At 48.1% G+C, this 119,455-nt stretch overlaps 3 protein-coding genes across 8 annotated transcripts; 1 reads left to right on the top strand and 2 right to left on the bottom strand.

Moving 5' to 3' along the window:
- Positions 1-24,763: 24,763 nt before the first annotated feature.
- LOC135899671 (malate dehydrogenase, cytoplasmic-like) lies at positions 24,764-71,532 on the bottom strand. The gene is made up of 8 exons (XM_065428989.1): positions 71,375-71,532; positions 66,306-66,407; positions 56,446-56,542; positions 47,867-48,042; positions 41,699-41,821; positions 35,787-35,966; positions 26,957-27,070; positions 24,764-25,099 (listed from the first exon to the last, which is right to left on the bottom strand). Exons 1-8 carry the CDS (start codon positions 71,423-71,425, stop codon positions 24,887-24,889), a joined length of 1,056 nt encoding a protein of 351 aa, XP_065285061.1. The 5' UTR covers positions 71,426-71,532; the 3' UTR covers positions 24,764-24,886.
- Positions 24,975-99,554, top strand: LOC135899672 (NPC intracellular cholesterol transporter 1-like). 6 transcript variants are annotated; one of them, XM_070522428.1, is made up of 5 exons: positions 24,982-25,109; positions 41,394-41,434; positions 56,429-56,514; positions 90,085-90,164; positions 98,476-99,554. In XM_070522428.1, exon 5 carries the CDS (start codon positions 98,621-98,623, stop codon positions 99,302-99,304), a length of 684 nt encoding a protein of 227 aa, XP_070378529.1. In that variant the 5' UTR covers positions 24,982-25,109; positions 41,394-41,434; positions 56,429-56,514; positions 90,085-90,164; positions 98,476-98,620; the 3' UTR covers positions 99,305-99,554. The 6 variants fall into 6 exon arrangements, with proteins under 6 accessions (XP_065285063.1, XP_065285064.1, XP_065285062.1 ...); XM_065428991.1 differs by lacking the exon at positions 41,394-41,434 and having other exon boundaries at positions 24,975-25,109; XM_065428992.1 differs by lacking the exons at positions 41,394-41,434; positions 90,085-90,164 and having other exon boundaries at positions 24,975-25,109.
- LOC135899630 (uncharacterized) lies at positions 78,163-80,954 on the bottom strand. The gene is made up of 2 exons (XM_065428933.1): positions 80,849-80,954; positions 78,163-78,470 (listed from the first exon to the last, which is right to left on the bottom strand). The coding sequence occupies exons 1-2, from the start codon at positions 80,952-80,954 to the stop codon at positions 78,163-78,165; spliced, it is 414 nt and encodes a 137-aa protein (XP_065285005.1).
- Positions 99,555-119,455: the final 19,901 nt, after the last annotated feature.

The raw sequence follows: 119,455 nt of genomic DNA, 5'->3' as shown, positions 1-119,455 counted from the left end.
TGCGCAAGTACCGGCGGCGACTGCATGCGTCGTTTGAGTTCTTCAAATGCGTCGGCCTGCGGCGTTTCCCACTTGAACTCAACATCACATTTAGTTAGACGTGTCAACGGCTCGGCGATGCGTGAAAAGTCCTTGACAAAGCGCCTGTAGTAGGCACACATGCCAAGGAATCTACGCACTGCCTTCTTGTCGGTGGGCTGCGGGAACTTTGCGATGGCAGCTGTTTTGTGCGGGTCGGGGCGTACTCCGGATTTACTGATGACGTGGCCTAGGAACAGAAGCTCGTCGTAAGCGAAGCGGCCTTTTTCTGGCTTCAGAGTGAGCCCTGATGACTTGATGGCCTCTAGTACTGTGGCAAGCCGCCTAAGGTGATCGTCGAAATTTCCGGCGAATACAACGACGTCATCCAAGTAAACGAGACAGGTCTGCCATTTCAATCCCGCTAAAACCGTGTCCATCACGCGCTGGAACGTTGCAGGCGCCGAGCACAGTCCAAATGGCATAACCTTGAACTCGTAGAGGCCGTCTGGAGTGATGAAGGCGGTCTTTTCGCGATCTCTTTCGTCGACTTCTATTTGCCAATAGCCAGACTTGAGGTCCATCGAGGAGAAGTACTTAGCGTTGCAAAGCCGATCCAATGCGTCGTCTATCCGTGGAAGGGGGTATACGTCCTTCTTCGTGATCTTGTTCAGACGACGATAATCGACGCAGAAACGTAGGGTTCCGTCCTTTTTCTTCACCAGGACAACAGGGGATGCCCACGGGCTTTTCGACGGCTGGATGATGTCGTCGCGCAGCATTTCGTCGACTTGCTCTCTTATAGCTTCGCGTTCTCGCGTCGAAACTCGGTAAGGGCTTTGGCGGAGTGGTCGAGCGTACTCCTCGGTGATTATGCGATGCTTGGCGACTGGTGTTTGTCGAATCCTCGATGTCGTCGAAAAGCAGTCTTTGTATCGTCGGAGCAGACTTCTGAGCTGCTGTTGCTTAATCACTGGGAGACTTGGATTAATGTCGTAGTCTGGTTCGGGAACCGTGGTCGTCGGGGTAGATGTGGCGGAATCCGAGAGGACAAACGCATTACTGGTTTCCACAATTTCCTCGATGTACGCGATCGTCGTGCCCTTGTTGATGTGCTTGAACTCCGGGCTGAAGTTTGTCAGCAACACTTCAGTTTTCCCTCCATGCAGTCGAGCGATCCCTCTTGCGACGCAAATTTCACGGTCTAGCAGGAGGCGTTGGTCGCCTTCGATGACGCCTTCTACGTCAGCGGGTATTTCGGTGCCGACCGAAATAACAATGCTGGAGCGGGGCGGGATGCTCACTTGGTCTTCGAGCACACTCAAGGCGGTGACTACGAGGGCTCTCCGGCGGTATCGCTTTAGCTCCCGACAGCGTTATTGACTTCGACTTCAGGTCGATGACTGCGCCGTGTTGGTTCAGGAAGTCCATACCGAGAATGACGTCTCGAGAACACTGTTGGAGGATAACGAAGGGGGCAGGGTAAGTCCGGTCATGAATGGTTATCCTTGCCGTGCAGATTCCAGTCGGCGTAATCAGATGTCCTCCAGCGGTGCGAATTTGAGGGCCTTCCCATGCAGTCTTAACCTTCTTCAACTGGGCGGCGATGTGTCCACTCATGACGGAGTAATCAGCACCGGTGTCCACTAAGGCGGTAACTGCGTGGCCGTCCAGAAGCACGTCGAGGTCGGTGGTTCTTTGTCTGGCGTTGCAGTTAGGTCTTGGCGTCGGATCACGGCTCCGTCGTGTTGAACTGAAACTGGAACGTCGCGTCGTCAAGTCGTCTTTCGTCGGTGTAGTCTTGGCTTGCTGACTTCGTCGGGACGGCGGCGTGTCGTCATTAGGTCGTCGAGATGGTTTCTTCATCGACTTCGTCGGCGGCGGAGGATCTTCGTCAGTTCGACGAACAGCAACCGCACCTCCATCCGTCGCTGCTTTTAGTTTTCCGGATATGGGCTCGCAGAGCGGCCCCGAGCTGGACCAGTGTACGGTCGGCGCTGCGGTGACAGGTAGCGGCCTGGTGACGGTGAACGGGATGGTCGTCGAGAGTTCCGCTGAGTGGCGGCTAGGTAATCGGCGATTTCACGTGGGCGCTCGCCAAGCTGTGGACGCGGCGCGTTGACGGCGAACCCTCTCAGTCCCAGGTCGCGGTATGGGCATCGGCGGTACACATGGCCGGCTTCTCCGCAGTGATAGCAGAGCGGGCGGTGGTCGGGGGCTTGCCAAATGTCCGTCTTCCTCGCGTAGGTGCGCTGGGCGACGTATTGGCGTGCTGGCTGCGTCGGCGGCGGCGGACGACGGAATTGCGGCGTTGCAGGACCTTGGCGCGGTCGCGCAGGGGGGCCTTGACGGCAGGCGACGGCGGCGGCGTAGGTCATTGCCTCCGGCTGCGGTGATTCTGGTTCCACCTCAGGAACTCCAAGGGATCGGTGCACCTCTTCTTTCACGATGTCGGCGATCGAGGCCACTTGAGGCTGCGACGAAGGCAAGACCTTGCGCAGTTCTTCGCGCACAATGGCCTTGATGGTCTCGCGCAGATCGTCTGTGGCCAGTGATTGAATTCCTGCGTAGTGGGTAGAGCTCGTGCGGTGGTTGAATTGCCGGTTCCGCATTTCGAGTGTCTTCTCAATGCTGGTTGCCTCGCGAAGGAACTCTTCTACGGTCTTCGGTGGGCTTCGTACCATTGCGCCGAAAAGTTCTTCCTTCACACCACGCATGAGAAGGCGGACTTTCTTCTCTTCGGGCATATCCGGGTCGGCGTGGCGGAAGAGACGTTTCATTTCTTCCGTGAAGATAGCAACGTTCTCGTTCGGTAGCTGCACTCGGGCGTCCAGCATGGCTTCGGCCCTTTCCTTGCGCACGACGCTCGTAAAGGTGCGCAGGAAGCCGCTACGGAAGAGGTCCCATGTCGTTAAGGTCGACTCCCGGTTCTCAAACGTTCTGGCGGCGTCTTCTAAGGCGAAGTAGACATGCCGCAGCTTGTCGTCGGAGTCCCAGTTGTTGAATGTTGCGATTCGCTCGTAGGTCTCCAGCCAGGATTCCGGGTCTTCAGTCGCTGCTCCATGGAAGGTCGGTGGTTCCCGGGGTTGTTGTAGGATAACGGGGGACGCTGGGGCAGCCATTGAGGTTGTCTTGACCACGATCTTCTTTGTCGCCTCAGGTAGAAGTCCGTGCTCTGGGGGCAGTCCTTGCAGTCTGCGGCTAGCACGCTGGTCTTGGGCGGTGTCGGTTTTGTCCTCGGGCTTCGGGCTTGGATCGCGGCTTTGCGGGGGCGTTCGGTACATGAACGCACTAGCACCTCCACCAGATGTCACGTGGTAGTGACGGTGAAGAAAGAACACAGTAGCAGTACTGTGAAAGACAAAACTAGCTTTTATTGGGCGAACCTGTGCCCACAAAACAGGATACACTTAAAGCACAACGATAGCGGCGAACACAGTCGGCGATCGTCGAAAATCTGATCAGCGGGTCAAGTGCGTCGGCTTTTATAGAGCAGTCGTCGAATGTTCCAGACTAATCGTTCGGACCCGTGTGCCTTCCACAAAGTTCTACACCATTCGCGTTACGCGATGAAATCAGATAACACAAGGTTCGGCGACAACAGACAGCCAGGTAGAAGCATCGATAACTTTCCAGAAACATAGGATACATTCAGGCGCGTCCCTCGCTGTGCGACTACAGTTGTTAAGCGGCGAAACGTGGTCGCCCGATAAAGATAAGTACACGTGTCAATATCTATAGCAGCTCCACAGCCACCGTAGTCCTCCATAAAGAAAGCAACAAAACCCCAATAAAGAAATTGGTGTCAGGCAGGGAGATACGATCTCTCCAATGCTATTCACAGCCTGTTCACAGGAGGTATTCAGAGACCTGGACTGAGAAGAATTGGGCATTAGAGTTAATGGAGAATACCTTAGTAACTTGCGATTTGCTGATGATATTGCCTTGCTTAGTAACTCAGGGGACCAACTGCAATGCATGCTCACTGACCTGGAGAGGCAAAGCCGAAGGGTGGGTCTGCAAATTAATCTGCAGAAAACTGAAGTAATGTTTAACAGTTTCGGAAGAGAGCAGCAGATTACGATAGGTAGCAAGGCACTGGAAGCGGTAAGGAAATACATCTACTTAGGACAGGTAGTGATTGCGGATCCGGATCATGAGACTGAAATAATCAGGAGAAAAGAATGGGCTGGGGTGCATTTGGCAGGCATTCTCAGATCATGAACAGCAGCTTGCGGTTATCCCTCAGGAGAAAAGTGTATAACATCTGTGTCTTACCAGTACTCACGTATGGGGCAGAAACCTGGAGGCTTACGAAAAGGGTTCTACTTAAATTGAGGACGACTGAACGAGCTATGGAAAGAAGAATGATGGGTGTAACGTTAAGGGATAAGAAAAGAGCAGATCGGGTGAGGGAACAAACGCAAGTTAATGACATCTTAGTTGAAATAAAAAAAAAATGGGTATGGGCAGGACATGTAATGAGGAGGGAAGATAACCGATGGTCATTAAGGGTTACGGACTGGATTCCAAGGGAAAGAAAGCGTAGCAGGGGGCGGAAGAAAGTTAGGTGGGCGGATAAGATTAAGAAGTTTGCAGGGACAACACGGCCACGATTAGTACATGACCGGGGTAGTTGGAGAAGTATGGGAGAGGCCTTTGCATTGCAGTGGGCGTAACCAGGCTGATGATGATGATAACACGTTACGGCGCCTCCTCGCAAGGTACGAATACCGCGCAGGCCTGTGGCTTTTTTTTCCCGTTCCATCGCAGTTTGCGCGGTCCTTCAAGGACCTTTCATCAGGTCTGGCCATTAGAGCTGACAAGCGCAGAGCATACATTGCGCGATAACGATCGTGTCTGCGAAGTATTACATCGCTACGCGCCGCGTAAAGATATGAAATTTCATACCGAACGCCGTTCTCCCTTCTCGCGGCCGCCGCGCTCCAAGCTGGAGGATGACGTACACAGGCTAGTGCGCCTACGTACATGTTTTTGTGTTGTGATGCCGCTCGTGGTGACGCATGACTTCGATAATTATTCGAGGCAACATCTGTTATTTGTGTAACATGTTGCTTGAATAGAACTAAAGCTTAGAGAAATAATAAAACACACAAACCGAATGTCTGCCATGTTTTTGTTTTACTTTGCACCGCAGCAAGGAATATGTACTTCCGTTTCGTGAGCTTGTTCTCACGTTGTGCAGTCGTGCTCGCAGACTCCGAAACTATGTCACTTTCTACCGTGTTCCAACGCGGGGTTATACTCTGTAATCCGCTTGTCTCTGCCTCAGTATTGTGTAGCACTGACTTTTAAAGCTAGACAGGTGTCCTCGTGCACAGCTCGCAAAATCGTGCGCTGCGCGCACGGAGGAAGGAAACTATGGAGAGGCCCTACCCCCTCCGCGCGCTAGGAGAAAAGTGTGGCCGAAATGACGTATAAGTTCTCAGTTTTTTGCTGCTTTTTTACTTTTTTTTTGCTGCATGGCCCCGCCTTTTGGGCCACAATGGCGGCGTTGTTCTGATTTTTTGAGCGCTCACACGTGTTGCTCTGGTAGGTTTCGTGCCGTGGCAAAGGCGCTGTGAGGGCGGGTTTGCGTTAGTCACCGTGTCTTGTTGCGCTGTGTTAACTGCACCGTGCTCCGCCGGATGTCGCGCGAGCGCGCGCGCTCCGCGCGCCAAACCACGCGCAGCGCGGCGCGGTTTCGCGAAAGATGTAAAGAAGAGAGGAGGGTGGCACAAAAGGCGGAGCATCGCCATGAGCAACGCCAACTTCCGGCTTCACTTTTGCTTCACAAAGAGCGACGTCAGGGCGTCTCCTTAGTTTCCTTCCACCGTGGCTGTGCTACAGTGTACTAGAATACTTTCCAGTGGCACGACCGCGCCTCTCCGCTGACGCGCGCGGTGGCACCTGCAGCGGCGGCGCTGCAATCGACCGCTCTTGAAAGCTCGTCCTGTTCCCCTCTGAAGCGTACGTGGCACACAAAAATAGAAAGCGTGTTTGGTTATGTACAGTCGCTGTTTTAACGCAATTCAGCTTGGGTTTTCAATTATTTTTGGGGTACTTTATGTGCGTAGAGGTGTTTGAGGTGGCCGTAAGATTTTGGGCGTGTCTTACTTGCAATTTCTTTTTTCACGCTTAGTCGTCAACTCGGACTAGATGGCACTACCGGAATAATTTGCGAGTACAAAATTTTGCGAAGCAATTGTCATTTGCGGGACCAAATATTCGCATGATGTTCGCGATCGCAAAAGACACCTTACAGTGTCTGCTAGGGTGCACATGCACAGATATCCGTCAAATTAAGGCTGATTTAATATTTACACGAGAAAGCACTTCATTTTTAAAGTACGTGCTGCACAAGACGAAATCTGACGCGCAGAAAAAAAGAAGGGAGAACGACTTCGAAACCGATTTCTCTGTCCCATACGATTTTATTCCAGGCGCTCTGTAATAGCGCAAGAATCATCCCGAGAGCTTTATGCACTTAACAAGCAGCTTAGAAATTGGGCTAAGTCAGTCTGCTTAGCTTCAGGTGCTGTGCTGCCTTTCTTTTTGACAGCATATGTGCTTTATTCAAGCCTTTGATAAAAAAATGGAGCCGTGTGGTGACATAAAAGCTGACTATGCGAGGAGTCAGGCTTTCTGCATGATCTCTGCATCCCACCTTCAAGGGAGCGGCGCAATGAATCATATGCAGGATGTCCATTACGCTTTCCCGATGAACTTTTTGTGCACTAAAGCAATTAGTGAAAATGTCTTCAAGCCTTGTTATAAAGCGGAACAGTTCCACCGAGGGGTAGAGTAAACCTCCTTCATCATTATGGCGCACAAATTCTGCAGCATGCAAGCGGCGCCCTTCTTCTGTTGGAAGTAAGAGGCTGTCATTACACGCACAGCATTTGGTGGGCAGCACACACTTTTTGGCCACGTATCCGGAAATGTAATATATAAGCCTTGAGTCGCTCCTCTGGACATTGTACTCGTGTTCCACTGCTTCACTGCCATGTGAACTTGAAGGTACTGCTTGTTTTTCTGTGCAAAGCTTCATCTGGTCAATCAGCTGTTGCTTTGAAGCGCCAGCCACCTGCTTACCCAGCACGAACGTCTTCGAGTTCATAGCACCGGCACTATTTGCAGTGAAGAACACGGCCTTTTCTACATTCACCTCACCTGAGAGCGAGTCGAGGGAACATGAAGTAAAACATACTCCGTCTGCGTCGTGAAGTTCATGTAGCGTCCAGCGCTTCCCAGGCACTTTTATTTTCATCACCGCAGCGACAGTCGCGGCCACACAGACTTCGTTGTCAACCGTCGCACCCGTAGGTTCGTCAACCTCTGTCGTCTCTGCAAGCTGCCCTCGTGCCTTTTTTCGTGGTGGGACTTCGTCATCGCCCTTCCTTTTTCTTTCGTTCCTCTTGGGAGTAGGCTGCTTGCTCAGGTAAGCTGGCAGATTTGGCAAAATTGTGGGGACTGCGTCCGGAGTAAGCGTAGGCGTACCGCGTGGGATGCGAACTTCCTCCCGATTTATACGGTGCACATAGTCCCGAACAATGAAGCGTTGCTCAAAATGCAGCTCACATACCGCGCAGTCTGTGGTTAGCGGCTTGTCGGCTCTATGTAGGTTTCTCTCCCACGTGCACCTCCGTTCCGGGTCTGCAGGCGCCTTGAATAACGATAGCTTCTTCGCACTGTTAGTTCGGGCGTATCCTGTGCTACACCCTGGGGCGTAGCAATGGTTGAGACGTTGCTTTGCACTCATTGATGCAAGTGGCCGCATTCACAAGAGAACGCTTGCGACGCACAACCGCACAGAGCAAAAAGCCACCACCAAAACACACCGCTGAAATGCAATGGTACTGCGTGCCCAGACCTGCCGCCTTCAAGAGTGGTCGACGGCAGCGCCACCGCTTCGGGTGCCACCGCGGGTGACACACGCCGCAAGGCGCAGCCCCCTCCGCTCGTTGCACTGAATAGCTTCTAGTTCACTGTAGCTGTGCGGAAGGAGACAATCACAACAGCTCGCGCGCTATGCCGTCAGCCGGAAGTGCGCAGCGGCGCAAAAAGCGAGCAGAAAAAAAATATGAAGGCGGGGCCCGTGGCGTATACGTCACGTGATCGTCGAGATCCCGTATGGGAGGACCACGGAGGAAGGAAACTAAGGAGAGGCCCTGACGTCACTCTTTGTGAAGCAAAAGTGAAGCCAGAAGTTGGCGTTGCTCAAGGCGATGCTCCGCCTTTTGTGCCACCCTCCTCTCTTGTTTACATATCTTTCGCGAAACCACGCCGCGCTGCGCGTGGTTCCGCGCACGGAGGGCGCGCGCGCTCGCGCAACATCCGGCAGAGCACGGTGCAGGTAACACAGCGCAACAAGACACGGTGACTAACGCAAACCCGCCCACACAGCACCTTTGCCACGGCACGAAACCTACCAGAGCAACACGTGTGAGCGCTCAAAAAATCAGAACAACGCCGCCATTGTGGCCCAAAAGGCGTGGCCATGCAACAAAAAATAAAAAAGCAACAAAAAAAATGAGAACCTATACGTCATTTCCGCCACACTTTTCTCCTAGCGCGCGGAGGGGGTAGGGCCTCTCCTTAGTTTCCTTCCTCCGTGGGGAGGACGCAGGGAAGGAATTTTGCTTGCGGAGGCTAGACAGGGCAAGTGGAGAAAATCCCTCGCTTGGCAGTGGAGCTTGCCTCCTGAAATGATGGGTTCGCGGTACTGAAATTTTTATATCTTGGCTATTATTGCGCCTATTTGAAATTTTTTTTGTGGCAAAACGCTCCCTAGATGACACGTAACAACTTCCAGCGTGTAAAGAAATTTGCTGTAGGGCCTGGTCAGGGGACCTTTAACTTATTCTCGAACCTCTGTGTTAACCTCCAAGTTTTTTCCCCATACGTTAGCATCGGTAGAATGCAATCGTTTTACACTTTTCTTTGCAAAGACAGTGGTAAGCTCTCAGTCAGGATTTGGTAATGCCTTCAGCATGCACTCCAACCCATTTTTATTCGTCTGTAAGTTTTCTCATGATCAGCGCCACTTGTGAGTAATCAACCTAGACAAAAAATACTCCTGCATAGATTGCAGGTCCTCGACATGTATGGTTCCCTCCAATGTACTCGGCATCCACTTCTACAGTTTTGAAACATACCATTTCATCTGCATTATTGTGGTAAGTACCAATCTGCTGCTGCTTGGATCTGCCAGCTGTGCTGAGTAATTATACGTCACATAGTTGTAACAGTCAAGTACTTCTCAAAAATCGGGTCCAAACCGTGCACATTAAATATAAGCTGAGATATTCAAAAGGACAAGTCAAGACAAGACCCCTTTATTCAGCTCTCGTTAATTCAATTTTTGTGTTATTTAGACCCCCATCGAAGGTCCCGGCCGGCGCCCATGGAGTTCTATGAGCCCAAGCTTACGTGTTTTTTTTTTTTGCTATGTCAACATTGGTTATCGCCAAATTGGTCAAACCTTATTTGTCACCTTCGCCGCAATACACATGTTTTATGCCGGAAGCATACCTAAACTGTTGCGGCGAAGCATATCAATAATGGAAAGGGGCCACTGTCAAGGGACGTTGTACACGTCTCTTAATTATACAGGCGCGCAAGCGCCATCTCCGGTCACAGTACGAGCACCTAGACGCCTAATAAGCATACTGGCAGCTATTCAGAGCCGTTTCTGACTCTGTGGCGATTTGAGACCTCGTTTCGCCCGCCATGCATGCGTGTCTCGTACGCATAGGAGACTGTTAACGGGGTCTAGTACGCGTTCCTTAATTATACGTGCTCGCACGCGCCGTGCACCGAAAATCGGAGAGAGAACCATCTGTTTTGGGAAACTTAGCGAAAAGGAAGGCGGTAAAATTAAGCTTAGAACGTCGAGGAGAACGTTTAAACACACAAAAAGAGCAAGGATATTTCTGTAACACTGAAGGCCTGACGATAAACCTATTAGGTCTCTAGGTGCTGGGTGCGTGCGCGTGTGCAAATTAAGGAACACGTCCCATGTCCCGTAACAGTGACCCCTTTTCCCCCCTCATATACTTCTCCGCATAACACGTCTATACTGTGGCAAAGATAACTTTAAAGACAAAAACTGCCAAGCATATATTAACGGCAAGTTTTGGTGTTTTACAGCGAACCTGCATACCTCAACCCCCTAATACATTTGTTGCGTCCGTGGGTTGAAATGTGGGCCGATCCCGGAGGCAGTGCAATACCGCGACGACCCTCAGCGGAGGCGAAGTAGCCTTCAAGCACTCCGCCCGTAATAATATCAAATAATAATAAATGAAATAAGCAAGATGCATTGTTTCAAGTCGATGGATATACTAGAATCGTTTGTGACCAGCACATGGACTCACGAGCGGACGAATTTCCATAAGCGCAAAGGACAAAATTTATGTACGGCATGTATTGGTACTGTATGTAAGTCTAGGTACATCCATACATCCTTGCATCCCAACACGACAATGCCACCGACTGCGTGAAATGTCTGTGCCGCACAAACGAAAAACGGAATTGTGATATCTACGGTGCATATATCTCCAGGCAGACCCAAGTGTGATATCCAGGAGCTCATGACCACGCACTTTGCATGTGTTAGCCGTGATGACACTACACCTGTGATCATCGTTGGAGACTTCAATGTGGACATTTCTAAACCAGACAAAAAATAGTTCTTAATTTGTGCTAGAAGAGTTTGTTTGAAGTGCCACACCAGTCCAAGTCACTCAACTACTGAAAAACGGCCGTGTATACATTTAACATAGGCCAAGATTCGGCCAAGTCTCAGGTTTTAGCCAACCAATAAACTTATATCACAGTAATCACAAAGCCACCATACCCAAATGTTGGAAATAAATATATGTGTCCTTGTCTAATCATGTGTGCTACAGCTTCGCTGGTCACCCGCCTTCACAGAGTGAAAAGGCTCCTTAATTTTTCTGCCTTTTCTTTTTTCGATTAGCCGGATAATTCGAACAGTTTTGTTGGTCCCGCCAAATCGAATTAAGGGAAGGCGACCGTATACGATTACTGTAATTTGCTAATGCAAAGAAAAACAAGCCAGTATCTGTTGCTTCGTATATACGCACTGAACAAAGAAAGTAAAGGAAAAGAAAATCATAAATAAACAAATTTTTGTGCGCTGACTGGCATAAAATAATTCTCAATGCAGGATTTCAATGAGGCACGCAGCTTTAATGAAATTAACATCCCTTAACTTATTTGTGTTGCTCAGCATCATTCTTGAAGTTTTCATCAGATTAATTTTTCGCTTGAATAAATTACACGATTCAGTCTCGTAATAGCTAGGTGATGCAAATGACTTCATTTCTTGGAGTTACATGTCAGAAAATCAGTGCAAGAAGAGAGTGCAGCGTTATGCATTGCATAACACGAAGGCACTTTCTAAAAACACAGCTGATTTATGATCATTCATACGTTAGCAGCTACCTTTCACTGAAGCAGGTTGAGAACATGTCTGGGCATTGCATTCAATACCTGCTCTAAAATGCGAAAATTGCTCCATGTAGGCATAATGAACCAAGTGAATAAGAAATATATGTTCTCGACCATCTTATTTCAAGTGAACATTGCAAAAGTTGTGATGAAATCACTGAAATGGAAGAGTTTAAAAGATGAATAAGCAGGAACTGCAGCAGGAACACAATGCCCCAATCGTCATGACTCCATCATTGTCATTCCATCGTCGGTCATGCCATGACTATCACGCCGTTATCATCATACTTGTCATGATGAGAATAACAGCGTTTATTGTCTAAATGTACAGACAGCCAACATGGCGGCATCTCTTGTGCCTCTGATGTCCGAGTGGCCGCTGCGTTCGGTGCGCCCCCTGGGAGTACATCTGGTCCACCAGTGGTGGCGCTAGCTTCCATCACAACACCCCTTCCGCTCCAAGTTCGAGCTACGGTGAATACCGTTGCAAGGGTTGGCGCACTCTGATCGACCGCCGAATCACCGGTGTCTGGGGAATAGTTGGGGCGCCAGAAGGACTGGTACTTGCTTGGTCACTTGGTTCTGCCGGCCAAGGTAGCAAACTTGTTTGCGCGTCATATCCCAGAGTGGCGGAACGCACTGGCGTCGTTGCTTCTTTGTCGTCCAATAATGGCTGCATGAGCGCTTGGGTCTGATGCTCGTCGCCGCTGCCTCTTCCAGGTATAGGCCTGTCGTCTGTGCCACCGATGCGGCGCCGCAGGTGGTCTGCATGTCGGTTCCACACTGTGTCATCTGCCAACTGCACTTCAGTTGATGAAGAACTGGTGGCTGCTCCGACGACTGCAGGCACCCACCTGGCGCCGGACCTGAAGTTCCTCGCCCAGACAGTGTCACCAACATGGGAAGCTGGTTCCCTCCTAGAAGCAAAATCACTGTGCACCTTCTGCTGCAATTGTCGGAATTGCACCTTGCTGCGCAAGTCTGGTTTCAGCAAATCTAACGCTGTCTTCAGGCGTCGACCCATCAATAGTTCAGCCGGGGAACGACCGGTGAGGGCATGGGGTGTGCTTCTGTATGCTAACAGAATTCTAGCAATTCGACATTCAAAATCCCCAGGCCGCGTCTTCTTGAGCTTGTCCTTTACAGTTTGTACGACCCTTTCAGCAGCCCCATTGGATGAGGGATGGTATGGTGGGATCAAAATACGACGCACCCCATTGCGAGCCAAGAACAACTTGTAGGTTGCACTTGTGAAGGCCGGTCCATTGTCGCTCACGACGACATCCGGTAATCTATGGCTAGCAAAGATGGTGCGGAGGCATGCAATGGTTGCCTCTGCCGACGGTGATGCCACTCTGACCACTTCCACCCATTTAGAGTATGCATCCACGAGTACTAAGAAGTACACACCTTGAAACGGCCCACCAAAATCAACATGTAGACGAGACCACGCTCGCTCTGGGAATGGCCATGGCGCCTGCTGCATTGCCCTGGGAGCTTTCCGATGTACCTGGCAGACCGTGCACCTGCCCACCTTCATAGCGATGTCCTCATCAATGCCTGGCCACCACACATGACTACGGGCCACCAACTTCATTTTTTCCACTCCAGGATGACTCTCATGCAAAAGGTCCAACACTGCCGCCCTTAGTGATACTGGAACAACCACTCGGCTCCCTTGTAGCACACAGCCCTCCATTACCGAAAATTCCTCCATTCGGTTTGCAAAAGGCCGCCACTCTTGCCCTGGTGGCAAGTGTTCTCCAGACCACAACGCCGCACGCAAGGGAGCTAACACTGGGTCCTGATCGGTTGCCGACTCCACCACAGCTGCTGAGAGGACACCTGGGTACACACCTTCCAACATGAACACATCCTGAATCCTGGAATCCTCCGGCGGTGCCCTAGCAAGCGGTAGCCTACTCAAAGCGTCTGCATTTCCCAAGCTTGCTCCTGGTCTGTAGCATAATCGGTAGTTGTAGCCGCTCAGTGTCAGAGCCCACCTCAGCACCCTTGGTGAACTCTGAAGGGGTATGCGGCTCTCATGGCCGAAAAGTCCCAGTAACGGTTTGTGGTCCGTGAAAATTTCAAATGACCTTCCCCACACAAACTGGTGAAACTTTAGCACACCGAACACCACTGCCAGCGCCTCCTTATCTAACTGACTGTAGTTCTTTTCAGCTGACGTTAGTCGTCTTGATGCGAACGCTACAGGCTTCTCCTCTCCGGTCTGCAGCCGATGTGCCAGCACAACTCCAATGCCATAAGGCGATGCATCACAACACAGTAATAGGGGTAACTTAGGGTCATAATAAACTAACACCTCTGCAGATGTCAGTAACTGCTTACTTTGAGCAAACGCTGCTTCCTGTTCGGCCCCCCAGTGCCATGACGTGCCTTTCTTGAGCAAGACGTGCAATGGGTGGAGCACCGCTGACAAGTTCGGCAGAAATCTTCGGTAAAAATTGAGGAGCCCGAGGTAACTCTGCAACTCCCGTGTGTCAGATGGGGCTGGTGCTCGTACAATGGCCTCAACCTTCTCAGGTGCTGGGTGCAGACCATGCTTGTCAATGACATATCCCAGGTACTCCACGCTTGTTGCCTCGAACACGCATTTCTGGAGCTTCAACCTTAACCCTGCGCCACTCAGTCGTCGCAGCACTTCCTCCAGATTGTTACGATGGTCCTCTTCGGAGACCCCAGACACAAGTATATCGTCGAAATACACGACAGTCTGGCGGCAACCGCGAAGCAGGCTCTCCATTTCGCGCTGGAAAATTGCAGGTGCCGATGCCACTCCGAATGGAAATCGGTTGTACTGAAATAGTCCCTGCTGTGTGTTGATAGTCATCAATTTCTTAGACTCCTCATCCAACTCCACTTGCTGGTATGCATCCCGAAGGTCCAACTTCGAGAACGTCACGCCTCCCGCAAGCTGTGCCCAGATTTCTTCGACCCGTGGTACTGGGTACGTCTCGATATCTGCTGCCCGGTTTACCGTGACTTTGAAGTCTCCGCACAATCTGATTTTCCCGTCCTTCTTCAGAACTGGAACCAACGGCGCTGCCCATTCCGCAGTGCGCACTGGCCTGATGATACCTTCTCGCTGCAACCGTTGTAGTTCCTGCGCCACCATGTCCTGCAGAGCAAATGGTACTGGTCTCGGCCTGAAAAAACGTGGTGTTGCGTCCTCTGGCACTCTTATCTTGGCCTTCACTCCGGCAAAGTTACCGAGGCCTTCTGAAAATACTTCAGGGAATCGGCTTACCAGGTCCTTCACGTCATTGACTGCGTGCACATTCAGCAGACTGTCGAGCGGCATACCAAAAGCTTTTGCCCAGTTCCTCCCCAGCAAGGCCCGCGAGCCGCCTTTGACGACGAACAACGGCAGTCGAGCGTGCTTTCCTCCGAATTTGGCAATCACTGTCGCCTTCCCCACGACCGCTGATTGATGTCCGAAGTAGCCTCTCAGCTTGAGGTCGGAATTTTCCAGCGCCATCCCCGGAAACAGTCTCGTGAACTCCGCCTCACCAATCACCGAGTAGACGGCCCCCGTATCAACTTCCATGCGTAGCGACTGACCTTCCACAAGTACCGTGGCGCAAATAGGGGGCACCTTTGGTTCCAGAACATTCACAACGTCAGACTGTGGAGCAGCGGCATTCGTCGAACCACCCTCTAGAGACCACAAATTGCCAACGTCTGTCTCTCCGGTTCCGTCGTCGGATGCTGCGTCTACCGGGTCCACGACCATCACCGCACGCCTAGGTTGAGATCTGGCCAGTCCGACTCCCTGCCGTCCATCTTTATGTTCCGTGCCTTGCAGACTTGTTCCCGGTTCTTGTCTACTTGTGCATTTCTTTGCTGCATGGCCCCTCTTCTGACAAGAAAAACACCGCAGATTCCTGAACCTGCACGACCGCTCGTGGTGCCGCTCGCCGCAGCGATAACAATCACCAACAACCTCGCCAGTCCTCGACACTCGGTTAATGGCCACCCCATCCGCCTGGCCGGTCATTATTTTGGCGCCAGAAACGGCGGCTTCCATGCTGGTAATGATCTTGACAGCGCGGTCCAGTGTTAGCTCAGACTATTCAAGCAGGCGCCGTCTCATTGCCTCGTCCCGAATACCATGCACGATTCGGTCCCTCAGGTTGTTTTCTAATTCCCCGCCGAACGCACAAGGGTCCGCCAACTTACGCAGCTCCGCAACGAAGTCCTTGACTGCTTCGCCATCCCTTTGTGTCCGGCAATGAAAATGATACCGCTGTACTATCGCCGACGGCTTCGGTGCGTAATGATTGGTCAGCAACTGCAGACTTTCCGTGAGCGGGACATCACTTGGTCGTCGAGGTGCCAGTAAAAGTCGCAGCAACGAGTACGTCGATCTTCCACACGAACTCAAAAACACCGCACGCTGCTTGTCAACCGCGATGCTGTTGGCGATGAAGTGCTGCTCCAGCACTTCCGCGTACTCCTCCCATTCGTGTCCTTCCCCTGTAAATGGCTCCAACTTTGCCATCGCGACTGGTCGCCTCTCACCGCCCGGCTCCAAACTTGATTAATCCTCGTCGCCAGTTGTCATGATGAGAATAACAGCGTTTATTGTCTAAATGTACAGACAGCCAACATGGCGGCATCTCTTGTGCCTCTGATGTCCGAGTGGCCGCTGCGTTCGGTGCGCCCCCTGGGAGTACATCTGGTCCACCAGTGGTGGCGCTAGCTTCCATCACAATAGTACTGTTGTCGGCATTAGACAAACCCATACACAGATCGGCATCCCCTGTAAGCTTCTGGAACAGGGGCCCTATAATGTCAAACAATTGCAATATGTTTTTACTCCCATCTCCTGACGTCAGATTTGCATAACCGCCGACGCAAGCATCGGGTGGTCACCCGCTCTCATAGTTTATAGGAAGTCACTTTTGTTTGCTTTAAAAATGAATAACATTGCCTACACGGTGCGGCTTGTCTTATCTAATTGGCTACCAAGAAGCGAGGAGCACGCTCAAGTGGAGAGGGATTCGATGGGGCAGAGCCAGTGCACTGAAAATCGATAACCGAATGAAGAAGGTAGTGCCGGCGTCTGCGGTTGGTCCGCTTTCCCTTAGACGGTGGTTGGTCGGAAATTGCGGCTGCACGCAACGGAAGGCTAAAGCTATGTTCACACTACGGTCGTAACGCGCGTAACAGCTCTTTCGGCGTATCGAACGTAACGGCTGTAAAAAACGTTACGGCAGTTAAGCCGGCACCTTTGTTCACATGTACTGCTGCGTAAATTACGGCTTTTACAACAGGCCAATCAAATTTGAAGCTGCAGAATCGACGTCACCAGCGGTCCAATATGACTCCTGTCAACATGCGAGCGCTGGCCGAGATCGAAGAAATTCACGCTCAAAACAAACTTATAGTCATGTATTCAATCGCCCAAAGACGACGAAGGCGACGCAGAAGGGTTTGGGTGCGGCAAGTATTTCTCGATAGGGCCGTGGACGGCGATTTTCAAAACCTTTTCACCAAGCTCCGAGTTGGTGACGCTGCGATGTTTCATAACTTCATGCGCATGTCGCCCCCGCAGTTCCGCTTCCTTGAAAACCTAGTGCGACCACTCATCGAAGATCGGAGCACGCACCTGCGGCCATCGATTTCCTCAGCGGATAAACCACATGAACTGAAAACAGTCTCGCAAGGCGCACTGCACAAACTTTCGCGAACACAGCCAACCTAATCGTGCGCACGGAATGGTGGAATGGCACTTCCCGCGCCCGGAGCTAGTACTCTCTACCGGGGCTCTATTCTGGACACGCATGGCGGCTGCACGGCCGCCATTATCCGCCATGTTTACTCTCTGATTGGCTGTCGAGAGGTCACGTGTTTTGAAATTTGTGCCGGGAAGCGGAAGTATTGCAAAATGCAATTTTGCGTTTTCATCAAGATGACGAAACGTGACGTGGAGCTGCAAATTTTATGGACTAATACATTTTTGTGGTCCTTGGCAGATATATTGTGATGTTAGCGCTTCAAAAAGAATGTGAGCGGTAGCGTGCAGAAGCCAGTGCAATGCATCTACAATTGCGCGAATATGTGGTGGCGATCCAAGATATGCGCCATGCCAGCTTGCTGATTGGCTGAAGGAATATCTCGTGAGGAGCGTCACAGGAAGGGCTGTTTCGTAATCGTCATTTTGACGATGCGTGACGTTGCACTGGGCCGCCATTGCTGAGATGTTCCGCCATAATTTTTGCTGCGACGAGCCACGCGAATTATGCTAATGAGCAGCCATATGCAATGGCAGCCGAGAGGAATGCGTATCGCCACATTTTCCCCATCGTTTGTCGCGACGAAAATCTTTTGTTCATAACGCGTGCTCATAGTATTTGCATCGCTCTCGGGTGGTGTTGGCATTTGTGTTTCGGGCCATCATTTATTTAAAGAACGCGTTTATACAAAATAATATTGGTTGAACATAGCAAACTTTCAGCAATGTTGTCCACTTTTCACTGCTGCATTTGTATTGCAATTGAGATTAATGCCTTTTCGCACAATCAGACGTTATGACAACGGCCTCTTTCTAATTTATAAAAAGAAATGTACACAAGGCGGCGCCTTGAAGTTTCCTCCCGCGGTGCGAGTAACCAGCGAAATGAACAAGAGATGGCAGCGCCGGCGCTTGCGTCGCGCTAGTGGTTATCTCTGGCGCCCGCAACGCTATCGGTGATATTCGGCCGTCTCTCAGCCAGCCGAGTCGGGCTAAGTCACTTGCGTTTCACGAAATAGCGATATCGTGGCCTAGAACGTGCGCGCATCACCACTGGTAGGTCGCGTATGTTGTCTCAAGCAAGAAAACAAGCGCGTTGGCGCCAACATGCGATGACTCATTGCATTTTCCGGGGACACGCATCCTAGCCATTGAAGCTAGGAAGCGAGGCTTGTACGCAGCAGACGACGGAAGCGCGAAGCGTTTTCGACGGAACAATCATACGCTTTGAGATAGCTGCTTTATTTTTACTGCGAAGGAAAACTGTTTTGCTTTACCGATAACGCTACATTCAGTGTCTTCATTTCAGTTTCTTAGGCGAAACGTCAAGTTGGCGTCACGTTACGTAAGCAAAACTGGGCCACCAGCGCCATTTTGTTTGCGTCGCGCCTACGTCACGCAACGAAGAAAATGGCGGAATGTCCAGAATAGCGCCCCCGGAGCTGTCTGCAGACGGGAGGACGGAAGTGTCGTCACCGGTTGTTGAAAACCGAAAGCTTATCGGTCATTGGCTGTGTCGCAACGGTGGTAATATCACAGTCGTAAATGTTGCCGACCCTTTAACACTCTCACCCACGATTTTCGCGTGAATTGCGCACTTTGGTACCTTTACGTTCGCAGTCTGAACTAGACGCATACGCTTGTTGCGCTTCCGTTTACGCATGTTACGAAAAATCGGCGCCTTACGAACGTAGTCTGAACATAGCATAAGAGTGCCGCTATAACGGATCCTCAGCTAAGAAGAGTTGGCAGAGCGAAGTCGTAAACTTGCCGAAGGTGCTCTAAAACGCTACACGGCCACGTAAAAGGTTTTATTGTGCGCAAGTAAATCCATGCTCTCCTGTAGGTGCGAGTAGCCAGTGCCTGAGCGATCGGCGGCAGTCATCTTTTATTCCCTTCGGAACGGGGCAGCCGGCGGCTGTTCAGAAAAAAATTCAGTTTTGTTCGGCATATTAATGCCTCTTTAACGCGTACACGTCGCTTTGACGCGGTAAGTTTTCGCGGTTTTGTGACGTCGCGTGACAGGCAGGTGAAGTGTGTGCAGTCCGAAAACTTTTGACCAATAGGCGAGGGCTAATGGCGAAAAGGCGTCGAATAAAAGAAAAAACTATTTCTCTTTTCTTCTGTCCAGTCATGCATACTCAGTGTGTACACGTAATGTCAGATGGGGAGCTATCGTGGTTTTATTGCTGTCGCGTGACAGACAGGCGAAGTGGGGGTGTTCCAAAAAAGTTTTCGACCAATAGCGGAGGGCTGATTGGAGAATTAGAATATAAGAGTTTGGAACAGCTTTACGTTGTAACTCCCCAGAATGCGTGTGGTGACTTGCCGGGGTAACATTGTAAGAGATACTCGGGCAGAGTAATTGCTGGCCTTGATCGCCAGTTAAGGCTTTTGTTGAAGACTACGTGAGTGATCGTCAAACAACTAAAACCCAGCGATCCCCTTTCACTTCAAATAGACTAATGCATCTTCAGAGTGTTATCACTAGCTAAAAACTTATCGGTAAAGGTACAATGAAGATATTTTCATATTATATCTATTATTTTTAGCACATTTACCTACGAAATTAAAACTCTTTTCTTTCTAAGTCCGTCGCTTTGCACACAGGTATTCACGTTACTAATAATCTCTCAAGGCAAATGCACATTAATGAAAAAAAACAGAACGTTTATTAAGTTTATTTAAAATATACAAGGTCGGATAAATGCATTCAAACAAGGGTCCCACAGTGAAAGACTGTAACGGGACACTTTGTTGTTTAGTAATGTAGTGAAAATTATGCATGCAGCAACGAAAATTATAAAATGTAATCTAATACAGAAATATACAGTTACAAGAGCGATCTAGACTATGTAACTCTATAACGCGTAATCAAACATTAAAAAGGAAAAAAGAGAGACACTGAAAAGAATTAGACAACTCATTGACAAATATATACAAAAGTGCGTGCAACTATTCGTAGGAATAAAAATATGCAAACATAAAAGAGTTTTAGAAGACAAATTCAAATAAATGAGGCCACACAATTTCTTAGGTGATAACATGAACAAACACAAGATTAACTTCAGTAGGCAATAAAAAAAACAACTATTTAGAAGAAATTATCTAAGCGCATTTTTTTGAATACATATATTGAGGGCACCATTTTCAATGTTATTGGCAATGTTATTCCAAACATGTCTCTTAAGAATTTACAGATGGCTATGCAGCTTTTGTTTATCTTAAAGAATATCACAGAAGGTTCCTTAATTGCTGTGCTTTTAAGTTCTTTTGTAGAGACGTACTTCGATCACCATGTCTGAATATGAGCAATTCGCTATAACACTAAAGGAACGCGCTTCAAAATTCGGCAGAACCCGTCCCACGATAAATGCCGACATCAATATGAGAGAGAGAGAGAGAAGGGAAGGAGGAAAGGCAGGGAGCTTAACCGGACTGAGTCCAGTTTGCTACCCTACACGTGGGGGGGGGAAATGTGGAGTGAAAGAGAGAGAGAAAACATGAGTCTATACCGCACTTGCACATGCACTAAGTTAGGTGCAGGATGTCTATAGTCGGGCACTCAAGTATGTTGCCTTCAGGTAGTGAAGAAGCGCTCGAACTGCTTTCTAGGCTAATGAATTGTGAGGCCAGGCTCCCAAGATCTTCGGTTCTGCAAACATCACTATGCATTATCGTTGTAGCGGTGTGGGTGACGCATCGTATTTCCGCCGCCGAAACGCGTCGTACGCATGAGGCGTGTCTGCATCCGGGACCCTTCTCTCGCGCATCCGCGTCTGGACACGTTGCATGGACACGTTGCATGGCGCGCATGGCGCGTGTCTGAGCGTACGTATATTCAGACAAGATTGCCTGAACGCAGCTTTCATTCCGCCCAGCGCCGGATAAATTTTAAAGCATTTCTTTGTGAACTCTCCCGCACAGTAGCAACCGTGGCTAGTGGGTGCACCAGGGTGTACCAGGGTGCTCCAGGGTGACGAATATCCCAGAGCTGAAAAAAAAGAAACGGATCGCGTGCCCGATGGTGGGATCGAGCATCGGTTCCCCAGCACACAGTCCGATGCTCTAATCACGACGGCACAGTTGCACGTATAATTCTACATTGCCAACAGCAACTAGCTTTCTGAGATGATGGCTGCAGTGTCACATTACGTAGCACGGTATACGAAGGTGCAGATTCGCACGTGGCATTTTCCTTTAGATCGTAGACGCGGGATTCAAATGGCCAAAGTTATAGCACTTGATTGGATCACTAATGTTCCGCTTCACATAGATTGCAAGGTGTGCGTTGGATCTGCATAATTGTTTTGTCACTGAAGTGCGACACACAGCCAGTGGCACACTGCGACAGTGGTGCAGTGTGCCACTGTGTGCCACATCTGCCGATGGCCTCGTCGGCAGATTTTGGCTGTCAAGCGACAGCAAAATTTTCCTCTAATGCTGCAATGACACGGCTACCCTTTCTCCACGCCGACGCGGCTGCTTTAGCGTTTGTTGTAGCTGATTTCTGTATCGGCTTCCCGCTTTCCTTCAGGTTTATACCCCTTGTCAAAAATACATTTCTTTGCCCGTTGATACACGCTATTACTAAAGTAAGTAAATGGTCATCGGGTGCGTAAATTGTAATGATTTAAGTTATGAACATCCCTGTCATGAATTTACTGATTACCCGTAAAAATGAAATCACCATATACTGACTTTTCCCTCGTCTCTTTCCCGCGCATCACGCAGGGTGCCTGAGTGACGTGAAACTTGTAGAGTTGGACTTAATTTGAAACCGCACTTTTTTTGCGTAAACAATATCTGGAAAATAAAAGACACGGCGCCAGTTCTTCCTGCGTGAGCATTTTATTCTCTCTTTATCTTCGCACGTCAGAGGGGTCACAAGCACAGGATTGAAAAAAGAATGATGTAAAATTTTGGCTATGCAGCTGCCGGCCGACATTCCAGTACATCTTGCCTTTTCATCTCGATATTTTGGCTGAAAAGAACGGATATCGTGGAACGTGTGCATGTTTTTCGGGTATCACAAAAGTACAGTTACAAATGACACTTTTATTGTCATTGTAAAGCTGTACTGATCTGCAGATTTCAGTGAATCCTAACGTGTGCGCTATGTAAAATATCTGGCTAGCTCTAGTATGAAATGGTTATAGTACGACTGTTCAGAAATGCATGCTCCCTGGAAAAAGGCAATAGAGCTTTTTCGTAGTTGAACAACAATAACCGACTCGTATTCACGCGGCTTCGTGGTCCACTTGCTGGTCAGCTGTCCTATATCGTGAGCAGCCCTGGCTAAGGATTGACGTAGCTGATTTAGGGAAAAGAGCTTCAATTTCTGTCATTATTTAACAGTGCAACGTATATGATAATTTTGCGCTCGCAGCACGAGTAACCTGATAACGCAGTAAACGCAAGAAATTAAGTGTTTTTTCGGCCATTACATTATTGCTCTTTGAGGGCGAGGTTGAGTAAGGGCGGGAGGAGAATCCCGCATGAAGGGTAAGGGAGAGGGGTAAACTTTACAAGGTGAGTACGAGGGTGAGGTGAGCACAAGGCTTACATGCTGAGGGTAAGGAAGCAAAAGAAAAAGAGGCAGGGCCTCTCGTGACTCTGGTGCCTTATGGCAGCAGGACGCGTTCTGCTGCTAAAAGCGTTTACTGCGTTATCAGCTTACTTGTTCTGTGAGCGCAAAGTGATCATATACGTTGCACAGTTAAATAATGAGCGAAATTGAAGTTTTTTTCCTTGAATCAGGTGCGTACAACTCTTAGCAGCGCGACCCTTTAAAGGTATACCTTTCTTTAAGATATATCTGCAGCCTTGGTTAAGGATTAGCGCTCCTGTTGCAGTCATACATTTCTCGCCGACTTCTTTTTTTCTTAAAGAACGCCAAGGTCGTAAAACATTTTCTGCTTGAAAACTAGGCATATCACTCCTCACATTCTTTAATTGGTGATGAAGGCTATCGTTGTCTTGGGCTTGCAGGGTAGCGCTGTGTTGCGTAAAACAGTTACCTATACTATAACATCACTGTCTACTTGAAATGAAAAAAAGAAGACGCAATTTCGCCTAAAGCATTGATTGCTATGGCAAATTATTAGAGAGCTACACACAGTAAGTTCGGCAGGGTTATTAGCCGTATGAACTGCTGCAAACATTCGCTTACTGACTAAATTAAGAAGCACGGTGTCACGCGCGCACGGGAAGGCACGAATACATCTCCCTCGATGACCGAGGACACTCGTTGTCGAAACGCTGGCGTAATGTGATGAAGAGCGGCAGCAGCGGCGAGCGAATTCGCCTTGGCGCTGCCTCTCCTTCCAACGCAAGCGTGATGCGCTAAAACACGGCGTGCGCGGAGACATCAGCTATCTCCGGTCGACCAGCCTTCGAAGCCACTGCAGATTACCTCCAAGATAAGACGCGCAGCCGCCCCATGCGCCGCGGCCGCCGGAGTAGAAGCGGAGACGTGCGCAACCTTGCCCCCTCTCCTCGTGCGCGCGAAAAGTGCGCGTGCATCCTCCGCGCCTTCCTTCTGTGCGCACGCGAGGAGACGCTGCCGCATCAAGCTACCATCGTTCTCGGCTCCCCCTTCGCGCGCTTTCCCTCGCACCTACAGCATAAGGCACGTGGCAGCGATCTTATCGCACTTGGACTCTATACAGAACCTCACGGCGACGCCAACGCCGACGGTGGGAATCCTCCTGGAGTGTTCATACAGTTGATACTGCAATAAAATGCAGTTAAAGAAGTCGCAGTTTCTCCCGAAAGGCGAAGCAGCGATAGCGATTAAAATTATTATACAGCAGTACGAAGGGACAACAGTGGTTTTATAGGCCCTATAAATTTGTAAACACTCGCTTACTAAGTAAATTAACAAGCATGGTGTCATGCGCCCGCTAGAAAACGTGAACACATCTCACTCGATGACCGCGGAAACTCGCTGTCGGAAATGCTAGCGTGAAGAAGCGCGCGCCAGCAGCAGCGAGCGACTTGACCTTCGTGCTGCCTCTCGCTTCAACGCGAACTAAGCGGCGAGAACACAGCGTGCACTAAGCTATAGGCACTCGGCGCAATCTGTGCCTCTCGCAGATCGCTTTCAAAATAGGGCACGTGCGGCCGCCATGACATACGCAGCCGCCGCCGGAGTAGAAGGCCCCGCCCCTGGTGCCTTGCGCGCGGTGGAACGCGGCGCGCGTGAGATAGAGTAATCATCCTCGGCACATTGTCGAACTCTATCACCCTCACCCACTGCATACGGCGCGGGGTCCCGATGTTATCGCACTTGCACGTTATGCGGGACATCACGGTGATGCCGATGGCGGAAATGCGCCTGGAGTGTCCTTATAATTGCTATCACAATAATAGAAAGTGTAAGGGCCCGTCAGCTTTACACACTAGAGTACATTTGTGCTCTGTAACTACAGTGCCTTTAGCAAACTTCTGCGGCGTGACTGTCGGTGCCACAGTGCGCGCCTTGACTCAGGAGTCCACGGACAGAGATAGATTAAACAAAAGCCTCTTATGCTTGATAGTAGATAAAGCGGCTGGTGGCGAGACCTGAGTGAAGAAGGAAACGCTGAACTTTCAGAGCGTGCTATGTACGTATGCATGGGTGCTCGGCCCTCAGTCCTTGCAGATAGCTAGAGCGTCGTTTCGTTCGTCGACGAGCTCCTTGCCCGAGGCTAGAATCCTTTTCTTGGCAAAGTCCGACAGCACGAGCCCGCCCACGATGTGCCAGCGACGGTGAGCATCGATCCTAACTGGGAAGCTGAAGACCACTCCGCGTGGCGCGCCGTACGAGCCGTCACTCATCACCGCCATGGACACCCACTCGCCCTGCAAAGACGTGAGTTGCCCACTCCTCCCGTTGCAGGATCAGCATTCTTTACAGAAATATGTGAAGCCAATAGACAATGATGCCAAGAATAGCTTATGGTAAATTAGCAGTGCTTTTATTGCAATGTTGGAACGATCAGGAAAAATGAAACTAAATTGGGTGAGAAAAACAACTTGGCGCTGTACGCGTGAGTCGTGTGTTCGGCTCACACCATGCATCAAGAAGTTTTTTCATTCGCTTTCATTTCCGTCTCCTTATCAATTCTAAGTTGCAGTTAAACACCGCATTTAAGTTGCCACATGCTTTTCTTGGGCTTCATTGTTCCTTGACTTAAAGTGATTATATCTAATTAAAAATCGAACCCCTCGTTTATTCTTCCATTCCCTTTCGTGCGTAGGCATCCTCGATTTGTTTACTTAGACTTAGGACAGCTGAATTTGGTGCGCTTGTTTTAGCAACACGGAACGGTGATAATAGGAACGAGACGTTCGTAGCAAGCGTGAAGAATCAAGCTGCGATATTTGTTGCGCATCATAGCGAAGATCTAATAAGCTTGGAGACAATCGCTACTTATTCATAAAGTCAAACTGCATTTTTCGTATTTTATGGGATACAAGGTATCAATAGTGGCACAGAATACTGACAGGCGGCATAGTAAAAGCGCATAGATTAATTTTGGTTTGCTTGCAGCCAATCCACGTAGACGAGCATTCACGCATTTCGCCTCCATCAAAATGCAGCCGTCGCGGCAGCAAATCGAATTGATGGCCACGTGCGCAACAGGAGAGAGCCATATCTATTGATTAACAGCTACAGGTGCATTTTACTCATGGACTAATAAAACTGCCGCAACCAGTGATCCAGAAAAAAGAGTAGCGATTACAGCTATGCGTCGTAATTACAGAGCGCAAATTACAAAATGTGTAAGGAGAAAAGCACATATTTAAGTTAAGTACGGCTTCAACTGGTCTTTGCTGAAGAACTGTATCAGAAAGCTTGAGCAGAAAAACACATTGACAAATGAAGGAAGGCGCGGCTCTATTGCATACTACCGACAGCGCTAACAAAGCAATTTATTGATATTACAGCACGAGGTTTGCGCCTGTTCATGTCCATGAGCTCCTTTATTTCATTCTTTGTTGTTGTTGTTGGGAGGCCAACAGAGGCGGGCTGATATTACTATCAGCCTGTTTCCGCATACGATAAGTGCCCAAACTATTAATTTCTGGACTCGTACTTTGAAGTTATTTTTTTGTTTACGAATTCTATTTATAGCCAGCCATTGCGCTGAGGCCATATTTTGGCGCCCAACGTGGGGCCTACTGGCTGACACTGTTTAAAGATTTGTATGAACTGTTTTTGCTTGGAGTGAGAGCAATAAAATCGGTTGTGTCATTTTTTTTCCGAGTTGCCGATTTTGGCAATCTTTCTCCAATCATCGGCAAAATAAAGAACACATTCCTTTAAACGTGACAAGTTTCACTAACTTGGTTTTGTAGTTTCCACAAGGAGTGTCTGATATACGTTTGAAGAAAGAAATTGAAGTTGCATGGTAGTTGAACTTTTGTCGCAAGAAACCCACACTCCGTGTCACATGCATTTGTACAGAGAAATTTATTGTAGTTAAATTGCAGCTGAATTTTTCTCACAAAAAATCCAAACTCAGCTGTCTTGGACTTGGATCTCAGTTGAATTTTCCTTTGAAGAAACCTGAACCGATTGACCAAATAAACGCCGTATTGAAGTCCGCTCACCCGATCATTCGGCAAAATGAAGTGCTAGAGCTTTAAAAGGCTGGAATGAGATTCCCAAGTTATTTCCCTTCGCGTTTGCTATTGACTACAGATAGCACTAACCTCAGGGGTTCCTTGCCACCAGTCGTGCAACTGATCCGCTGCTGCGCAGGCTGTAGTGATTCCACTGGACTGTTTGCGCGCAGCCAACACTGCAAAACCGCGTTTCTGCACGGCCTGCACGTGGTAGGCGACGAAAACGGCAACTCAATTGACATCAGTTTACACAATGATTAAAAGGCACCAAATACGCATGGGTTCAAATAGATGTGACCAACAGACGCGAAGTCGGTAGCTATATTCGTGACTGCAACTGAATGCTCGCCCCCTAGCGGCCGCACCGAGAACCAGCCGATCTAGGTTCAGCCGCAGGTTTTCGCATCACAGCCTGTGCTGCAACGTGGCCTCGTAGCTCTAAAATAATCGTGATGCCGTCGCGTACAAGCTCGAAAAAAAAATGGATGTGGAAAAAATTTTTCTGTAGCGGATCGTAGTGGAAAGACAGCAAATCATCATTCCATCGTTTCCGAAAAGTAGCAGACGATGAGCAATGGGGAGCGACATGGATAGCAAGCTTGCGCATTGGAAAAAAAAATTACTGACGTTATAGTGGTGTTTTCGAAGCACTTCCCTCGGGGTGACTTCTTTTCTGCCGGCCTGTAGACCGTTGGTTTCTATTTATATATTTTAAATACGTAGCTGGCCTTTCAATTCGAGGAGTGTACTTTGTTTAGGAAGGTGCCTAACTGAATTAGTGATGTACGCTTACGTCTCATTCGGTTTGGTTAGCTTAGCTTTCTGTCCAGCATTACTGTTACTAATGCCTTAAGTACCAGAAATATTCTCGCTAATGTACTTTTGTCCGTAGGCACTGGTAGCAAGAATCATAGCTCGGAAGGACTGAAGTTGATCATGACAAATGTTATGCCGCGAGGCGACATATCGCTTTGATAGCATGCTTTGAGTGGTGTAAGCAGAAGACGCTATTTTCCCATTCAGCGAGGTGAGTTATCAGTTTATTTGCTCGCAAGAAATTTATAAGCAACTGAAAACAGCGTTCTTTCCAGATTTGAAGCATTCGGCCTGGCCACAGCGACGCTAGTTTGCGATTTGACACTGTGCACACAGTCAAATTCCTTTACAAGTAGCTCGATTCGCTTCCAAATCATGCATTTACACAAAAAAAGTGACCTTGCTCCAAAGAAAACCCTTGTGAAATTTCGGAAACCTACTGGAAGAAACGCAGCTTGGTCCGATTGGTTGTCATTTACTTCGCACCTTTCACCACGTTTTGAGCACTCCTACGGAAGGCAGGTGTCTGTTGTGTTCCCAAGCCGGGAACCCACCTCGAGTACTGCGTACTGGCAGCATGAACAAGCGCCATTGATGAGACGCAGACTACCTTATCACACGGATCAGCTAACTACGAAGAGAAAGGCGCACCCCGACTCAGAAACGAACCCTCATTTGTTTTTATTCGAAGACACACTGACTAGGTAACTGAACAGTTCTTAGACTCGTTCTATCTGTGAACCATCTCCGTTTTTGCCTCCTGAAAGCACGACAGACGTTACTGCCTATATAGTGCGGGTTACTTTGAGATATTCTGCAACAGGAGTCACAGTGCGGAGTTGCCTATGAAGGTGGAGACAGTCCAGTATCGCATCTGTAGCAGTGAAGCAATTATGCGAACAAGTTCTCGCACGTTTCGGAGGCCAACTACGCAGAAGCATTCCCCATTTTTAAGCTCCGGCTCGCTTCAAAGGCTATTTATCAATAAAAAATTCTTGGCGCCAACCTCGGACACGCGCTAGTGCCACTGCTTGCGCGTTCGTCGTCGTGGTCTTCTTCCACAGCTGGCTCCGTTGTGCAAAAATTATCATCATCAGGAATGGCTCGAGCATCGTCGTCTTCCACAGCTGGCTCTGTTGTTGCTCAACATTCTAGCGTGGAGTTTCACTCCTCTTTGGTCGTCGTAATGGGGAGGCCGCGTTTGTGGGTTATGAACTATTGCTTAAAGGGGCACTAAAGGGAAATACTAAGTAGATATGGACTGTTTGAATACCTTTCCAGAAACCTCGCAACGCTCGTTTCGTGCCAAGAAAAGACTTAGTTTACGAGAAAATTGCATCCGAAGGGTCCGAATACCTTTTTAATAACTGAAATCTCCCGTAACCCAACGGAGGAGTGGTGACGTTGCATACGCCATCACCGCCCTTTGCTGCTTTCGGTGATTAAAACGGCGGCCGACAGACGGCGGCACCTAGCCAAGACAGACCAATGGATTCGTCGTTGCAGCTGCTTTTTGGTCAAGTGGCGTAGACCATTCGGGCATTCCGCGATATCACATGGAAATGAAATTCTCTGCTATACTTGCAGTTTGTGCGAGTTTCGCAAGCCAGCAAAACCACACTGTCAAACAAATTTACACCCTTTGGGGCTTATGTTGCCATACAAAGATAGTCGTCACCTGTCTTGATTGCGTTTCCCTTTTTGAAAACGCTGCGCTCGTTACTTTCCTGTCGAGAATGCTCTGTCATGCTAATAACGCGCATGCCGTTTGGGACTTGGAAATACCGGGCTCGCAACGTTAAAGAAAGGAAATGTGGACAAGACAGATGTCGAGTATTGTTGTATGGCAAGATAAGCCTCGAAGGGTGTACATATAAGAGTGCAGCGCGGCAGTATATGCTATAACGAAACTACTGAAATGCGGATTCGTGGGCGGCGCAGAGTCGAGCGAAAGTGAAACCTTTAGACCGCACGAGTCGTTGTCAAGGGTAATATCAATTAGTTCTTTTTTCTAAAAATGAAATAGAACTGGACAAGTAGCGTTTTATTTCGTCTTATACTACAAGAATAGCATGCTTTTTGCAACAAGTGATTGAGTATGAGTGGCAAAACTTAGCTGAGGAGCGCTTTCGTAATCGGGCAAGTAGTTGAATGTCCCGAGGGAGTCTCTAATCATGTCCTGAATTTACCTGAACTTCTCGATTATTAAGGCTCTATTCGCGATAACATTTGCCTTTAGTGTCCCTTTAAGGGGGTATGAGCCATTTATTGTCTTTCGTGACGGACAGAGAGAGAGAGAGAGAAAAAACATTTATTCGGACCATCGAGGTGGTTGCTCTTGAGGTCGAGTGGGTGGGGTCCTCATTCCAGGACTCCACAGGCCGTGGCTGTTCGACGTACTTGCTGGACGAGAGCTTCTTGTCCCGCCAGGGTATCGCCGGTCAGCTGTACCTCCCACCGCTCAAATGACGTGCTAGGCGTCTTTAAGTGTTGAGGTTTGCCCTCGCACCCCCACGAGATGTGAAAGAGTGTAGGGCGTGTGTCGCCGCACCAGGGGCAGATGCCGCGATATGTATGTGGGAACATTTTACTGTATCTGTGTAGGTTTGAAATGTGTTGGTCTGTATAAGTCGAAGAGCTACGGCATCTTCAGTGCTGAGCTTTTTGTGAGGCGGGGGATAAATCCTGCGGTTGAGTCGCTGGATCTCCAGTCGGTCGCAATAATTGGAAGGCAGGGGCATGAAGGTAAAGGGTGGGGATTGATGAGACAATTGGTCTTGCCCCGCTCGGTTGATTAGCGCTCGAGCTAGGGCGTTCGCCCTTTCGTTCCCCTCCAGACCCGCGTGACCCGGCGTCCACGTGATTTGATGGTATTCTTGCAGCCTCGGGCCTAGAATCTGAGCCGCCAGCAGCGGTGTTCGTCCGTTCGTAAAGTTACGGCAGGCCTGTTGCGAGTCGGTAACGACATGGACTTCCCTGCCTACCCTGTCTTCTTGCTTTATTACCAGCGCCGCGGCTATGGTCTCAGCCGCAGCTGGGGTCTCTGCCCTCACGGAGGCCGCGAGAGTCAAGGAGTTGTCTCTCCCGTTCACGGCGGCTACCGCGAAAAGGCCCCCCACAGGGTACGCCGCCACGTCCACGTACGTTACGTACGGGTCACCCTTGAATTGTCGGCGCTGTCTGTCGACGCGAGCCTTGCGTCGTCCTTTATGGAGTTCATGAATCATGTGCTTCGGTATCGGGTTCGCCTTGATGTTGCCTCTGACCTCAGGCGGGAGTGATCGTTGCCCATCGAGGGCATAGAGTTCCGTTGCCGTTCCGGTCCGGTGGAGGATGGCTCTACCCGCCGCCGTGTTCTGTAGTCTGGCCTTTTGCGAAGCCATAACCGCGTCCGACAGCTCAGCGAAGGTGTTGTGGATTCCGAGGGCCGCTAACTTCTCGTTTGAGGTGGTGACAGGGAGACCCAGGGCCGTGTTGTACGCGCCTCTGATGATGGATCCAAAAACCCAGAATCCTAGTCTTATTGCCTTCCGTTATCTTCTGGCCCTCAAGATAGAGGTCGATAGGGCCGGGGGACTTGTAGATTCATCCTCCGTGCACCCGGATCACTTCGGACTTTTCGGGCGCACAACGCATCCCGCTCGCTGCCGCAAATCTCTCCACGGCCGTCGCGGCCTCTTGAAGGGTCGCCTCTTTTTGCGCTTGGGAGCCCTTGGTGGCCCAGAGCGTGATGTCGTCTGCGTACAGGGCGTAACCTAGGTCGGGGATCTTCCGAAGCTCTTTGGTCAGCGCTAGCATCGCGACATTGAAGAGAATCGGGGAGATTATCGCCCCTTGCGGTGTTCCTTTGTTCGGCACGTCGATCGTATCCGATCGAGTCTTGCCTATTCCGATGGTTGCCGTCCGGCCCGTCAGGAACGATTTAACGTAATTAAAGATGCGCTCCCCGCAGCTGATGTCGTTCAGTCCCTTGAGAATGGCCTCGTGGGAGATGTTATCGAAGGCCCCTTTTAGGTCGAGTGCGAGCAGGAGGTGTTCTCCTCCCTTCGGGATGCCTTTGAGAACTTCTTCCCTTAGGATTAGGAACGCATCTTGAGCAGAAAGTCCCGGCCTGAAGCCAAGCATGGTGTGCGGGAAGAGGTCACCATCCTCTATGTAATGTTGGAGGCGGGTTTCGATGACCCTCTCGTACAGCTTGCCGAGGCACGAAGTCAGCGAGATGGGACGCAGGGCGTCGATCGCGGGCTTCTTGCCGGGTTTGGGAATGGTCACGATTTCCGCGTGTTTCCACTCGTTTGGTACGTGGCCCTTGCTGGACACATTTAATAACAGAGGGGGTAAGCGAATGTCTGTGCGTACCTATATCGCCACTATGACCACAAATTAGCACAATTATGTTCCTACCTTTGTTCAGTATTCTGGGTCACCTCTAAAAAAAATTTAAAAAAAACAAAGCAGTATCAGAAAAAAGACGAAACAAACAACGAAGCTAAGTGTTTGTGCCTTTTTCCAACCAATATAGCATAACCACCACGTAGAACTTAATATAGCTATTAAGCAATACCGCTTCGCTGGTCTTCCATCTTCCCATAGTGGAAAGGTTCTGAATTTTTTTTTCACAGGGGCCCTGTGAGTAAGGTTCAGTTACCCTATAGGAGGGTGTGCAATAGAGCATATGCGATATTCTGCAAGCGCGATATTCCACGCGTCACATTCGACCAACACAAGATGGCGCAAGTCGTCATAGAAGTGAAAATGAAGCACAAGTGCACGCGTTGCTGCTGTCGCTGTTTTTGCTACAGTCTCTTCCTTATTGAATCCTAGCTGCTTGCACACCTATCCTCGACTCCACAGTACTGTTAGCGGGACGTTGGCCATCTTACGTAGGGCAACCCAACAGTGTGGAAAAGCCTACTTCCAGTATTTCGCATACCCCCTTCCCATTGAAATCTCTTATTCAGCGAAAATGGAAGACCCGAAGAGCAACTTCAGCGTCCTTACATAGACACAAGCCAAACGCAAACAAGCAATCTGTGACTCCTAAATTCGGAGAAAACGGGGAAACAGCATAACTCAGCTTTTCTTACGGCCACATAATACGCAATGCCGTGCGGTACCGCTGGGCCGATTTGAATTAAACATAGCATACTCCAAAGGACGGACAAAAAACGCTTAAGTTTTCGTGAATGTTAGCCGCAGGCTGTTGATCTGCGCGTTCAAATAAATCATTCTATATCAAAGGCCCCTTAGCATTCTAGGGGAGGGGGGATGACTTCGGGTTAAGTTTCACGGCCGCAGCTAAATAGGATTGAAAATCACCGCCCAAGAACTCCGTCCAGATGGTTAACAAGCGAAGCTGAAATGTGTGGCCCCGGTGTTTATCACTGGTTTAATCTCGACGGTTCATTAAACGACGGCTTGGTAGGCTGTCAGCTCCTCGGTACACAGTTTCTGCTTACGCTTGGCTGCACAAGCCTGTTCTTGTGCCCGGGCTGCAGCATCGGCATGGCGTAGACGAGCTCTTTCCCTGGTTCTGCTCGCGGCGTTGCTGATCGAACGCTGCCTGGTCCTCAAGAGTACGTATGACGCATGCCCTACCCATTTCGGAGCCGGAGAGAAACTGCTGCACGCGCGCTCGGCGCATTCTGCGACGGAGAGCAACGATGTCACTACTGGCGCAGCCAATCGCGCGCCTCTCTTTCTTTTTTATTTCTCGCGCATGCACATGAGATTGCGCCGGATGAGTTTTCGGCGTACAAAGGACAAGCAAACAGACGGATGAATCGGCTAGCCAATACAGCTGCGCTGTAGAAGACTGATACGGTTTGCTGGTCAGGCCGGACGTTTGCAAGCACAGCGCAACGATTTCCGCAATTTTGTGGCTGAAATCTTTGAGACTGATGCAGAAAAGTAATCGGCAGCAAGGGCCCTTTCGGCTCTTACAAAGCACCTCGATTATACGCCACAAGCGACAAATTTGAACACAGCACAAGTGAAAGATCCGCCGTGATCCTGGATGCCATGGTGATCTTTATTTATTTAAACAGAGTTGCCAGCACAAGTAACGGATTCTGGATTTGCCAATAGGCTGAGAGGCGAAAAAGTTGATGCCACCCTTAGATGATAAATAATCTGCTGCCAAAGGACATCAAAGCGTATGGGCTCATGTGCTGGGGTCATGCACGGAGGGGCCACGAAGGCACTCTGACTTGCAATCGCGGCAAATATAAGTGTATGAACATGTTAGTACAGAGCCGAGTTCATAGCATTTGCATAAGCCTTACTATTGAGAAGTTTTTTATTAGGAATATAACTTAGAAACTCAAGAGAGCTAAAGGCGACTGACGTTTACCGATGCTAGTAGTCATAGCGACAAGGGTAAGTGTCGTAATTATCTTCATTATCGCCATAATTTACTTTAGTTTAAGGCCCCAGTACCCGCCTATATGTTGTATTTCCCTGAAAAATGCAAGGTACAAGTGAACTTGTTATAGCCTGAATGACGGCGCGAGGCAGTTGCAATCGTCCTGTGGTACACTCGGTACAAGGAATAGGGCCCACATTCACAAAAAGCTCTTACGCCAGAATTGCCCTCGTAGGAGAAAGCATCAGCCAATCCTGATGCCGGGCATACTATTATCGAAACTGGCAGGCCAGTGACAAAGAACACTTAGAAATGATGATATTTGTGAATTTGGCCCAGGATCTCAACGCTGCATATTCGAGGGCACTTCAGCATGTAACCATGGTTCACAGCAAATAACCTTTGTTCTTGGTAGTTTGCACTTAGCGTGATCGCTGTGTCAACAAATCGTAGAAAAGAAAACAGTACCCTGCCCGGACCGTCGCAGAGAGACCGTGTTTCGTGTAAGACATGCAAAAGGCACCATATAACAGAACAAGATTTTTTTTTCAGCAGGAATTGAAGAGATTTGATGCGGGCAACATAAGCTATAAATGACTACATGCTGCCTCGAAATCTAAAACCCTGTGAGACGACCTCCTTTGTTCCCTCGAACACACAGCAACGCTGTAGCTATTGCACACCCCTGCTGACCGTACTGTTGTCACTCATTTTTATTTTCACACATGGCTGTAGTCGACGTAGCAACAAAATGCTCTTCGCAGATGTGTCAGGGAATCAGTTGCATAGTTATCGCTGTCCGGATAGACTTAGAGCAATGAAGCATTGAAAGAAGTGGGCATCTATGAAAAAGAAAGAAAACCACCCTCAGAAGATGAAACGGTTATAACCCCTTCAGTCAGGGTATAGACGTTTGCGTTACGCGTCTTGGTTTTGCCATAACTTATGTCCGCTGGTGGCAAGGAATACGCCACACATGATAATAGGCTTAGGGGAAAACTTAACATGCCACTTATTTAAAGCGGCTACAGTTCGCTTCCGAGCGTAGCACGTCGCTCCAGACGACCATTTTGCTAAAGACACTAGCATATTTGACAAGACATTTGACGTGACGCATTCTGTCAGTAGTAGCTAAAGAGTAATATTTCATGCCTCTTAATGCTTGTAGCCAATGAATCAAGTGTGCATGCCCTCTGAGCTGGGGATTCAATTGTGGTAATGAGGAAATGAAGTGTGGCACATTATACCACAAAAAATGCATTTAATTGCGGTGCAATTATGACGACTCACTGGAAAGTGCACGAAGCATCGTCTATACAACATTCACCTGGCTCGAATCAAATAGCCCGCACCTTGGTCTAACAATATGTAAATTGCACACGTTCGAGAGTTTATTATAATTCGTGACACTAGCGAATAAAACCGCGGATCTTGGTGGCAATCGGAACGCTTCATAAAGTTAATGTCATGCAGTCGGTTGGAATTCGGTTTTCAACACTGCACTAGTTATTTTCAGCAATACTTTGTGCATATTTTTCTAGGTAATTTGCAAAGTTCTCGCTGGTAATTACTTCCTGGCGTAACTTGTTTCTTTTTTTTTTGAGGGGGGGGGGAGGTGGTAGGGGCCGGTCAAGCTGTTTCCTTACGTTTTCTCTGCCTCCTTCATACTATGTACACGCGGAAACTGAATAAACACTGTAACACGGAGTGATGGACGAAAAGGCGAAAATGACTCACGGCAATGAATTCTCCATGCAGGTAGGCTTCGTCTTTCAGAACATCGGTGATCTTCACGGCCTGGTGGTCTTGCATTATCAGTTTTGCGTAAGTGGCGTCCGGGAACAGAGTAGCCGAGTGATTGCCCCAGACGACCACGTTCCGCACGTCCGCAGGCGACACCTTCAGCTTCTGGGCAATCTGAAGTAGCGTTGAAACATGCTGAACGTTTAACAGCGCGAACAGATGCAGTTTTAAGAATTTTAAGAACGAGTAGGCTACTCTTTCGCACTTACTTTCGGCAAAGCGGAAATTCATCGTCTGTTTGTGTCGCCCGTTAGTTCTCGTCTTTCGTTTGTTTCCGCCGTTAAGTGTTCACCGTGATCCAGAGTAAACTGCATCCCACCAACGAGGCACAAAGAAGCGTCGGGAAACAATGTCCCAGAAGTTCAGGGGCTCAGGGGCTACACATGTCAAGAGAGCGGCCGCACCGCGACCCTCATAAGCAAACAAATAGTAGCCATAGCGCACAGAGAGATAGAGGATACCCAAATAGAGCACGTAATCACGGAGATAATTCCCAAAAAGAAAAGAAAAGCCAAGAGCACCTACATCGTAAATCTATATAGCCCACCCCGACAAACAAAGGGGAACTTTATTAGGCTCTTTGCGGAGGCGAAAAAGTTAGCGGGGCAGAATACTCTAATCATTGCGGGCGACTTTAACGCCAAGAGTCCGAGATGGGGCTATACTAACGAGGACAAAAAGGGGCGCGGCATCTGCACGGCGGCAGAGAACGTAGGGTGCGAGCTGCTAACCGACGAGAACCAACCGACCAGGCAAGGGAATAGCGTCAGTCCAGACACGAGCCCCGATCTAACCTTTATCAGGGGCGCCAAACAAGCGGAATGGGAAAACCTGCTCGAGAACCTTGGGAGCGACCATCACATAATAAGGATCAGCACGGTGGCGGGCAACGTCCGGAGGAAAATTGGCACGGCTCGGCTGACGGACTGGGACGCCTTTAGAGCGCACTGCAAGCAGATCGAAGGCAGCATCGTTTCGGCGGAAGAGTGGAGCCAACAACTCAGGCGAATCCAAGACCTATACACGAAGGAAGTAGACAGGACGGAACAGACGCCGGAGGTGGACAAGCGGCTCCTCAGGCTATGGGAGGCGAGACGCGGGCTCACCAAGAGGTGGAAGCGCCAGAAACTCAACAGAAAGCTAAAAAAGAAAATTGCGGACATCACCAAGAAAACGGAGGAGTACGCGACGCAGCTGGCCAGACAGGGGTGGCAGCAATTTAGCAATTCGCTAAACGGCACCCTCAGTACGGCCAGAACGTGGCAGATCCTCAAGGCCCTCATGGACCCGAGCAAAAACAAATCCGAAGGCAGCAAGTCGATACAGAGGCTAGTCCACCAGTACGAAGGCACAGACGAGCAACTCCTTGAGGAAGTCCGGGTCAAATGCTACGGCAAAGAGCAGGTCGAGAGCTACAAGGAAGAATACCGCGGCGAAGAAAACCCTACTACGGACCGACCCATCATGAGAGAAGAGGTCGTCGAGGCGATAAGATCGGCCACCAAGAACACGGCGGCGGGGGCGGACAAAATCCGGAACTCGCTAATCAGAAATGTCGGCGACGAGGCCATCGACCAACTGACGGCCTACCTCAACAAGCTCTGGCAAGAAGGAAGAGTTCCGGCGGAGTGGAAACACGCCGTCGTTGTAATGATTCAGAAGCCAGGGAAGAAACTCCAAATAGAAAATCTCAGGCCGATATCCCTAACGTCGTGCCTGGGCAAGCTGTACGAGAAAGTGATCACGAAGAGAATTCAGTCGCACTTGGAAAACGAGCGATGGTACCCGGACAGCATGTACGGTTTCAGAGCCAACCTCTCAACGCAAGACGTGCTGCTCCAACTCAAGGAGGAAGTGCTCGAGACGATGCCGAAAACGGGCGAAAACGTCGTCATGGCCCTCGACATAAAGGGGGCCTTCGACAACGTGAGCCACGCGGCCATCATGGAGGGCATCAACAACACCAACTGCGGGAAGAGAGTGCACGATTACGTCAGGGACTTCCTGAGCAACAGAACGGCGACGGTGGGGCTGGGCGAGCTGAGAAGCAACGTCTTCCCCACGCCGTGCAAGGGCACACCCCAAGGATCTGTCATATCGCCCGTCCTCTTCAACGTGGCAATGATTGGCCTGGCAAGAAAACTTAAGGAGATCCGAGGCATCCAGCACGCGATATACGCCGACGACGTCACAATCTGGGTCACCCAAGGATCCCTCGGAGAGAAGCAAGAAAAACTGCAGGAAGCGGCGACCTGCGTGGAAAACTACACCAGAGAAAGGGGACTGCGATGCTCCACGGAGAAGTCGGAGCTCCTCAGGGTCGCCAAGCACCCAACGCAAGCGACACTGGAGGTGACCCTCGAGGGACACAACATCCCGGAGAAGAACATGATTAGGATCCTGGGCATGTGGCTACAAGGCAGCCGGAAGTGCAGCCACACCATTAGCCTGCTGAGCAAGGCGGCGGAACAGGTGGGCCGCATGATCAATAGGGTGTCCCAAAAGAGATTCGGAATGAAAGAAGAAGACACTCTGAAGCTAGTCAACAGCCTAATTGTCAGCCGAGTCACGTACTCCCTGCCGTACCACGTGACGACCAAGGCAGAAAGAGAGCAAGCAGACACCATCCTCAGGAAGGCGTACAAGACGGCTCTGTGTCTACCGAGAAACACGTCGAACGAGAAGTTGCTCCAGCTGGGCATCAGCAACACCTTCAGCGAGCTCGCCGAGGCTCTGCTGGGTACGCAAACCGCGAGACTCAGAGGCAACCCTACGGGACGAGCGCTCCTGAGGAGGCTGGGTCGGGATACGAGCGGACTGGCAGACAGATACGCGGACGTACCGGACCACCTCAGAAAAACCATTAATGTGGGACCACTGCCAAAAAATATGGATCCCAACTTACACGAAAACAGGCGAAAAGCTAGGGCCGAATATGTTGAGAGAACGCTAGCCCGGCTAGACAATACAGTATACACGGACGCCGCCGTATATCCACACGGAAGAGAACGCGTAGCCGCGACGGTAGTGGTTAATAGGGAAGGAAACCCCATCACGTATGCCACAGCAAAGGTCGCTGGCACAGCGGAGGCCGAGGAGATTGCCATAGCACTGGCGGCAGCGGAAGGTTATAGAACAGGCCGATCTCTCAACATACTGACGGACTCAAAAGAGGTGTGCAGAAACTACACGAGAGGCAGAATCAGCAAAACTGCCCTCAGAATACTCAGCGGAGCCACCTCCGCCGAGAAGGAAAAGCCCCGACACAAACTAATCTGGATCCCGGGTCACGTAGGCATAGTGGGGAACGAAAGGGCAGACAGCCTAGCTCGAGGTGAAGCGTTCCGAGCTGGGTGGTCGAATGCCCCGGAGACCCACCAACAGGCTTGCGAGGGGGGATACGCAGAGACCCTGAACTTACATAGAGGAACTAGAATTAGATATCCGCCACCACACAAAGACCTCTCAAAGGAGGAAGCGACCAGCTGGCGCAGACTACAGACAAACTCCTTCCCCAACTTACACGTGCTCAATAAGATGTTTCCGACACAATACAGGGCCACCTGCCCTTGGTGCGGTGCCAAACCTACACTTTACCACATCACCTGGGAGTGCGAACGCAACAAAGCATTCCACAAACACGAACACCCGAGTGCGGAGCAATGGGAGAGTCGGCTCACCAGCAGCGAGCTCACGGCCCAAAGGGCCCTAGTGCAGCACGCGAGCGATGCAGCGCGACTCAGTGGAGCCCTGGAATAGGGGCCCACCCTTGCTGAAGAGAAGTCTCCAGTCGCCAGCGCCAAGAAGATGAAGACGACGGAGACCTCATAACCGCGAAACTCTCGAAAGACTCAAAAGTTTTCCCTCCCTCCCTCCCATAAGTGAGCGAGGAGTACAAGGGGATCTGAGCAAGGGCTCGATATTTTTAAAGCGAAGGTTTCTTTACGAACACCTCCAGGACTTTTCTGTCCGCGGCAGGTTTGTGCTCCTGCAGACTGGCCGAACAGTACACAATTGAAAAAAAAAAAACTAGGATAACATGCCGCACGGTCAGATCGAGCCTCGTGTCCGAGTGGAGCAGCCAGATGCTCTAGCTTTTAGGACATAATCGCAAGTAGTCTTGCTCTCGTACCAACGCAACAAACCCCAACCAGCTCTTTGAGGTGATCACCGCGTGGGTCACATCGCGTAGCACAGGTGCGCGAGAGCGCATGCGCGCGCACGTGACCAGACTTTGTGCCCACTTTTGTTTCGCTATTTCTCGTTATTTCCACTTCTAGTAATTTCAATAACCTTTCTGTGTGCTTTATATGGCATCACTTTCCGTTGCCTTCATACATTATCCCCCAAGTAGACTGCCCGATGCAGTCCACGATCGCGTATTTCTTTCACATTCTGGTAGGATTAGTTTTGACTGCGTGAGCGTGAGTCTCGGTTCTGTTCACGTTCTGAAGCTTCGGGGAAAGCCCGGCACCCGTGCCTTGCACGCTAACTCATTTTGTTGATGTCCTGCATCAGTCTTCTGGCGTAATGCTGCTGATACGTGAGTTGTATAAAGCATTCTCGAAAGTGAAGCCGGAAAGCGTGACCAGCGAAAAGATGGCGAGTAGTGATGGGTAAAAAAGTGCGCAGTATTGGAAAGTACTAAATGCAGCTATGAGCTACCACTGTTGGCATATCTTCAATGCATTAATCACTTTTGAAAACTACGGTTGGCACATTGACGTACTTTGACGTTCAGAAAAAGAAATAGTGTGGGCTACAGGAAGACATGATAGGAAGTAAAAATTACGCAGGTGCTGACAATCAAATTGTGCTTTATGCGTAAGAATTACATAAATACGTGAAAAGACGGTTCGCTTCCGAGTGTAGCACGTCGCTCCAGACGACCATTTTGCTAAAGACACTAGCATATTTGACAAGACATTTGACGTGACGCATTCTGTCAGTAGTAGCTAAAGAGTAATATTTCATGCCTCTTAATGCTTGTAGCCAATGAATGAAGTGTGCATGCCCTCTGAGCTGGGGATTCAATTGTGGTAATGAGGAAATGAAGTGTGGCACATTATACCACAAAAAATGCATTTAATTGCGGTGCAATTATGACGACTCACTGGAAAGTGCACGAAGCATCGTCTATACAACATTCACCTGGCTCGAATCAAATAGCCCGCACCTTGGTCTAACAATATGTAAATTGCACACGTTAATCATGAATAAAGGAGTTAACGTTTTAATCATGAATAAAGGAGAATGGCTTAAATATTAGCCAAGGAGAAGATTACGCATCTTGAACACTATCTTTCTTTTCGCGCATCTTGTCACACGCCATTTTCTTGTTTTTACCACTGTCCCTTTTACTTTTGTTGTTGTTTTCTTGTTGGTTGTTGCCCGTTTCTAAGAGTAATCTGTTATTCTTATTACTTTCTTTTATTTTGTTTATCAAGTTGTCCTTTGCTCCTATGACCGATGTGCTTTCTTTCACCACCGTTGGGGGTCAGTCGCTTCATCCTTCGTGTTCTTTTCCTTTGTGACACGCAGATGTGACGCCGGCTACCTTTATTACGTTCCTGCCTTTTCATGTACGTATATATGTATTTCTATGAAGAAACCACCAGTTGAGAGTCACCACCTGTTTTGTTCCATCTTCCTACGGACCTGACTATTGCGGTTTTGTTCTCCGGAAAGTTACTGAACCAAGTAGGCAAACTCCCCTCTTAACATTTTTGGATACCTAAGCGTGATAGTCCTCATCGTAAAAAAAAAAAGAATCCTTGATCCGCTACTGTAGCATCACAACATATGCATTATGTACTTGCAAAGGCGAAAAATTAGCCGGTGCTTACCTGCAATCTGGCTCTATTGTGGTCGATGCGTGTCAGAGCTGAGAAGTTCTCCTTCGGTATGGTCGGGGCGTACTTGGAGCAAATGAACGCGATTGTGTTCGCCGGGTTGGCGACAACCACCACCTGCGCAACGGGTGGAAACTCGCTTAACAATCAAGACTTACCACGGTCAAATGCGTGCAGTTACACATGTTAACAAGGAATAGCTACGTGCACCAACTGGAAACTACCTGAACGTTGCCACTATTCTTGAAAAAGGCCGTTACGTATACATTGTTACACGGCACTATCAAAGAAGAAATAAGGACAGTGCTGATCGAAGACCACGAAGGCAGACTGAAGCGTGGACTTCGCCCGCTATCTCAATTGTACATGCCACTCAAGAATTGTATATAACCAGCAAATACATTTACCTCCCTCCTCAGCCCGTAACATATTGGTGGAAGTGCAGGCTGTTCTGTGTGGAAGACGTTGTTACACAGCGGTCACTCTCTGGCTATCACTGCGATGGGCACTCAAGGCGAGAATGCTTCCGACATTTCAACTACCTCTCCTACCGCCATCTTGGCACAACCGCGTAATCAAGGTAACTTTTCCGGCACCGACTGCATTGATGTTGAATGCTGGCTTAATATACACGAGTTTTCGCAGCCACTCAGACCCGACTCGCGTAGCTAACGTGATCATCCACCTGAAGGGCACGGCATGGGTCTGTTCTCAGACAAGTGAGGAAGAACTCACTAGCTGGGCCGTCTGCAAACTAACGGCAAACTAAAGCTTCGCGAGTTATTTGGAAAGTCTGTTGTTCGGAAGTGTGCAGCGTGGGCTTCCGGACCTTGTACCACACGTTCAGACTTGCGACGAGTCCAGCCCCTGATGTATATACAGGACGTGGTGGCTCTTTGTCGCAGTGTTTATCAGAAACTGCCGGAAGCTAAGAGAACAACTCCGGCTATTTTTTTTACCGTGCCAGGATAATGACAATTTTGTGTTCCTGAAATCATGTCACGCATCTGATAGTACAGTTTCTCTGCAAATTCGAAAATAATTTTGTATAGGCAAAGAAGTGCCCGTACAAAAACCGAAACCTGGCCGAGCAGTCGAGCGAACCCTTTCGTGTTACGTGTAAACTTCATGTGACGAGTAAGCTTCGTGTAACGTGTAACCTTCGTGCAAACCGTGGCACGCCAACGCGCCAGGCGCGCAAGGCATGCCGGCCTCGCCAGCGCGGAGAACAAAAGCGGCGACGAGCAGGCGCTCAGCTGATTGGTGACCGCGCCGGACGACTGGGACAATTTCTTCGAGAGACAATGTCAGCGACGTCAGTTCTTCAGAGCTGTCAAAAAAACAGATCTGCGATTCCGACGAATTCGATAGCCATGAATCACCGTTCGAATTCCATGTTGCAGCGGCCTCCATGTTGTTGCAGCGCTTTCCATGCAGCGGTCTCCATGTTGCAGCGCAGCACATCGCGCTGAAACATGGAGACCAAGGGTAGCCCAAACCACAGATTTGATAAGTGCTGCTTGCTATTTTACATGTTTTACCTCTACTTTAGAAAGCGTTTCGCATACTCACTATAAGATTTTGTGGAGCTTTGCTTTCCAGGTTTGTATGTTGATTTATAGAACGCACTATTTTCGAGTAAGAACGCCTCTGACAATCCAAAGCACCAACCGGTGCATTTGTTGACATTAGCTTGGTACAGGCGGCGGCTTGTCCTCCGCTTGAAATATAATAGAAGCCGCACATCGGCGACGTCAAACGATGTCAGGAAGTAGGAAACATGCAGATTTTACGCATGTAAACGCCCTTGTATCACTTCGAATCGCATTGCCATGCCTGAAGGACCGGATACCTTCGAAAATAGTGAGTGGGTGACTGTAGTATACGCAATGTTATACTACCTGCTTATTACCGCGACAGCGTTAAGGAGCTCATGTTGCAGAAAAGCGGGTGTCGTCGGCGTCGGCGGCGTTGGCTGTGAGCGATAAATCCCAGCAGGCACTTCATGAATAAAAAACAACTTGCAAGATGGGCTGGGTGGGAATCGAACCAGGGTCTCCGGAGTGTGAGACGGAGGCGCTAGCACTCAGCTACGAGTTGCTCCGCGCTCACCACGTCCGATGCGGGGCGCGTAGTCGCTGCGCCGTAGCCCATTGTCGTACACCCCTTGGCGGGTCAATGGGAACGCTGTCACGTTCCACTCTTGAAGGCGAAGCTTAAACGTCCTCCAATTTTTTTTCTTCGTTCTCTTTTTCACAGTTCATGTGATACAAAAAGTAGACATGGATTGAGACTTCGCGCGCATGAGTCTTCCTTTAGAGAATGCGTACTTTTCTCGCGGAAACGTCGATGCTAGACTGACACTGTTGGCAGCTGAACGAGGCGGTTGCTCAAGCTCCAGTTTCGAAGGGGCCTCCGCTTGTTGGCCATTTGGGGTAAGAGAAAAGCAGTGCATTTCGAAAGCTAAATAACGAGTCAGCCTAAGAATGCGTGAAAATGCACCCACGTGCGCAGTCACATTTAATTTAGGGAAGTGCCACCGAGTGCGACTTGCAGCCGTTGAGAAGGGCAACGTACCCGTGTATAGTGCGCAGTGTCGCTGGTTCTCGCTTTTTGTGTGTTAATTGTACGAAATAAACAAATGTTTATTTCGAATACGTGTGATCAAAAGTGAACTATAAGAAAAAAGAGCTTTCTTTATCGTAATAGTTTAAGGTTCAGGTCAGTCACTCAGGCCCACCGTTATCAGACGCACCAACTCGAAGATTCTTCTACCCGTTACCTCGGCTGAACGCGGTCGACGTCGGCTCTATACGTGTGTGCGGCTCGCGGGGACAGAAATTCCTGCAGCCAACAACGCAAAATAAATTGCCATCTATCACCTGCCTGTCCACGCAACGAAACTTCTCGCGAGCAATTTCTCACGCGAAACACTCTCTATATTTGAAAAAATGACTGAAGTGTCCAGAGATACGCACCGAGCGAATTTCCTTGAGATTTGCTGACCAAGAAAAATCGCCAGAGTAGTCCTTTAAAGGTCGCCCACGTCCTCAACGGTATAATTGAGGACGCGTTCAATCTACTCGTGCTTGAATAATTATCAGCGGTACAGGACATAATTTCTTAATTCTGCCGCTTCAAAGAAGTGAGCACCAAACAAAATACTCCATATTACTTCTATGCTATCTTCTTCTTGGCCTACGCCTGGTAATTTTTACAACATATTGCCAAACAGTAATCATAACTGTGGAGAGTCATCGCATAGAACCCCACTTTTCCCGTCCTCTTAGTGCGGCGACATCTATACCTGCGTGGACCGCCGGTTTCCGTGCATGGCCACTACGTCTGACAATATCGTGTGCATAGTTCGACGGCAGAAAGTGGAATACACCTGTGTGCCATTCTACAGCTGGGAGAGGCATTGCCAATTGCCCGCCTGTGTCTTAAAACTTCTAAAGAAAAGCAGCGGTGCGTCAATGACGCCTTATCGTCGTTGCCGTTGTTGTCAGCCATTGTCGTTGACGCGAGAAGTGCGTTTTAACCATGAATAAGAGAGAACAATGAGTTGTGCAATATAACGTTGACGGAAATTGGAAAATTCCTGCAGCAACGTCGCATAAAACAGAATGCGCGGCAATTTGTTCGCGAGGAAGTTCTCATTCACATTCCAAGACAATGTATAAGAAAAGTCCTATGCCCAATGTCTTGAACGGTTCCGCGTAATAAACTGATGTATTATTGAGAATCAGTGTTGACCATTTCGCGATGTAAATGAAAAACATAACCACTGCCTTGGTTTTATAGATAATTTCTCACGGCCATGGCCACGAGAAACGGACCATACTGGAAATACATTCTAAGTGCATACGCCTTGTAAACTCATCGGCTACAATTCGTAAATTGCAGTAGGTGCCGTAAGGTAACAAACAAGTTAAGCGCATTTCGCTAATTACCTGAATATGCGTTTGATTTCCCATGCGAGTAATGTCTCACGCTTTGTATACTCCAGCTGAAGATCTGGAATTGTTAGCTGCAACAGCCGGTTTTTAAAAATTCCGTAACACTTAAAGATGACCACGCATATCAATGTCTGCCGTCGGCTCATGCGAATTGTGACATGGTTATACTATGGCACTATGCCACGATATATTGGAACTGGCTACCTAATAAAGAAAGTAAGTATTTTTTAAATTCTTCTTGCTTGCTGTCATGTCAGTGTACTTGTACAATTAGGTATTTATTTATTTTTTAATATGTATTTCTTTCGAGAAATGTGTTTTACTTGAGGGTCACACAGACTGCATCTGTAAGTATTCAATTTTATTATGGTTTCAAGCTTCAGACACTTTGTGCTTTGCAATACTTTTGAAGAAGTTTTTGATGTTCTCAAGCTGGAAATGGTTCTACAATAGTAAAAATTTTGGTGACAAATAAACACTTCATCTTGAAAAATTCGTTTTGTCTGCATCAGTTGTGCACTCTCGATTTCATGAATGACCATTGGCTTAGCTGTATTGCCAAATGAAAAACTGGCTTAACAGTTCTGCTAGCAGCTTTACAATATGGCTTATTCAGGCAATCTGGGAGCATGCTTTTGAGCTCAGGGTGATCTAGGCCTGCAATACAGAAGCACCTATGTTTAAATTTGCCCCTGTGCTTTCATGCAAATATATATCAACGCGACAGCAAAGGTATATGTGAAACAACATAGCGCAGCTATATTTTAAGAAAAATGCAGTATTAAACAAGCTCAATAAACATTGAGGGCATAATTCAGTGGTCTTTGAACATAACTGCAATGTTCATGCTCAATGCAGCTTCAACAATATTCCAATAGAATTTCAGTATCGACAGAATACATTTCAGCAATACTTCAACGGGCTTCCTATGTTGCCGTTCACATCTTCAAAAATGCTTCATTTGGGTTTCAATATTGACAGACAACACATTTCAACAATAGTTCAATAGGCTTTCAAAGTTGACGTTCATCACTTCTTCAACAATACTTCGATGGCATTTCAGTCTTATCATTCGACACAGTTTCAGCATTACACCAATGATGTTTCAATTGAAATGCTTCGATGGTGTTTCGACAAAATGTCACGGGTCACTTATCAACACTTAACAACTTACTCAAAGGTGTTTCATTAATACTACAATCTGATTTCAATGCAGCATTTTGACATTGATAAATTACAATTCAATAACCTACCAACAACATTTTTTTGTGAGGGCAGTGTTCAACCAAAGCTATAGATCTGTTGGCATGATTCACGACATCGACAGGAGAGTGATGAAGAAATATGGGAACTGGTATTAACGGCATATTTAAGCCAGATCTGACGGTGAATGCTGTGAGTGAAAAGCAGAAAGCCATTCTATACTGTGCTTTTGGTTTCGGAGTTTTTAGAGTGCACTGTTTTTGAGCCAGACGGGCGAGTTCGGTCGTCTTTCTTCCCCGGAAACCATATTGCACTGAGTTTATAATATTATAATGGTGGATGAAAGAGGAAAAACGGATAGGATGGAAGTTGGGTGAAAAATGAACAAATGATCCTCTCAACCTTCTAATATACTGCTATTACATTTGTGCATTGCCTTTCGCGAGGAAAAACACCTAATCAAAGACAGGTGTTAAATATCTGCAACAGGCACTGCGAAATTGTGTGAATTAGACATTTACCTGGTCGTATCCGGATGCTTGATGCGTCCACCGATTTACTGTTGTACAACATGGTGAAACAAGAAACCAGTTAACTCTCTGTTACCTTGCCTAGGATAATGGTGTTCACATTGTAAAATGTAAGTAACGCAGTGCATTAATTCAACACCACGGCGTTGCACACGAAACAGCATCTTTAAAGCACTGGATGCAGCAGACTGATAAACGATCGCACCATATCTATATAGTCTAGGCCTGAAGGACGGTGCGGGAAGAAAGTTGGCGAAAAATAGTCGTGTATCCTGCGTGAGCGAATGCTGTTTTGGTATACTGACCACCAATTTCCTCTTCGAGTTCGCCTATGGGCGAATGCCGTCGTTAAAGAAGTTCGTAATTTTTATTGCTCACGGTGCGATGCAAACTCATCTGACTCTTGGGAAACCGATGCTCTAAAGTTTAGATAATCTCAGCCACGAAATGGGCCCACGGCGGTCGCTCACCTTCACGGACTTCTTGGCGTATAGGTTGAGGCAGCGCCCGTGGCTCTGGTAGATCTTGGCGTTGGTAGCCAGCAGATCCTTGCGCGTCGCGCCTTGTTTCATGGGAGATGAGGCTAACAGGATGGCTGCGTCGATGCCCGTGAAGGCGATCTTTTCGTCGTCTGTGGCCACGATGTCTAGGTACGTTGAGGAAAAAAATGATGGTTCATCATCGTCGTGGTCATCATCATGTGTACCGGGATTGGTAAAGCAAAAAAAAGTTTTAAGCTTATTTTAACCCTCTAATGCCCGATGTATCATGTATGCTACGTTGAGTTTGATGTCTCGCACAAAATGCCGACTGAAACGCGGGAAACCCAATCAAAGCACGTAGTTGTGTTAGTCTCATGCTGGATTAAAGTATCAGCTGTGCACAGTTTAGGAAACCAATCAGTGATGATTTAATTTTATAGTTAAATATATATGAAAAAATATTTCTTTTTTACAGATAGGTCAACAAATGTCTTCTTATTTGCTTTACGTGCAGCTGGGTTTGGGCCTTACGGAGCTAAGTGAAAAAAATCATGAGTAGAAAGCAGAAATGCAAGCGATTATTGGCCATTGGGTTGTATGTACGTGCATTTGCTGGTTCTCTAGGTGTGGGCATGCCAATCCAGTTAGAATGGCACATTTGTGCTTTTTTGTCATGTTATATTAGCGCACAATTATTAGCAATTAGTACACACACATTATATATATATATATATATATATATATATATATATATATATAGTCATATAATGAGAAGCCAACAAACACTGACACGAAGTACAACATAGGGGAAATTGCATGTGCTTAATAAATGAAATAAAGTAATGATCAATTAATGGAAATTAAAGTGGATGAAAAAACAACTTGGGTCCAACAACAACTCGAGTCCCTCGGTTAACCCCCTTTCTTCTCGTTTATTTCTTAACGAGGGTCTCGAATCCGGCAACATTGATGCCTTCAGGTAGCATATGTGGGTTTATTGACCAGTTGCCTTCTCCCGAAAAGATCACGTTCTCGTGACGCCTGCGGCACAAAAGACGTTCCACGTCCGCCGCCAACGTCTGTGAGTGGGGGCGCTGGCTAACACTCCCAGGGTTCTACTAGTACACATAAATACCCAAGAAAGTGGATGGGGAAACGCCGCCGTGGTAGCTCAATTGGTAGAGCATCGCACGCGACATGCGAAGGTTGTGGGTTCGGTTCCCACCTGCGGCAAGTTGTTTTTTCATCCACTTTAATTTCCATTAATTTATCATTACTTTATTTCATTTATTAAGCACATGCAATTTCCCCTATGTTGTACTTCGTGTCAGTGTTTGTTGGCTTCTCATTATATGACTAATAATTATCGGGTCCCTCGGTTAACCCCCTTTCTTCTCGTTTATATATACATACACACATATATATATATATATATATATATATATATATATATATATATATATATATATCTGGCCACAGGTGAAATACGAACCCACGTCTTCTCATTATGCGTGGACCACTCTTACCGCAAGGCCATTTTCCAATCTACTTCCTGTGGCATTCATGTTTAACTACAAGAACTAACGTTGGGTGTGTTGTGCTTTTATGCACTTTCATTTCAATTTATTTTTCATTTCTTCAATTCTATTAAGAATTGCCCATAATTTACCGTATACTGTCCTTGGTGTCACTGTTTCTTATGATATGATTAAGAAATATCGGGCGCCTCGGTTTCCTTTCTTCTTGTTCAAATATGTATGCAGGGTGTTTCAGCTCATTTTAGCCAGAGTTTTTAACGAAAGAGAGATAAAGAGGAAGGGCAGGGAGGTCAGCCAGAGTTTAAAAATATACCAATGCCACATAGGTGGACAGAACAAATGTAATGTGGCTTTCCATCACTTGGAGATACTCAAACGATTTTTTTCATTCCGCATAATTAGATAGATAGTCTTAATTATTTAATCAACTTCTCAAATATTATAATTTCATGAAAGGTACCAGTGAGGAAATTGTAGAGCGACATGAAAAACTCCCAATACAGCTTTTATATATATATATAATATGTGAGCGTTATTTGTGCATATCGTCGTCGTCATTTGTACACACGACTCATCAAGGCCCACGTGACTGGCCGCTCGAGGCACTTCGCGTGTATTCGCGGGCTTCTTTCACGCTCGGAAACACGCTTTAATGCAGCAGGTATTGAGGAACAGAAAGCTGTATTGGGAGTTTTTCATGTCGCTCTATAATTTTCTCACTGGTACTTTTCATGAAATTATAATATTTGAGAAGTTGATTAAATAATTAAGACTATCTAATTATGCGGTATGAAAAAAATCGTTTGAGTATCTCCAAGTGATGGAAAGCCCCATTACATTTGTTCTGTCCTCCTATGTGGCTTTTATATATTTTTAAACTCTGGCTGACCTCCCTGCCCTTCCTCTTTATCTCTCTCTCCCTAAACTCTGGCTAAAATGAGCTGAAACACTCTGCATACATATTTGAACAAGAAGAAAGGAAACCGAGGCACGCGATATTTCTTAGTCATATCATAAGAAACAGTGACACCAAGGACAGCATACGGTAAATTATGTGCAATTCTTAATAGAATTGAAGAAATGAAAAATAAATTGAAATGAAAGTGCATAAAAATGCAACACACCCAACGTTAGTTCTTGTAGTTAAACATGAATGCCACAGAAAGTAGATTGGAAAATGGCCTTGCGGTAAGAGTGGTCCACGCATAATGAGAAGACGTGGGTTCGTATTTCACCTGTGGCCAGATATATATATATATATATAGATATATGCGTGTGTTTGTGTGTGTGTGTGAACGACACAAGAAGGGTAAGCGAAGGGCGTGATTCTTCTTAATCGTGAAATACGCATACACAAACACACAGACACACACACAAATATATATATATATATATATATATATATATATATATATATATATATATATATATGTGTGTGTGTCTGTGTGTGTGTGTGTGTGTGTGTGTGTGTGTGTGTGTGTGTGTGTGTGTGTGTGTGTGTGTGTGTGTGTGTGTGTGTGTGTGTGTGTGTGTGCAAACGACGCGGTGGTAGCTCATTTCGTAAGAGCATCGCAATGCGTTAAGCAAAGACGTGGCTTCCTATCCGATACGCGACCAGTTGCTTTTTCGTACACTTTCGTTTTCCTTCATTTGTCAGTTGTACATTCCAAGGACAACTCATTTACGCTATGCATTCCTTTGTGTATGTTTACTTCCTATGGTTGTGATTACCAAAATTCGGGCCCCGCGGTTCCGTTCTTTTTGGTGTATATATTGTAACGATGTTAATAAAACAACGATATTTATTAAGGGCGAACTTGTGCCAACAAGTTAAAGTCACTGCGCTCGTGAAGAAATCTGCGGCAGTCGCTTTCTCCAACTGGGCTCGAACCGTCTTCCTGGTTCTTCTCGCGTGACCCCTCGTGTGCGTGGCGCATGCGAGCCGGGTCCAACTGGCTGCCCGTGCCACGAAGATCGCTGCCTGTTGCTGAACAACACCACGGTACGGCGTGCACAGTGTCCAATACGAAGGGCGCGCAACTTGAATGTGACCACGTTGCCCGATGCGTGAGAGGAAGTAGGGGTTGCTGTGGGCTCTCACGTTTTTTTTTGTGTGTGTGTTCATGACCTTTCCTGGTAGGGTTTCATGCGGACAACATGCACAACTTCCGTAGGGTTGCGCCGTCTTGGGCTCCCGTGTCCAGCGGATTTCACTTCGTAAGTGAGGTCTCTTATACGACGAAGTATTTCGAAAGGGCCGAAGTATCGGCCCAGAAGTTTTTCAGACCACGCCGTCACACTGGGGTCCATAACCACACCTTGTCACCGGGCTGATAATGAGCTTCACTGCGGCGCTGGTTGTACCGGCTGGAGTCGGTGCGTTGTTGGCAGCGTATTCGGTACCTTGCCATCTGTCGTGCCTCCTCGGCTCTTTGCAAGAAATCATCGAGGTCAGATGAGTTATTGTTTTCTTCACCTAACGGCAACATAGCATCCAAAGTTGTGGTTACTTCTAGGCCGAATACAAGTTCAAAGGGAGCGACTCGTGTTGTTTCTTAAGCGGCCATATTAGATGCGAAAGTTATGTATGGCAAAATTTCGTCCCACAGCCTATGTTCAACGTCGACATACATCGAAAGCATGTCAGTCAGTCTTCTGTTGAGGCGTTCAGTTAAACCGTTTGTCTGAGGGTGGTACGCCGTAGTTCTGTGATCAGTATGTGTCATTTGCAACAAGCATTTCATTAGGTCCGTAGTAAAGGCTGTTCCACGATCGGTAATAACAACTGTGGGAGCGCCATGCCTGAGCATGATATTGTTGACAAAGAATTTTGCAACTTCGACGGCTGTTGCACTGTACAGGGAATCAGTTTCTGCGTAACGGGTCAGATAATTCGTGGCCACAACTATCCACTTTTTGCCTAAATATGATGTTGGGAAGAGTCCAAGGAGGTCCATACCGACTTGTTGGAATGGGGCTTTTGGCGGCTCTATTGGCTGGAGGAGGCCTCCCGGTTTTACGGATGGATTCTTGCGCCTCTGACACCCGCGACAAGTTTTGACGTAGTGCTGCACTGATGCTAATAACTTAGGCCAGTAGTATTTCAGACGAATCCTGGCGAATGTACGGCTCACGCCCACGTGTCCAGATGTCGGTTCATCGTGATACGCATGCAAAATTTCGTTTCGCATAGCTGTGGGTACGACAAGTAAAAACTTTGTCTTGCTGTTCTCAAAGTTTCTCTTGTAGAGGACTTTGCTCGCATACAGAACGAGGATAGTCCTCTAGAAAAAAATACGCGGGAGTTGAACGTCGAGTCCCGCCAGGCGCTGTATAAGTGGAAGCAATGCCGCGTGATTTCGTTGTTGTTGAGCGATTTCTGACGCGTCAACAATGCCAAGGAATGGGAAATCCTTTTCTTCTGACACAGTAGTCTCGACTGGGGCAGTCGGCATCGCTGTGCTTCCTCCTGGAACGGGATACGACAGTAATGCCATACTCTTGAAGCTTAAGGCTCCATTTTGCTAGTCGTCTGGATGGATCCTTGAGATTCGTCAGCCAGGAAAGCGAATGGTGATCACTGACTGCTCTGAATGGTCTACCATAGAGATGGGGCCGAAATTTACATATTGCCCAAATGACTGCAAGACACTCTTTCGCGGTTGCGGAGTAGTTTGCCTCTGCTTTCGAGAGCTTACGGCTGACATAAGATATTACTTTCTCCTGGCCGTTATTCCACTGCACTAGTATGGCACCGAGGCCGACGTTACTCGCATCGGTACGAATTTCAGTGTCGGCTGTCTCATCCAAATGGGCAAGGATTGGAGAAGGTTGCAGGCGTTTCCTTAACTCGTCAAAGGCGTCTTGTTGTTCGCTTTTCCACATGAAAGGTTGATCTTCTCTTGTTAGTATTGTAAGGGGCTCAACAATCTTTTCCACAAGTTTTCCACAAATCTTCTGTAGTATGCGCATAAACCCAAAAAACGTCCTACTGACTCTTTGTCTGTGGGTGTCGGGAACCTCACAACAGCTGCTGTCTTTTCGGGATCTGGCCGAACGCCTTCAGCACTGATGACGTGTCCGAGAAGCCGAAGTTCATCGAAGCCGAACTGACATTTTTCCGGCTTAATTGTCAAGTCTGCTGCGCGGATAGCTCCTAGTACTAGTCGCAGGCGCTCTAGATGTTGGTCAAATGTGGCGGAAAATACGACCACATCATCCAAATACACTAAGCACGACTGCCATTTCAATCCTGCGAGCACTTATGTCCATCATTCGCTGGAACGCTGCAGGCGCGGGACAGAGGCCGAATGGAAGCGCTTTAAATTCGTAGAGGCCATCAGGGGTTACGAATGCTGTCTTTTCACGGTCCCGCTCATCCACCTCGATTTGCCAAGATCCACTCTTCAGATCCAGGGAGGAGAAAAACTTTGCACATAGGAGCCGATCTAACGTATCGTCGATACGCGGAATGGGGTATACATCCCGCATAGTTACGCCGTTCAATTTACGGTAGTCGACGCAGAATCGAAGTGTGTTATCTTTTTCTTAACGAGCACTACGGGAGACGCCCGTGGACTGCTGGAAGGCTGAATAACGTCATCTGAAAGCATCTCCTCTCCTTGCTTCTTGATGATCTCCCTTTCTTTTGGTGAAACTCGACACGGGTGCTGGCATACCGGTCTTGTGGCGTCCTCTGTTATGAATCTATGCTTTGCGACAGACGTGCGCCGTACCTTCGAGGAAGTGGAGAAGCAGTCAGAAAAATCCTTTATCAGAGCATATATCTGTTTCTTTTGGGCTTCCGGGAGTCTCAAGTTGATGGTAATTGATCTGTCGACACTACAGGTTCCTGGTAGGGCAGTTGACGTTGTAGTTAGGCTGCATAATTCGTTCTTTACACAGAACTCGTGGAAATAGGCAATAGCTGTTCCTTGTGTGATGTGTTGGAATTCATTTCCGAAATTCGTAAGTGCGACATTTGCACGGCCATTGCTTAGGTGAACAAGACCTCGAGCTACGCAAATACCTTTGTTGAAAAGGAGCTCTGTTTCCATCCGCTATGCCTTCGCGGTCGTAAAATCTTTCATTCTCCACAAGAACCATTATACTGCAGCGTGACGGCACAGTTACGTCATCATCGACGACGCGCAGTGCAGCGAGACGTCGCTCCTCCGATTTTTCCACAGGTATAGCTTGTTTTGTCGAGAAAGACACACTGGACCTACGTAGGTTAATTATAGCGCCGTTAGGTTGTAGAAAATCCATTACCAATATAAGTTCCCGTGAACATTCTGGCAGTACAATAAAATCAGAAACGTAAGTGAAGCCTTTTATCGTAAGTCTTGTGGTGCATCGGCCAAGGGGCGTAATAAGATGACCACCTGCCGTGAATATCTGCGGACCAGTCCACTGCGTCACAACTTTTTTCAGGTGCTTCTGCGTCTTGAAGCTTACTGCCGAATAATCAGCGCCGGTGTCGACTAAGACATTCAGCTCGCATCCGTCTATTATCAACCGCACATCTGACGTAATCGTTTCGTTCCTGCACCTGTATACTGGAATTCTCTCGTCACCGCACTGGAACCGCGTTGGAGGATCCTCATAACTCTGGTTATCAGCGGCCTCACCTCCACAGGTCGCTTGTTTCAGCTTTCCTGGTGTGGGCTTGGTGAACGACGCCTAAGCAATCTTGGAGATGCGCGTGGGCTAGGCGATCGGTAGCGCATAGGCGACGGTTACCGTGGTTGATGTTGGCGAGGAGTAACGGGGCTTTGGCGCGTGGACAAATATTCTTCGATCTCCGCTGGCCGTTCACCGTTTCGAGGGCATGGTGCGCTTATGAAAACATCTTAATCCAGCTTGAAGGTACGGGCAAAACATATACAGGTGACTCGCTTCTCCGCCGTGAAAATACAGAGGCCTGCGCTCGTGGTCACGCCAGACGTCACTTTTTCGGGGCCTTTGTTCCACAAAACGAGGTGCACTACGTGCTGAAGGTGGATAGGCAGCCGGTGGTTCCAGCAGACGAGGTGCACTGCGTACTGTCGGCGGGTAGGGAACGGTCGTCGCAACTGCTCCACTACTGTGTACCACGGGTTGCCTGAGTACGTCGGCGTATATACGTTGGGATGCGCCGCATCGGCTGTGGCTCACGCTCTGGATTCCTTATGACCTGCCTCAGTTCGTCCCGGACAACGTCGATGATAGTGCAGTTGGAGCCTGAAGGGTCTGCTGCTTGTGAGATTGGCTTACGAACAGCTGTGCTGGTGCTACCTGGCTAGTCATTGTGGCGGCGTCCGTTGTCTGAGTTTCCCTTGGCATGAAGAGAAGAGGGCCGAATTCGGGCGAGTCACCTCGTAGACGTCGGCTGGTCCGCTGGTGTACAGGTGTCAGTTCCCCGGGATGGACTCACTGGTGGTCGGGGCTACGTTGACGTCCGTTCGTGGGGCTTCGACTCATACCCCGCACCTCCGCCAGAAATGTAACGATATTAATAAAACAACGATATTTATTAAGGGCGAACTTGTGCCCACAAGTAAAAGTCACTGCGGTCATGAAGAAATCCGCGGCAGTCGCGTTCTCAAACTGGGCTCGAACCGTCCTCCTCTTTCTTCTCGCGCGACACCTCGTGGGCGTGGCGCATGCGAGCCGGGTCGAACCGGCTACCTGTGCCACGAAGATCGCTACCTGTTGCTGAACAACACCACGGTACGGCGTGCACAGTGCCCAATACGAAGGGCGCGCAACTTGAATGTGACCAAGTTGTCGCGGCAATATGCATACATGTATATATATCGCCCTTCCTTCTAGTCCCTGTACGTTTTTTTTAGTAAATGTTATCATTAGTTTCTTCATCTTATTGATGGTACCTAAACCCCACTGCAAGATTTAGGCTTGCTTGGACTCACTGAATCTATTTTAAACCCTTCCCAGAAATTTGTATTTCTCGTCTGGAAAAACAATAATTATATGAATAGGAAGGGCAGCTTTGTATTATTTTTCGCTTCAGGAAAGGAGAAGGCTCACTCTGCAGCAAGGGGAACGCGCAGTCCTGAAGCTCCATGACAACGCCACCGAGGACTTCCATCACCTGCGGTATGTCTAGAAGGTGCAGGACCACAGGCTGCAAAATAAGAGTCCTTGAAATTATAATAGAACTAAGAATAGGTGAAGGATAAGAACAAAAGACAAACAACAAAGAACAGGGGACAGGGGGGCACTAAAGACTGTAGAAATAGTGTGAACAAGGGTATTGGTTTTGGTGCATAGGTATGACATCACGTAACCCCGGCAAGCACAAATCGGACTGTGTAAAGGAAATAACGAAAAAAAAAGATTCGTCAAGTACGCTTCACGAAATAGCAACTAGCCGAAACCGCCGCTCTTGTGAACTGTATTTCTGCAAAATACAAACAATACACAACCAACTCTCGTTTACCAAAGGGAGGCAAAACTAACGCTTAACAACCCAGCGTTCTTTTAGTGTGTATGTGTATGTGCGCGTGCGTGCGTGCGTGTGTGTGCGTGTGTGTGTGTGCTTGCATGTGTGTGTGTGTGTGTATTCCACCAATACACTCGTATGCTGAAAAAAAGTTCTTCAGAAGCTTTCATGTCTCTTCCTCTTCATGCGAAATCAGAAAAGCAGTTCAATACTGTATGGCTACCTTTTGCGGATACCTCAAGCTTTTCTTACCGAGGAGAAAACTGCAGGTCATAGATTAACACCTTGCGTGAACATAGTGCCATTATTACAGGTGAAGCTGTATATGGCTAGCCGATTCGTCCATCCTTCCGTCGCCTGTACGCCGAAAACTCCTCCAGCGTAACTCCATGTGCTTACGAAACAAAAAAAAAAGGAAAGAGAGGCGCCCGATTGGCTGCGTCAGTAGTGATGTCGTTTCCCTCCTTCACAGCCGAGCGCGCGCGCAGCAGATTCTCTCTGGCTCCGAAATGGGCATACTCCTTACTCCTTACATACTCCTAAGGAGCAAGGAGCGTCCGATAAGTAACGCCGCGAGCAGAACGGGGAAAGTGCTCGTCTACGCCGTGCCGATGCTGCAGCCCGGGTACAAGAACAGGCTCATGCAGCCGAGCGCCAGCCGCAACTGTGTACCGAGGATCCGGCAGCCTAACAAGTAGTCGTTTAATGAACCGTCTGGATTAACCCAGTGATAAACAGCGGTACCACACGTTTCAGCTTCGCTGGTTAGCCATCTGTACGGAGTGATTAAGCAGTTATTTGTAGAATATTTCCATTTTATCGCACGATACCGACCTCCCGTCCTCCCTAATTTTCGTTGTGAAGTACGTTTCTTCATGTATAATACGAGGGCATAATACTTTTCTTTGCTTAGCCTATAATATATAATGCTCTATCCAATATATAATGCAATATGATTGAGCAATCGGCGGATTACAACCAACGGATGCGTATAATTACATAGATACGAAAAGAGGTCTGACTTATTCAGTATAGTGTGTGAGATCGCACGCGCATCCCGATATCTCCGGAGCGGCCACGCGGTTATCACGCGGTAATCACGTGCTCGCTCGCAGAGAGTAGCGGGGAGAGGGCACCTTCGCCGCACCCGCTGCTCTTCGCGCATGGCAGCGACGCCTGGGCCCAAGGCACCCCGTTCCCTCCTTTCCCTTTCTTCGAACCGGGGAGACTCCCTCTCCGCCGCTCGGGGAGAAGCGCTATTCCCCCGATGCACTTTTGTCTTTCGGCTGAGGAGCTGGCGGCTGGCCGCATCTCAATTCAGCCGCTGAGATCGCCGCACGCCATCCCCCTGCTGCGCTCGGCCTTTGTGAGCGACTGACCGCCCCAAGGCCCGAGCGCGGATCCACTCTGGGATAGCTGAACTCTTATCAGCCTCTTCTGTGGCTGCAACATTGTGCGGTTTCTGTCACCTCAGACGAGCGGAACGCTCCGCCGCTGTGGTTTTGTTTTGTATTTCTGTTTGTGTTTGCTGTTGTTGTCGAGTTGGTACTTGTACTCTAAGGTGAATAAACACCTTAGGTCGAAACTCACCCTGTCCCCCTGGCCTGAACCCGCCGTGGTCGCAACTCATTGGGAACCGCGGGTTAGGGGTCACAGCTCTGACTGTTAGGGCTGCTGCGAAAGTGCTAGCGAGCGACTGCTGCTCCGTCGGCGCTGTGCGATCCAGATAAGGGTCAGGTGCGCACGCGCGAACTTGAGTAATACCCCTATAAGTGATACCAGCTGCCATATATGCATAGCGTAGTGAAAGAGTATAAGAATCATAAGTGAACACCTTAGCAAATATCTAGAAATATTCCTGAGCTACCTGAATTTTCATAAGAAAAGCGAAAATATACCGATCAAGAAAGGAGTCAGTCGGGCAAGCAGACACAATTATTCTTATGTTATTCACGGAATGCTTGCAAGGATTATTCATGTTGTTAGACTGGGTAGGATTGGGAAGGACGATTAGCCGGGAACATTTCAGCAACCTGCCTTTTGCAGATGACATTGTCCTGTTCAGCAATGACGAACATGACTTGCGGCGAATGATCGAGGATTTTAACCGGCAAAGTGCAATAGTAGGCCTGAATATTAATTTGCAGATAACTAAGAAACTGTTTAATAGCTTGGTGAGAGAGCATCATGCCACACCACATAACTTTATTTCTTTAAGACCCCTCTAGGGGTCAATACATGAGAAGTTGGTTTTAATATTCTCACTAGGTGTCTGCCAGTTGAAAAGTTTGCCAATTTTGTTCTTCAGGAAACTTGATGGTCAGGTGATGGAAACAATTTGGCGGGAAAGGCCGTTCTATTCCGATGCTGCGCGTGGGACACCGAACTAGGAGAATTGAACAGTATGAGCGCGTGGGCGTGGAACTTGAAGTTCATGACTGGTGCAATGAGATACGCGTGCCAAGGGTTAGATATAAGAAGGGATACCGAGAGAAAGGTCAAATAACTTGTGCGACAAAGACAGTGTGACCATTCGAAGGCGAATAGAAAGAAGCGATAAACCATAGTTTGCCTTTAATGATGACAAGCTCACGTGTTAATGACAAGGTGAATTAATGAATCGAGCTGTGCGTTACTGAGCTGCTTCTAGAGCGCTGGTGAGATCAGCTTGGTGTGGGCTTTGATTGAAGAATACATACTCAAGGTTTGGTCTAACTAGTGATTTACACACGAGACATTTTACATGTTCGGAGGCAAGGCAAGCGTTGCGTGCCAAGAAATATGGCGTTTCATGGGCATATGAGATAATGTTAGTGCTATGTGTACGCCAGGACACAACGTGCCACCTAAGATTCTGAATGAGTTAATGGCTTTTACAGAAAACTCTGAAAGTGATAACAAAAAAATTAAGTGCTTTAGAGTGGCGGGAGAAGGATAGAGATTTGCACTTAATAGCGTCGAATATCATTATAGCCCTTCATTTCCCCGTTTAGCGCGTGGTCAATGTCAGTCTGTAGCTCTTGTTGGTCAGAGACGCTAGTGCCGGGGCGATAGATGATGCAGTTGTTAGCAAACATGCGGATGTGGGAGGATACATGCAGAGGCACATCGTTAATAGTTATTAAGCGAAAGAATTAAACGGCCCATGAGGCAGAAAATGCGGCATTGGCGGCGTGACTACACGATGATACAAAAAAGCTATGAACCCATGACCTTTGGCGGGAGTCGGACACACGACCTTTGGTGTTAACTAAGAAGAAAATAATTGTAAGGCACATTTAATTAAAGTAGAGGTCATTAAGGCACTCGAACCCACGACCTCTGGTGGGAGTCCAATCCACGAACTTTCGTTGTGGCCTAATATACAAGTATCGTTGATGGTCGCAATGCTTTCCCATTCATGCACGTACGGATAAATAAGTGCCCCTTGATTTTTTCAAGAACAGGAGCCAGAGGGAGGATCCTTGCGGGACACCTGACATTACTGGGGGGGGGGGGATCAGAGTTGTGGTTGTTAATAAAAGCGATTTGGGAACGGTTAATCAGGCATTCTTTGAACCATGCAAGAATGTCAGGATGTATGTTCAAGTGACTAAGCTTTAGTACGTGGGGCTTCGGGCTAATGTGCCCAGACCCGGCTAGCTAAGGTCTAAGGAGACACGCAGCACGTCCCCACTCCTCAGCGCACACGAAGGGGCGCCGCGGCGGGTTCGCTGCTCACGGACAAGGCGTAGACACGACTCCAGCCGTGGCACCAACGAATGGGGGTTTATTCCCTGTTGTGTACAAAATGCGCGTACAGTACAGGAATACGGCACTGGGGTGGCAGTCGCAGACTACGGGTGAAAGCTCCCGGGAAGTCTGCTCCGCCACGCTGGCTCTTCCGAGCAGGTTCGCCGCACAGAAGGGGGTCGCCTTGCTCAGAGGGGCGCGGGACCAAGTGGGTCCGCGCCCCTCTGAGCATCGTCCGACAGCCAAGAGCACCGAAAGTCAATCTCTCCGGGCGAAAGCGCCCGCGCACCTCCGATGCTGAAGGAGAGAGAAGCCGAAGAGAGGGCGAGAGGGGCCCGCTGCTCAGGCACAGTTCTTACGCGCGGTGAGCCGCGCGCGCAAGCAGCAGGCTCCGCGTCGCGCCGGCGCCAGCGGCCGCGGGGAATGCACGCTATCCGGAATAAGGCTCGGAACTGCGTGTCCCCAGCGATCGCGCGGACGAATGGCCCAAGTCGCGCGTGAACAGGAGACCGGGGTCCAAAAGGGGTCCCCACAAGTATGACTCGTTGGCATAGAAGTTTACCGAATGCCTTCGCAAAATAACAAAGAAATATTGCGTTCGCCTGCATGTTACGATCGATATTAGCGTGCATCTCGTGAAGAAAGGTGTCCATTGCTTTCGCACGAGAACGCCTTGCAAAATCCATGCTATCGAGAACGAGAAATCGTGACTGGCAGTCAGCCCCTAAGATACGTGTAATAGTACGTTAATCTAGACCCGGGTGCAGCGGTGGCGTAGAGGTAGAACACCCGCCTCGCGTGCAAGAGGTCCGTGGTTCGAATCCCGGTGCCGGCAATTTTCCACCGGAATAAAAAAAAAATCCGCGTGTTGATAAAATTGCATAAACAGGCCTGGAGTGCGGCCTGATCCCGGTGACCAGAACCGGTAACGCACTCCCTCACCAGAGCAGGATTGGCCACCCTGGTGCAGTACTTGGCCACAACCTCCTATATGAACAACAAAATCAAACCCCGGCCCTCAGTCCCCAGCAGCTGCGAAGCAACTGACCAAGGCGGCGGTCAGACCTGCGACGCTGCAGAGGGTGCTAAGAATCACTGGCTCCGGACAGGCCGCCATTGGAATATGAACCTGGCAACGTTTAACGCTAGAACGTTATCTAGTGAAGCGAGTCTAGCAGTGCTATTGGAGGAATTAGAGGGCAGTAAATGGGATATAATAGGGCTTAGTGAAGTTAGGAGGCCGAAAGAAGCATATACAGTGCTAAAAAGCGGGCACGTCCTGTGCTACCGGGGCTTAGCAGAGAGAAGGGAACTAGGCGTCGGATTCCTGATTAACAAGAATATAGCTGGTAACATACAGGAATTCTATAGCATTAACGAGAGGGTGGCAGGTCTTGTTGTGAAACTTAATAAGAGGTACAAAATGAAGATTGTACAGGTCTACGCCCCTACATCCAGTCATGATGACCAGGAAGTCGAAAGCTTCTATGAAGACGTGGAATCGGCGATGGGTAGAGTGAAAACTAAATACACTATACTAATGGGTGACTTTAATGCCAAGGTAGGCAAAAAGCAGGCTGGAGACAACGCAGTGGGGGAATATGGCATAGGCACTAGGAATATCAGGGGGGAGTTATTAGTAGAGTTTGCGGAACAGAATAATATGAGGATAATGAATACCTTCTTCCGCAAGCGGGACAGCCGAAAGTGGACGTGGAGGGGCCCGAACGGCGAGACTAGAAATGAAATAGACTTCATACTCTGCGGTAACCCTGGCATCATACAAGATGTGGACGTGCTCGGCAAGGTGCGCTGCAGTGACCACAGGGTGGTAAGAACTCGAATTAGCCTAGACCTGAGAAGGGAACGGAAGAAACTGGTACATAAGAAGCCGATCAATGAGTTAGCGGTAAGAGGGAAAATAGAGGAATTCCAGATCAAGCTTCAGAACAGGTATTCGGCTTTAACTCAGGAAGAGGACCTTAGTGTTGAAGCAATGAACGAGAATCTTGTGGACATCATTAAGGAGTGTGCAATGGAAGTCGGTGGTAACTCCGTTAGGCAGGATACCAGTAAACTATCGCAGAAGACGAAATATCTCATCAAGAAACGCCAATGTATGAAAGCCTCTAACCCTACAGCTAGAATAGAACTGGCAGAACTTTCGAAGTTAATCAACAAGCGTAAGACAGCTGACATAAGGAAGTATAATATGGATAGAATTGAACATGCTCTCAGGAACGGAGGAAGCCTAAAAACAGTGAAGAAGAAACTAGGAATTGGCAAGAATCAGATGTATGCGTTAAGAGACAAAGCCGGCAATATCATTACTAATATGGATGAGATAGTACAAGTGGCTGAGGAGTTCTATAGAGATTTATACAGCACCAGTGCCACCCACGACAATAATGAAAGAGAAAATAGTCTAGAGGAATTCGAAATCCCACAGGTAACGCCGGAAGAAGTAAAGAAAGCCTTGGGAGATATGCAAAGGGGGAAGGCAGCTGGGGAGGATCAGGTAACAGCAGATTTACTGAAGGATGGTGGGCAGATTGTTCTAGAGAAACTGGCCACCCTGTATACACAATGCCTCATAACGCCGAGCGTGCCGGAATCTTGGAAAAACGCTAACATAATCCTAATCCATAAGAAAGGGGACGCCAAAGACTTGAAAAATTACAGACCTATCAGTTTACTGTCCGTTGCCTACAAACTATTTACTAAGGTAATCGCAAATATAATCAGGAACACCTTAGACTTCTGTCAAGCAAAGGACCAGGCAGGATTCCGTAAAGGCTACTCAACAATAGATCATATTCACACTATCAATCAGGTGATAGAGAAATGTGCGGAATATAACGAACCCTTATATATAGCTTTCATTGATTACGAGAAAGCATTTGATTCTGTCGAAACCTCAGCAGTCATGGAGGCATTACGGAATCAGGGTGTAGACGAGCCATATGTAAAAATACTGAAAAATATCTATAGCGGCTCCACAGCCACCGTAGTTCTCCATAAAGAAAGCAACAAAATCCCAATAAAGAAAGGCGTCAGGCAGGGAGATACGATCTGTCCAATGCTATTCACAGCGTGTTTACAGGAGGTATTCAGAGACCTGGATTGGGAAGAAATGGGGATAAAAGTTAATGGAGAATACCTTAGTAACTTGCGATTCGCTGATGATATTGCCTTGCTTAGTAACTCAGGGGACCAACTGCAATGCATGCTCACTGACCTGGAGAGGCAAAGCAGAAGAGTGGGTCTAAAAATTAATCTGCAGAAAACTAAAGTAATGTTTAACAGTCTCGGAAGAGAACAGCAGTTTACAATAGGCAGCGAGGCACTGGAAGTCGTAAGGGAATACATCTACTTAGGGCAGGTAGTGACTGCGGATCCGGATCATCAGACAGAAATAATCAGAAGAATAAGAATGGGCTGGGGTGCGTTTGGCAGGCATTCTCAGATCATGAACAGCAGGTTGCCATTATCCCTCAAAAGAAAAGTGTATAATAGCTGTGTCTTACCAGTACTCACCTACGGGGCAGAAACCTGGAGGCTTACGAAAAGGGTTCTACTCAAATTGAGCACGACGCAACGAGCTATGGAAAGAAGAATGATAGGTGTAACGTTAAGGGATAAGAAAAGAGCAGATTGGGTGAGGGAACAAACGCGAGTTAATGACATCTTAGTTGAAATCAAGAAAAAGAAATGGGCATGGGCAGGACATGTAATGAGGAGAGAAGATAACCGATGGTCATTAAGGGTTACGGACTGGATTCCAAGGGAAGGGAAGCGTTAGAAAGTTAGGTGGGCGGATGAGATTAAGAAATTTGCAGGGACGGCATGGCCACAATTAGTACATGACCGGGGTTGTTGGAGAAATATTGGAGAGGCCTTTGCCCTGCAGTGGGCGTAACCAGGCTGATGATGATGATGAAGCTAGACCCCTGAGTCATAGAAGACCCTCATCACGAGTGATAAATCTATAAATATGATTTGGGGCGCATACGGCAGGCAATATGAAGTCATGATTGCCAGCTTTCTGGCGTTCTTCAAAAAGAAGTATACAATTGTTGCATCCTACTGGTTTTAACATATGGGGAAGAAACTTGGAGGTTAACAAAGGAAGTACTGAAGAATTTAAGGAGCGTGCAACGATTGATGGAAAGAAGCATGTTAAGCGTCACGTGAAGAGGCAGGAAGACTGCCTAGATTAGAGTGCAAACGGCGGTATTCGATATTCTAGTTGACATTACGAGGAATGAAATGAAGTTGGGACAGATATATGTGCTGAGTATGGTAGATAACCAATGGTCTGTTAGATTGACAGAATGGGTGCCAAGGGATGGCAAGTGCAGTCGTGGATGGCAGAGATGGTGTGATGAAATGAGAAAATGTACAGGCATAAGATGCTGTCAGCTCGCACAAGACAGGGATGATTGGAGAGCGCTGGGAAAGGCCTTCGTCGTGCAGTGGCCGTGAATTTAGATAATAATAATAATACTTATTATTATAAATATTATAATTATTGTGGTATTACTGACTCTAACCACAAATGTGGATTGTTTCTCTGTTGTACTTTGAGCCTCAGCCACAGCCGAGCTAGAACGTGATGTTTCAGCCCGGCGGTGCCCCGGTGATGCTGCAAGCACCAGAGAAAACATTCTGCGGACTCACCATCTATTTTTGCAATGCACCTTGATTTCAAATGGAAAAATATTTAAGGAAAAACAAATCAGTAAGACCGGAATATCCCTGGACTTACAGTCGTTGTTAGTCCAGCGCCCTTACTGTCTAATTTCTTCCTTATACCGTAATAATTTATTTGTTAAGCAGGTTTAAGGCAAAAATCCGCAAAACAGGAAAGGCGCTGGGCCTCAGCCAATCTTAATGCGATTACCATTTATCGAAAGTTTCACGAAAAAACTTAAAGCACAAAACTGTGTCATTCGTGCCATAGCACTGCCCAGTCCCGCTCAAAAGACTCATTGCTTTGGCGGGCTGACGAAAGATTTGAATGGTATATTTTCTGTTCTACTAAAGAAGAACTATTCGGGATGTTTGTCTCTATACCTCTAACCGTCTTCCCACCAACTTTGATCACTGGGTAGTTCGTGGTGGAACAGGTGGAACATCGATCGGCTGTGCTCAAAAAACAGTTGGGCCAACTCTGGGTATCTGTCGCTCTTGAAAAAATAAAATAAAGCGTCTTTCACGCCAACTTGATTCACTAAATATGTGCTGCTCTTCATAGACAAAAATGTTTAGAATATATCTGGTGCTCAACGGAGTCGAATTTCAAAATGACATCACGTGATTTGATATTCAGACGCCTGCCATGCGCGGACTTCGCGGTGGCGACGCCTAATGGCGCAGCGTGCCCAGGGGGATGCAGGAGATAGGAGTCCGGCTGCATACCCACCGCATACATGACGCATTTCGGCGATGGAAATGCGGAGTGTGGCTAATTGCTTCAATACTCACCGCATTAACGCGGACATTTATCCAGAGATAGGTTCTGCCGGAAGTGTTATCTTTTTCAGCGAAAGCCCAGATTGTTACCGTTTGCTTCACTTCTTTCTCACGATGCTTGACTCGTGGTCAACCAACTGGCCCTCTTTTAAGCGTTATTATGGTAGGTCCTTCCCGAAGTTCTTTAGTGCTGAATAATGCTAGTCAATGCTGTCAGATGTAACGGAATCCAACTCGCCTGCTTCTCACCAAACACGTAGCCCTTGGCGATGAGGGGCGCCAGTGAGTAGGCGATCTGACCTGCAGCACCGGTGATGAGCACCCGGACAGGATCCTTGATCTGTGAGGAGAATCGATTGTACAAGGCAATTTCACGGCAGTGTGTATCAACGATTGTCATCTTTCAGGCGTCTTCACTTGACCCTTCATTTCAATTAGCTTTGACTGTCCTCGAAATTGGCATATCCAGAGCATTCAATAAAGACGTAAGGCTTCTTTAGGACGGCCGTATATTAGCCACGTGCATAGTCGCAAACGCCGCGTTTTGTGCGTCTTGTGCCGGAACCGTGGACACGACATTATGGACGGCAGTAGTGGCATGTCTGCAAAAGGCCATAGAATTAATTGCGTAATTGCATGATGTCGCATTTCTTAGCGCGCGCTTAGAATGCGGACTCTTCTCATCCGGAGTGCCTACAAAATTTCCAATTTGAATATTCTTCATGAAAATAATTTTGAAAGGGAATCAAAACTCATTTTTGTGTTACGCATTCGTTTAGTGCAATGGGAAGCTTACCGGTCCGAGTGTCCGATCACGTAGTGCTAACGTGGCGTACGCCGTGGAAAATTTTTTATAAGAATTTCTCGATCTGCAGTGACGATGTATTCGCTCACTGGAAGCATGCTGAAAACGCTGACAGGGGAGCGCGACAGCGAGTACACGCCGGCTTTGGTGGAGAGCAAATAGCAAGTGCGGGCGTAGCTGCGGGAAAATATTATGTTGTATATGAAACCGATGCTTCTGCTACTGACGCTTTCCGAAGTGTCGAATTATTTCGACAATAACAGCTACGTGCTTTCGTGGTTGCCTGTTAATAGAGGTTTGGTCATTAACCAGTCAAGGGTGTATTTTTAGCCATGCCATGTGAGGTTCTCGAAAGCGGAACGGCGCCTTCACACGTGGGGGAGCCACGCGACGCTTTTGACTTCCACAAGCATGTCGTCTCTCGAAGACATGAGCGAGTTCAAACTACGGATTCCAACTCGCACGTGTGCTCAGAATTTCGCACGCGTACAACAGCACTCATGGATACACGCCGCCATGCATTGAGGGACGCGAGTGCCGTTGGTATTTGGGGGCTTTTTTTATTTCTTTATGCGCACAGAAAAGAGCGCAAGCGACTAATAATATACGGAGTGTAATATTAAGCAATGAGTATGCGGTACCTTATAACAGCCGACTTACATAAGTAATCCCACACAGTGAATCCGAAGCTAGTACCAAGGCTTCGCGGCCACTTGGCACGACTTGTTGGTTTTTGAGACTTTCTTTGCCAATTTCGTGCCAGCCATGGAACATCAAGCCTCTGACGCACGCGCGATGCTCTTAGATATGTGTAAACAATTCTTGAAATTGATCGACACACAATTTGCCCTATCTTCTTCTACTTCCTTAGTTTAAAGCTCAGTCTTTGAAGCAAGCTATCTCTTTATCGCTCAGAGAGATAGAAGGAACACTGATCCATTTTCCTTCAGCTTGTTCGCAGATATGAAACGCGTCAAGTATTTCTGTTTCAGTTATCGCCCTGCTTCTGCCAAGTATCGTTACATTTTCAAAAAAAGAAATGGTGCACGGCCGCACTGACGACAGCGAAAAGCCAGGTGACCAGGTCCATGACACTTGGTCCACGCACAATGCTCGCGCGTCTGGTCATTGATGCATCGGCCGGTTTGGCCGATACAGACATTACCACGCGTCGACGGGATTTTGTAGATAAGTCGAGGCCTTAGCGTATTCGTTCACATTCTTGGTTTTGCGGGCCTCTTTCCTCGTTATCACATGTTCAATGCGCATGAACACTCCTGACAGCTTACACGGGCGGAAAACATTATTTCTACACCATGTCGCCCAGCAACTTTGTTCGTTTTGTGCCACACTTTATAAATACAAGGCATCACATGAACGTTATTCTTATCTTTGCTTTTGTCAAATTTTCGGTCTCCTTTGCTTTGTTAAAAATTAAATTATGGGGTTTTACATGCCAAAACCACTTTCTGATGATGAGGCACGCCGTAGTGGAGGACTCCGGAAATTTCGACCACCTGGGGTTCTTTAACGTGCGCCCAAATCTAAGTAAACGGGTGTTTTCGCCCCCATCGAAATGCGGCCGCCGTGGCCGGGATTCGATCCCGCGACCTTGTGCTCAGCAACCTAACACCATAGCCACTGAACAACCACGGCAGGTCTCTTTGATTTGTCTTTTGAGCTTTAGACACGGCTGAATGAGGTACACTGTCACTTCTATTAACGCGATGGCATTAATGACCCCGTGTCGCAAAAAATACGGTGTTAGCGTCCGACGCTGAACGTCATCTCAGCTAAAATGGCCGTGTATATTCTGTAGTGCGCTGAAGTTCTTCTATCACAAAATTTGTTCATACCATGTTTTACATTCTTCATAAAGTTATTCCTGAAAATTTTGAGAATGACAGCCCACATACAAATGTCAGGAAACAAAACACCGACAGCCCACGCCTTTTGTCTGAAATTTTAAATGTGCCAAAATATAACAACACCGGCCCGCGCTGGAAGCGGCGTTTCTACCAGAAAGCTCGTCATCGTGTACAGCGTTCGCCCCCAGCGTTTACAGGTAAACATTACGGTTACATAAGCGGCAGTTGCCGGGAAGCGTGAGAAACAGTCAGGGATCTTTGAATGCTATGGCGTTCCACTCTTAAAGACGAAGCTGAAGTCTCCTCCAGATTTGTTGGCCATGACCACTTCGATTTTAGACGCAGTCTTCGTCATGTCATGGCTCATGCGTCACGACATGACACGGCGTTATTTTTCTTGTGAACTACTATAGAAGTGGTAGCTGAGAGCGGCTCCTAACACGAAACTCTACAGCGGCGCCCTCAAACCGACTATGATGTGGTTGATTTCAATGAATGTTTGAACATATCAAGCCTTTTTTCAGAGATCATCACCATCACATGACCGTTTTCATTCTCACGACGGGTTCGTGATCACAGTGCAGAAAACTATGTATAACAAGTACTTCTTGTTTTGTGCACCACAGTGTTTTATTAATTCTTGTGAATTACGTTGTACATACTCAACCCTGTATCCCACTTATTATGTAATACCTCAAACAGGGGCTTCATGATGAAAAGCGCGTGTATTTTTTTATTACTGTAAAAATCTCTTGTCTTATCGGAAAGTAGAACGTGTACTCTAAGAAAGCTACAGAAATTCTGAGTCTACTCATGCGTAAGCATTGTTTGGTTCGGCTGTGACTTCGGTTTTGCTTAGTTTTGCTCACTTGCTTTTCCTACCTGATGCGCGTCTGCGCGTGGCCTTTCCTGTGGCAAAGAATTCTTAGGCTTTACCAGAGAATGGTCAGATTTTCTCGCTCCATCCGGCTTTTTCAATGCAATGGCACCAATAGCCGGAACGTCGGGCCCCAGCGCGTCTCGACGCAGCAGAGCAGTCACGATGCCATGTCCCCCTCGCTGTCGAGGTCGCAAGCCTGTGTTATGCGCACGTTCCTTGCCCACGCAAGCTCGCGCGCCTGCGTTCTGACTGCGGTAAGGTCCAGTGAAAATGGGCCAAGTGTCTCACCACACTCGCTTGCCCGCGAGGTGTTCATGAGTTCAAGGACGCCGAGCAGCATTCATTTGGACGTTGGGGCACCCGTAAATCTGAAGTTCGACCACACCCGACTTTCAAGTTGACCCACCCGCAAATTTAAGTAGGTCCAACCTGAAATTTCAAATTGGCTGAACCTCACATTGCAGTTGTGCCAACCCTTAAAGTTCATAGGCCAACCATGAAATTTAACTTGGCCCACCCCCAAATCTCAGTTGCTCCACCGCCCGCCCCCAAAGTTCAAGTTGACCCACCCTTAAATTTAAGCTCACATGCAAGTTTTAGGTTGGCGCAAGTCCAAATTTCAAGTTGGCATAGCCACCGATTTCACCTTGGCCCATCCCCAAATTGAAGTTGGCCCTCCCACAAATTTCAAGTTGGAACCCCCCGAAATTTAACTTGACCCAACCCCACGACTTCAAGTTGGCCTGCCTCCAAATTTAAGTTGACCTAGCCCGAACCTTCATGCTACCCCGCGTCCGAATTTCAGGTTGGTCAACCCCAAATTTAAGTTGGGCTACCCTCAAATTTCAAGTTGGCCCACCTCCAAATTTAAGCAGGCTTACCACCACATTTCACTTGGCCCGCCTCCAGGTTTGAACTTAGCCTGTCCCCAAATTTCAGCTGACCCATGTCCAAATTGGAATTTGACCCACCCCCAAAATTTGTTGGCCTACTCCCTAATTTATGTTGGCGCGCCTACAAATAACAAGTTGGCCCACTTGCAAATTTCAAGTTAGCCTATCCTCAAATTTCAAGTCGTCCCAAGCTCAAATTTCGAGTTGACCCACCCCCAAATTTTAAGTTAGCCCACCGAGCAATTTCAACTTGGCACACCTCCAAATTTAAGATGGCCTGCCCCTAGTATAAGCCTATCCATGCATGTTCTCAGGAGGCCTGTGTATCTCTAAGGGTATTCTCTTTTTTATTTTATATTTATTGCTTCAAATTTTTTCTTATCACTTAAAATCTACCTATAATATACATTTACACTATCATAACGATTAAATGTCTTAGCGTTGCAAATTATGCACTTTTGTGCATTAAGATGCGTTACATTTTTCGCGTGACATGGCTGAGAGCTCGTCAAAAAATGCTCACGCCTGAAATAGAGCACCTTATGTTCTATTCGAAAATGTTTTCTATCGCACATTTTTTCTTTGGTAATGGGTAAAGAGGCACAGAATCTGTCAGCACAGATCATTCGGCAGGACATATTCTAAAACTCGTAGTAAGCATGCTTTCCAGTCAATATTTTCACCCACGACCAACTCCGATTTTCACGTTACAATTCGCAATGTTTAAAAAGATCAACCGCCTTGTTGCCAGATTGTGTCGCTGTGACACGTTCGAAGTACGACGAAGTGGTTGAATAAAATGACCCGAACAAAACGCTGCGTCTGAGAAAACACTGTTGGCGTGTGCTGCGCAATGCTTACTGCATGAGGCGGCGTGAAACCGGTAGAACCAGGGAGATTTAAAGTGGACATGGCGCTGCGTGGACGGGGTCGGCGGTGACACTGGCGTAGCTTAGGGTGAAACCGGGACAAGGTTGACGGCGGAGCCGGGGAGCGCGGCCACCATTCAGGATGTCAATAATGACGACGATGATGAGCTTTAAACGGGGCAAGCACCAAAAAAGGGGGACGAGCCGAGAATTGCGTGGTTGTAGGAAGCACATAGCTATTAATAGAGCAATGAAACCAACAAATATAAAAAAGCACTTTAAGAAAGATCAAAGTGGGACCAAACGAATAGTGTGCATTTAGTTATACAGGTCTGGACATTTACATTTAAAAGTGATAGGCGGTGACAGGCCAAACTATTAGTTCATAATGATGATCAGCATGTTCCAGAAGGGAGGCACGTTCCCGCTACGGAAGATCATCAAATAAGGGGAAGGTTGGAATATTTGCATAAGGTACCCGTTGAACACACAGTTTCGAATTCTCCCTTTCCCTGGATGCCATGCGGAAAATCGCATAGCGATAGGAGACTTGAGCGGTACTACAAGCCCTGGAAGCTGTTTACTTACTACACGGCAATAGCATTCGCTGAAATGCTGCGGTGTAGTAAAAGGAACCGTGGCGATTTAGCGGTAAGAGAAATGCGTTAGCATTACGTTGCACCTCTTTAAGGTCACAGATCCATGCTTCAATACGCGCGCACCACATCGTAATATGTTGTTCTGGAACTCACTCCGCACACATCCTGTCTCATTGCGAAGCAAGGTGCAAGTGGTGGTGGTACGGAGCAGATCGCTGTCAGTTGCGCGCACCCACCCACCCTCTCACCCATACACACGTGTATATATATCTATATCTATCTATCTATATATATATATATATATATATATATATATATATATATATATATATATATATATATATATATATATATATATATATATATATATATATATATGAACGAGACGAAAGCAAACAGATGGGCCCGATGTTTATTAGCCATACCATAAGAAGCCAACAAACACTGACACCAAGAACAGCAAAGAGGAAATTACTTGCATTATTTAATTGAATTTAAGAAATCATAAGCTAATCGAAATGAGAATGAATGAAAAAAAAACACCTGCGCAGGTGGGGCACGAACCCACGTCTTCGCATTACTTATGCGATGCTCTTACCAATTGAGCTACCGCGGCGCCGCTTTGCCATTCAGTTGCTGGGGTATTTATGTTTGCTATGAAATTTAATGTTTAAAACATCAGGTGTTAAGGTATTCAATGAAAACAATTAACAGACAGTTACACACTACAAGAACTATCCCTGGGAGTGCTAGCCAGTGTCGCCACTCGCAAGTCTTTGCGACGGATGGGGAACATCCTTTCTGCCGCAGGCGTCACGTATATGCCAACCTTTTGGGTTTAGCAGCATGCGTTGTTGGGCAAGTTGGTTCATTGTATTTGGAAAGATCGGATGCGCTTTGTAGACGATCGCAAAGAAGAAGACGGGACAGGCGCAAACCGCTGATGCTCGGCATGATGAAGGGAGAACACAAAAGGAAGAGCCGGATGTAGAAGAAATGTAGTTTAGCAGCATGCGTTGTTGGGCAAGTTGGTTCATTGTATTTGGAAGGATTGGATGCGCTTTGTAGACGATCGCAAGGAAGAAGACGGGACAGGCGCAAACCGCTGATGCTTGGCGTGATGAAGGGAGAACACAAAAGGAAGAGCCGGATGTAGAAGAAATGTAGTTTAGCAGCATGCGTTGTTGGGCAAGTTGGTTCATTGTATTTGGAAGGATTGGATGCGCTTTGTAGACGATCACAAGGAAGAAGACGGAACAGGCGCAAACCGCTGATGCTTGGCATGATGAAGGGAGAACACAAAAGGAAGAGCCGGATGTAGAAGAAATATAGTTTAGCAGCATGCGTTGTTGGGCAAGTTGGTTCATTGTATTTGGAAGGATTGGATGCGCTTTGTAGACGATCACAAGGAAGACAACGGGACAGGCGCAAACCGCTGATGCTTGGCATAATGAAGGGAGAACACAAAAGGAAGAGCCGGATGTAGAAGAAATATAGTTTAGCAGCATGCGTTGTTGGGCAAGTTGGTTCATTGTATTTGGAAGGATTGGATGCGCTTTGTAGACGATAGCAAGGAAGAAGACGGAACAGGCGCAAACCGCTGATGCTTGGCATGATGAAGGGAGAACACAAAAGGAAGAGCCGGATGTAGAAGAAATGTAGTTTAGCAGCATGCGTTGTTGGGCAAGTTGGTTCATTGTATTTGGAAGGATTGGATGCGCTTTGTAGACGATTGCAAAGAAGAATACGGGACATGCGCAAACCGCTGATGCTTGGCATGATGAAGGGAGAACACAAAAGGAAGAGCCGGATGTAGAAGAAATGTAGTTTAGCAGCATGCGTTGTTGGGCAAGTTGGTTCATTGTATTTGGAAGGATTGGATGCGCTTTGTAGACGATCGCAAGGAAGAAGACGGAACAGGCGCAAACCGCTGATGCTTGGCATGATGAAGGGAGAACACAAAAGGAAGAGCCGGATGTAGAAGAAATGTAGTTTAGCAGCATGCGTTGTTGGGCAAGTTGGTTCATTGTATTTGGAAGGATTGGATGCAGTGGCGTAGCTAGGTCGTCTGGCACCCGGGGCCCATAGGTCTTCTGTCACCCCTTTCCCGGGGTGTAGCCGGCGGAAAGAGGGGTGTCTTCAGATGTATATTACACCCCCCCCCCACCCTCACTGGCCCCTTGCACCCGGGGCCCACGGCCCCCCGGACCCCCCTGTTGCTACGCCACTGTGGATGCGCTTTGTAGACGATCGCAAGGAAGAAGACGGAACAGGCGCAAACCGCTGATGCTTGGCATGATGAAGGGAGAACACAAAAGGAAGAGCCGGATGTAGAAGAAATGTAGTTTAGCAGCATGCGTTGTTGGGCAAGTTGGTTCATTGTATTTGGAAGGATTGGATGCGCTTTGTAGACGATCGCAAGGAAGAAGACGGGACAGGCGCAAACCGCTGATGCTTGGCGTGATGAAGGGAGAACACAAAAGGAAGAGCCGGATGTAGAAGAAATGTAGTTTAGCAGCATGCGTTGTTGGGCAAGTTGGTTCATTGTATTTGGAAGGATTGGATGCGCTTTGTAGACGATCACAAGGAAGAAGACGGAACAGGCGCAAACCGCTGTTGCTTGGCATGATGAAGGGAGAACACAAAAGGAAGAGCTGGATGTAGAAGAAATGTAGTTTAGCAGCATGCCTTGTTGGGCAAGTTGGTTCATTGTATTTGGAAGGATTGGATGCGCTTTGTAGACGATCACAAGGAAGACAACGGGACAGGCGCAAACCGCTGATGCTTGGCATAATGAAGGGAGAACACAAAAGGAAGAGCCGGATGTAGAAGAAATATAGTTTAGCAGCATGCGTTGTTGGGCAAGTTGGTTCATTGTATTTGGAAGGATTGGATGCGCTTTGTAGACGATCGCAAGGAAGAAGACGGGACAGGCGCAAACCGCTGATGCTTGGCGTGATGAAGGGAGAACACAAAAGGAAGAGCCAGATGTAGAAGAAATATAGTTTAGCAGCATGCGTTGTTGGGCAAGTTGGTTCATTGTATTTGGAAGGATTGTATGCGCTTTGTAGACGATCGCAAAGAAGAAGACGGGACAGGCGCAACTGCCCCGTCTCCTTCCTTGCGATTGTCTACAAAGCGCATGCAATCTTTCCAAACTTTTTGGGTGTAAGCAAGGGGTCAATAAAGCCACGTGTTTTGCCTGAAGGCATCAATGCTGCCGGATTTCAGACCCTCGCTATGCAATGAACAAGAAGAAAGGAAAAAGAGGGGCCCAAAGTTTATTACTCATATCATAAGAAGAGAACGAAGACAGCAAGGAAGCACGGGGGATGTTACTTGTAGTTAATAATTTAATTAAATAAACGATACAATATTCGAAATGAAAATGGGTGAAAAAAGAAAACTACTGGCCGTAGGGGGGGCCCAAACCCACGTCATCGCATCATGCGCGTGATGCTCTTACCAATTTAGATGTCGCGGCACCGTTTTCCCGTCCACTTTCTGGGGCATTTATGTTTATCTGCTAGGACTAACGCTCCGAGAGCACGAGTGAGGGCGACGCGGCGTCGTGGCGATGCCCTCTCCCTTCATGCAACACCTGGCGCGGCAGCAGTTGTTCCCTTTCGCCCGCTCTGCTCCGCCAAGGCACGCACGCACGTGACGTCGCGTCGCAGCCAATGAGAATTTAGGTGCTGCTTCGGTGCCCCATACGAAAGAAGCCGGCTTTTTCGCTCAATGGGCCATTTCAATTTTCGCATCGATAAGGAAAGAGAAGCAACACTGTTGTTCAAAGGAAACTGAAAAGCTGGTGGAACAGCGAGACACTGGACGTAATTGATGCGCGACAGAAAGCATCACGAGAGCAAAGAAAATGCAGTTACCACGGGATGAAGTAGACAGAAAAAAATGAATGATATAGAGGGTTGAAATCCATGATTGAAGTGCTTGTTCAAGCAAACATTGAAGGTGAAACTGAATGTTGGTTGTGAAAAATATGTGAGAAAAGGAAGGCCGCCCCTGGAATATTTAGGCACCGCATTAACTCGTTAGGCAGCAAGTCTGGAACAATACAACACATCCCAGACGAAGATGGAAACAAACTCGAAGGGGACGCGGCATTAAATGACGTTCGAAAAAGAACAGCCAATTCATTTCAAGGCAATGCGGAGGTAGTTATCCAGAAAGAAGAAGAGCGTGAACACGAACAAGGGGGAAAATGAGCTGGTGCTGAAAAATTTCAGCGGGCAGAAACTCGAAGTGAAAATTCATAAATGCGCAGCCACAGGATTAGGCGAAGTTCCCGTTAGGCTGATTAATGAACTAAGACAAAAAAGTAAGGAAGCTCTGTTAAAAGCAACAGAAAAATCGATGACATTTCAGAAACTTCCGATACATGCAGGCGCGTCTTGCGCTGAGCGATAACATTTGTTAGACGATGAAACGCGGTCACACGATAAACAAGTGCATGTGTCAATAGCCCCTTTTAAGAAACATCGTCGCGATGCTGCATAATAGGAGAGTGGAAAACAAAGGCACACTTGTTAAAGAAAAGGGAACCAAGCAACAAGGAAACAAAGTCCAAGGCAACCAAGCCGAAAGAAAGTGCAAAGTTGAGCTATGCAAATCCCAAAGTTTGTTAACGCTGGTAGAACGGCGTAAGTGATCAGAGCCGTTCACAGAGCAATCAGAGCAATAACAGAGCCGCCGCGTAAGCACCGGCTCTGTGATTGTGGAAGGCCGTATGACACGACCTCATAGTCAAGTGCGCCAATGCGTAGGCTAATCTTGTAGGGTCCGAAATAGCGTCGTAAAATCATCTCACTGAGTCCTCGTTGGCGTATCGGGGTCCAAACCGAAACACGGTCGCCAAGATCGTATTCCACCTATCGAGGTCGAATATTGTCATGTCGGCTGTCGGTCCACTGCTCGTTCTTTATGCGCAGGTGGGCGAGCTGTCGGGCTTGGCGTGCTGGAGATAGGCGGTGACGTCGAGATTTTCTTCATCGGTGACGTGTGGCAGCGTTATGTTGAGAGTCGTCGTAGGGTTCCTACCACTTGAACAGCGTGATTTGCGTTGATTCTTGTACCGCTGTGTTGTAAGCGAAGGTTACGTACGGCAGCACGACATCCCAGGTCTTGTGTTCAACGTCGACGTGCATTGCAGACATGTCGGCGAGGGTCTTGTTCAGTCACTCCGTAAGCCCATTCGACTGTGGGGGCTAGGCAGTTCTCCTGCAAGATGGTTTGGCTGAGCCCCGCAGTGAAGGCCGTTTCTCTGTCGGTGATGACGATTTTTGGTGTACCACATCGCTGCAGGATGTTCTCAATGAAAAATTTAGTGACTTCGGCCGTACTGCCTTTAGGCAGTGCTTTTGTTCGGTGTAGCGGGTACGGTAGTCGGTAGCCGTGACGATCCACTTGTTTCCATATGTTCACGCTGGAAAGGGCCCTAAAAAATCCATCCCGATCTGCTGAAACGGTTGGCAAGGAGGCTTGTTTGGCTGTAGTAATCGCGCCGGCCGTGTCGGTGGTGCTTTGCATCGCTGGCAGTCTCGACATGTCATGACGTAACGTGTAACATCGGCTGTCACGGGGACCCAATAGTACTTCTCTTGTATTCTCGCGAGCGCACGGCAAACCCGAGCTGCCCGGCTGCCTTATCGTGCAGGGCGTGCAGCACTCCTGACCGCAATGCTGCGCGCGCAAAAAGAAGGCACTTTGCGCGGGCTGGCGAAAAGTTCTTTTTCATTAGAACGTCGTTCCGTAAGAAAAACGAAAACAATCAGCGCCTAAATACTCTCGGGACAACGCCGGCCTTGCGTTGCAAGTACTCAGCAAAGCTGCTGAGCTCCAGCTCCGCTTGTTGCTGCTCGGCAAAATCGTCTGCACTTATCGTACCTAAAAAGTCGTCCTCGTCTTGGTCATTTTGGGGTGGCTGGCCTACGGGAGTGCGAGACACGCAGTCAGCATCACAGTGCTTCACAGTTCGCCAGCCAACACAATACGTGATAGTCGCTGACGACTTTGAACGGCCTGCCATATAGGTAAGGGCGGAATTTTGGTGTAGCCCAGATGATGGCGAGGCATTCCTTTACGGTCGCAGAAATATTGCCTTCCGCTTTTGACAGCGACTAGCAAGCGTAAGCTATCACCTATTCAATTCCATCTTTCATCTGGACTAGGACGGCAACGAGGCCTCGGCTACTGGCGTCAGTGTGGATTTCTGTATCAGCGTCGAAGTGCGCAAGTACCGGTGGCGACTGCATTCGTCGGCCTGCAGCGTTTCCCACTTGAACTCTACATCACATTTGGTTAGATGTGTAAGCGGCTCCTCGATGCGCGAAAAGTCCTTCACAAAGCGCCTATAGTAGGCACACATGCCAAGAAATCTACGCACTGCCTTCTTGTCGATGTGCTGCGGGAACTTTGCGATGGCAGCTGTCTTCTGCTGGTCGAGACGCACTCCAGATTTGCTGATGACGTGGCCTAGAAACAGAAGCTCATCGTAAGCAAAGCGGCACTTTTCCGGCTTCAGAGTAAGCCCTGGTGACTTGATGGCCTCTAGTACTGTCGCAAGCCGCCTAAGGTGATCGTCGAAATTTCCGGCGAAGACGAGGTCATCCAAGTAAACAAGACAGGTATGCCACTTTAAGCATGCTAACACCGTGTCCATGACGCGCTGGAACGTCGCAGGCACCAAGCACAGTCCTAACGGCATGACCTTGAGCTCTCAGAGGCCGTCTATGGTGATGAAGGCGGTCTTTTCGCGATCCCTCCCGTCGACTTCTGATTGCCTGTAGTCAATCTTCAGATCCATTGACGAGAAGTATTTAGCATTGCAGACCCACTCCAATCGGTCGTCTATCCGTTGGAGGGGGTATACGTCCTTCTTTGTGATCTTGTTCAGTCGACGATATTCCACGCAAAAACGCAGGGTGCCGTCCTTTTTCTTCACCAAGACTACAGGAAATGTCCATGGGCTTTTCGACGGCGGGATGATATCGCCGCGGATCATTTTGTCGACTTGTTGCCTTAGAGCTTCACTTTCTCGCGTCGAAACTCTTAAGGGCTCTGGCGCAGTGGTTGGGTCCACTCTTCAGTTATTAAGCGATGCTTTGCAACTGGTTTTCATCGACTCCTCGATGACGTGGATAAGCAGTCTTCCTATCGCCGGAGATTTCCGGAGCTGTTGCTACTTTCTCACTGGGAGACTTGTATTTATGTCAAAGTCCTGTTCGGAAACTACGGTCGTCGGGGTAGATGCGGCAGAATCCAACAGGACAAATGCATTGCTGCTTTCGACAATTTCATCGATGTATGCGATCGTCCTGCCCTTGTTGACGTGCTTGAACTCCTGGCTCAAGTTAATCAGTGTCACTTTCGCTTTTCTTCCATGCAGTCGAGTGATCCATCCTGCGACGCAAATTTCACGACCGCGCAGTAGACGTTGATCATCCTCGATGATGTGTTCTACGACTGCGGGTGTTTCAGTGGCGACAGGAATAACAATGCTGAAGTGAGGTTGGATGCTCACTTGATCTTTGAGCACATTCAAGGCGTGGTGACTACGAGAGCTCTCTGGCGGTATCGCTTGATCTTCCGACAGTGCTGTCCACTTCGACTTCAGGTCGATGACTGCGTCTTGTTGGTTCAGGAAGTTCATGCCGATAATGAGGTTTCGTGAATACTGTTGGAGGACAACGAAGGTGGCAGGGGAAGTCCAGGCATAAGCGGTAATTCTTGCCTTGCCTATTCCATTCGGCATTATTAGGTGTCCTCCAGCGGTCCGAATTTGAGGGCCTTCCCACCCAGTTTTCACTTTCTTCGACTGGGCGGCGATGGGTCCACTCATGACGGAGTACTCGTCTCCTGTGCCCCCTAAGGCGGTGATTGCGTAGTCGTCGAGAAACGCGTCGAGGTCGATGGTTCTTTGTCTTGCGTTGCAGTTAGGTCTTGGCGTCGGAACTCGGCTGCGTCGCGTTGACCTGAAGCGGGAACGTCGCGTCGTCAGGTCGTCTTTCGTCGGCTTATTCTTGACATTCAGGCTTCGTCGGAATGGCGTCGTCTCGTTGATATGTCGTCGAAATAGTCTTTTCAGCGTCTTCGTCGGCGGCGGAGGATCTTCATTACATCGACGAACAGCAACCGCACCTCCATAAGTTGCTCCTTTTAGTTTTCCCGATATGGGCTTGCAGACCGGCCCCGGGCTGAGCCAGTGTACGGTCGGCGTTGCGGGGAATGATAGCGGCCTGATGACTGTAAACGGGGTGGTCATCGAGGGCTCCACTGAGTGGCGGCGATGCAGTCGGCGATGTCATATGGGCGTCCACCTTGCTACGAGCGCGGTACATTGACGGCAAACCCTCGCAATCCCATCTCACGGTAAGAACATCGGCGCTAGATGTGGCTGGCTTCTCCGCAATGGTAACAAAGAGGACGGTTGTAAAGGAAGCGCCAAACGTCAATCTTCCTTGGGATGCTGCGCGGGGCGATGAATTGGCGAGCTGGCGGTGGCAGTGGTGGTGGACGACGTAACGATGGCGTTACTGGCCCCTGCCACGGGCGTGGAGGGGGTACGTGACGGTTGGCTACGGCGGCGTACGTCATCGCTTGCGGCTGAGGCTGTGGCGATTGAGGGACTACGAGTGGTTGTTGGAGCTCCTCACGTACGACCTCGGCAATCTAAGCCACTTGATGCTGTGATGAAGGGAAGAACTTCTTAAACTCCTTACGCACAACCACTCTGATCGCCTCACGCAGGTCGTCAGTGGCCAGTGATTGCACTCCGGCGTAGTTAAGTTTGTGCGGCGGTTGAATTGTCGGTTCCTTATTTTCATTGTTTTACTGAATGCTGGGTGTCTCACGGATAGACTCTTCCACCGTCTTTGGTGGGCTTCGACCCTGCATCAGTGGGCAGATTGTTTTCTCCTCGGATATTTCCGGGTTGGTCTGGCGGAATAGACCGCTCATTTCTTCCATAAAGATGGCAACATTCTCGTTAGGTAGTTGCACCGGGCTTCCTATAGAATTTCGGTCCTTTCCTTCCAGACGATGCTCGTGAAGGTCCTAAGGAAGTTACTGCGGAACCGGTCCCATGCTTTAAGAGTGGACTCACCGTTCTCGAAGCGTGTCTTCACGGCGTCTTCCAAAAATCACACGTGGGGCGGCTTATCCCCGGAGGTCCAGTTGTTGAATACCGAGATCCTTTTCGAAACTGTCGAGCCAGGTTTTCGGATCCTCCGACAAAGCTCCACGAAAGGTAGGTCGCTACCTCGGATGTCGAAGCACGATGGTGGACACTGGTGCTGCCCTTGCAGTCGTTCACTTAGTAATAATCTTCCTGGTCATCTCAGGCTAGGGTCCGTACTCCGGGGGCAGTCCTTGCAGCCTGCGGCTAGCTCGCTGTTCCTTTGCGACGTTTGTGTTGTATTCATGGTTCGGGCTTGGATCCCGGATTTGCGGGAGCATTCGGTACATGAACGCATTACATCTGTACCAGATGTCACGTAGTAGTGGCGGTGAAGAAAAAAGCAAAATTGTGAGTGACGAAACTAGCGTTTTATTGGGTGAACCTGTGCCCTCAAAAACAGGCTATACTCAAACAACAACGGTAGCGGCAAACACAGTCATGGATAGTTGGAAATCGGGTCAGCTGGTTAAGCACATCGGCTTTTATACATCAGTCATCAAAGGCTCCAGAGTAATCGCTGGTGCTCGCGTGTCTTCCCGAAAGTTGTACACCAATGGCGTCGCGCGTACATGCAATCAGACTACACAAGGTTCGGTGACAGCAGACAGCGGATGGAACCATCGATGAAATTCCAGAAACTCCCAATATGTACAGGTGCGTCCTGCGTTGAGTGATAACATATTATAGACGATGAAACGCGATCACCCGGTAAACAAGTGAACGTGTCAATATGGAGGCGAATAATTAAAGCTGCTGGCATGGGCAGCACATAATGGCACGTTGGGAGAAGTTCAGAATGGCTCAGAATCGTTTTGCTTCTTGATGATAATTTATTTTTTCTTACTCAGTGCAATAAAATATCGAGAGCAGAAAGGAGGCCGTTACCTGTGGCTTTTTATGCATTGTCGAGGCCTATTACAACGTGAACCGCAACATATTGATAAATATTCTGTAAGGGGAAGGCTTAGGCAATGACTGCATACTGCATTTGAGGGAGATTTACCTTGATATACTGTCTGTGTTAATTGAGAAAGGTTGAGGAGCGAGAAGAAAGTTGATATTGCCCAAAGACTAAGACAAGGATGCCCCTTGTCGCTGCTGTTTATGAAGCACATGGTAAGGATTGAAAGTACACTAGAATAAATCAATGTCGGGTTAATTTTCACATAGCAATAGGGCGGCACGATAATATAGCAGCAATTCTAGGTTTGTTTTATGCAGACGACATTGTGTTGCTTGCTAACAGGCAAAATGATATTCAATGTTTCGCTAATACCTGCCGACAGGAACGTGTGAATTTAGGGTTGAAATTTAGCGTTAAAAAATCAGGCCTTATGGTATTCAATGAACACTGTGAACAGACAATATCCATACAGGACCTAGAAATGCCTCGGGTAAAAGAATACAAATGCCTTGGTGTATGGATTAACCAAGGTGATAGATATATGGAAACACGGGAAAAAAATAATATTAAAAATGGAAGAGACATGAGGTCATATTAAAGTACATAGCACAATAGGGATACAATAGGTACGAAGTGCTCCGGGGTGTGTGGAAAAGTATATAATGGTTCCAGGGCTTAGATTTTCAAATGCGGTTGTTTGCTTAAAGCTAGAGGTACAATCAGGACTCGGTGGTAAACAGAAGTCAATGGGACGCCTCGCATTGGGCGCTCACGGGAAGACTGCAAATAAAGCTATGCAGGGCGATATGGACTGGACAAGTTTTGAAGTGAGGGAAGCTCAATGTAAAACTTTTTTCGCGGAAAGACTGAGGAAAATGGATGTAGATGGGTTGCGACAGTGTTCGAGTATTTGTACAGAAAAAGCATGGACTCACAATGGAGAAAAAGAACTAGGAAGCTTACCACCAAGTATACGACCGGCATAGTAAGCACTTTGGCAACAAAGAACATTAAACACAGTCAGAGAAGCTGAGACAAGACAGAGAGAGAAATGTTTACGGAAAGGCAGAGAGGTCGGCCTGAGCTACCTGGCTTCTAGCCTCTAGCCTGCTACTCTACACTGTGGAAAAGGGACGAGGAGGAAAAGGACTGATGAACGATGATGATGTGATAAACGAGGCGCATATACACAAGTTCACAACATTGTGGTATCTCTAGAGCCATGCGCCTAGCCCAGTGTCTTGTAAAAAGACAATAGGGCACTTATAATAAAGACTGCACTTATTGGATAACGCCAAAGACGAAAAAAACTCGCCTGACAGCGGCCTCTTATCGAACTTTGCAATGGATGAGACCAGTTGTCGTTCTTGCTCGTACGCCGGAGAAACGCAAAATGTGTGATCAAGTGTATGTTGCACCTGACAGTATTCATAATTCAGGCTAGCATTACTGCAACCTATGAGATGTCTATAACGCTTGGTAAATGCGGCACCAAGGCGAATCCGGTGCACCATGCTTGTTTGGCTTCTTTTGAGCTTGTGCTGGTGTGGCACGGCCGCAAGTACACGCAAGGCTTCAAAAAGCTGCGACGTCAACATCGACGTACTTAAAGGAACAAGGCCTCAAGATCTCTCCAGAAAAATGCGCATTAGTCGCGTTTAGCCGAAAGCGAATGAGATCATACGATGTATCTATCGACGGTCAAAGCATACCTTATGTCAGGACGCACCGATTCTTAGGCGTAATCATTGATCGTGACCTCTGCCGGTGTCCTCATGTGGCCGACCTAAAGAAGCGCCTGACGGATGTTTCTAATGTGTTCAAGTTTCTTGGAGGAAAAGCCTGGGGTATGTCAGCACATGCAATGATGCAACTATACAGGACGCTCTTTCTTCGGTATTTGCGATACAGCTTGCCTGTGCTGACCAACACCTGCACAAGTAATATCCGTACACTCGAAAGCGTCCAGACCCAGACACTTAAAATGTGTCTTGGATTGCCGCGGTGCTCCTCAACAGCTGAAACAATTGCGATTGCACACTATCTCCCAGCCAAGACCCATATAGTCATGGAAGCGCTCAGAGCACACTAAGACACCTTGCTCGGGCCCCTGCCCATCCTCTGGCCTCACTGCCAGCGGATAGGCCACGTGCCACCTTTCGTGAAACAGTGATGCCCTATCGTGCATACCTTCATTCAGGTTATACAGTTCCAGTTTGAGTTCCGTTTCCCCCATGGTGCTTGTCTCAAGCAAAAGCTCGACTCACGATACCAGGAATACGAACAAAATCCCAACTCTCATCTCCAGCACTCAAGCAGCTTTCACTGCTCTTGCTGTACGAGACATACAACGAGCATCATCGTCTATATACTGACGGTTCAACTATGGTGAATGGTCTGCAGGATCGGTGATCTTTCTTGCAAAACCTTCCTCCAAAAAGATTCGACTACGTCACCAGACTACATCGACTGCCGCGGAGCTCGCTGCTATTCGTAGTTCACTTCGTGTAATTTCTGATGAACTACAAAATAAATGGAGCGTGTTCAGTGGATCCAAGGCTGCTCTTCATTGCTTAGTTTCTGCCTTACGCCGCGGACCCCACGAAGAACTAGTTCTAGAAGTCAGACTGCTGCTTCACCACCTCGTCGAGCAAGGACACGACATCACGTTGCAGTGGACTCCAAGCCACTGTGGCATAATGGGCAATGAATATGCCGACGCAGCAGCATGATCTGCACATAAGGAGAGCTTGCAAGGCTCCATTCCATTCTCAAGAACAGACGCTGTAATGGAAATTCGTGTGCTTGCAAATGAAGCCATCAGAACTTTATGGAGCACACCAAGCTTGAAGCACACACGTCTACACTGACTGGACCCATACCTTCGACTTTGACCCCCATCTGGACTCTGTCGACTCGAGACAGCAATACTTTGCTGACTGTGGCTTGGTGTCGCTTACACAAGATCTTTCGCCTTCTGAATCGGTATGGACGAGAGTGCGGCCTACAGTCACTGCGGCGGCGAGGAGACCATAGAATATGTACTTTGCCCCTGTCCTCGATACAGCGCGCACCGGCTCTCACTAGCGACCGCGTTGGCACGCCTTGACGACAGGCCACTTTCGGAACAGTCATCTTGGAATGCCGACATGAACTGTCGTGGCACCGAAAGTCGGTCAAGGCTTTGCTGACCTTTTTACGTGACAGTGGCCTATTAGAAAGACTACAATGATCCCATTCCGTCGCCTTTTTTGCATGCTCATCTTTCCGCCTTTACACCCCCTTTACAGGGTAGCAAACGGGGGGTTTTAACTCCGGTTAACCTCCCTGCCTTTCTGTCATTTTCATCTCTCTCTCTCTCTCTCTCTCTTTGAGCTTGTGAGGCATACAGAATTTCATTTCTAGGTCCCATCTAGGCACTCGCTTGTGTCGTCAACCTGGTTTTCTTTAATTTTTATTTACAGAATACTGCAGGCCCGAAAGCAGGAGGGGCAAGAATATACATGAAAATATAAGCAAGCAACGCGTACAAATCATAGCATATAACACGATCCCGTACCTAGCAACAAAGAGTAGTAATTGTAATAGCAGAAAAATGAAAAGAAAAAGGCACGAACCGTACAAATATTAGCAAATAGCAACGCCAAGTGCAGGGCACTGAAGCGTAGCAACACAATCATAGAGCTTTTTACGCACTTGAAACACAACCAAATTGCCAAAAGCATGTCACACTTTTTGTTATTAATTTATGTGCTTGTGTGACCGCAGCTGCCAAGGGTGGTGAGGCCCAGTCAGGCACGTTCAGTGCCTTTTGTCGCGTGCCCCAAGGCATTTCTGTAAAGAATGTCTTGAATAAATGAATAAAAAAAGAAAGAAAGATAAACGTACCAAAAAAAAGAAAAAAAATCATTTTACGAGGCCGTTACTGCAGCCAACGAGACAGGATAACCGAGCACAAGAAAACAGATAAATGTAGATACGAATTCGCCGTACAAAAATGCCAGTGATGTTAAAGACCTATATGTTCTAAAAAATTAGGGTTAGATAGCCGTGAAAAAGGTTGGTTGTTCCAATGTGTTATGGTGCGTGGAAAGAAAGAATATTTGAAATGGCTAGTTCGGGTGTTATAAGTTGTTAAAGAGTCAGCATGACGATGCCGTGTTCGACGTGCTGTTAGTGGTTTTAAATAAGGATCTGGGTTTATAGACAAGAGATTATTCTTGAGCGAAAACAGAAATTTTTATTCTTTGTATTTTTTCTTCGTAACTGTAGAGTCTGAATGTTATGCTGCATCATTAGACTAGAGGGAAAGTCACTTGTACGATATTTAGAATAAATGAACCTGACAGCTTTACGCTGTATCATTTCAAGAGCATCGATGTTAGTTTTTGTATAGGGATTCCAGACAATGCTGGCGTATTCGAGTTCAGGTCGAATTAGATATGTATAAGCCGTTAACCTAGTTCTAGGAGGTGCATGTTTTAGCTTATGTCTGAGAAATTTGGCAGTCTATGCTGGAAATACCGACGCTTAGCATGCCCTAACTTTTTGGTTTAAGTTATTCTGGATTTCTTGGATTGCGTAGTTCAGTTTCCTGAACGAAGAATTACATATGTTAGAGAGATGAGTACTCCAGCTAAGGTTGTTGGCTATTGTGATTCCAAAGTTTTGTACTCGCTGACTAACGCAAGCATTTCGGAACCTAGCTATTAGACAAACGACGGTCCTCTTATTTTCTTTATGGTTATTGACATGTATACTGTTTTATTGGTATTTAATTCCATGCTCCATTGACGACACCACGAAAGAATGTTTTGGAGATTAGAGTTTAGTACTAAGTGATCTTCCCGGCAGTTAATTTTACTATAGAGTACACAATCGCGTGCAAATAATCTAATTTGAACTGAGGATTTAATTTCATTTGTAATGTCATTAATGTATATCAGGAAGAGTAATGGGCCCAGTACGCTGCCATGGGGCATTCCAGATGATACTGGAAGTTCGTCGGATGAGTGATCATTAACTGAAACAAATTGTATGCCATTAGACAGATAAGCAGCCACCCAATTCACTAAGCAGGTTAGAATATTAATTGATTCTAGTTTATTAACAAGGTTGCTATGTGATACGAGATCGAACGCCTGTCTAATATCTAAAAATGTTACATGAATTTGACTGGTCGTGTCAAGAACACTAGCAAAATTGTGAATAACTGTTGTTAATTGTGTTACAGTAGAAAAACCCTTGCGAAAACCATGTTGGCAAGAAGAAAGTATGTTGTTATGCGCTACAAACTTAGTAATTTCCTTAGGTATGATGTGTTCTAGTAGTTTGCAACATGATGAAGTTAGTGATATAGGACGATAGCTTGTTACCAGTGTGTCACCTTTCTTCAGTAAAGGTAAAACACGTGCCAAGAGCCAATCTCTAGGCAGGGTAGCTGAAGACGAGGACACTTGAAATATAATGACTATAAAAGGTGCTAATGCTTCGGCATACCTCCTCAAAAAAACGTTGGGTATGTCACCTGGACCTGAGGAGGATTTAGTTTTAAGATTGAGTAGCATTGAAACAACACCTGGTAATGACACAATATCAGGTGGAGGAGGAGGAGGAAAAACTTTAATCTGGTCCTGTACAAGGTGTTGCCACCTGCCTGGATAGTTCCATGTTGGGACCGGGAGGTCAAGCCTCCTAGCCCTATCACGGGCGTACTGGACAGCCAGGACTTGAGGGATATGATCAGGAGATCTGATCATTCCTAAAAACCGATTCCGGGAAATGCCAGGGCCGAGCGACCCACACTCCCAGAGCAGATGTTCAAGCGTGCATATCTCCTGTTTGCATGCTTTGCATATAATATTCATGTCTGCAATGTTATACCATTTCTTTATTTGTGCAGGTGAATAATAAGACTCTGTCTGTAATTGTCTAAGTGTAACTGCTTGTGCTCTGTTTAGCCTATAGTGAGGGGGTGGAAACTCCCTCCTTCCCATGTAGTAATGTTTTGTAATTTCATTGTATGTAATGAGCGTATCTCTATGTAAGTTCTCCAATCCAGCAGAATCAAAACCATATGTAAAAGCGGCCCGGTCTGTAAGGTCGCGGGCGACGCGGTTGGCCGATTCATTTGGATTGACGGGAATGCCATCAAGTGAACAAAGGTGCGCCGGGAACCAATAAATGTAACGTGTAACATTTGTTTGCCTTTTGTTAATTATTCTCGCAGCCTGCGGGGCAATCTTTCCCCTATTGAAAGCTCTAATAGCCGTTTTCGAGTCGCTATATATTTCGATGAATCTATCGTCTGTTAGTGCCAATGCAATGGCAACTTGTTCAGCGTCTTCAGGTTTGTTAGTGTAGACCGTGGCGCAGTTTGTGCAGAGTTGCATGGCGTGCAGTTATGAAGTGTAGTGGTGTCAGAGTTAGGAAAAACACTGGGGAAGTATTCATTAAAATATTGCGCAATTATGTGCTTTTAATTGATGATAATCCCCTCATGTACAATATGGCGAATTGCCTTGTTATTTTTTCTTAGAAAGGCCCAAAATTTTTTTGGTGCGAAGCAAGTAAAGTTTGGGAGTCTATGCTGGAAATACCGACGCTTAGCATGCCCTAACTTTTTGGTTTAAGTTATTCTGGATTTCTTGGATTGCGTCACGTGAACCACATCGCCATCTTAAGCGCTTAAACCTTCTTTTAAGGTGAAAGATTCCTCTTGTAATCCAGGGAGTAACTTTATATGCTCGCTTAGCTCTGCTCGGAATAAAATTGTTGAGGCAGTGATTAACATTTTTTTAATGTGTCCCAAAGTACAGTAATATCATGCCCTCGGAATTCGCCAAAGCATATTTCAAGGTAATCTAGAATTCTTTCATCATTGGCAGGAGAGAAGTCTTTAATAGTAACTGTCTTCTTTTTTCTTACTTGACACGAGTTCAACGAGCATGTGAAATACACGAGTTCATGGTCTGAAATGCCAGGTTGAACGGAGACAGAAAAATGTTCAATGGATCGACTTACAAAAACAAGATCAAGGACCGTTGCCTACGTGCCGTGAACGCGTGTCAGTTGTTTGACAACCTGTTGCAAGTTATGACGAAGCATAATATTGCGTAGGTAGTTCACGTGTAAGGTAGACTCGGTGAAGGAAGATATACATTCTCCCAATCAATGTGCGGGAGATTAAAATCGCCTATAAGCAGCCCATTATCACATGTAAACGATGCAATATGTTCACAAAGATCACCAAAGGATTGCGCAGGTGAGTCAGGGGCTCGATAAACGGCAAACAATAAAAATGTTTTACCACAGCAAGAAAGTTTCAATGTAACAGCTTCTAGGTTACTGGCTTGACGTAAAGGAACAGCAGTTATATTTTTGTTTACCAGAGCTGCTACCCCGCCACCTTTGTATGACCTATCACGACGATAGGCCTGATAAGATGGGGGAATAAGAACTGTGTCATCAATAGCGTCATGCAGCCACGTTTCGGTTCACACAACTACATGCTGATTGTAACTCAAGATAACCGATTCAAGTTTCTCAGTTTTGTGAACAATGCTGCAAGCATTAATGTTTAGAACTCGTAATTCTTTGACTGCAACCGTAGTGTGTCAGTCATTCTTTGGGGTACCTTGATTACCACGAATTTGTGTTCTCGAGTTTTTTGTTCATCCTAAACGAAGAACTTATTATTCACTCGCACTTTGTCATTAATTAAGCTGACTTTCTTTCCCGGCCTGATCCTTCTCAGCTTTTGCGCTGTTCCATAGAAGTCTTCGCTTACTCAGAGTACTTCGCGAATAATCATTCTGGATCAATATTATGGTGCCTCCTAATTTGTAAGCGCTTTTCAACACAAGCTGCTTTTCATTAAAATTCTGGAAATGAATTATGACCGGTCTTTGTTTGCCCACCCTTCCAAGGCGATGAATTCTACCAACGGATATACATTGAATGTCAAGCTTTGCAGCAAAAATTTTGTCAAGAACTTTATCTTTTAGGACCGATTCTGTCTCATCCAGACCTTCAGGAATACCGAAGACCACCATGTTTGAGCGCCGACTCCTATCTTCTACGTCAGGTAATTTTGCTTCCAAAGATCTTTATTGTTCGTTCAAGGTCGTCGACACGCGAAACTTCTTTTTCCAACTCAGCAAACCGGGTTCAAAGATCAGCCACGAGTTTTTCCATGCTAGTCTGTTGTGTCCTAAGTGCTGTTACATCCGTTACCAGTCTATTTTGAGCTGTCAATAGTTCCTTGACCATGGATTCAACGGAAGAGTTACTGTCACCGGAGGGGCCAGTATTTAACTCAATACCTCCGCACACTATGAGCAAGCACACACAACACACATTTTTGCCTTTAGAGATGCACTGTTGGGGGCCCGGCGAGACCACAAGACCACGATAATCTCTCTTAATTGTGCTATGGTAATCACTAACCTGCATGAAGCAGAATAATGGCTTATAAAACCACATGCTTGTTGATGGTTTGCCGTGACCACTTAAATTACGCACCTGGGGTCGATGCTCTTTAAGGCAGCGCGCCGATGTCACGTGACGACCAGGTGACTCCTCTGATAGAGTACCTTGAGACAGTGAAGGGGGGTCGTCATGAAGGCTGTGATGCAGCACCAGGGGCACCGGCGAAGCAGTTATGATCCGGGGGTACACTTGACAGCTCGACAGATACGGCTTGTGCAGTCCTGCGCTGGCTATATGTAGTTGCAGAACTGATGCGGCCAGATTAATATTGTACACCTGCATAAAGCAGAAGAATGGCTTATAAATCCACATGCTTGTTGATGGTCCGCCGTGCCCGCTAGGTGTAGTGCTCCAACGTAGAGTTGTGTATTAAGCAACGAAGTAGGGTGTTTGTGTCTGTTCGTGAAATCGCAATTCATAGTTCAGAAGCATGAAATGAATTTTCGCTTCAGCGTCTGCTTTTTCAATCCCTATCAAGTGATAGTGTGCAGGTATCCACTGAAAGGTGATACTCTGCCCATTTCTGTTTACATTGTCGACATGATCTGTAATTTCCAGGGCTACTGAATAATACAGCCCCCGTCTGAGGACACTCAATGGTACGAAGAGCTGGCTCAGAGTCGCACAATATCGTCCATGCGCGAGGAGGCTCCTCGGAGAGAAATCGAAGTGCCTCCCGGATAGCAACAACTTCGGCGGCAGTTGACGTTGACCAATGGTCTAGTTGAAGCGACCGAGTGATGATCATACGTGAGATGACGAAGGATGCAGTGTAGGCCTTAGGTGGGACAAATCCACCGCTATAGAAATGCACAGTATATCCGTACTCTGCAATACTATCAAATAGGGTAAGTTTTTGAGGCCAATCAATGAAACGGATGACTTTTGTGTAATTCCATGGATCTGCAGCGTAACGGAAGGTTTAGGCAGGACCCACGAACGTATTCGCGGAATCCAAGCGGGAGAAAATCTTGATGGTAGAATATTCTTATGGCGCGATATAGTAATTGAAAGGCTGCAAGCTGGGTGGGTACGTGGCAGGTAGCGATGACAAAGGATGGTGTCTGTGTAGGGTCCACACACGAAGGCACAATCGAACAATAGTGGAAGCTCGTGCTTGTCCTTTACTTACTCTGCGAGCCTCTTCCAAGGCGGAGGCGATCTCCTGGGTGGCGGAAATGAAAAAGAAACCTGCTATGGCTAACTGCCTCAGAGTTTTAAGTGAAATCAGAAAAGTAACGTTTTATGGCAGCTCAAAGTGAAGTTCGTTAGTTTTTGAAGCCAGATCAATATATCTTGGAATGCGTAGTTACAAAGCGGGGTACGAAAATGAAGAAGAAGCATCTGCTTGCTGCAGTAAAGCTAGGGAAACAATGGAACATGTTACCCTACTGTCGGTTCAGGCTCTGCGAGAGTCCTTGAAGCCCTTGCGTTCAGGGATAGCAGGGGTAAGAACATGTCGGCAATAGAGATTAGTAAAAGGCGATCGGAAGTTTGGTGTCAAAAGACTAGAAAGACCAAAAACAACGGAGGTGTGCAAAACAAGTTGACAAGAATGGTTGTGAAAGTTTGATGCTGAGAATTTTTTGTCCGATTTTGTTAATATAGTTAAGACATTTGGCAAAATAAGAAAAAGAGCCTGCTGGCCAATCCCCTCACCCAGTTTTAAAAGGGACACTAACTGAATCCATCCATCCATCCATTCATTCATGTGTTGTTGCTTCCTAAAGATTTGAGGTGTATTTTAGTTTCGGCATCGTGCATCAGAGCTTAGATTGGGATAAGGTGTACTATGTTAACACGTGTTTATCATAATAAAGATCAGTTGGAAGTCAGCACTTCTCTTCGTTGTTGCTTTCTCACTTTTGTTCGCAGCTGCGCTGTGAATATCAAAGATTTCCTACTATCCCGGCCTCACGCCTTGCTACAGTTTATTTGAGACGAGCGAATACCAAAATAGAAGATCGGAATGGCTTCCACTACTCTCTAGTAATTAGGGATGCTTCCTGTCGACACCGACTGCTCAAACAGAGCGCCCAACGTTCCGATCCCAGTCACCATAATCTGGGAAGGCTAGGAGAGAAAATTGCCCTTTTTTGTCTAATGTTTCTTGCAGGAATCGCGACATATAACGCGATTACCGGCATGGAGACAAACAAAGACAAGCACAACCCTTGCGGACCACAGCGCCGGAAACTCTTGTTACATGACTTGCCAATTTGGCACCGCAGAAGAAACTTGGTTCTATATCTGTGCAAATGTCTATGCGTCGCGTCAAGCTGAGGTTAGAACTCTGGGCGGTATCTTTGGAGCGTGCTGCCTAAGCCATACCTTTAGCCTTGAGTGGCACAAAAGTGGTCTTCAAATATTTTGTCACCGAACTTCACACCACTGTGATAGTGAATTAAGAAGTTCGAAGAACTCTACGCTGTCTCGAATGTCTCGATTTGTTTGGAGTTCGTGAGGAATATTTTTGACACGTTGTCAGAAACTGTACACATAGTTTTTCCTTTATTGTTTCTGGTTTTTTCATCAATCCAGTGCAAGAAATAATAACATGCCACTCCAGTGACACAATTCGAACCAGAAAGCGCCATAGACTACTCCGAACCTAGAAAGCACAATCATGTCTTAAGCTACTATTGCGAATAATTGCCTCCCAGCAGTGGAAATCTGAGAACTTTCCGGCTTAAATGTCACAGTTTCTTATCGAGCGTTATCAGTATACCTCCCTTAAACTACGCCTAAACACATGTTTATATAAGGCATACGCAGAAAAATAAATGCAAAGAGTTTCTGCTTCCTATAGACTGCTGGATTGTAGACGATTGGTTGCGACACTGCCTTTGAGAGGAGACCAATTGTACAACAGCTGTGTCCACCGCGAGCTGCGCATTCGGTGTCATGACAATGAGCAAGCGATTTTATAACACTGTCGAAAATACAGCTGTTTACAACTGGGAACGTTGAATGTACCACGCACCAGCTGCGTACTTGCCACAGGAAGACAAATTGAACATGGGCTAAGAAATACAACAAAGTCGCCGCGAAGACAAAGTGGAGTTCAGCTCGCTGTGACTAAGCGGAACTTTTCAATAGGGTTTTTTAAAATAAACCGCAATAATATTATCGCGTGGGCAGCAAATTCACGGTGTAATTCCAGTTTGCTTGCCCTGCAAGCTCTGTCAACCATGGCTTGTACACTTCAGGTGAGTGGAGCCGATTCTGCTGAATGTAAAGGCGAGCACTGCGTATAACGAGGACAAAGGAAGTGCCACACATGCATCCTCGACAGCGTAAGCAGGTGAAAACATGCGATCAAGGTTCCGGCAGATTGGGAGGAAGGCCTATAAGATTAAACTGTCTGAACGGCAAACAATTGCTCTCTTTATGACAGCTATTTGAGCTTCCATACGGGGCTGCACTCCGCACACTGCTCTCAGAGATGTTTATTTTTTTTTAAAGCAAAGCGCAAGCATCCTTACGTAGTATCTAAATGCTATGCGGAATTTTCGCAATGCTTCAAATTTAGGCGTTCTCGCACGTTGTGCGCTCAGCAGTTAACGGATGCTCCAGCACGCAAAAGCTGGAGCACCAAAGAAGCTAGTAAACACAGCCTAATATGCTGCTGAAATCATTTGTTACTGCACTGATTCATTCTACATGGTTTGCCTTAGAGTTAGGAAGGATGTCTGGCCAAGAAATGCTACGTTGTTGCGCCAAAAATGTGCACGCTAGTTGTTATTTTATGCCAGGGTGGCCCTAGCTAAGCACCCAGCGAGAGAAGTGGTTCTTGTGGGAAAGAGAGGAAAGGCTGGCACTATCTTCTGCAGCCCATGCGGGAGCATGGCTCGGCGCCAGCAGGGTGGGGTTGATGGGAGTAAAGGAGAGAGAGGGTAGGAGGGAGAAAGGTAGAGGCTCATCAGCGAGATCACTATAGTTCGCAGTCCATGGGCTATTGACCTTAAAAATGCAATTTGCGAGGTTAAACTTATAAATACATTTTTAAACAAGAAGGTTTGACGTACGCTTGCTCTGGCCTGCTACTCTCCACTTGCAGAAGTGGATGGTTAAGAAAGGTGCCATTGACAGGTAAAGAGTGCCGTTGACGGGAGGAGAAGGGAGGGGGCGAGCGCAGGCGTTTTGGTGTCGGTGACCTCGAGCGGGGATCTACCTGGCTGGGTCGTCCATTTCTTCTTTTCGTCATGTCGCCAAGGCCATGGATATACATTGAGGGTAGGTTATCCTTCACGCCGTTCATGCTACCCTTCGTATTGTGAATGCGCCATGACTTCAGTAGTAGTCGGCGACGGCGCTGCGTGTACGGTTTAATGTTCTGACGTCGTTTTCGTGTTGTCTGATTATTTCTTTTATATTCAGCCGTATACGCAGCGCCGTCGAAGAACATTCTGAAGACGCCGACCACAAAATCGCCTTCCAAGAAACGTAAATCCTTCAAACAGAGACGAACTCGCGAAGAAGACTACTACTGGAGTCATGGCACATTCACAATACGGAGGGTAACATAAACGGCGTGAAGGACAACCTACCCTCAATGTATATACATGGCCTTGGCGACATGACGAAAAGAACAAAAGGACGCCCAGCCAGGTAGAACCACGCTCGAGGTCACCAACGCCAAAACGTCTGCCCTCGCCTTTGCACCCCCACCCCCCCTTCTCCTGCCGTCAAAGGCACTCTCGCGGGTCAAGCTTCTCCAGCACCGGTCATCGCGGCCGACCAGCACCGCTTCCACCATCTCACCCTATCGCTTCACCCCCCTTCTCGTCAGAGAAGTGTCTCTCCACCTTCCGTACTCTACCCTCCTTTTTACGAAAGACCCTTTAAGAGCTGCCCGCCGCCACCCCCGAAGAATACCCCGAGTAGGCTCCGAAACGTCGGGCTAATAAAATTCACTTATTTGGTTAGAGTCAGTCTGAAAGTCCTAGAATTTCAGTTGCCTGTAATTTAACTGCGCACTTTATGGCGTTGCGCACGTAGAACCCCTTCAGCCATAATTTCCCTCTAATTATGACTGAATTTGACCTCGTTTGCTTTACCGTTATGTAATTATATCACTCTGGTGAACTTGCGTGTGTAATTTGCTGCAAAGACCATATTTAACCCCAAGACTGAACTTAGAGAGATTCACCATATGCTTCCCTGTATTTCCATGAAATACAAACAAGGTGATTCCTTCAGTTCACCGAGGATACCACGGGCGCATCGTATAAAGCATAAAAATAGGGGAAAAACGAGGCCTGGACATTAATTTGCAAATATAATATTTAAGCCAGAAAATTGAGCGTTTTGCCAAACTTGAGCAATGACGTACACTCCCAGTGACTTAAATTTCTCGCGGTACACTTGGAAGCGTAAGATAACCGCCGTAAAATGCTTTCGTGGACTTGCCAAAGGGTTTTTTAACTTTTTTTTGAAAGGCTCTAATTAAACGAAGCACATTTCATTGTGCAAGCATACGGGCAGTTATGTTTTCACAATGCCCATAATATTAGTGTCTGTAGATGTAGGAAAGACAGAAATTCGGTACCACTCGTAAAACACGCGTATATTCGTGTGACATCCTTCCATACGCAATTTACTGCAAATGCCCTAATTCGCCCAGAATATTTATACTTTGCCTACAAATCACCCATGTCGTACACCTTGTTTTTTTTTTCTAAATATATGCAGGTGTCTTGCTTAGTTCACAGATGATGTCGAGGAAAACTACCACGTCCCTTTTGAAATGCACAGCAATAGGCAGTAAACGAACCGTCCGCGATATCTTGCAAATCTTATAATTAAGGCGGAAACGTTGAGGTTTCAGCATGTAGGCTACATAACATACTTTTCCTGATAACCAAATGTGAACTTCAAGTTTATAAGAGGTATTTCGGCTTTGTGGTAATCATAACTAGTAACGACAATGTCAGGCTGTCGAGCACTTGCTGAAGGTTCTCTTCTTTTTCAGACAGGCTGTAATTTATGCAGAAGCATTTACTATGGCATGCACCTCTATACTGATTTTCCCTCGAAGTTTACAAAAGTGACCTGTGTGGTAGCCGTAGTTTTCTGATGGCAGTGGTCTAACTTTTGTATCGTTCGTAAAATACAGTTGTAGTCAGCTTTAGCGCCTAATTATGGGATTTACCGCATAAATCACGCTTTATGTACACATATTCAACATCGCATACACAAGTCCTACAACTTCATTTTCAACAAATGTAAGGAGTTTACATTCTTGAGATTCCCGTTGACACCGTGAAAAACTGCTCCGAATCTGGAAAAACGCATGAAAATAGGCAGAAAACAAGTATTCGGTAATTATTTTCAACAATCATAATTAAGCTATAAATGCTAAACGCCATGGAGACTCCATTGCGTTATTACGACAAAGATAGCCATGGCGTGTGCTTATAATATTTAAGGATGTATTGAGGACACTGCTGTATAAGTTAACCCTCTTAAAGGAGCTAGGCTCTATGCATCTTTTATTTCGCTTATACATTATCAATAGTGATAGTTTTGCCCAATTATTCCTAGAAGCCTGTTTTGTGTTGTTTTTCTCAATGGCTAACTTTACAATCACTCTATGTATCATTCACCAGAACGCGCAAACGGCGAACACATTTCGCAAATACGCAGCGATAGCCGTGAATTTACGCAAAACCATGCAGACGTGTTCACGAGCGCATCACTTTGTCCCTAAGAATGTGCATAGATTAACTGTAAATATGGCTATGTGAGCTTTACCCTCTCATGTGGCCCTCTCCTGCTTCTTATTGTTAAGTGTCGCGAAGTGCATGCAATCAGCGTCGTTATCTTTCTCAAGGAAGTAATTTTGTTTATGTCGTATCCATATCTTGGTGTTGGGGACGTATAGACCTTAAAAATTAGAACATATTTATTTGCTCAGTGAACATTGTGGAAAATGATTATGTATGAGTTGCCGCTTTGTATATGCAACGACCGTTTTAGCAGAGCCTGTCATTCGTGGAAAGAACATGACGATACGAAATATATCTCGTTAGATACTCTGTAGGAGAACTGCATGCCGTTTAGGACTATACTTCGTTATTTAATAATCGTCATCGGTTTTATGTGCCCCATTTTTTTTTTCGCTTAACGGTCGGTGCGTGTTTCTTTCTGTCGTGACGCCAACACTGAATGCATGAGGTCTGAATATTTATTCTTGCCGCAAACCTTTACAAAGCGGAATTCATTACCACGATTTTCACTGCAATTAGGTACCACTGTATAATTTGTTACTGTTTTATAATGAAATTCATTTTTGTACAAACTCTCCTGCTTGGGCTCACTGGCTGCAGCATCGTATAAAGAAATTAATTCTAATAAAACAATAAAATGAAGAAATTTTTGATACTGAGGAACCAGTGTACAGCGTCAAAAAATGGAAATGCATGCGAGACGGATTACAAGTTCTATTCAGGGAGAAAATTACACCCTAATGAACTTTTTAAGGGCATCGTGGTGGGCCTAAACTCTAATTTTGATAATTACGTCCTTAATAAGGGTGCTCCAATATACCAAACCTACCTGTTTGAGGTTTTTAAATGTCTGCGTTAGCGAGACCTAACAGACATACATTCTGCAAAAAAGAGGTGAGGCGTGCAGACATAATGAATAAGGCATAATGAATCCTTACCAACTAGCTCAGCTTTCTATCGTTCTAAAAGGCATATATGTATGTCACTTTTAAAAAGTGTTTTTTTCTCCGAGAACATTGCTACTGCTGCATACCTAAAATGCGTGTCAGACCTTTGTTCAGCGCAATAAAATAGACACAATTTTAGATACCAACCATCACTAGAGGATTAGGTGATGGAATGCGGCGCGCATCTGTGTAATCACCTTCTGACATCGCGCATGTGTGCTATGTGCAGGTCACGTTACACTGGGACATCTAATCATCTACTGGTCAAGTGCGCCCATCGAAAGAAAGTTCGAGGAGTGTCAGCCGTACAAGAAGAGTACGTGGAGGGCTTGATTGGTCCGTACTTGAGGACTCCGTGACCAGCACGCATCGCAATGTCGAGCCGTTGGCTTTTCATCGCCGGCGTAAGCGCCACGCTGATTTCGTCAGCCTTGGCTCACTGCGTCCTCTACGGCCACTGCGGCAAGGACAAGTACACCGCGAGGCGTCTGCCATGCGCCGTGGAGCGCGATCCAGTCAACATCGAAAGCACACTTCTCCAGAAGGCATGTCCCGCGCTGCTCGACTCTGCGGGCGAGCCGGTGCCTGCCTGCTGCGACGCTAACCAGTCGGGAACCTTCAAATCTCAGTTCGGCAAACTCGTCAAACTCGGCCTTGGCAGGGACAGCAAGTGCTTCCGCAACTTGCAGAACCTCGTCTGCCAGGCGTTCTGCTCGCCGAAGCAGTCCGATTTCGTCACCGTCTTCGGCAACAGCGCCAAGGGGAAACGCGAGCCTACGGCCACAGAAATTGTCTACGCCGTGGAAAGAAATTTCGCCGAGGTAGTGTACGCTTCCTGCAAGGACGTCCGTACCCGAATTTTCGGCATCAAACTGCTGTACTACATGTGCGGAAAGTACGGCTCCAGCAAATGCTCACCTCAGCGCTTCCTCGACTTTCTGGGCGCCAGACCTTCAGAGGGAGGCCACTCGCCGCTCAAGATCCGCTACGTAATCACGGAGGCTCCTCTTAAGGTCAACGGCAAGACGCTGGAGCCCTTCAGAGCAGACGTCTTCTGAACGGGCCGGCGGAAGCTGGTGTTCGCTGCAGGTGACTGCACCGACTCTCATTTATGAAATAAATTGCGAAACTCGAAAGAGTCGCACCTGCTCCTAGTTAATTTTCAAATGCGACTCATTTGTTTGTCTAGTCTGTGCCAAGGTGGAACGTTAGGCCGTTCCACCTTGGCTCAGAATAGCTTAACGATAAGGCACTCCCGTCGGCCCATACGGCCGACTTTGACCCTCAACAGGTCTGGCGGATTCAGTGAAACGCACCCACCTCTGAGATGGCTGCCACGCGTCGCCAAGTCTCAGAGGCAACGACTTATTTTCATTTTCCTTTCCTTCTCTGTTTTTTTTTTGTAGTCAATAAAGACCTGCCGTGGTTTCTCATTGGCTATGGTGTTCGGATGCTGAGCACGAGGTCGCGGGATCGAATCCCTGCATTTCGATAGGGGTGAAATGCGAAATTAGATTTAGGTGAACGTTAAAGAACCTCAGGTGGTAAAAACATCTGGAGTCCTCCACTACGGCGGGCCTCACAATCAGAAAGTGGTTTTGGCACGTAAAACCCAACAATTTAATTTTTTTAGTCAGTAACGTTGCATGCATCGAGTGATCTTATGCAGGCGCTTGCCCCGCTGTTTATACGTTGCGACGATGAGCGCACAAACCTGTTGTGTCACTTTATGTTAGCTTTATTAAAATTCATATTCGTTGCATTTCAAGCTTTAACTTAGGAAAATACTCATGCCAACTGTTAGTAAGAAGCAGAACTTTAGCGTTTCTGATAATGTAATTCTAAACTTTCACACCGAAAGCAATATTGTAAATGCGATGTTCCTTCAATATCAATCAGCTTGCTGGACAGCCAAGAACACGAAAACAGCAGATAAAAATTTATTGCAACAAAATTATGAGAAAAGTGGCAGATAGATGAAAACTGAAAACAAAAATTCGAAATACATGTAATGACGAATAATCGGAATTGGATGGTGTGATGACAGTGAATTTTACACAAGCATTACAACACACATTAGACGTGTTTCAAGTATCAAGATAATGAAAAAGAACTAGACAAGCAAGGCATTAGTTAATTTACTGTAAATGGAATTGTTTCAGGATCAATAAATACGCTGTTTTCTGCACATTACGAAGCGGGGTGAATTAAACTAGCAAAATTATGTCCATGCCTGCGTGCTAAAATAAAATGGCTTCACGAACAATTGGGCATGCACCAACATCAACGTCTTTAATGTGTAATACAATGAGTCACTCATTAATAGCTGCAACTCATTGGCAACTCAGCTAATGAAGCACTTTGACTGTGCTGGAGGTCTTCACGGGTTGTCTTCGAAGCCTTGCAATCGTCTTTCATTCAGGTATTCAAGGTATTCATTATTCTTATATTATTCTGTTCCGCGAACTCTACTAGTAACTCTCCCCTGATATTCCCAGTGCCTATGCCATATTCCCCCACTGCCTTGTCTCCAGCCTGCTTCTTGCCTACCTTGGCATTAAAGTCGCCCATTAGTATAGTGTATTTAGTTTTCACTCTACTCATCGCCGATTTCACGTCTTCATAGAAGCTTTCGACTTCCTGGTCATCATGACTTGATGTAGGAGCGTACACCTGTAAAATCTTCATTTTGTACCTCTACGTTGTACTACGTCGTACTACGTTACTACGTTGTACTACGTTGTACTACGTTACTGATGTATAGAACTTTAATTCGCCCAATCCTAGATTATGCTTCTCCTGTCTGGAACCCTCATAAGCAGTGCGACATTAACACCATTGAGTGCATACAACGAAAATATATTAGGTTCATATATCGTCGCTATGATCACTATTTTTCACTCTCTAGTGCCTTATCTCCTTTGAACCATCCATACGCCGTCACATTGAGTCATTGAAGCTGGTGCATGGTATCGTCAATCGTGTCTTGCATCCCATATATATTCATTCAGACATTCCTCGGTGAAGTAGGAGTCACCATAGCCTTAATATTAAGCCTTACTTTGCTCGAACTAATAAATTTAAATACAGTTTTTCCCACGTACTATGGAATTCTGGAACTTAATTCCCGGAACAATTAGGTCACTGCCACTAAACGTTTTCATGTTAAAAGTTACCTACGCCTGATTTTATGTATTTTCTTGTTGTTACAGTGTATTGACTCATTCTCATTTTGTACTGACTCTCAGTGTTGCTGGTATTTTGAGTTTCATTTGTGTCATCTGCCTTATTTCTTGTGAATATTTATTATGTTATTGTTTACTTGTTTTATTAGGGCTTCTTTTTGACTAACCCACTCCTCCAATAGCCCCATAAAGGGGCTGCAGTATGTATAAATAAAAATAATAAAAATAAATATTCAAGGGCAAGTTTCCAAGCATCAGAAGAGCTGAAGACGATTGCAATGCTTTGAATACAGCAGGTGAAGACCCCCAACACAGTCAAAGTGCTTAATTGACTAAGATGCCAATATCTTGCAGCTGTTTAATGAAGAACGCACGGGCTTGCACATTCGAGATGAGGAGGTTGGTGCATGCCCTAGAATTATTTTTGTAGCCATTTTATTTTGGCATGCTACCAGTCCCATGACTTTGCTACCTTAATTCACCCTCCTTCGCAGAAGTACAAGAAAAGGTGTCGTATTTTTTTCCTTTTAAAACAATCCCATTTTGAGCAAATAAATTGCTGGCGTGTCTGTGTAGATTTTTTTTGTCCTCCGGATAGTTGCAAAACGTCTTACATATCTTTTGCTTGTGGGAAGTTATTGCCATCACGCCATTAATTTCCGACTATTCTGCATCACTTGGATGTTGCAGTTTCTTCCTGTTTTCATGTCTGCCACTTTTCTCACAATCTTGTTGCAATAAATTGTTGCCTGCTATTTTCGTGTCCTTGGCTGTGCGGCAAGTTGGTTTATATTGAAAGAACATGGCACATTCATTTACGATACTCCTTTTGGTGTGAGTTACTAGAAATAAAATATTCTACTTCTTCAATGGTTGACATGATTGTTGTGCTAAGTTGCAGCTTGAAGCTGCAAGTATGAATTTAAATAAAACTAACCCAAAGTGAAGCACATTTGCGCGCTCGTCGTCGCAACATATTGGCACGCGCTAGTTACGCTAGATGTCGAGGAAGAAGAAGTGTGCGTGGTAGATGCTGCGAAAACGAACTGTAAACGGCCGTTCGCTTAGAACTGACTGACTGGCTTTTCCTCTCGTGACAAACTGGTGGAGGTGCGGGGTACGCATCCATCGTATGCCTACGGGTCCTCAACCAGAAGCTACCGACGCCAGTACCTCGGGGACGGCAGAAATCTATCGAAGCAGCCGTCGCCTCCAAGGTCTTCCACCGCAATACAGCCCCCTAGCAAGCTCCGTGAGGAAGATGTCTACAACTACCGCAAGCCAAACCGAGGGGATCCCAAATGGTGCCGTACCATGCATTCTCAACGCGCCTTGCACGCCTAACCCGTTTTATGGCGACGCCTTTGAGGACGTTGAAGACTGGTTGGACCATTTCAACCGGGTCGCCGCCTTTAACGACTGGGACGATCGCCGTATTGAAGAACGTCTACTTTTCCCTTTTAGACGCGGCGAGAGTATGGTACGAGAACCACGAAGCCTCATTTACCAGCTGGCAGGAGTTTTACCGACTGCTTTGCGAAGCCTTCTGCACTCCCGAAAGGAAAGAAAGAGCCGAACAGGCACTGTCTTCGAGGTTCCAAATGCCAAACGAAACCGTCGCCATGTTCGTCGAAGACATGACGCGATTGTTCCGTCGGGCCGATCCACTAATGCCAGAAGACAAGAAGGTGCGTCTGTTAATGCGAGGCGTAAAAGAACAGCTTTTCGCGGGCCTCGTGCGCAATCCTCCTACAACAGTCTCTCAGTTCGTTCGTGAGGCAACAGTCATGGAACGTATGCTTCGGCAGCGGCTCTCGCAGTATGAACGCCAGACCACCATGACTGCTGCATGCTCTCTCGTACCTGCAAATGATGACAGGGAGTCCCTTACCGAGCTAATACGACAAATCGTTCGAGAATAACTGCAGAAGTCCTATGCATCAGCTCCAGCACCTCCCAGTGCCGCGGTTCTTACGGATGTCATTCGGGAAGAAATCGGCAAAGTGGTTCATCCCTCGCCACCGACACGACCCGAACCTCCCACGTTCTCGTACGCGGATGCTCTTCGGGCTTCCGCGCCGTCGAAGGGCCGTTTTTCGCAGCCGCCTGCTGGGATTTCTCGACGCTCCCCAAGTCCGATCCACCGCACGAATCCGCAAGCACCTTTCCATCCTGGTCCGCGCAAATCTACAGTATGGCGCGCCCCCGACAACAGTCCGTTGTGCTATCACTGCGGGGAGGCTGGTCACATGTATCGCGACTGCCAGTACCGACGGATTGGTCTGCGGGGATACCATCCGGACGCCCGTTGCCCGCGCTATGGCGAACGCCCACACGGTATCGAGCAATACTTAGAAAGTAACCGGCTTCCTCCTGCCCAACAGCGCAGACAGTCACGGTCGCCTTCACCTCGTCGGTACGCGTCACCAAACCGTGCTCGACCCGCCTTTGATTCCGCTGGAGTCAACGGTGGAAGCCCGCGCCGGGGAAACTGAAAACGGCGACCTCCGGGGGTGAGGCCGCTGTCATGCGAACCGTCGAATATCCTCCGCCGACGCCATCCCCTCGCGACGTACCGCTGACGCCTTCATTCGAAACTGCAAAAAGAACTTCTGCTGCTATTACTGCTTCAGTCGACGGTTATCCGGTAACTGCACTTGTCGATACGGGAGCTGACTACTCGGTTATGAGTGCCTCACTGGCCACTCGGCTGCGCAAAGTGCCGACAGCGTGGGACGGCCCACATCTGATTACGGCCGGAGGACACCTCGTGTCACCCATTGGACGATGCACCGCCAGACTTGCAATTTCTACTTCGACTTTCGTAGCGTCTTTCCTTGTGCTGCCCAAGTGTTCTCGGCTAGTTATACTGGGCATGGATTTTCTCCAGGAGTATGGGGCGATCATTAACCTTCGTGACTTGTTCGTGACTTTTTCTAACTACGTTTCTTCGGATTCGAGTGTGGAGGATGAACATCACCGCGCGGCTTTACGCGTGGTCGATGACTGCGTGACGTTACCGCCTCGAAGTAGCATCTTCGTCCTCGTTGAATGCCCCCAAGAACAACAAGGAATAGGCATTGCCGAAGGTAACCTCTCCATATTGCTGGATCGCGAAGTCGGCGTCGCACGAGGTCTCGTAGAGCTCCAACATAGGCAAACCACGATTCTAGTTACCAACTTCAGTGGCGAATACAAGCACTTTGCGAGGCATACCACCATGGCCTACTTTGAAACGGTGGCCGATTCCAACGCCTGTGCTTCGGTAACGACAATCTCGATTCCGGAACCCAGCGATGTGGACTTGACCAGTCACATCGACGTCAACCCACAGCTAGACCAAAATGAGAAGCAGAGGCTCCTCACTCTGCTATCGTCATTTAGCGACTGTTTCGCCACCACGTCGAAGGTCAAACAGACTCCTTTAATCAAACACAGAATCATCACTGAACCGACCGTCCAACCTGTTCGCCAACACGCTTATCGCGTGTCGCAAAGAGAACAGGATGCTATTCGTCATCAAGTTAAACAAATGCTCGACGATGATGCCATTCGACCATCGACAAGTCCTTGGTCTTCACCTGTTGTATTAGTTAAAAAGAAAGACGGTTCACTACGATTCTGTGTCGACTACCGCAAACTGAACAAGGTCACGAAAAAAGACGTTTACCCACTTCCTCGAATTGACGACTCCTCTGATCACCTGCGACATGCCCGTTACTTTTCTTCAATAGATCTGCGTAGTGGGTACTGGCAAATTGAAGTTGACGAACGGGACCAGGAAAAAACGGCGTTTATAACACCCGACGGTCTCTATCAATTTAAGGTCCTCCCTTTTGGATTGTGTTCCGCTCCGGCCACATTTCAACGCATGATGGACACTGTTTTATCTGACCTCAAGTGGCACTCGTGTTTAGTCTACTTAGACGATGTAGTTGTTTTTTCCACCACCTTTGAACAACACATCCAGCGGCTTGAGGCGGTTCTTCAAGCTATCCGCACCGCCGGCCTCTCCCTGAAGCCCGAAAAATGTCACTTTGGCTACGAGGAGCTCAAATTTCTAGGTCACATTGTCAGCAGCAGCGGTGTGCGCCCTGACCCTGACAAAGCCATGGCAGTCACTCTGTTCCCGATACCGAAGACAAAACACGATGTCCGCCGATTTTTAGGGCTTTGCGCATATTACCGCCGTTTTGTACCCAATTTTTGTGAAATTGCCGAACCTTTGCAACGACTCATCAAGAACGACGTCACATTTGTTTGGGGCCCGGCACAATCCGACGCCTTCCACGACCTTCAGCAACGTCTACAGACACCACCGATCCTTGGTCACTTTGACACCGAGGCTGACACAGAAGTGCATACTGATGCTAGTAACGTTGGTCTCGGAGCGACACTCGTACAGTTTCAAGCTGGTGTTGAGCGCGTTATTGCGTATGCCAGCCGAACCTTGTCTGCTGCTGAAAAAAACTACTCAGCAACTGAAAAAGAATGTCTGGCAGTCATATGGGCTATCCAGAAGTTCCGCCCATACCTGTACGGACGCCCCTTCCGTGTCGTCAGCGACCACCACTCTCTCTGCTGGCTGGCGAATCTCAAAGATCCTTCAGGCCGTCTCGCAAGATGGAGCCTTCGGTTGCAGGAATTTGATGTGACCATCGTCTATAAGTCTGGCCAGAAACACACTGACACCGACTGTCTCTCCCGCGCCCCCGTCGAACCCGCACCACTAGAAACTGACGACGATTCGGGTTTTCTTTGTACTCTTCCATCTTTAAACCTTGCTCAACAGCAACGCCAAGATTCCAAGTTCCAGCCCTTGATTGAATACCTTGAAGGAAGCCGCCCACAACCCCCACGGCAGTTCGCGCGTCACTTGTCCTCTTTCTGCCTACGTGGCGACATCCTATACAAGCGGAACTTTCACCCTACGGCAACCGCTTTCCTACTCGTTGTTCCCGCTACTCTCCGCGACGACGTTATACGTGCATGCCACGACGAACCAACGTCCGGGCATCTTGGTTTCACGCGTACTCTCGCGAGGATCAAGCAGAAGTACTATTGGCGAAAACTCACAAAAACCGTGAAGCAGTACGTCAGAAGTGGTCGAGATTGCCAGCGTCGCAAAGTTCCACCATTGAAACCAGCCGGTCTGCTTCAGCCTGTCCGACCTCCTTGCTCACCTTTAGAACAAGTCGGGATGGATTTACTCGGCCCATTTCCCAAGTCTTCGGCTGATAACCGCTGGATCGTCGTTACCTCACCGATTACCTCACTCGATACTGCGAAACACAAGCCGTTCAGCGAGCTACTGCTTCAGATGTTGCTAACTTCATCAAAAATATCGTCCTTCGACATGGTGTTCCCGCTGTCGTCATCACAGACCGTGGTACGGCCTTCACTGCCCAGTTGGTCCGAGATATCCTGCAGCTGAGCGGGACAACGCACCGTACGGCAACTGCGTATCACCAGCAGACTAACGGTTTAACTGAGCGTCTCAACAAAACGATTGCGGATATGCTTTCCATGTATGTCGCCACGGACCATAAAAATTGGGACGAACGGCTCCCGTATGTGACATTCGCGTACAACACTGCCCTACAAGAAACCACCGGGTTTCCTCCTTTTCGTCTGGTCTACGGACGCGACGTCACCACTATGCTCGACGTGATGCTCCTACCAACTTCGTCGGAACCTACCGCACCAGATACAGACGCCTTTGTTCAGCGTGCTGAAGCAGCGCGGCACCTTGCGCGGCAACGAATTCTATCCCGACAATGTCAAGATGCTCGTCGATACAACATATGCCATCGAGACGTCACATACAACCCGGGAGATCTTGTATGGGTTTGGACCCCTATACGTCAAAGAGGCCGGTCAGAAAAATTATTGCGCCGATAGTTTGGACCCTACATAGTTTTGCGTCGTCTAAGTCCGGTCAACTACGAAGTTATTCCAGCCGACAGTTCGCACCACTCCCGTAGACCACGTTCCTCTGACATTGTTCACGTTACCAGGATGAAGCCCTACCATTCGCGCTGACTCTCATCCACAAACTTTGTGATGCAGCCCCTGTCGTATCGTCCGTTGTCTTTCTCATTCCTTTTATTTTTTCCTTGTGGCATTTAACATCTCCCCAATTTTATTTATTATTTATTCATTTTTTTGGAGGGAGGGGTAATGGCACGCGCTAGTTACGCTAGATGTCGAGGAAGAAGAAGTGTGCGTGGTAGCTGCTGCGAAAACGAACTGTAAACGGCCGTTCGCTTAGAACTGACTGACTGGCTTTTCCTCTCGTGACAATATAAACAGTGGCAGAAGCGCTTGCCTGAAATCCCTCGATTTATGCAACGTTATGGGTCAATAAAAAAAATAATAATAGAAACGAAACTGAAATCCTGGCCTCTGAGATTCGGCGCCGTGTGGTGACCATCTTGGAGGCTGGTGGGTTTCGCCGATTCCGCTAGGTGTGCTGAGAGCCAGAGTCGGCTAGGGTTACTGTATATGCTACCAAAGGTACCTTTGGTAGCATATACAGTAACTCTAGAGTCGGCTGCAGGCGCCTGCGGGAGAGTCCACTCTTTATGTTTACTATATTATTCTATGGCTAGCCATGGCGGCAGCCACCTCATCGGAAAGCACGTAAGGCCACCTGCCGGAATGGGCGAACCTCGAGCTCAGATGGGAAACGCCTCGAGTGCAGGTTTGCCAGATTGGGCTATTAATAGCTAAACTGGACGACTTTTTATGGGGGTTGACGTTGAAAATTCTGAGTTGTCTACATGGCTATGTTTGGGCTATTTTTGTCTTAAGGATTCCGGAGTTCCGATGCCCACGTCAGCACTGACAAAACTCGGGAACGCCGGTTTATGAAAACCTAAAGCCCATTGCTCCTACAAAGATATGTACACAATCTCGAAGGCTGTGTCTTTAGGCAATGTCGGCTCCTGGAGGATCGCTCTGAGTCATGGCTGCCATGTTTATACGTCATTCCAGCGCTAGGCTCGTTTCTTCTTATTTTCGGTTCGGCGCCATCTGACGCCGGTCCACGCTTGATTGAGTAAGATAAGCAGCGGGGCTGACAGCTGTCGAGTACAGGTTCGGCCCATGGCTGCTGCATAACTAACTTACACAACAGCTCAAGTCTACGTAGGCATGTGCCGGCACGTCATTTTCACCTGTGGTCCTTCAATGTATATCGAGCGTTTCTCAAAGCCTATTGCTTGGTTTTCCCGCAAATCACTGCGTTAGGCATTTGCCCAGTAACTTTACGAAACAATCCGCAAGTCGCTTTAAAATAAACTAGAAACGTCGCGTTTCTAGTTTATTTTAAAGCGACTTGCGGACTCTGCGGTTCGAGTATTTATGTATAGTGTGTGCATCGCCCTTGCGTAAAGCGTGGGAACGGCGGCCGCCAGGGCACTCCGGAAGCAGCCAGCGACGTCTAGAGGTAGCTACTGGGCTCGAAATAAGAGGTATCTGGGCACGCAGCGGCCGACGCATCTAATCTCGGGCCCAGCCACTACCGTTCGACGTCGCTGGCTGGCTGCGGAGCGCCGCGGCGGGCACCGTTCCCGCGCTCTACGCAAGGGTGACGCGCAGTGTACACGCTCAGCGAAGCGCAGTAGTCTCCACTGTCGAAACCAAAACGAAATGTTCTGCTCCAGTATCACCGAGCATCGCCAAGTTGAGGCCTAGCATCATGAGTGCAAAAAGCAATGCTGCAAATGTATTGTTGCCCCTGCTGTCTCAGCTTGCTTCGTCCCTCATTGCGCTGCCTCTTTCGAACGCAGCGGTCGAAAGCGTGTTGTTCAGCCAGGTTTCGTTGACAAAGAGTGATCTGAGAAATGGCATGTCGAATGAGACACTGCATTAAGTTTGGTCTGGCAGGGAGCGGGGGACTACTGCAAGGATTTTCAGCCAGATGAACAATTTCTGTCGCGTTTCAACTCTGCAGTTCTATGTGGTTTAAGTGGCAGCAGGAGTTAACTCAAATGGGGATATATTTCTATATTTAATTCATTTGCGTAAATCCCCAGTGTGAAAATCAACTGGGACTCTATGCAATGTCTTTTTTGTTCTTTCTTTTAGTCAAGCAGCTTTGTATTACGTACCTGAAAGTTGCGATTGTTTCATGATACTTCTTTACCGTTGCATATTATTACTATGATAAGCTCTGTAAATATACGGAAAGGATGTTCGTCCGCAGTGAAGATGGAAAGGCAAACTCACCAAAGGTCGGTGAAAGACTGCCTCGCCAGCGTCGGAATGACAACTCGTCGATTTTCGTACCGTACTCCTGCGGCAATTTTTGCGTAGAGTAATGCGATTATGGCTTACTTTTTAAATGCCCGTATTTTATGACCATTGTAATTCCTCTTTGTTCATCTTACTATTCATTACATTGCACTTTGCTCACTCGTGTTTTCGAGCTGTCATGAAATAAAAAAAAACTGCGTACCGCGGGAAAATACAGGAGCTTGTGTACTTCACTAAAACTGTTATACCCCAACCACTGGCACGCGTCGGAAAGCTTCGGCGCGCGCCGGCAAGCGAACGCGTCGCCTCGCTTCGCCTGGAGGGAAAGGGCGCGCAAACACTGGACACAAGCTCTGACGCGCGCCGGCGCTCGCTCCTCAGCTGCGGCGCACTGTGCCTTCATCATTTTGCTTAGAACGGCCTAAGACAACGTGCTGTCAACTGAGCTAGAAACTGTGACTTTGTGGTCTGTATGCGCTTTGCTCTGACGTGCGTCAGCAGTGCGCACTACCGGTGCTTCGTAGCAACGCGAGTTCACAAAGCTCGCGCCTATCTACTCCGGCGAGCTCACTGGAGGTGCAAAGGGAGATGGTATACCAGCAAGGCTGCAATTCCGGCTTCAGAAACGTAACGTGAGGGCTTCTCATAGTTTGTTTCTTTCCACTATGACGCACAAGGCCCCGGAGAGAGGGAGGGGCGGCGACAGAGGGCGTTGGCTTGCCGAGCCTAGTCGAATCACGTGACGCTACCTCCTAGTCCTGGAGGAAGGAAAACGTAGGAGAGGCTCCGGGTAGCCCGCATCAGTTGAAGAGTGTGTGGCGGGATTCATGTGGTGTTTTTCGCAAAGGCGCACTGGGACTGGTGTGCCAAACATCAACGTTGACATAGCAACCGCGCTCCTGAGTCTCTCCCTGCTTCCCTCGGTCTCTGAAAAGCGAGACAAATTCTTTCGGTCCGTGTCTTTCTCGCAGCACATTCTGTTCACGAGACAAGCTGGGTTTGAATTGTGGTGTGCAAGCTTCAAAGTTGTCAGCGAACATTGTTTAACTGCGTGAGCAAACGAACCACAAAGACAGCGAGGGACAAGGAAGGGCGCAGACCTTTGCTAAGGCATCTCGGAGGTAACAGCGCCACCAACGTTCCGTCGTCTGAGCTTCTAGCCGTTTGGCGTCACGCATGTTGATGGCAGCCAGCCATGCAGGATAATTCGCAAAGAAGAGAAGTCGTAGCAAGTCTTCCAACCTCCGCGTCTGCTCCTTCAGCTCGTCGCGTATATTTCGACATACTTGCTCAGACGACGGAACGTTGGTGGCGCTGTTACCTCCGAGATGCCTTAGCAAAGGTCTGCGCCCGTCCTTGTCCCTCGCTGTCTTTGTGGTTCATTTGCTCGCGCAGTTAAACAATGTTCGCTAATACCTACCAACTCGCCCAACAACAAGTTCTACTAAACTATGTATCTTCTACAGCGGGCTATGGTTTTTGTGTTCCCACTCCTGTAAACCGTGTTCCGGAGATCATCGCCAACATCGTCACTGCGAAGTGCCGCGCGCGCTTGTATGCCTTCTACATAAGGAAGAATGTGGTTCCTGAAGAAGTACTCCGATTGTATGGGCATGTTAAACCTTCGTTGAAACATGGAAAACAAGTATGTCGAAATATACGCGACGAGCTGAAGGAGCAGACGCGGAGGTTGGAAGACTTGCTACGACTTCTCTTCTTTGCGAATTATCCTGCATGGCTGGCTGCCATCAAGATGCGTGACGCCAAACGGCTAGAAGCTCAGACGACGGAACGTTGGTGGCGCTGTTACCTCCGAGATGCCTTAGCAAAGGTCTGCGCCCGTCCTTGTCCCTCGCTGTCTTTGTGGTTCGTTTGCTCGCGCAGTTAAACAATGTTCGCTAATACCTACCAACTCGCCCAACAACAAGTTCTACTAAACTATGTATCTTCAAAGTTGTGTTTAGAGTCTGTGAGTGGGATGTCAGCCCGCCACATAGAAAATGATGATGATGATGGTGATGATGATGATGATGATTTGGTTCAGCTGAACTGCGCGCATGGCTGCCGCCCGCACCTACGTCGACGATGCGCCGTCGTGGAGGATACCACTTGTGCTCAGGGTACTGATGTGATCAGGCACAACAGCACACTGGCTACACTGTCCTATATTTCAAATGGTTCTCCAAGCTAGGCGTTTGCAAATTTGTAGCTCTGCACCAAGAACTGATATTGCAGTTCAATGAACTGCACCCATTACAGCATCCAGAGCGCACAAATTTTATACATCAATTGATATGTTGTGTTAATTTATTATGTTGCTTACAAGGATTTTGCACAACCCCTACTCACATATTAGACGTCTGTTGGAGAGCCATGCATAATAGATAAGTTTTGACCGCCTTAGATGTACTATTAAATGCAGTACTATTGCAACCCGAGCAGGTATAACGCTGGGTAAAAACAAAGAATAAATCCTTCATGTTATTTTCTTACCGTATGCCGCATTAGCACTCTTCTTTGCAGAAAATGCCACACCAACTAGCCTACCGATTCGCTATTCTGAAGAGTGGTTCGTTCGGCATTTCATTTAGGAATCTGCCTGCATAAGAAATGTCCTGGAGCACACCAACAGAGAAGAATGCAAGACGCGTTCAGTGCGCTGCACAATTCGCTTTCGATGACGCCTCCGGTCTGTCAGAATTAACGCAATGATATTGCAAACACTTGCAAAAACAGAAAAAAAAACATTCGGAGGCCGCAAGCGCATCCTGGACACAGAACAACCTGCCCGCTCTGTTCAAGGTACGCAAGATCATGCATAGCTTGAACCTTGAGCGAGTACTTAGCTCCTTTCCCAGTGAAAACATTGACGTCGTACGGATATCCAGTGGACATCTTCTGTCAGGTCATGGATGTCCTAGGGATGTGTCGAATAAATCCTGCGTACGTCCCTTACACGATCGTTCGGCCACACTTTTGGTCCTCAGCGGACGTCCCTTGCATCTCCGCGAAGGACATCATGGCGACACGGTGCGTACAATTTGGGGACATGAGCCAGGGTTTTTTGCACAGTGTTTGATATATTGCTACGGCACAATATGTGCGATCACGAAAGGCCAGCAGTGTGAAGACGACGACGACGATTAGATGCTAGCGCGGGCTGTTGCCTCTTGGCCTAGCGCCGCGTATTTTCCTTGTAAATATATTTGTACATAGCTTTTCGTCTGCGTCATCCTACGTAACATATCTGGTGGAGGTGGACGTTCCCTGTACCTCGTCACGGAGCTTCGCAGTGGCCGGTACGTCGAGCCTTCCTTCATGGCTCCCGGCGACGACAACCCGACTCCGCCGGCTCCGACACCTGCTGCCCCTTCGACGACCTACATCACTCCCCGCTACCCGTGATCCTGGCGTATTCTCGGGCCACGATGGGGAAGACGTCGATGACTGGATCAGCCTCTATGAACACGTCAGCCGCAATAACCGGTGGGACCCTACTATTATGCTCGCCAACGTAGTCTTTTACCTCGGTGGCACACCTCGAGTTTGGTATCGCACGCACGAAGATGAGCTCACCAGTTGGGATTCACTTAAGACACAGCTTCGAGACTTGTTCGGCAACCCCTACGGTCAAAAACTTGCCGCGCAGAAGGCGCTTTCCGGCCGTGTGCAGACGTCAACAGAGCCCTATGTCACGTACATTCAGGACGTCTTGGCTCTGTGCCGCAAAGTTGACACCCACATGACTGAGTCAGACAAGGTTTCCCACATCCTCAAAGGCATTGCCGATGACGCCTTCAACTTGCTCGTTTGCAACAACGTAGCCACGGTGGATGCTGTTATAAAAGAGTGCCGCCGCCTGGAACTCGCCAAAAGCCGACGTATTGACCCGCAGTTTGCCCGTCTGCCCAACACCCCAGCGACATCTTCCTGTGCCGACGCTCCTCGTCCCAACAACACTGCCGATGTTACCAGGATCGTCCGGCGTGAGATCGAGGCCGCCTATCCGGCTGCCTTCGACTCCAGTCCCACCAACACATCTGCAGTCACGGTCTCACTGATCCAGGCAGTTGTCCGCCAGGAGTTTGAAAACATGGGTATTCACACCATCTGCTCGGCCCATCGCCCTGCTACCCGCCCGACCCATCGCCCTGATACCCGCCCGGCTTCTTCGATTTCGCCACGTCCCGCATCTTCTTACCCACCACGTTTCCGCAACCCATCTGAGTGGCGCACTGCTGACGACAAGCCTATTTGTTTCCACTGCCATCGAATCGGGCACATTTCTCGGCACTGTCGTAGTCGCTGGAGTTCCCCGATCCGGTCTACTTATACTGCCTACTCTCACCCCTCAGGTGGCCCTTCTCGTCCCTATGCCGCACGCTCCGATAATGCCGCCACTGATTCTCCTGCATCGAACCGCCCCTATTCTCGTTCGCCTTCGCCCCAACGACGACAATCTCGCTCTCCCCAGCCCCGTCGCTCCTATTCGCCGACTCCCTTCGGGCGCCGCTCCCAGCCGGAAAACTAGACGATGCAGCGCCTCGAGGTGACGCTGCATTGCTCCCTACGCCGCCAAATCCTCTACTGACTTTGCCCACTCATCTGAACCTTCTTGACGTGCACGTCGACGGTGTTTCCGTGTCTGCTCTCATAGACACTGGGGCGCATTTGTCCGTAATGAGCGCTGACCTTCGTAACCGGCTCAAGAAAATTATCACGCCCGCCACGACGCCTGTTGTCCGTGTCGCCGATGGCGGAACAGCCCCCGTAATTGGTATGTGTACCGCCCGCGTCTCCTTCGCCGATCGCTCAACAATCGTGCTATTCACAGTCATCGCCCACTGTCCCCACGACATCATCCTCGGCTTAGACTTCCTCTCCGCACATTCTCCTCTCATCGATTGTTCCGCCAGTACTCTCCTCCTTGACCTAGCTGCCTGTTCTGGATCCTACTGAACCACACCCCAGTCGCCTCAGTTCCGCCGACTTCGTTCGCTTGCCACCTTCGGCACTGACCTACGTTGACCTAGTGTCATCTCCACCAGTCCCCGACGGTCACTACATCGCGGCTCCTATGCAAGACGTCCTCCTTACACACGAGATCACAGTACCCCATACCAGTACCCCAGTGGTCAACTTTGGCTTGACGACACAAGTGCTGCCACGTGGGATGTCTTTGGCCCAGCTTTGTTCGTTCGAGGATCACTCAGTAGCATTCATTGCAGTAGACGACACTTCATCCGATACTTCTCTACCATCGCAGTCGACAAATTGTTCCATCGCTGACTTACGGAAAATGATTGCGCCCGACTTGCCCTCCGAGCACGCTCGTGAACTCTACCGCTTTCTGTTTTCCTACCACGATATTTTTGACTTTAACGATCGTCCTTTAGCCCAAACTACAGCTGTCAAACATCGCATTAATACCGGCGATGCCCCTCCTATTCATCGCCGCCCGTATCGAGTGTCACCAGCTGAGCGTCAAGTTATTCACGCAGAAGTTCGCAAAATGCTTGCCAAGAACATTATTGAACCGTCATGTAGTCCTTGGGCGTCACCGGTTGTGCTGGTGAAAAAGAAGGATGGCTCATGGCGCTTTTGCGTGGATTATCGGCACCTTAACAGGGTTACCAGAAAGGACGTGTACCCCCTACCTCGGATTGATGACGCCCTTGACTGCCTCTACGGTGCTCGCTATTTCTCCTCTATTGACCTTCGCTCCGGCTATTGGCAGATTGCCGTGGACGATCTCGACCGCGAGAAGACTGCCTTTGTGACACCCGACGGTCTTTATCAATTCAAGGTGATGCCGTTCGGCCTATGTAACGCTCCTGCCACTTTTGAACGCATGATGGACTCCCTTCTTCACGGTTTCAAATGGTCCACGTGCTTGTGCTACTTGGACGACGTTATCGTATTCTCCCCAACGTTCGCTACGCACCTCGAGCGCCTCTCAGCAGTCCTGGACGTTTTTCGGCGAGCCGGTCTGCAACTCAACGCATCGAAGTGCCAATTCGGCCGTCGCCAGATTACCGTCCTTGGACATCTCGTTGACGCGAACGGAGTGCAACCGGACCCAGGCAAGATCCATGCTGTTACGCACTTCCCTGTTCCGACGTGTGTCAAGGATGTGCGCAGCTTCATCGGCCTTTGTTCGTACTTCCGCCGTTTCGTGAGGAATTTCGCCGCCATAGCACGACCACTAACCGACCTTTTGAAAAAAGACTCTCCTTTCCAGTGGGGCGATAACGAGGCCTCTGCATTCTCTGATCTAATCGACATTCTCACAACGCCTCCCGTTGTGGCCCATTTCGACCCTTCTGCGCCTACCGAAGTCCGTACTGATGCCAGCGGTCACGGAATTGGAGCAGTACTAGCACAACGCCAGCGTGGCCACGACCGTGTTATCGCTTACGCCAGCAGGCTCCTCTCACCCGCGGAGCGCAACTATTCCATCACTGAGCGTGAGTGTCTGGCCCTAGTTTGGGCGGTTGCGAAATTCCGCCCATACTTATATGGCCGATCCTTTTCCGTTGTCACAGACCATCACGCGCTTTGTTGGTTATGCTCATTGAAAGACCCTTCAGGAAGACTTGGTCGCTGGGCCTTACGCCTCCAAGAATATTCGTTCTCTGTCACCTACAAATCTGGCCGACTACACAAGGACGCTGACTGCCTGTCTCGCTACCCGGTAGACGAGCCTGACGACGCCGACAGTAGTACCGCCGACGGCATTTTCTCTGTGTCTGCCTTCGCTAACATCGCCGATGAGCAGTACCGAGACCTATCGCTGCGAGTACTCATCGAGCGTCTGCGCTCTACACCTACCGACGCATCCGTTCGCCGATATGTCCTCCAGGGCGGCATTCTGTACCGAAGGAGCTTTCTCCCTGATGGCCCTGATCTTCTTCTTGTCGTGCCAAAACATCTACGACAGGCTGTGCTCTTTGAGATGCATGACGCACCCACTGCAGGACATCTTGGGGTAACCCGCACGTACGACCGCGTCCGCCGCCGCTTCTATTGGCCTGGTCTCGCTCGCTCCGTTCGACGCTATGTTGCTGCCTGTGATCCCTGCCAGCGCCGGAAGACACCTCAAGTGCTACCTGCCGGTCATCTCCAGCCGATCACCGTCCCTGTGGAACCGTTCTTTCGTGTTGGATTAGACCTGCTCGGTCCCTTTCCCACCTCATCCTCTGGGAACAAATGGGTAGCCGTCGCGACTGATTACGCCACCCGATACGCTATCACTCGGGCTCTCCCTACCAGCTGCGCCACTGACGTCGCGGACTTTCTCTTGCGTGACATTATCTTGCTTCATGGCGCCCCGCGACAGCTGCTTACTGACCGTGGTCGAAACTTCCTCTCGAAAGTTATCGCTGACATTGTGCGTTCCTGCTCCATTCAACACAAACTGACTACTTCATACCATCCTCAAACCAATGGCCTGACAGAGCGGTTAAACCGTACTCTTACCGATATGCTGGCCAAGTACGTTTGCAAGGACCACCACGACTGGGACATTGCCCTTCCTTACGTAACATTTGCGTACAATTCTTCCCGGCACGACACCGCCGGATTTTCTCCCTTTTATCTCTTGTACGGTCGCGAACCTACCTTGCCCCTAGACACGGCACTTCCTCCTGCTGCGGTCTCAACAAGCGAGTATGCGCGCGACGCCATCGCCCTCGCCGACCATGCACGCCAGCTTGCCCGTGCTCGACTTACGGCCTCACAGACCACTCAGCAGTGTCAGTACAACGCCCGCCATCGTGACGTACAGTTTTCACCTGGTGCGCTCGTGCTCCTGTGGTCGCCCTCTCGTCACGTCGGACTTTCAGAGAAACTTCTTTCGCGATACACAGGGCCCTACCGCGTGCTGCGCCAGGTGACGCCTGTGACTTACGAAATTGCTCCTGTGGGCTCAACCTCGTCCTCTCCTGTGGCATCTAGTGATGTCGTACACGTCAGTAGGCTCAAGGCCTACTACACTGCTTCCGAGTCCGATCTTCAGTCGCTCCGGGACGGCGCTTTTGCAGCCGGGGGTAGTGCTACGGCACAATATGTGCGATCACGAAAGGCCAGCAGTATGAAGACGACGACGACGATTAGATGCTAGCGCGGGCTGTTGCCTCTTGGCCTAGCGCAGCGTATTTTCCTTGTAAATATATTTGTACATAGCTTTTCGTCTGCGTCATCCTACGTAACAATATTATCCACAGCATTCGCTACGTGGCAGACGGAACGGGCCGAGAACCAACGCTTCGAGAGCAGAGAGAACGTTTGCGCACGTCACGCGTGCACGCTGGAGAACGGAAGTGCAGCACATCTCAAATTCTACTCGGCTTTCCGCCGCGCGCGAGTGGCTGATTGAACTAATCAAAATTTTGAAAGTTAATTGCGTCAGAAAATTTGCTAAATATGACGTCAACACGAGCTGCCGGCATGATAGCCTAGGATCGCAATTCGAGCGTACGACTTAAGAAAAATATTTCTGTTTGCCGGAAAGTAAAAGGCTAGGCCTCTACAAGAATAAATGTTCATGTGGATGCCGATAAAGAGACCTGTGTGATAACCTTGGGACGCCCTTTTTGTGTCAGAAATTGTTCACAGACGCTGGGACAAGATGCGGATATTCTGCGGACAAAGTGTTTTCCCAAGGCTGCTAAAGGGTATTTGCACTTTTGGTATGAGTAAATGTTTGCCGAATGATAGACAGCCACCCTACGTAACACCTCAGTGGCAGCCTAAGACAATGACTCTCATAATTTCTCATGCACTCTCACACACAAACACATTTCTATCGCAGCGTAAAACATGACTCTTATTTGGATGTTCCAATCCTCAAGAGCACAGCATAGCCGACTGCGCGTGTATACGTAACCTCTTGCGCTGAAAAAATTAATACAGCAAGCCTGCTCTACAATCGCTACAACGTTTTTATTTCATACCGCTGTCGATAACTTAATGGAAACTTTGCGATTAATAGCTGCTGTCTTGCGCGTTTACAGAGGGTCAAGGCTCGAACTGTCAAGACTGGCCACGTAGTAGTGGTGGTTAGCTAGTGGGCAAGGCAAGCCACAAAGATTTAGAATGCATTGTATAGATCGCAAGGCCATGCTGGCTCACAGATAGAGCAGAGCGATGAGTTGATAAAAAAAAATTACCGACGATTACGTTACTTCCTAATGCGAAATTTGAGCGCAGCAAAATAGCCACCGCACAGGGCGAACGGCAGCGGCAATTTCGGCTCGGGCGGTGCACATATACAGATCCGCCGCCACCGATCTGGCTCTCTGATTGCCACCGCACAGGGGTTGCATTGGAGGAGGAGCGAAGAAAGGAATTAAGTTAGAGCCGGCGCTTTGACAACCGGAGACTCGCAGGAAGAGGGGGGAGGGGGGCGGCGTGTACACCCAGCGGCAAACGATGCGGGCAGAAGCGCGCGCAGCAAGCGGACAACACGATAAAGGGAGGAGGGAAGAGATAGCAGCGACTGACTGATGCCGCTGACGCCGATAGTGAGTCAACCCCAGCTGCGGAGTTGGTTTCAGGGACAACGCCGCCGATGCCGACACAAACAATATGATACCCTCGCTTCCGCAGCGCTAAGAACCAGGTCTAGCCGTGGGAAGGTGGTCACGTATTTGTCGAGGTGCCGGGGCCTACGTGAAATAACCGGCGCGTCGGCAACTGAAGAGCACCCCTATCCGCCACACAAGAACAGGAGGGGGGGGGACCCTTTCCTCCTCTTTCTATGGC

Source organism: Dermacentor albipictus, chromosome 7 (assembly GCF_038994185.2).
Source record: "Dermacentor albipictus isolate Rhodes 1998 colony chromosome 7, USDA_Dalb.pri_finalv2, whole genome shotgun sequence".
NCBI lineage: Eukaryota > Metazoa > Arthropoda > Arachnida > Ixodida > Ixodidae > Dermacentor > Dermacentor albipictus.
Note: the sequence above shows the minus strand (reverse complement) of the source record. Positions and strands in the feature narration are given on the sequence as shown.

Bases quoted from the DNA above. Each gene is read 5' to 3' on its own strand.
- LOC135899671 (XM_065428989.1), bottom strand. From the start codon at position 71,425: ATGTCCACTTTAAATCTCCCTGGTTCTACCGGTTTCACGCCGCCTCAT. The intron at 27,071-35,786 runs GTGAGTCATTTT...TACCACGTGCAG, and splicing joins TGCATGGAGAATTCATTGCC to GCCGTGCAGAAACGCGGTTT. The intron at 25,100-26,956 runs GTTAGTGCTATC...ACGTCTTTGCAG, and splicing joins GGTGGCAAGGAACCCCTGAG to GGCGAGTGGGTGTCCATGGC.
- LOC135899630 (XM_065428933.1), bottom strand. From the start codon at position 80,954: ATGAGCGGTCTATTCCGCCAGACCAACCCGGAAATATCCGAGGAGAAA. The intron at 78,471-80,848 runs GTGAGACACCCA...TTCTGTTTCTAG, and splicing joins GACGGTGGAAGAGTCTATCC to GCCACGTCATCAGCAAATCT.
- LOC135899672 (XM_065428990.1), top strand. From the start codon at position 98,621: ATGTCGAGCCGTTGGCTTTTCATCGCCGGCGTAAGCGCCACGCTGATT.